This window comes from Crotalus tigris, unplaced genomic scaffold (genome assembly GCF_016545835.1).
Source record: "Crotalus tigris isolate CLP2741 ecotype Arizona unplaced genomic scaffold, ASM1654583v1 scf7180000023713.2527936, whole genome shotgun sequence".
Classification (NCBI taxonomy): domain Eukaryota; kingdom Metazoa; phylum Chordata; class Lepidosauria; order Squamata; family Viperidae; genus Crotalus; species Crotalus tigris.
In genome coordinates, this window is record NW_024100135.1 from 1543271 (window position 1) to 1657935 (window position 114665).

A 114665-nucleotide genomic window follows, 5' to 3' on the forward strand; every position below is an offset into this window, starting at 1 on the left:
ACGGAAAATACGAAAATATGAGTTTACGGTCGGTTTTATTAAATATATGCCTGGTAGTTCACATCAGCCTATATAATCTTCCGTCCTCCAGTTTTATTCCCCAAATCACCTTTAGTGAACTTGAATCTGATTCTCTGGAATTCTAGCCCAATACTTATTCAAATCGCATGTCACTTAGGCAGGACAAAAAGCAATTGCATATCCAAAAAATGTATACCCCAGCTTTTTACTTGAATACTCAAGGTGCTTAACAATAAATTGAAACTAAAAAGAAAATTTAACTATTATAAATTTGATAAAATAAACAATTACTTTATTATTTTAACCTGGGTACAAACATCCCATAATGAAGGGCTCACCAAACTTGAATATATGAGCAGTTAAATTATCTTTTTGCCACCAGATAGGTGTTTACTGTACTCATTCAATTCAGTTGGATTTTAACCTTATTAAAACTAATAAAAATTTCAGTATGAGTCAATTGGTAGGTACATTAATTCTCATGGCTGCACTAGAAAATCAGTTTGTAAGAATTTAAGGCAAATTAAGGATTCATCATCATACACTGCACAGGTGTCAAACTCACTGCGTCACGTGATGTGTCATGATGTATCATGATTTTTTTCGCATTGCCGGAGCTGGGATGGGTGTAGCCTCTGCATGATGCAACCTACTTCCTGGCTGGCAGTTTGACACCCCTGGTGCACTGCATCTCAACTCCCATACATAAGAACCATTTCTAGTCCTTTGTTCCTTTATATCAGGGGTGTCAAACTGCCGGCTCATGGGCCAGATGCGTCATGCGGAAGCAGCGCCCACCCCATTGCCGGCAATGGCAAAACAGTCCCGATACGTTGTGCAACATCACATGACATCACAAGTTTGACATGTCTGCTTTGTATAGTTGATTAGGCAGATTGTTTCTTATAAAATATCACACCAAAATAAATAGTTCAGATTTAAAATCACATTCAATATAGGTTTAGCTTACATGTTCTAGGCTTCAATATGATTTATTAAATAAGCCATGTGTGGCTTCACATAATACAGTAAGCCCAAACAAACCACACTATGTCTATGGAGATTCTCAGTCATCCAGGTCATGGTTGTCCCAAAGGAGCTTTTTCAAGAGGCAACTGGACTTGTTTTTCTTTGAAGATGTTTGCTTCTCATCCAAGAAGCTTCTTCAGCTCTGACCGGATGGTGAGAAATGGTTCATTTTGGGCAGAAAGAACCACTGGTTTGAAATAGGGGTCAAAGAGGCCATCTATGTCAAAATTGAACAGCCCTCTCTAAATAGAAGGGGAGGGATAAGATTTCATTTATCTCCAGTCTACAACAGTCTTTTTAACAGTTCCAAGAAGGCTCCACACCCATTTGCACTACTCAGGTGACCTTGACACAGATAAACTTCCAAGTGGCTTCAATTACTCTCTAAAAAAAATGTAAATGACCAGTTGTCTGCAAGAAATATAAATCTTTCCATTCCCCACCATCCAGTCAGAACTTAAGAAGTTTCTTGGATGAGAAGTGAAACATCTTCAAAGAAAAACAAAGTTCAGTTGCCTCTTGAGAAAGCACCTTTGGGAAAATCACATTATAGTTTAGCATGTTGTGTGAATCAGGCCAATAAATTTAGGACCAACCTTTAATGTTTATAAATGATCATATTAGGATATAAGATAATTATGGTTGTTTTCATTTTCACAGTCAAAATAAAGAACTCAAAAAAACCTAACACAGAATATATTGCATTGCACTTGGTGTTTATTTTCTTATATTTAAAATATGTTAGGAAGATCCACTTCATAAAACATCCTTAAGTTATTAGCTGTCCAAGTAGGGAATGTTAAGCTGTTCATACAGATAAGTTTCAACAGATAGATGACATCTTTCTGCAGATGCTAAACTGTTTTGTAAATATCAGTCCCATGGAATAGATGGTAATTCCATAGATATCGCCAAACCAAGTTTATGCATGAAGATTTTTTTTAAAAAGTCCATTAATATCCATCAAATATGGAAACTTGATTGTAGTTCATTTTGAGGCATCTATTTGTATTCAGCTGTTGAAAGGTAGAAAAAAATGAAAATCAGTTCCATATAATTGTTAAAGTTTTCTCAAAATTTAAAATATAAAACAGAAAAGTACAAGTTAAAATATATAGCAAAAGATGCAATTTTAGTATTTGAATGAGAACAGCATTAAGGAAATCAGGCACAGTTCCATCCACTGAGAAGTTTGTTGACTTTGGTACAACTGTCAACTGAAATGTTGCAGGAACCCTGGCAAAATGTCTATATATAAAGTATTTAAACTGAGAAACAAATTCCTGAATTTAAAAATCAGCATATTTTCAATAGAAAAACAAAAAGTATTGTTTAATTAAAAATCGGCCTGTAATATGTTCATCTGCTCTGAAAAAACTATGATTGTCACCCAATAAACAAGGTTGAAACTTGTAACACAAAGTAATTTCAACCACTTTTGAAAACAGCATGAATTTCCAGACTGTTGTTAAATTATTGCAAAATGTGTAGTTTGAGGTAACTATCTTTTTCCCTTCCCAAAGGTCTTCCAGAGCACTAACATTCAATAAGCAAAAATTATACAGAAACCGGTCTTCTCTCCCTAAAATAAGGTGTGCTTGAATTCCTCAGGATCTACAACCAGTATTAAAACACAAAAGCCCTTCAAGGAAAAGGGTACAAATTTAAACATTAATTACGGCTTTGTGCCTTTATTTTGATACAAAGATTCATAAATGGTTAGTTGCTTATTTAAAAAAAAAAAAAAAGTAAAACAGCAAAATTTAAGCATGTTAATTTTGTGGCCTACTTCTCTTTATACCAGCTTTGAAAAACGCAGGAATCACCGCTTGATCCTTTCATTACCCCAGCCTACGGTTAAAAGGCCAAAGGCAAACGAGCGTTTTGTCATAAAACGCTGCCAGTCAGTACGAGCCCTCTCAGTCAGCATGTCCCCCTCCCGGTCACCATTCTTGGGCTATTGCAGCCGCTTCCTCACCGCTTCATGCGAGTTCTAACTTATTCTGAGTTGCTGCTAGCTGGTCCTGCAGCCGTCGCTTCCGCCATTTGAGGTAATACCTCCGCGCTCTGTTCGCCTGCCATCCCACCACCACTCCCGAAGCGAAGGCTAGCAACACCGCTAGCTTTATAGAGCGATCTGACAGCGGCTCCGAGCTCAGCGCCATTGCTATTCCCTTTCAATCTGGTATGGCGCCCACTAGAGGACAGTCTACTTTTATCTCGTTCTCACGCCGAGTGAAAAAGGAGCTAAGAATGTTCTTGGCGCAGCAACTAGCGGCTTATCCTTGACGCGGACAATTCCTATCGAAATCAGTGAGGTTTCCCTTTGAGTAAGCAAAATTACGGGTATAAATTACGCGTACTATATACACTCAGCAACACATCGCTTTAAATCGGTGTTTTTCAAACTTGGCAACTTAAAAGATGTGTGGACTTCAACTCCCAGAGTTCTCCAATTAACCTGCTAGTTAGGGAATTCTGGGAATTGAAGTCCACATATCTTAATCTTGTTGAGTTTGAAAAGCACTAATTTAAATATAGCATGATTCAGTTTAGCATATTGTAGCTTGAAATGTGAATCCAAATAGTGATTTATAAACCACAATTTGATAAAGGATAGGCATTGTGTTGTTGGTCACCAATGCATGTGCTGTTTGGTGCCAACTGTCTGATCCCTCTTAAATTTTTTTCCAAATAAATATTACCTTACATTAGAAATTAGCCGGCTGCAAAACAAAGTACCAGCCTATAGCCTACTTATTTATGAAAATACTTTCAAACTTATAAAGATTCCTGTGATGATAGAAAAAAATCTGAAAGCTACTTGTCTGGGACTGATTATGGCAGCTATCTTGCAAATAAACAAGTCACAATATATTATATTGCAATTATATTATGAATATGCCCACTATGTACTTTCAAAACCCCAAATATATCCACAATTCAAAACAGTTACTGCCTGGCTCATCATTTTATGTGAATCCAGTATTTGGGAGTTGTCGACAAACCAGAATTTGTTAATCATGGCTTAGCACAATGCCTCAAAGAAGAGGAATTTGAAAATTGATCAAATGGGTTGATTAAGTTTGTTGGAATTTATATCTGAGAAAATATGTCCAAGTTGCATCATTTCATAGCAAGAATGTATTGGTGTAAAAGTTGGTCAACTTTTCTTGATTTCATGAACAAGTTTTTGCAATTTATTTGCAATAATATAGAAGTGGTCTGTTTTGCTTTCTTCCAGAATATCTTTTAGACTCCCCAATGTAACCTATGACTCTATTTTTCTCGGATATTTCCCCCACCAAATCTTAACCCAAACCTACTCTGCTTAACAAGATCAGCCTGGCGCTGCTATCTTTTGAACTATGAACCCAATTTAAACCCTGTTTGAGTATGTTTAACATAACTGCAGTGAGTGTGAACTATCAAAAAAAATGATTTTTTTTCTAAAGCAGATCTGAAAAGTTTTGAAACTGTTTCAAGCCAGTTCCAACTTACTCCCAGTGAAAAAACTCTCCAAAAGCATGAGACTTTACTGAAAACTTTTTCATATACTTGAAATGTTCTAGAAGAGACAAGAGACAGAGACGAATAAAGCAGAACTCAGAGGCTTGCAAATTCCTCAAAGAACATGTTTATTAGTTACAAAGTATTGGCATATCAAAAGTGAAACCAAGTCTGGAGACACGCCTAACAATTCCCCAATACAAAGTTAAAAAATCCCACCCCTAAAACTATGCAAGCAACTATGTTCCCCAATACATCTTCTTGGCAGGCTTTTTAGGCAACGCCCAGCCTGCAATCTCAGGAGCAGTCGGTGACCTTGGTTCCCACAGGACAAAAGATTATTTTGACTAGCAGAGCACCTGGGCAACCCCCCCCCCCCCTAATTCTATGTGGCAATCAAAAAATGAGTAGAGAAAATAACTGCAGACATGCTCATTTGTAGAGTTGACATAGAGATTGAAATTGCTTCTACAGTCAGAGCTGTTTTATACTGCTGACATGTGCACCCTTTTCCTACAAATTATGACTACCAACTTTCCTCAGATTGACGACATACAGATGTTTTGTGTCAATCTAACATTTCTAAATAGACTCAAGTTGGATAAAACCAGTATACCATTCAAACTGGCCATGCTCATTATGACTAGTTATTTCTTTTCTCCTAAATCTTATTTGCAGTATTATAGATAAATCTAATTCTATGCAATTTATTTTAATTTGATGGATTTGATAGAAATCCTAAATACATAAATAGACTAAATTCAGATTGTGAATCCTCGTTGAGTTTAGAGACTAGTCAACCATATTTTGCCTAATGTGTTGTGCAAATCCAATCCATGTGGTTAATTTATGGTTCAATGTGACATGCAAACTCAGAAAATTAGATTTACAACTTATTATGTAAGTTGTGGGTAAATGATCCTGTAACCAAGCTGTTAAATTTTTCTAAACATTTTGGTGTACTGGGATACTTGGCCTCACCTTGCAATAATAGTTTTTCTCCCTACCACAGGGGTAGGCAACCTTGGCTCTTTTATGACTCATGGACTTCAACTCCCAGAATTCTATGCTGACTCAGGAATTCTGGGAGTTGAAGTCCATGAGTCATAAAAGAGCCGAGGTTGCCTACCCCTGCCCTACCACAATAGATAACTTATCTAAATGCATTTAAGAGTATTAATTTTTAGCCTTCAACCCTATAATTCTTAGATCAGTTGAATAAGATCAGGAATGATCTACAGTAATCAGGGAGAGGGGGGGTCTACTCTCTTTAAATACAAGTGAGTAACATTTTGGTACTATTCCTATGTATCTCCTCTGTTCTGGTCTCATGCAGATAAAATGCTTCCTCAGCATTCCTAAAGTACTCCATGGAGAATTAACATTATACTCACTGCAAGTCAAATTTCCTTTTTTGAGAAAGCCAAGTCCCACTAATGGCAAAGAAATAAAACAGGGAACTGCAGCCAAGCAGTAACCACAGCGTCCAAAAATTTCCAACTCTGCAGCTATCTTATGTCTTTGAAAACAGCCAACCACCTATGCGTGCAACCATGTGTAAGGAAGCTATAAATGTATATGGGTTTAAAAAATAAAAAATAAACATAGCTGTCCTGAAATAATTTCCTGGGATAACATCCCAATGTAGGGCTCACATTTAAGAAAACTACATATGTAAGGTTGGCAAAGGCAACCGCTAATATTTCTGCCCCTATATACATAACACCAGTTTTGCTCACTTGCTGTTATAGTATCAGCATTAGTAGGAAAATATTAAATAGCAAGTTTTGGAAAATATAAAGGTAAATTCATAGCAGTTTGGAGGAACCTTGAAACCTAAAGATCAGTAGTAAAAACTATTACATCTTATAATGATGGAATTGTACAGTACTTGCTTATTGTTTGGTATATGAATTTAGGTTACTTTGCATTAGATCAGGGGTGTCAAACTGCCGGCCTATGGGCCGGATGCATCATGATGAAACCGCACCCACCCCATTGCCGGCAATGGAAAAAAAGTCACAATACATTGCAACATGTCACATGATTTGACACCCCAGCATTAGATGCTCTTCACATAACCTGTTTGCTGTAAGGCATCACATTTGATCAAATGTTATTGTTTACAAACAAAATAAATACTAGTTGTTTTCCTACTTGTGCATGGTTAATGAGAGCAGCTATTAGACAATAAATATTTGGAAATTGTTATTTCTATGACACTGTGCATTAAAATATAGCCTAGTTGATTAGTTTTAGAAATTTGAAGAAAAGACTGCATCTCCTACCTTCTCTTCCCTGAATGCCTAAGCCAGTGGTGGTGAACCTATGGCACGCGTACCAGAGGCGGCACTTGGAGCCCTCTCTGTGGGCACACGTGCCATTGCCCCAGCCTTGCCTCCTGTGATCCCCTCACCAGCAGCCCCCCTGGAGGTGAGTCGCCCCCGAGCGTGGCCCACACAGCAGTGCAGCCAAGGACATGGCAGCCAGGCAGCGTAGACAAGACTCTACCCTCACACTCCATCGCACACAGTTGATGCTGCGAGGCGCGGGCAGAGGGCATGGCCGCAATGGTGCTGCCGGGCTGCCTGGGCAATCTGCGGCGGGCCCTGGAGATGGTGAGTGACCCTGCAGGCAGGTGGGGTGGGGCAGGGGGTGGAGCGGGGGCGGGGCCAATTTTGGGGCACTCAGTCTCTAAAAGGTTCGCCATCAATGGCTGACTCTCTAATGCATGCTCAGTGCAACATTTGAAACATTTTAGCCATATTAATGTAGCATGGATCTGAATGTAGTTGAGAATTGCATATAATCCAAGTACCAGAATGCATGGGGAATTGAGAGGCTGAGAGAGGACAAAGTGGTTAGATATTTTTTTCTACTAAACACAAAGATGAGCTTACAAAAATTCAGAGACCAAGTTAGTGCCAGACAAAACAATGTTCTTCAGGTAACAAAGAAATGGAAGTAACTGAACCACAAAGAGACCATCCATAGCAGGGCTGTACATGGAGGGGTAGGATCAAAAAAATCAAGGTGACAGCCTCATCCCCATGATCATAGCCACATTCTTCTGCCTTTTAAAATAGGGGCAAGGGTTCAATCCAGAAACTGTGATTGCCCTCTTGACTTTTTAACCTCTCTGCCAGATGACCCTGCCTTACAGAATTATCTTTGCTTTTCACACTTGTACATAAACATGTAGGATAGAGCATGTCTCAATTATCTCTTCACATACATAATGTAATTTACATTCAGGCCTAATGCTATCCATGCTTTTCATAGTACTGAATGCTATTTTCATTCTTGTAGATAGATAAAAAGATGTATCTTTTTTAACATGATGTTTTTCATCTCTACTTTTTATCTCTCTGCCTATTACTTCTTCAAAGAGAATATATTGGTAAATTGCTCTAAGTCTGCTGTAGCCTTAGAAAGAGGAATCGGGGTCATTCCCATCAGCTCTACTGAGAAGGCAACTCTTTTACCAGAGGAATAGACTAAAGTAGAACCAGCAGCAAAGGGTTCAGCAACTTTTGACTCTTCTTTAAAGTATTCCCATCTGGTTATTACAAGGAATTTGTACAAAGCCTTGGTTACTGAATTTCTTTTATCTCTTGTTGTTCACAATCCTTTTTCCTTTTCTGTCACTTCATTTAGATTAATTATATCAAATGACATAAAAGCAGAGAGTCTTATTACAGGATTTTGCAAGCCTTTTAAAGAACCTTTTTATCTGAGGACTGAGTTAAAGGTAAAATAACTCTGATAACATTTTTACCCAGCTGCCCAGAGTTGCTTTTCAGTGTACGATGGGTAGCATTTATATTTAATAATAAATAAAATTTCTGATGCAAGAATCTTTTCCTTTAAGTGGTAGGATGTTCAAAATAGGAAATAAATTATTCATAACTGAATAATTAACATTCATTTTTAAAAGAGCTCATACTGAGCCTATGGGGAATGGTAAGCACAATTATGTACAGTATTACAGGATACATAAACTGAGAATGTTGCTATAATGCAGCATCTAGCATGTTAAAACAAATACATGCATACATTCCCAGTAGTTAGTAGTCATCCCTTTATCCTACAACCAACTTCTGTAGTTGTTCTCAGGCAGTTTCTTGTGCCATTAATGGCTCCATATTAAGTAGAAATTCAACAGGTAATGCTAAATCCCTTTCATATCTATGAAAAGAGAACTTGCAAACCCTGCATTTCAATCATGCCTTGGCTCTTAGATACAAGGGAAATGTAGTCATTTGGAAAGAAATACAGAAAGCTGTGACATTGATTAGTATAATTAATGCTAGATATTAGAATTCCTCTTTCTGGGCCCTCTTAAAATAGAAGACAACAGAAATGTAATGTGTGGCCTTCTGCCAAGTATGTTTGTGCTGTATATCCATCACTTTTAAACAGAATATAACTTACTTGTCCATGGTTTAACACTCATGATGGTTTGTAACTATTTATGACTGCTTACTATCATATAAACATAGATGACATTAGTTTATTCAAACAATTTTTTAAATCAAGGTTTAAGGCAATAAGCAAAACAAACTGAAGCTAAGTAGCTAAGGGGGGGGGGTTATTGCCTGCAAAATTTGTCTGTTGCTTTGCCAGAAGTATGTCAGTTAGACAGACCACTAACTATCCATCAGAATCCACAACAATATCATGCATCTAATAACATATCAGCAAATGACACAAATTTGTGTGATGGCATAACAACAAGTCACTATCTCTACTGAAAACACTGATGCTGATCCCACTTTTGGGATCAGGATGTTGAATGAATGGATCTCTTGAGCGGATCCATCAGAACTCTTTGAAGTAGTTTTACTGTAATGCCATAAAAATAAAAAGCAACAGGTGGTACTTGACACTTTTTTTTCATTTGCATGAAGAAGCTCATCCTTTCCTATTCCAGGAAAGAATGAAAGGTACATATCTTCTGGTCACTCTCCTAAATGAGTGGGCTTAATGCAGGAAACAATGAAGGGAAATTAGGAGAAATCCATACAGCTGAAAGGCTGCAGCTTGAGGAAAGCTGTCAACTGTTACACTGAAACATACAACCACAATTTTTTAAAATCTGTTTAATTGCTTACAGAGATTTGACACTTCTCTTTTTCACTTCCCTTTCTCAAATTCCCTTGCAGTCCAGCCCCTGCAAGCCGTTCTATGTGATCGGCTCTATAATCTCAACCTCATGTTACAATTTCTGGTCCCCTCGGAGGCTTTTAACTATTTTGGTGAATGGTAAAAGGGGCGCTCCAGTATGGTTTATATACATGAAGTCTGGAATCAGTGGTCCCCAGTGACGTTTTTTTTCAGAGTAGTTGACTACCCGCCGACTTTTCTTCTGAAGAAGAGAAAACTAATTCACTATCAATGATAGCTATAGGACGAAAAACAATCCTAATCCCCGCGCCAGGGCAATCCCTCGGAGATCAAGATGATAAGGAAGTCAGTCGCCTGATATAAAGAATGTCTGACTTGGAATAGAATTTTTTGCCTTAGGGCTTACACGAACACTCACAAGTTGCACGGAGTACAACATTCCCTCAGCCGCGCTCTCCTTTCCCCCTTATCCCGCTCCCCAGCAATAGGCTGTGAGCTGTTTCCGCCGTCCCGAGTCACGTGCGCCCGGGGATTAAAGCTTCTCGGCCAGGCTGCTCCGCGATGGAGCCTTTGGATCGAAGTCAATCGGGGGTTCCTCCGACGCAGGCGACGCCGCTGCCGTCTGTTGCCTTGCAGTCGGGGAGGCCGGGCGCGGCCCCGTCTAAAGCAGCCATGGGCGACGCGGCGAAGGAGGAGGTAGTCCACGTCGGAGTGGCTGTTAACGGGTGGTCGTGCGGGGGGCGCAGGTTCGTGGGGCTGCAGCTTCTGCGTTGCTCGGGTAGCCCGACTCTAGGCCGAAGGTTCTTGTCAACCCTTCCTCCTCACCCCGGGGCTGTGCTATTTTCGCGCCTGTAAATGCGCTCCTGCCTTGTAAACTACTTTCCTCTACTATGCAGTGTCCCTTTTGCTCAGAGCAGTTAGCGGAAGGTTGTATATAGTACAGTTTCTTTGGCATCCCCGGACGCCTTTGAAGTGGATTCTCACTTGGGATGGGATTGTCGGTTGCCGGCCGTCCTCCGCGTCGGTTGTCAGGCGAGCAAAACTATCTTTTGTTCGTCGGTGATGCCGCGAAAAGTTTGTCCTTACGGACGAATAAAAGTTTGTCCCTAACTGGGATGAAGGGGAGATCTGTGTTGGATTGGAGGGCTCCATTGTTGCTCTTTATTTCTATACTACTTTTCTGCAAGCTGAAGGAGATATTTGCTATGCATTCCTTGGGTCGCGTTGGCTCAAGTAGAGACTGCCGGAGCCCTTGATTGGGTGGGGCGAATATTGTAAAAGCAACGCTGAAACCAAGGCTCCTCGCCAAGCAGCCTCCCCTTATTATTCTGTACGGTCCGGTTTGTTTGTCCTTGAGCCCTGTCTTTCTCAGCCAGTTTATGAAGGATGGGAATTGAGGTCTGGCATAGGTAAAGAAAGCAAACGGCCTGGGTTTGGTGCCTCTTTTGACAGTCCATTCTTCTAAGGCTTGTAATAGATCCTGCCTCATCATAGACTTCCAGGACTGTGTGGGATCCAATCTGGGTCGCTCATCGTGACAGAGGTTTAGTTTTTTGAGCTTTTGGACTTGTGCTGAAGTCCATCCTCTGGGAACTTCCCTCTAGCACAGTGATGGCGAACCTTTTAGACACCGAGTTCTGAAAAACCACTCCGCCCCCCTGCCCCGCCCACTCTGCTCTGCCCCCTGCCCTGCCCATTTCATCCCACCTCCTGTCCCACCCACTCTGCCCCGCCCCCTGCAAAGCCACCTACCATCTTCACGGCCTGCCGTGGCAGATCGCCCAGGCAGCCATGCAGCACTATGGCCATGCAGCAGATGATGCTGCAGGGCGTGGGGACCGAGTTTTGTACCTGCTGCCTGGCTGCCATGTCCTTGGCTGCGCTTCTCTGCATGGGCCATAACAGGGGGCGACTCTCATCTGGGGCACTGCTGGTGAGGAGGGGGTCGTTGGGGGAGGCGGGGCTGGGGTGACGGCGCATGTGCCCACAGAGAGGGCTCTAAGTGCCACCTCTGGCACGCGTGCCATAGGTTCTCCACCACTGCTCTAGCAGAATGTGTCTATCAGAACGTATGTCTCCCAAGATGTGAGACACATTTTGGTAGAAAGACGTTCCCTGAAAATAGGCTTCAGCATGAGTCCGAAGGCCTGGAAGACTGACCTCTGGCCTCGGTGGCTGACCCAGATTGCATCCTGCAGCATTATCCTGGGATATATGTATATTCACCTTCATTTCAGGGGTGTGTACTGCGGACTGAAGATGGCCCAAAAAGGAACATCTCTAATGAATTCAAAAACACCCATAGCCTTGTGCATTTTGACTAGTTGAAATGAGTTGCTGGCTTTTTCCTCCCCTGTAAGCCAACACAGCTACTATTTATTTTTTTAACTTAAAAATACTTTAAGATTTTTTTTATTATTTTGCTGGTTGTTGCAAATGTCTTAATTGAAAGCAGAAGCTGCCACAAAGGCCAAAAATGCCTCTCCATCACAGGAACGCTTCCTTCTTATAATAAACTGGATTTTGTTAAACATTTCTTCAGCAGTTTGATTTGTTTACACCACAGAAAATAACTTTCTTTCCAGACTCCTTTTTTTTTAAAAAAAAAGTGTGATCTTTTTCAAACCATAAAACAGCAAATAGGCATTTGACTACCTTTAATCACAGGAAAGACTGATGAGACTGGTGTGATTCTTTTGCAGTAGGCATTTGCCTAAGCTTGTTGAATGTGAATGGGCTGCACTGTTTCATATTGCAGATGGGATGCTGTTATCAGTTTAGTTCATGCAATAGTGTAGGTTTTTTCTCTGTCTTGAGTTCTCAGATAGTTCTTTGTGATACCCGTTCAGAATATTATATATCCTGTGGTTGCCTTACTTCAAAATCACACACACCTTTCGGGACATGGTATTTCAATCTCTTGCACATTCTCATTGCATTTCTCTGAACTTCGTGTTTGTATTCATTTTTAAAAAGTGGCATTCAGATGCAATTCTCAAAGTGGGGTTCCACCAACTCTTATAAAATGCATGTTAGAGTCAGCGATTGGGAAACTACACTTCTCTTAATAGAGTCAAAACCCAATTGCACTTGGCTTTTTTTCTTGTCACATTGTTATGCAGGCCATTTGAAGCCCCATATTCAGACTGGACATTTAGTGGGGTTTTATTGTTATGATAGCAAAATATAATAGTAACATTTTTTAATTTTTTCTGGGGGTGCCTTTAAATCTGTGTTGACTCGTAGTGACTGCCTGAACGAATCCCTGCAGTTTTCTTTGCAAGGTTTTTCAGAAGTGATTTTCTATTACCTCTTTCCAAGGGCTGAGAGCGAATGACTGGCCAGCAGCTGTCTTTTGTGTCTAGGGCAGAAATAGAACTCATGGTCTTCAGATTTCTACCCTGATGTCTTAACCCCCATACCAAACTGACCCTAATAAGAACATAGAATGGACAAATATATCAGACTGTTGCTAGCTCACCATTGTCTTGCTTGGTTAGGCAAGGCCCATAGGTTGAAGTGTTTTGGTCCTGGGTTGAATCCTATATTGTTCCAGTGGGGAAAAAAAAACTCATATACATGGGCATCATTGTGCCAGCTACCTACTGAATTACTGGAAACTCACAAAGAAGGCAATATTAGTTCACTTAATAAGACAGTTGTATGTGATAGATTAATATTTCTGGGTTTTTTTTTTCAAATTAAATAGTAACTATTGTAAAGGAGAGGGAGAAAAGACAACGCGGAATGGGACAACTCGCCACAGCCAATTTGCTGCGGGACAGTTTAACAATTCAATTTAATTATTTAAAATAAATATTTATTTTAATTTTTGTCATTCACATTTTGTTCTGTCCCTCTTTTTGCATCCTTTTTTTAATGATTCTATTCCACTATTTCTTTGATATTAGTGTAACTTTTGTCCCACAGTGATTGGCCACAGCAAGTTGATTGAAGCAAGTTGGCCGTAGTGAGTTGGCCACGGCGAATTGTCATAGACCCAAGATGATGCTGCATAGACAGTGTTAATTGTGTCCCCTTGCTTCTGACTATAGTGAAATTTACCACCCAAATACTAATGCCTGCAATTTTCTCAAACTCATTCTGAGTTCCATCATTGATGAAAGACAGCCTCTAAATGTAATTTGTTCTTGACAATGAGGCTATAAATGAAAAGAGGCCAATAAAGCCAAAGTATGAGCAAATATTTTACATATACTGGATCTCCAAAAAATATGTGTTGTTTTAATCAAGGAGTGAACCAACCTAGAACTAGGGAGAAATTTCCTGATAGTTAGAACAATTAATCAGTGGGTTGACTTGGATACTCAAGCTTGATGTTGACAGACTTGCCTCCAGAAGTTGTAGGTGTTCCAAAACTGGACATTTTTAAGAAGAGATTGGACAACCATTTGTCTGAAATGGTATAGGGTTTCCTGCTTGAGCAGAGGATTGAACTATAAGACTTCCCAAGGTCCCTTCCAACTCTTTTATTCTGTTACTTTGTTCCTTATTTTAAAGGTTTTTGTCAGTTTAGTAGTGTTTAAATCAGACATACAATTTGAGATTGCTTTGGAGTTTAAGATATGGGTTTTATCAATCGTTCTGAATTTCACAGGTATTCCAAGCACTTGACTGCTGGTAAAATAGGTTTTACAAAGCACAGGTATGCTCTGTTCCCTGTCATCAAGCTTGAGATATAGCATGAATGTTTGCTTGTCTTAAGGTGGTATTAGGTGCTTGGGTAGCTTCAGGTACACATCCAAATGTGGGAATGATATCTGAGCGGAAGGTCAGGACAAAGTTGGGGGAGAATTCAGTCTGATGAGTTAAACTGCAGGCCTTTGACATTTTATATGAGAACCAAAATAGAGTAGAAATAGTGGGTGGGAGTTTTCCAACTCAGCTCTAAAAGAAAGGGATTTTTTTTTAAAAAAAAATCTGCAATAATAGCTGTCTTTGTAATCTAAAGAAGCCAAATGTGGCATTCATTTGAATTTTTCCTCCCGGTTCTTATTTCTGGACATCTGAAATGGAGCTTTGTTGCAATAGCTTTGGAATCTTTCTCAGAGACTGTAGCTGTAGCAGAACTGAGGGTTGACCTCTACAGTATTACATGCTCATAGAAAGATGCTACATCATTCTGCAGTGACAAGGGCTCATCTTGAAGGGAATCTATATGTTTCCATTAAGGATGGCAAGTGACTAATGAGTATGATTAGTTAATGAATAAGGTACCTTCATTCCTCTAAGACAGGGGTGTCAAACTGCCGGCCTGTGGGCTGGTTGCATCATGTGGAGGCTGTGCCCACCCCAGCTCCAGCAAAATAAAAAGAGTCACGATACGTCGCAACACATCATGTGACATGACGAGTTTGACACCCATGCTCTCTTTTTCTTTGGTGAAAAAAAAAACCCAGGGTTTTTACACATACAGTAGATGAGACATTATCTGCAGCTCTTGTTTCACACTTTCTTCACTGCATTCAAGAGAGACCTCTTTCTTCAGAAACTAGTAAGTGAACCGGTAATAGCAATAGCACTTAGACTTATATATTGATTCATAGTGCTTTACATCCCACTCTAATCAGTTTAGAGAGTCAGCATATTGCCCCCAACAATCTGGGTCTTTGTTTTACTGACCTTGGAAGAATGGAAGGCTGAGTCAACCTTTAGCTGGTCAGGATGAAATTCCTGGCAGTGAGCAGATTTAGCCTGCAATCTTACATTCTAACTACTGCTCCACCACGGCTCTATAATGAACTGGATGTTGCTGAATTCTGATTCCCAGCATTCTTCACATTGGTTCGTACTGAGAGTTAAAGTTCAGCCAGATTTGGAGGGTTACAGATTGTCCACTCTTCTCTGGAAGTTGCTGGTTCAAGGAGTTTCTGAGTATGACAGTGAGGCTGAGTTGAGGCAGCAGCTGGACCAAATCCAAATTTCTGGTTTAAAGTCCCCCAGGTTGCTGGGCTAAAGTAAAACCAGGTGTCTCTGGAATGGCTGCATTGTCCAATATATTTCACACACTCACACACACATATTGCATTGATGAAAAAAAGCATAAAACAAAATTATGCTCAGTTACATCTTCTACTTTGTACTCTCATTCTAAATAGGATGACCTCTTTGAACAGTCAGAACTTTTGTGCCAGAGTTTTTTTTCCCAAGACCATTACTTAAGTAATAAAAAAGTTAACCATTACATTTTAATAACTAAACCATGCAGGTAAAGCAATCTCTACTATTGTTGTCTTGCATAGTGCTTGCTGATATATAGGACTGCAAATCATCCATCACTAAATGTTTTGCTGCAAGCCCTCTGAATTAGGACAGGATGTCAGTCTTAAATGTTCAGACTGATTTCCAAGAGACATCACAAAGGGCTCTAAATCCTTTGTGTTTTTATGCTGTAAACTTTAGAAGACATAGTTAAAGTTAGTTTATCATGCAGTCCTGTGAATGTTGAATTATGAATCTGATCTGTTGAATTTAATGAAGTTTACTACTCATGATGTGGACGTGGGATTAATGTCACATATTCAGCAACACTTTCTTATAGAAAATAAACTCTGCCATCACTCATACATAGCCACCACATTTATATTGTGAATAAATGTTTCTATCACTGCGTCATATCATTATAGCAAGGCTGGGGCTGAAATATACTCTGCTGTAATCGTACTACCTTCTAGTAACAAAAGAATGAAATGCTATTGTAAGATAGAAGTGAGGAACTTATAGCTTTACAGAAATTGCTGAATTACAACTTGCATTTCATAGAGTAGCCAGTAATAAGCAATGCTGAATTTAGCAGGTTCTGAAGGGGCAAAAAATGCATAGAAGATTGTTATGAAGCTAATCTACCTATTGAATGCAGCACTCAAAATTCACCCACATTGAATATACTTTATTTCTTCATTTTATCGATAGAGCCTTCTCTTGGCAGCAGCATATGTCTATGATGCCCAATATAATAGGAACATCCCATTTAAGACTTCATCAAAGGCGATCAGGTAAAACCAGGGTTATAACAATGCTGAAGTGTAGTGTAAAGCTATATATTATTAAGCATAAGCATTCTAAGACTCAGTCATCACTAAATATTTTTTTCAAACTATGTAGCCAAAGGTTTGGCTCTCCAATAAATTGAATAAGCATTACTCATATTGAATGAAATTAACTTTTGGTGCTTTAATTGTCTCAGTTCAGTTTCCTTCACATTTGGGTTCAAATGTAGTTAAAAGTAGTTGCTACTCTTTTAAAGTAAAGTTAAAGTAATAATCACTGAAATTACTTGCTGGCTTTTTTCTGAGTCTCTCTGTGTGTTTGTATACAGTATAGTTTGATTGAGTAATGTGAAGGTCTAAGATTCTGGGGTTTTGAAGTGTTTGAGAAATGCCAGAAATTAAATATGCCTATGTACTTGGTAGCATAACTAAGTCACTGTTCAAGGCCTAATTGCACCCATCTTTGTAAGTCAGAGGGATGAATAACACTTTAACAGGGCTGCTGCAGCTTTAGATATCCTTCCCAAGGAAACTTGCTTAATGTCTGTTTTGTTGTGTGTTCTCCATAGCTTGTCCTGTGTTTCAGTGCAAATTTAGATCCTAATGAGTTTCAGCTACAGTGGATAAGATATTAATGGATAATTGGATCCTATTATTTTCAATTATTCACAGTGGAGGACTTTGTGGAGGTCTTAAGCTAAGGCTAGTGCCATATTCTATTGAAGATACTCTATAATTTGCTGTTATGTGCAGGGTCAGAGAAGACCTCCTCCATCCAGATCGTTCCAGACTTTTAAATGTACAGTTTCATTCTTTCTTATCATGGTTTGTGGTGATGTTTTATTCTGAGTATTGGAATAATAGGATTAAGATCTTTTATTTGACTTAAGAATCCTTCAGAAGTAACATGAAATCTGGGACAGAAATTACATAATATTTCTTATAGGTATCTTATACAGTATGCAATCTTGGCTTTTCTTGTACTTTTTCTCCCAAATTTGGAAAGGACATGTTTTTATTTACCTAGATACGACTTCAGAGTAATATCAAGGACTCACTTTTATGACATGTTGAGAGCAATGTCTCATATTCTGTTGCAGAACAAATTCATAGTCTTTGCAATATCTGCAGTTATAGTTTTTTAATTGTTAGAACTAGCTAAGGATTCCTATTTGAACCTACTTGGATTTTTTACCAATGTTCCAATCATTTCCATATGTTTTCTTTACTCAGGCTTTATTATCTCTATAACCATTGGGCCATGCAAGCAGGTACTTATTTCTTCATTTTTGTAGACCTGGCACTTGCACTATTTGAAGAGCCAGCTGTATACCTACTTCCTTTCTTGGTAAGTATGTAATTACATATAACAGGAAACACTTGAAAGTTAGAAGGTATAACAGTGTGTGTAGAGATAGAAATAAACCATGTTTACACATCATTCAAAAGACACAATAACAAATTTAGGAAGCAAACAAGGCTAGAGTGCCTTCCCTCTAGCAGCCAATAGTCAGATAAGTAGAGATCAGCATCAGACAAATAATCAGAAGAAAACAATACTCTAATCAAGCAACCAAAGAGGAAACCATACTCCCACCAAAACTGGCAGGGCAAGCTATTCTATGAGAACATTCACTTGCACTGATGATGTTACCAAGTGGGGTAATAAAATGTTTACAAGCAAACAATCAAGCTCAAAGAGCACCAAGAACTTCAGAGAAGTGTGTGTGTTAAAGCAATCTTAAGCATGGTTGTTATGATAATCAATTTTCCTCCTTTGACATGGATTTAGTATTTGTTTATTTCTCTACTCCTAACAATAACTACAAAAATACAAGAACTGGACAAGTTGAAAATATTAATTTGGAAAACAATTTGGCAAAGGAAGAAGATTAGAGACGGGCTGAAGAGACTGGATTCACCCTACCAGATGGAATATTATATGAGTATATAATATAATATAGTATATATTGTTTGAATATGGCTAAATAAACAAATAACTTTGGCCATAAAGGGACCTTAGAATAAGTTGGATAAGAAATATAAGTAATATAGTATTTTTTATAAAATACAAAATGTAAAAATATTAGGATGTTGTAAGTGAAGGAAAAGTTTGAATTTTAAAGACAAAGTAAGTTTGAAAAGATTTAGGATTAAGGAATGATTGAAATATTGAGGGGAAATTACGCTTAATAAGAACTCTGAAAAAAAGATATATAGTGATTTAACTAATTTTTACAAATAGAAGTGAAATATAAATTGACTAGAAAGATGTTATGGATAGATATGATAGATAAGTAGTATAGTATCTATAATATATGAAATATGAAAATACTGGGATGATACATTTAAATGGAGAATTTATATATTTAGATGTTAAATACTGGGAAAATATGATTGACAAGAATTGTTTGAATGTTATGGAGAAATTGAGCTTAAACAAGATTTATGAAAATAATATACATGGTGAATCAATAAGATGACTCTTAAGAAAATAACATAAGCTGATAAGAAAAAAATGCTATATATGGGCACTACTATTGGTATAAATATAGACAAAAATGTTTTTATTTAATCATTTAAATATGGAAAATATCAAATATTAGAAATTTTATTTGTTTAATGTTGTAGAAGGAGAATACAACTGGGTGAAGAGAAGATCAAGGAAATATATTATTAATTGATATACTAATTATGGAAATATAAAAATTAATTATTATTGATTGTTTATTAACTATTATTAATTGTATATTCTTTTCTAAAACATTTATGAACCAAGACAACATGCTGTAGATCAGGCACTAAGGTTGTTATGTAAAAAAACCATTAAAACTTTTACAAAAAAAAAAATTGTTTATTTCTGAATTTATCTATTCTTCTTTTCAATAGATGACATCACTAATTGAAGTCTTATGTCTTTTTGTCTTCTTTGGAAGACTCATCCATTTTGCACACGTTACACCTCGTAATACATTCTGGAAAGATACAAAGAACATCTGCATCATGATAACAGTCTTGGTGGGTTTTAGCTTGTACAGCATTTGCCTTCTGCAAATAGAGGGTTGTCTCAGTTTCAGATGAAATCATTTTTTGAAATCAGTAGAAACCAAGGTGCTATGTTGGAATTGGGAAACTTAGAAATGGTACAAAATGAACAAATAATGTTATTGACTTCAATTTGTTTTAAGCGTGTCTATGTTTGGGTCCACTGATTGATACTGAAAGATCTATAGCATCATATAGTGATTTTGTGCTTGGATGCTGATGGTGCTGCAGTCAGTTTTGGATGGGTTAAGTCCCCTCTTGATCCGTAGTTGTAACTGCTATGTGATTAAAATTACAGAAGAACATGCCACCCTCCCATGTGCTGTTTTGAGCTCCTTAACGAAAAATGGGATATAAATTTAATCATAACACAGTAATGGAAAATGGATGAAAATTCATGCTGTTCTATGATATTTTGCATCACCATGGAGAAATGGTGGGCAGCCTATTTTGGTTTGAGATTTTGGGAAGTTAATACATATAAGCTTGTCATCCAGTGTACAATGACACAGATCATGCTGTTGAATTTTAATAGCACAATTCTACCAGACGATCTGCTGTGACCTGCCTAAAATTTGGTTTTCAGACGGGTGGCCATATAAATGTTTTAAATAAATAAAAATAGATCTAGGACCTGCCTGTAACAGCTGGGTTGACCATCACATCTTTTGACTGTATTGCCATGTTGCCTATACTAAAGGAATACTAGTGTCACTAATATTATTCATATATTTGTGAATTGATCCATATCATTTCCAAACATTGCCTATGGACTAGGGAGGCTTAGTGATGGATAACTAGACCAACTACTTAAAATTATTGGATAACAGCTAAAAAAGAGCTCTTTTGCTATAATTTTTGATGCAATTTGTATACCAGTTCTTGCTTGCTTAAACAGCTGCAATTCAGCACATATAACTACTGTGTATATAGTATATGCGTATAGTACTGTGCATAATACTGTGTATTGTGCTAGCATGATTAGGCATGTGTAACTACTGTGCTTTAGGATAAGAAAGAAGTGTGTTTGTCTAACAAACACTGTACTTGCAAATGTTACATTTCAAAAGAAGTTTCTGTTAATGGCAATGAAACCAATAGTGATAATTTCAGTAGTGGATTGAAGCTGGATTGACCTTGGTTGCATAAATCTTTATTCAAAAGTGCTTATCACTTTTCATTATCTGGAACTCAAATTTTTCTAAAATATCTAGGCTGAATTCATGCATGTGCAAGGAGATTGTTTTATAAGGTCTCGAGTGAACCTCTCATGCATTTTGTTGTAATCTTTATACAAACCCTTGTTTTAAACTGTTGACCTGGTACAATAATGGTGAAAGGTTTTTAATCTAACCATGTAGAGAATCATTAGTGCAACCTGCTCATTCTGGATTCCAGAATCTTCATGTAAATTAACTTACAGTCCTTATCTCATTCTATTTCCTCACATTTTTGAAAGGAGAAGACGTGAAGAATGACAATACAGCTTTGAGTCTAAATACCCAGCAACTAAACATTAACTCTTTTGGCCTATACTCTCTGGCATATAGGACCCAAATTTACCATTTTATGAGGTCAAATTCGCAACTCTTACACAGTGATACCTTGTGTATGAAATCTAAATGCACAAGCATGATTTTATTTTCAGCTTACTGGAAAAGAGACTCCTACCTGTCATTAAGTGTTTGTTTAAATTTATTTGCTTAAATGTAAGTCACTTTTTCCTCTTCTTTCCAAATCCTAGATGACATTGATTGACCTAATTATCTATGGCACTCTTAGAGCCTTGAACATTCGTGGTGTTAGGTGGTCCAGGCCATTGAGACCCATCTTCTTAATAAACTTTGCAGAGAGTCGTCAGGTAAGAAACTAGAGTGGGTACTTTCTTGTTTGACAGTCTTAAATATAGTTAATATTAACTGTACAGTTAGTAAACAATGTTGCTGTTGTTGCTATTATGTGTATTGTGTGCTTTAGAGGATATTTTCATCCTCTTTTTGAAATTGTTTTTCTTCCTCTCTCTCTCTCCTGTGCAAATAGGCAGGCTTAACCTGGCCTATCTTTGGGAAAGCTGAAACATGAAATAAGGTATTGTTGAGCCCCTGAAAGTCAGGGAACATGCTGGACTGACCTGTGAGGGTTTTGAGAATTCTGCATGTGGAGGTGGGAGCAGCTAATTTGAAGAGGTATAGACCACTATTGTGGCGGCAGCTGCAGAAAGTGCAGGTCCTATTCCCTGTGCATCATTCTGTGTTTCTTTTACTAAAAACATAGATTTAAAAAAGTTGTACTTTCCCCAGGAAGGACAAGTGGGGAAAAAATTGCATGTCAACTGTACCTGACAGATAATGGAACAGGAAGTACGATTTCTCTGTGTTGCTTGTTCCTTTTGTATTTGAAACTGCTCTGAGCATGAAGCTTAGTTGTTGAAGCACCTGAGATGTGATGCCCAAAATGCCCATTTCCATGGCAACATCATCCTTTCTAGTTTAATGAAAAACTGAAGTCTGCCTTAAAAAGCTGCATCCATATTTTCAGTTGACCTATGAACAAGCTAGATTTCACCAAATAATCCTGCCTCCTGGTGTCTGTGCAAATGCCTATAGCAGAGAAATCTGTGTGTTTATAATTGCTGCATGCATTAAGGCTCTCCTCTATAGGCAGAATAATTGTAAGAGAGCAATTTTTTATAGAAAATTTGAAAACTGAATAAGCTTAATTGTTATGTATTACAGAACACTGAAAAGGGCACAAGGCTTGTGGTTTGCTACTTCCAAAAAGGTTCTACTTAATGCATGTATATGTACAATCAGGACCAAATTAATTAAGCTGCAGTTAATAACCATTACGGCTGCTTTGAGTTTCAAGTATGTAAACAAAACATGGATCCAAAATTGCTGTGTCCTCTGCCAGTAGGTACGGAGATTTGACTTGTGTTGAAGAAGCTTCTGTTTGCATAGATGGGACCCTCCTTTGCATGCATAGAGTGAATGTGACCCACTAAACTAGTCTTGAAGATGGATCAATTTTTGTGATATGGTTCTAGTAATCCTTTAGGGAAAAACATTTCCAAGGATGTAGGGAATGGTACTTCATCTCATTTGTTTCCTGGAATATAGGACCTCTCAATTATCTGAAAAATCTCAACTTTGGAGATTGGTCCCAAGATTGTTTCCCCAGATTAGAGGGGGATTCAGTTGCAAAATATGTGTTACTGGATATCTTGCAGCTGGATCTAATTCTTTAGGGAAAAATAATCACACAAGTAATAGAAGAATACGGATGCTCTTTTTGGCAGATCCGGCGAGCCTTTCGAAGCATCCGGAACACTCTGCCTGAGATCACTTATGTCTTTCTGCTGTTCATGTTCAGTGTCCTCATGTTTTCTCTCATGGCTCTGAAGCTGTTTGGAGACAGGTATGGGGGCTCAGGTTAGCATTATTGCCATTGCTTTTGGGTAGGGGTGAATGGGTGGGAAGTAATGTCTTATAGTAAATAATACTCAAACAGTTGGTTTTAAGTTCTTCTGTTTGATTGCGAGCCCTCATTTTTCTACATGCATGGTTGTTTTTGTTTGAAGGAATTTGAAGACCTTGGAAGGCTTGCCCTATTTTACAAATTATCTTGAAGTCATATTTGATATGTACGTGCTGGTGACCACAGCAAATAGCCCAGACATCATGTAGGTAATTCTCTTTTCTTCAGACTAGAAGTAATTGTTAGGTGGAGGTGACATGATGTGCAGGAATTCATTGTCCTTCCCCTGCCATTTTCACAGTGGAGCAGTCTAAAATAACCAGCCCTAATCTGAATCCTTAGCTTAATTGGAGGATGGGGAAACGAGATAAGTACGTAATAAATGTGAATTGCTGTTTCCAGGCTCTCTGTATTTCATTTGGAAATTAGATATAGAAAGATTTTGCTTTAGAAGGGGTGGCCATTGGGAAGAAGTAGTAGTTACCTAGGCAACTTTTGGGAGTGTATTGTAGGTATTTATCTGTGGAGAGCAGATACATGATTATTGCTTCAGTTTTGCGCAACAGTTATGATTATAGGTGGAACTCTTTTCAGATCAGAACCATGCATCAGAAACCATGGATACATGAAATTTTTCATCACGGACAACAATTTCTCGGCTATATTTATCAACTAGATGCACAAAATTGTGGATAATGAAACTGGAAAAAGACATTCACCTGTATAGAGCTATGTGACTGGTTGGGTGCAAACATGGTTTACCTCTTATCTTAAATCAGCCAAAATTGTCTGGGTTCATTTATCCCAGTAAGCAATGAATCACACAGCTAAATAAACCCCATTAAAAAGCCTGAGAGTAGGTGATTCTGTTATGGGAAAAATGTTTTCACCATTCTCATCTCTTACCAAATATCTGCTTTTTTTCCTCTGGAAATCCCTAGGGCCTTCTCTTTAGTATATTTAATGCAAATTTTCTTTCTTCCTTATAGGATGCCGGCTTATGACTACAGCTGGTGGTACAGTTTATTTTTCATAATATATGTAATAATCAACACCTACATTTTCATGTCAGTCTTTTTAGCAGTTGTGTACAACAACTACAGGAAACACTTAAAGGTAAACTCTACATCTAGGTAGCCCCTGCCCTTAAGCCTGTTTACTGAGTTCACACCTGAACCTCTCCAGTTTATACCTCTGAAATGTGGCTGTATCTGGCAATGTGACTTAGGGGTGGGGCAGGGAAATAAGCCACAAAATCGGTATATGAAGGCTGTGATAAATTTAATGCCTCAATTTTAGCCTTTCAAAACACCACAAAAAGGAACTGAATAACATTGGCCCCACCATTGCAATTGCTGTACCACAACTATGGAACTTGAAAACCATTTTTGAAAGCATTATTCCAGCCACAAAAATGTTGTCCACTTCACCTTAGCTGTGCGTTTAGAATTTTGGTCTATTTCAGAGTTTTCCCTAATTTAAAAGTAAATGGTATTTTTGCAAATCTTTGGTGCTCCAAGTCTGTTGATATTTCTCTCTTATGTATGGGCGATGTTGTTTAGGAACTGGAGTGAATATTCACAGCTTGCATATCTGAAATAGGGACAGACAGAAAACTGTCTTTGTTACAGAGACTTTGAGAGAAAGGGATATGGTAGATTCCCTATAGATTATTGTCCCTGAGTTTCAAAACTCTCTTCTGAGCTTCCCTATAAGCTTATATGATAACTTTTCTTCTTTAACAGCTATTCATGTTTTCCAGAATGAGATCCGCAAGCTTGCTTACATGAAACATCACAAAATGATAGAAGCCTTCAACCTCCTAAAGGTCAAAGAAAGAGATGAATTTGTTATCCAAGAAGATCAGTGGAAAAGTCTGGTAAAATTGGTGGCACCTCAAATCAGTGCATCCCATCGAGAACTCCTTTTAAGGGTATCTGATGAAGAACAGAAGGGCTACGTGGGTGAGTATCAGTTAAAGATGCTTTGCATATATTGATTGCTTCACATTCTGATGCAAGCTGATCAAATATGCTCCTTGAGTCCATGTGACTCTAAAGATTATGGAGAATGCAAAAGGAATATCAGCATTATTGAGGATACTTACCCCAAGACTATGGTCTTCACCTGCCTTGGTGAATTTTTTTTAAAGCAAGAACCAGTTGTAGATTGCTTTTAATATACATCTTTAATTCTACTGAAACAAAGCCCAACTTAGCCCATATATATTGAAGAAAAAAAAGACTACCCATATTTGGACACAACTTTAGTTATCATTTGTTTATGGTTTGATGAGAATAAATGTAGTCAAGATGTGATCAAGTTGTATCCTGAATTCTCTCTTGCACATTTGTGTCAGAAAATAATTGAATGTATAGATAAAGTCTGATCTACCTATTCTGAGATCACCTTTCCCCATTAAATTGTTTCCCACAAAAGAAAAATGGGTGACAAGTTGAAGGTCTCTTATACAGTAAACTAATGAAAAGTTTACATTCTGATTCTAATACTTTCTGACACTATCTTCTGGTTTAAAATTTAAACATAGAAAAAGCTAATACACATTTTTAATACAGATCAGGATTATCTTCATAGAATCTGGGTGATTCATTCCATGCACATTCTGCAAAACACATAGCTAAACTATTGCAAACTATTATTGTCTCTCATGAACATAGCATGCATGCTCATCAGTCTCTCTGTCAAGCTATAATGATGTCAAACTGATGATAATCAAGGTGCAATTACCACAGGGGCATATTGATGTGGTGATATGAGATGCAAATGTATAGATTGTGGGATTGCCTAATGATGTCATCACACACCAGTTGTTCTTTTCCCCCTTGCTCCACCTGTGGATGCATATCCTATGCTGACAGGGTAATTCTGGGAGTTGAAGTTTACGCATCTTAAAAGCTGCCAAGGTTGAGAAACACTGCCTTATGAGCAATGAGCAAAGATTGTTGCTATTCTTTGTATGACATTGTGATCATTTTAATAAAAAGTTTTGATTATGGCTGCTTAATTGGATTCTTTCATTCTTTTGTGTATGACAGACAAAAAATCCTTTGTACGTCTGGCTGATCTTTTGAATATAGAGGTGATCACATTGAAGGCCCACATCCACCCTTTAGACATCTGGTTTCCACAGGTATATAATTCTACTCCCAGCCTGGTCTTACGCAGTATGATCCAGCACAGGTATGTCTATGTTCAGGAAATGACTTGCAACAGTCCCAGTATATGTTTTATTAATTTTTTAACATAATCACCTTAATATTTGGTAAACTGTGTGTTGTCTGGGTTTACATTTAAGAAAGATTCACTAACAGTTGATTTCTATAATCCACATAATAACTTTACTTGATTTCCTCTTTTTCCCATAATGTTCTCTTTTACCAACCTTAAGTTAATACAATTCTTGTTATTTTAGCGAATGACGATTGAGTATAAAAATTTTCTAATATTTCTACAAATAATAATCACATCAATATAATATTCCTTTTCTATCTAGTCATTCTGGTTGTCTCATCATAGATCCTGTTTACAGTTCTTGTTTGCATTTGTTTTGCCCACAATATTCAAAACATTCTGACTGGTTAAGATTTTCTCAAAGTTAATTACATTTAAATATTTAAGTCTATTTTTTCTCATGTAAGCCAACCCAATACTTTTACCTTTCTTAAGGGATAAATAAGACTAAAAAAAGAAAAAAGAATAAGAATAAAAAAATAAAAGGATAGTATACTACTTAAAATCCCTATTTCCTATAAGCTAATAAATATTTATTTCCAAAAGGTTTTTGTTCTTTTTTACCATAATTAAAAATACATTTAATCTTTAAATATTCCATTTAATAAATCTAGTCCTCTAGTCTTTTAACTCTTATTCAAAACATTTTTTAATCCATTGTAATTTTCTTAAAGTCAATCACCTTTAAATATCTAAAACATTTCCTTTATATAAGCCATTCCAACTCTTTTATATTACTCATATCAAGAAATAAAATAAAAAGAAAGAAGAAAAAGAAAGTACTGTGTTACTTGAGGGGTTCTTCCCCCTTACAATAAAATTCATATCCAAAATCTTTCTATTTCTTTAACCATATTCGAACAAGTTTTTCCTTTTTAAATATTCTCTCTGATAGGCCCCATTGTCTATTTTCTTAATTTTCACTTAAGCTTTTTTCTTTTGCCCAGTATCTTTCTTAATGAATATGTTCTGCTGAATGAAAAAAATCTTTCCATATTCTTGTAGGTGTTATTGTAAATATAAAAGGAAAATCGTATAATATCTTTGTAAGAGCCATTTGCCCATTCATTTTTGTTGAAAATCTTTCTCTTTCTTTTTCTCTCTGCTTCTCTTATTTTTTGTCTCTCTAGTTCTAGTGTTTTTCCTGGCATCTCTGCAGTCTATTTTGTCCAATCTTTTTTCTTATCCTCAAATTTGTTTTGCGGTGTTAAAGTATAAGTTGTCTTTTCCAAATCCAGTATTTCTTGTAATTTTTTCCCCACTTGGGTTAAATCATACTTCTTTGTTTTGTTAGGTTCCATCTTTAAGTCTATGCTCAAATTTGTATTCAGTTTTCTGTTTTATCTATTCCTTCTCTGTTGTTGTTTCCTGGGATTTTTTTGTTGTAAAGTTAAATTGGAGATGAGTTGGTTTATATTTTCAAAGTTATTTTGGATTTCTTTATGGTTTGAAATCATTGTTATTTTGAATTAGTCACAATATATCATGTCTCCTCCTGAAAAGTATTTATTTTTTCTTGATAAGTTCTTTCTATAAATCTCTGATTTTCCATGATGACCAAGAATCCAAATTTTCTTTTCTCTGCCAATAGCTTTGAGGTCAGAGTTAAATAGATACGTATAATCCAGAAAGTTCAAATAAGTTTTTTTTTGTTTACTGAAGTTTTTAAGTCTTACTTTGTCTGCAGCCCAGATTGTTTTCTTTTTTGTCACAGCTGTTCTCTATTGTTAGAGCTTTGAAGGTCACAAGTAGAAATTAGTTTTTTCCAGATTTTGCAAAGTCCTGCATGAAGACCATAGCTGTCATAGTCTCCATCCACCACTAGATGTCAGCACCGGGTTATTTTTCAAATTTTGAAAATAAATTGCCTTTAAAATGAGAATCTTAACCATTCAGTAATTTCAAACTTATCCAAATTTAGGTTTTGTAGCCATTTCATTTCAAAACGTTTTAGTCCTCCATAAAAGGTTTAATTCGCCTCTTCTGTTAGTAAAAGGGTGGGGCAAAAATCCCCCTCCTTCACTTTCAGAGGTTTTTTGTTTCTTGGGATTTTTTTTTCTTCAGGAAAGTTGATAAGTAGGATAGAGAAAATTGATTCAAATGCGCTGTTTACAATCAGCTTAAAATAGTGCTTTTGACTTCGGTTCCTTGCAGCGTGAGCTAGACTCTGAAGTTAGGCTAGCTTTTCTCCTGTTGGTTTCTGGAAGGCTTCTCCTGGACTGATTGGGTCGACTGCTGTCTCTCCGTGGTCCCTGGGACGTCCTTCCTTCTTTGCCACCTCTTTGGGGTGGCTTCTGGCCCATTTAGGATCCCCTAACAGAGAGAAACTCAGCCAAAGGGTACGGAGCCCCAAACCCCTCAACTGGTGCACTGCTGCACAGGACTGGAAGTCTCCTAAGTATATTATTTCTACTTGCCCATGTGGGTGGCACATCTAGCAGCTGCTTTAATGTTCAAAATGTATTTTATGACATGTAAACTCCTGGTAGACAATATACCATGTTGATCTGTATTTCATTTTTCTGCAGAGCATTCATTTGGATATATGATATTATCATACTAATTAATGCAGTCTTCATTGCACTGGATGAGAAGAATCCTTATATTTCCTATGCAGAGTGGGTGTTTCTATGTTTGTATATAATTGAAATACTCCTGAAATTATATGTCTTTGAACCCAGGACTATTTTTGCAAGAAACCAATTTTGGAACTGGTAAGTAATCCTCAATCTTGGTCTTTTTATGATGAGCAAACCAGTTCCACCTCCATTCACTGGAGAACATATCACATGAAGGCTCCTAGACATATGCTAGAAAACATATATTAAAATGCCTATTAAAAATCAACAACTGCTCTCTTACTGATTAATGGAAGATCTGACTGGCACTTAATGCTTGTCTCACATTAAAGATTTCAAAATATGGAGAGATTTTTTAAAAAATAAATCAGCATTTGGGAGGTGAAAGAGGAAGAACAGACTATTTGATAAGCCACCTTTCCATCTTTCCTAGGTTTGATACTTCTATCATTATTGCTGCTTTGATTGCAACAGTATTGAACACTATACTTAAATCAGGTACTATATATATATTATATATATATATATATGTCTCTAATTATTTTAGAGTTATACCTATAACTTTGTATCTCTTCTATAGAAAAATGAGAATAACACACTTTCTCCGTTTTAGTAGAGACCTGTGGGGATTTTTAATCAAATAAGAATCAGATTTGTTTTTTTTTAAAAAAAAACAGTGCAATTCCAAAACTGGAGAGTTGGGGGAAAACTCTCATGGATTACATTCAGTCACAGTACAGACCAGATTCTGGTACAACAGGAACAAGCATAATTTCCACTGTCTGTACATTAAATGCTATTCTCTTTCTCTCTGTTCTAGAAGCAAAAATGAGGAGGAATTTGGAAAGTCCCTGTTTTGTTGCAAATTCTTCCCATTGTGCTTGTTTCAAATTTTGTCTTCTATCCTTAACTACCATTATCTAGTTTCATTGAATTAAATTAGGTTAATCACAGGTGATTAATTTCAGACCACACTGAAGCTATAGTTTAAAATATATATATTAGTTCAAGCTGTTCACAGCTGAAGAGCAAGAGTAGGGGCTCTCATTCTTATGACTTTCAATTGTGATATAATTATTACATCTAAACTGAATTCAAGCCTAGTGCCCAGTTTAGTTTAACATGGTTAGATAGTTTAACTCAGTGATGGCGAACCTTTTAGAGACCGAGTGCCCAAAACTGGCCCCGCCCCCACTCCACCCCCTGCCTTGCCCCAATCCCACCTGCCCGCAGGGCCACTCACCACCTCCAGGGCCCATCGCAGATTGCCCAGGCAGCCCGGCAGCACCATTGCGGTCATGCCCTCTGCCCGCGCCCTGCAGCATCAACTGTGCGATGGGATGTGAGGGTAGAGTCTTGTCTACGCTGCCTGACTGCCATGTCCGTGGCTGCGCTGCTGTGTGGGCCACGCTCGGGGGCAACTCTCCTCCAGGGGGGCTGCTGGTGAGGGGGTCATAGGAGGAGGCAAGGCTGGGGCAACGGCACGTGTAGCTTCAAGTGCCGCCTCTGGCACGTGTGCCATAGGTTCGCCACCACTGATTTAACTTCTTAGGATGATTTTCTACTAGTTAATTTAAGCAGAGTATCCAGAAATGAATTTCACTAATACTTACCTACAACCTAACTACAAGTAATGTCAAAATCAGTGGTTCATTCAGGAAAATACAGAAATTTTAATGGAAGATGGAGTGCTGCTGTTCTGTGTGAAGTAGATAGCTACAGCTAGTGATGAGGATCAGGCACCATTTTTATTACTGTGTAAACTACTTGGCATATTTCTTTTTTCCTTAGTGACTGCATATAATAGCCAACAAATACTGGACATTGTGTTTATCTTACGAGTTCTTAGGCTTATAAGAATTATCGACAGCATCCACAGGTAAGTGCTTTTTAAAAGAACGCATGTATTGTAGGTTTGCAGATTAGAACAGGTAGGGTGCAGTTGAGGATAAATAATCTGAATTGGCCTTCTCCATCCTGATTATCTGCAGATGTGTTGGATTGTGACTCCTAGCCATCAATTGGCATCATGGCTGGGAATAAGGGAGTTGCAGTCAAATGCAGCTATATGAGGATAGAGAAAGATAATTCAGTTAGTGACTTGTGTTAGTGAACACAACTGAATGATGAAGGGCAGCAGATGGCACAATCTATAGTAAATGAATGAAAGCAATTACATGGATAAAAAGGTTGAAAAAGTGATGTCCGCAACTTAGTGAGAGTTTTCACTGAATTGGTTAATAGTTGTTTAAAAAAAAATCTTACTTCTTCTTCCATGGTGTTTTTATCCAGTATTTCCTTCCAGGTTCCGTGTTATTATGAATACACTAATAAACATTGTGCCTACAATGCTAACCTTTGGAGCATTAGTTCTGGTAAGCAGTACATAATTTTGTACTTTTCCTTGCTTCTATATAAGTAAAGGCATTGGGAATTGAAAAAGAACCTTGTTTTAAAGGCAGAATTCATTCAATCCATTCAGCAGGTCCTAGGTTCAATCCCCAATGTTTCCCATTTAAAGGAAGATCCACAGCAAATGATGGAGAAAGATCTTTGACTTCCTAGATAGCATTGCCAGCCAAAGTAATTGATTAGACATAAATATATTCTCAATAATAGACAATCTCTGTGCATCATTATTGCTTGCTTGATTATGACAGATGTTGCCAAATAAAAACTGTGACAGGTGTTGGCTTATGTATCTGCTTGAATCAACCATAGCTCCATCTGCAGTATGACTCATTTTTAATAATACTGGCTCATGGCCTATAGACTAAAGGTCAAGATTTTTATGTATTGTCCTTATAGCTTTTCAGTATCCTTCTGGAAGTTGCTGTTCTTGGCTCTATTTAAAGATCTGGAGATTAAACCTAATATCTCCTGCTTGCCAGTAGTATGTTCTGCCATGATTGTGTTTGCTTTACAGGAAATTGTACTGAACAACTTTCTTTTTAGAGGTAGAGATAGGGAAGACAAGATGCTTTTAAGTTAAAATTGAGCAAGTATTTATAATTACCTAGGAGTGCTTGATCATGTAGAGATTGATTGCTGAGTAGATATGCATAGCATTATATTGTATCAAGAGTAGTTCCTCTTTTAAATTAAAATCAATTATTTTAAAATCAATTATTATAATCTGCCATTATAATATGCCAGAAGAAAATGGTAAGGATTGTGACATCTCTTGTACTTAGGAGTAATTCATAATTATGGCTGAAAAGTATACTTCATTTATCATGGAAGTAAGAACTTCATCTGAAAAAAAATCTTCTGAGACTTATTGGTGGAAAGGAAAACAAACTTTATTGAACGAGTTCATAGTCATTGTAACCATGGTTTGCGTATAGCTTGCTGAATAAAAATTGGTTGAATTCATAAAGCATATTAAGCCATGATATAAACCATGACTGACAAACAGGTTTGGACCACAACATGCTAAGTCAAAATTAAACTCACTATATTGCGTGATACAGTGTTGTGTGAAACCAGAAACCAGTTTAATCGCCATTTTAAGTGATATCCTTATGTCCCATCAAAATCGTATTTGGAGGATTCTTAAATCTACTAGAACAATAGAGGCAGAGATGCTGGAATTAGAGAGAGTGCACCCAGCATAAGATCACAGTTTGAACATACACAAATTTATTTTCATTTTTTGAAGAAACCTATCCACAGTAAATGGAGTGAATGGCATTTTCATTAGGAAACTAAATATGGTGTCAGGCTGTTTTGTTTGGGAATCTGCCTACTCAAGGAAAAAACAACAGCAGCAAAAATGGAGGGAGCATTCTGAAGGGATGATTAGAATGAGTGATTTGGGACATCCTAATACAGTGGTCTCTGTGACTATTTATAACCAAGTTCTGGTTGTGAATTCTTGTTTTGCAAGAGTGCCCATGGTATGCTTTCTCAAAATTCTAAATCCCGCTCTAAAATTGTTAGTGATAGTTAGTGACAATAATAAAGAACTACCTCTCCTGTTCAATACACTTTGCCTTTAATATAAACTTAAAAGCTAATATAAGAAACAAACAAGTAGATATGTTATTTTTGTCAGGTGGTATATTATGTATTTTCCATTATTGGGATGGAAATCTTCCATGGGAAAATCCAATTCTTTGCTGGAAACACCACCTCACCGCAAGCCATGTACTGTGGAAATCCTGCTTTGAGTGGAACTACATTTGCACGAGCCAAATATTGCAGGAATAACTTCAACAACATTGTGTCTTCTTTTATTGTCCTTATGGAACTAACTATTGTCAACCAGTGGCATGATATCCTTTTTTGACCATCATTGCAAACTACAGAGGTAAATATACAGCTTTGAGAAAAAGCAAGGCTTGAATTGTCAAACATAGTAGGTACATCTGTGAAAGAAGCTTCCAAAAGAAGCACTTTGATGTTTTCATCAAATCAGTTTATGCAGTTTTTATTCCCTGAACCAGAATGTTTGGCAAAAAGTGTGTGTGTGTGTTATATCTATACATGTAGGTGCACATGTGTTTTTTCTTTTAAGCTCTCCCTGGAATTCCCAGCTTTTTTATTATAAGGCAGCTTTTGAAGATAGTGAACAGAAGCTTGTGATAAAGCTCAGAAGGCTGCTTTCACAGAAGGGGTCTGAAAGTTGTTGTTAGAGAACAGGATAATGAAAGGCATTCAGAATCATTGTTTGATCATCCCTTGTCCTGTGAGAATGTAGTTTCTCTAGAATTATGCTTTTGATCAAAATAAGTCTTGATAGATTTATATAACTGTGAAATGCACATACTAGCTACTTTCCTTGTTCTCCTTAATATTGTACTTCTTGCCAATGGATTTGCCCTTGTGACTCATGAGAGTGCAAAGCTGTTTTTCATCATCTTTCACATTGTTGTGGTGATTATGATTATTAAGTAAGTCTACCTCTTTATAGTCATAACATTGGAAAGTTTTATTTCTGCATGCATATTTTTCAGAAATTTTAAATTGTATTCATTTATGGAATTTATAGACCACCCAAATTTGTCACAGTTATATGCTAAGTAGATCATATAACTTTTATATATTTAGCATATACAACTATATGCTAAATGGAAGACTACCTACCCTCTCTTAAAGATAGGCTATTGTTTTCTAGGGGAGATTCTTATTCATTTTCACAGTGTACTCCAAGTATTGAAGTTCTGGACCTATGTTTATAGCTACTTGGAAGTAAATATGTTGTCTGGTTTATTTGCAAGCAGGGGTAGGGAGTATGGTCATGAGAATATTAGTTAGTAGTTTGATATTTGGAGAAGAGTAGCCAATATTTCTGGGAGGTCACAGAGACTTGATCTGGTTTTCTGTCTTCCAAATTCAAATACAACCATAAATGAATGTTGTGTTGTCTGTTATAGTCATCCTTCCATATTAGGTCATGAACTTTTGATACAAAAAATTATTCCCAAACTCTGATTGATTAGCATAATGGAGGAAACAACATCCTTTTTGTGATACACCATGAAGTTACTACAGAAGAATTATTCCTATCCATGTATTATCTGCCAGGTTTATTGTTTGCCAAAATAGGATAAATCCGTATGTAAAATTTAACCCATTTACATAAATTTTTATTTTCCATATTTTGGAACTACATTCTTGTAAAGAATTGAGGGATTATGTAATGCAGGGGTTCTCAACCTTGGCAACTTTAAGACTTGTGGACTTCAATTCCCAGAATTCCTCAGCCAGCTTTGCTTAAAGTTGCCAAGGTTGAGAACCCCTGATGTAATGTATTGAGGTTGCAATACAGTGACTAATCCTGTAAAAAAAACACCTAACTAAATATAGTAACCTCTTGCTGAGTAAGCACAGATAAAGGCTTTGCAAACCTATTCTCCCATTCTCATCCACTGTGAGGGCTGTTCAGATTTCAGTAAACCATGCTAATAGCAGATTATAAGAAGTTACCTTTTACCTAACCCTATTTTTGCTCATTCTAGTGCTAAATTAGGGTTGGTCACACAATGTTTACACGGGACTTGGCATTTTACCAACCTATGGAGTCCTTCCCAAGGGTGTGGGATAGGCAGGTGTTGCTTGATGGTGTTTCACATATCTGAAAATAGTAGGTTGGAGAAACCTGCCTTTTTGTCCAATGATAATTCACGTCTGTGTGAATTCCCTCATAAAGAAATTGTATCAAACCAGGAAGATATTGATTTGTGGCATTTAAAATGCATTGTGCCATGTGACATGTTTGATTTCCAGCATCTTTGTAGCATTCATTCTGGAAGCTTTCTTTGTGGAGTATTCTATTGAGAAGAGTGAAGTTGAAACTGCCATTGAGAAGAAGATTCAAGAACTTGGTATAGGGGTACAAGAGTAAGTAAATAAAAATACTTTTTTATTGCCCAAAGAAGATGATTTTTATTGCCCAAAGCAGATGATTTATGAAGTGGTTTTTGTTGCGTCCTTGGCGGGAAAGCAGACACGAGAAGCAGCTGGAGTTCTCAGTTTCTTTTATTCAGCGTTCAGCTTACAGGAAGATGGCTTCAGCCTCGCCCAAACGCCTCGCAGCCTCTTATATAGGCAACTCCCGGGTAAATGGGTTACTTTTCCCGCGCCAGCACCCGCGCATGCGCACGGCGCTGGCGACAGCCTGTCTGGTCCCGGGCAGCTTTGCACCTGCCCGGGACTGCCTGCAAACGCCCGAGCCGTTTGCAAGGCTCGGGACATAACACCCCTTTCCCCCGGGCTAAAACTACTACCAACATACAACATTTATTTTATATGACATTTTGCTCCCCAATGTTCCCACTGTTTACTGGCTTTTGCTTTGCCAGCAATGTTATGTAGTCTTCTAGGTACTTGGGAGATTTCTTTGCTCTCTGTGACCTTCTTAGCTCTGGATTACTGGCATAAGTCCCCTGACTGGAGGGAGGCGTGAGCCTTTTCTCTCTATTGTGCCCTGGTGTCTTCCAAGGACTGTGCCCCAATGCCTGGCCTGCTCGCTTGCCCACCGGGCTCGTCAGGCCAGGGCTTCTGTTGCTTTGTGACCTGGTTGACCTGCCTAGCTGTAGACCCTCGGGCCCCTTGAAGTGATAGCCGCTGCTGGGCGTCTCTGTAGGACCTCCTAGGTCAGTCCAAGACCTGTCAGGAGGCTGTCCATTCCCTGAACCCCATTCTGTGTTCGGGCTCGTGTGGGTTTCTGTACTTTCCCAAAACTCAGGTGTTCCCTGATTTGTGCTAGGGTTGTTGTAGTCGGGACTTGGTTCCTCGACTAGCTCTGTGTATGTTTGACCCCCTGTAGGATTTGGGGTAAGGTCAGGCCAACCTTGGGAATTGTGTGCCAGCTCTCTTGCGGGGAATGATTTGTTGGGATGCCCCCGGGTATCCTCCGTGACTGGAGTGCTGTGTGACGTATGTGGAAAGTGAGTATGCCCCCGAGGTGACTCCCTGGCTGGAGTAGGCGTGAGTGCCTGTTGTGTGGGTAAGCTCCATGACTTCCTTTTCGGAGCAATTGCGGAATCTTGGGACGAGCCGTTTGTGGCTCCCTCAGTGGAGATGGGCAGTAGCTCTTGCCCTTCCCTTTGCTCCAAAGGGTCCCCCTCCCCCCCTGGAAAAGACCCAGGAGTCTCAGCAGAAAAGTCTCGCCTAGAGCGAAGTTGGTCGATGTGCCGACGTAGGACACGACCGTCGTCCAGGGCAACCTCGTAGGAGAGAGGACCTGTGATCCTGGACACAGAAGCGGGGACCCATGTATGACCAGGCCCGTAATTGCGAGCCCAAACCGGGGCACCCACAAGTAGTTGTCTAGGTGCCCTAGGATGTGAGGTAGATGAAGGCAGTCTGTCCGGATGCAACCGGTCAAGTCTAGTAGTAAGTTGGCGCCCCCAACGAAGTTCAGCTGGACTTCTCCCTGTAGAAGTGGACGGTGTGGTGCGATAAGAAAGGAGAAAGTCAGCCAACCTGTGATGCCAGTCCCCGTAGGTGAGTCTCTTCAAGGCGTCCTTTGCGATGCGCACCATGCGTTCAGCCATACCGTTGGTGGACGGGTGAAAAGGCGCAGACGTGGCATGACGAATCAGGTTTGCCTGTAAGAAAGCTTGGAATTCGGAGGAGGTGAATTGAGGGCCGTTGTCGGACACAATGACATCTGGCAGCCCGTGTGCAGCAAAAATCCCCCTCAGTACCTGAATAGTCTTTGCAGTGGTGGTGGATGAGACAGGCACAACCTCAAGCCATTTTGAATGGCTGTCAACAAGGACCAAGAAGAACTGGCCCTGAAAGGGCCCAGCGTAGTCAATGTGCACCCTAGACCATGGGGACTGTGTTTCCTCCCATCTATGCACAGGAGCTTGGGGCATCTCTGGGCGAGATCGTTGGCACAGGTGGCATGCGTGTACCTTAGCTTCAATATCTTTATCTAAGCCAGGCCACCACAAGTGGCTTCGTGCAAGAGCCTTCATACGAACAATGCCAGGATGACCCTCGTGGAGGGATTCTAAGACCCTAGTCCTCATTGAGGTGGGAATGACAACTCTGTTTCCCCAAAGCAGACAACCCTGAGAAAGGGACAGTTCGTTTCTTTTGGACCAGAAACTCTGAAACTCAGGACTAGGGCAGTGCTCAGGCCACCCGGACAGGACCCAGGAGCGGACACGTGAAAGTGTGTGATCTGTACCCGTTTCAGCGGTAACATCCCTGGCACTAAGAGGGAGCTCGGGCAAGGCTTGGATTGATAGAATGTTGACAGCTGGCGCGGGGTCAGCTTCTACTACTGGCAGAGGCAACCTACTGAGGCCATCAGCATGGCCCATTTCTTTCCCAGGCTTGTGGAGTAATGAAAAATCATATGCAGACAAGAAAATAGACCACCTAAGCATTCTAGGGGAAATGATGTGGGGAGTCTGCTTACGTGTGGTAAACAGTCCCAGCAGAGGCTTATGGTCAGTGAAGACCGTGAAATGCCTGCCATATAGAAAATCGTGGAATTTTTTAATTCCAGCAACAACAGCCAGAGCCTCCCTGTCTATCTGAGCGTAGTTGCGCTCGGCAGAAGACAGTGTTCTGGAGTAGTATGCAATAGGAACCTGAGTTCCATCAGACCTGAGGTGACTCAGGACAGCTCCAACCCCGTAGGGGGATGCATCACAAGCGATGCACACAGGAAGAGACTCGTTGAAATGTGCAAGAACACTGTTAGAAGTGAGCAAGGCCTTGACTTCTTTAAAGCAAGCCTCATGTGCTTGTGACCACAGCCACACAGCTTGTTTGTCTAGTAGCCTGTCTGGCGCTGGCGACAGCCTGTCTGGTCCCGGGCAGCTTTGCACCTGCCCGGGACTGCCTGCAAACGCCCGAGCCGTTTGCAAAGGCTCGGGACATAACAGTTTTGGTAGAATGTTTACTCTGGGCCCAACCATTTGTCCCATCTTTTTATCTAAAATGTTCTGTTATAATCTGTAAAAATTAAAACAACTTTTTAAAATGTTATGAAACTAAGACTTTCCTATCTAGCATTCTATTCCCAGAATGGGCAACTAGTTTCCTAAGAGAAGTTCACTAGCTAGACATCACTACAATAGCAATATTATTTTGCACTAGTATCGTAAGAGCAAGCCTGCTGCAAAATATAGGGCTACCAGATTTTGGCTGCAAAAATTACAACTGATCACTAGATGGCAAAAGCTACCAGGAACTGGTAGCCTTAGCAAAATGGCTAGTAGAGATTGTGGAGGCTATATCATGTTATGGAAACTTTGAGTTTGGGTAATCTCCTGTCTGCAATGTGACATGTAAGTGGCTTTCGGCAGAGCAACAGTCTCCCTGCAAGGCCAGGTATACTGCTTGTGTATTGCTGGATATAGTGCTTTCTATGAAATTATAGATGTCACTAGACCAGACATGCCAAACTTGTGACGTTGTGTGACATCGTGCAACGTATCGGGCCGGTTTTGCCATTGCTGGCAATGGGGTGGGTGCAGCTTCAGTATGATGAAACCGGCCCGTTCGACACCCCTGTACTAGATAGTCATAAACCTTCCTTTTTAAAAACCAGCTTCAGGCAGTTTATCAGCTGAGGCTTTACCTAGAAAAAGCAGTCCTCCAACAAATAAAACACCTGCTTTGGATTAGTCTAGATGGAGTCAGTATTATCAATTCTATTTGGGAGCTTTTTTAGACTATGTGGGAACCAAAGTTAGTACAGAATAAGGCAGCAAAATTATTTCTAAGCTCTGCATATTTACTTCTTCTTAAATGGACCCTGGTTCACATATCATTCTAAAGCGTGGTACATTTGGCTATTGTTTTATGGAATAAACATCAACTGTTGTATTCATAACATGCTTGTAGTAATAAACTATGATGTATTTTTTAAATGACTAGATTTATGTAATATATTTAACCAAACCAAAGAAACAATATTATGTTTAGCACTTTTTGTGAGCATAGCCTTATTTTATGCTATTTGTGTTAGCTGCTAAACGATTCTTGGCATAAGATTTCAGTAGACGCTATGATGATGTCACATGCATGGCATCACACAAATTATATCATTTGTCAGCATGACACATATATCTTTCTCCCTCCTTCACTTGTTTGCCCCCTGCAGAGGTATCCATGATGCATGCATATGAAAGAACTTGAAATCAAAGAGACACTTTTTAAAAGGTCATTTTTAAAAATGTATGTGTGTATTAAATAGATGGGTTCTGTTTTTAGGGATGACCTTTTTGATGGTAGATTGATAGACAACCTTGAAACCATTGAAAATGATCTTGGAAGTGAAGAAGGAATGGCAGTGAAGAAGAAACCTAAGGGGTTGATGTTTAAAATTGCCTCCAGAAGTAAGTGCACTGTCAGAGAACTTGCATTTATTGTGGTCATGGAGAAATAATAACTACTGTTAGGAGCAAATCATCATGCTGTGTATGTTGTAACATATTATGGGCCTAAGGGGAAAAACTTAAATCTATTTCCTTAATTACATTGCTCCAGACAATTTGGAAAATTCCTATAATCCTTAGTTCAGCCAAGAGTCTTGATTGTTGAAAACTCAGGGAATTTCTAGATGAGAGTAAGCTGGAAAAATCTATGTAAGTAATGTCAAATGTTCTCTGTATAGTGTCTCAATTTTCTGCTTTTCAAGATATAGGAAAAGATAGTGTTTTTGTTATGCTGACTTACAACTGTCTCTTCCTTGCTTTATGGTAAATTTCTTAGACTTAGATAGTAAAATTTAATACAGCCATAAGCAACTTTTATTCTACCCATACTGTCTTAAAAGAGCAATTTCACTTACATATAGATCAATGGTTTTTTTTGTGGCTGCGGTCTTTTGAACTTTCTACACTCTTGCTCTTCCTTTTTTTACCCCTTTTTTATTTGATGTACTTTGTTAATACTAAGGATTCAAACTTTAAACCCTAGGTTTAGTGCAGAGGTAAAAAAGCCAAGGTTCAATGGCTCTTTTATGACTTGTGGACTTCAATATCCAGAATTCCTGAACCAGCCATGCTGACTCAGGAATTCTGGGAGTTGAAGTCCACAAGTCATAAAAGAGCCAAGGTTCCCTACCCCTGGTTTAGTGTAAATGGGAATGTAAGTTGCAGCGTCCACCTTCTTCACAAAAGGAAGAGATCAGAAAGGCTGATCCAGCCAAAACCAAATGGTAGATATCCCCTATCCTCTCTGATACTGTGGTGGTTATATTTAAGGCTTCTAGTGTTGGGTACAAAGAACAGTCGTGGTATTGACAGCATAGGCTATTCTAGTCTACAATGTAGCTTTGCACAATCAACCAAACAAAAATGAATTCCATGCTCATATCTGTGGGTCAAGTTAAGTGGGAATCAGTAGTTTGTGTTTTCATATACATCTGTACCTGCTGAGGTTCAGCTAATTGATTCGTTTTTGGCCCCAGGATACAGGACTGTGGATGCCTTACTCCAACGCATGTTTGAATCAGAGATAGCTCCAGAAGAAGGACCTTCTCTTGATGAGATCTTAAATCTGTCCCCAGATGAGACGTACCCAGGGAACCCAGCTTTTGACCGGGCTGCATAACATGGAGAATGAGTGGAAATAACTGGAATCTTTTTGAAGCAAGTCTCCTATTTTAATTGTTCTCTAGCTCACTAGGTACCAGCTTTAAGCTATCACTGGTCCTTTCTGTTACTTGCAACTGAAAGATTATTGGTGCTGTATTCAAGTTCTTCCCTCCAATGAATCAAGTACTCAAAGCTTTAATATATACAGTATATAATAGATAAATGCAGTATTTCTTATAAATGGAAAGCATATTGGATATGCTCAAAATATTTTGAATTCTCCTACATGCTTAATATACTGCTTGGATACGTAATATTGAAAGTTATATTACTGAATGCAGCTCTGTTCACTACAATCCGGGGGGGGGGGGGGAGAGTTAGCCACATTATCAAGAAATATCAGGGAGACATCCAGTAATAAAGGCAGCGGATCCAATGCTACTTACTATTATTCCTCATTCATCCACCTCCATCGAAAGTTGTGGTAGGCTAAACCTTTGTCTTTACTTACACTGTAGATCCTATCTCTTTTCTGAAAGCAGAGTGCATGGATGCACTTGACTGAAGAAAGGGATCCATGCCTGAATTATTTTACCACGGTCAGTTTAAATATAATAGTATCCAAGTCCTAAATATCAAGCACTCATTCACATAGTTAAGGGGCTGACACTGCCTCACTGCTCCTGCTCTTTCCCTTGTCTAATGTATAGTGCTGTTTCTTACATTCCATCCATCCAGAGATGGAAATTAAGAAAAGGGAAGACACTTGACCAGATTTTTTTTAAAACAGATCAGTCTTGAACTTTCCACAGTATCTGAATGTTACAGTGTAATTCCTGATTCAAATTGTGTACAGTATCAAAATTTAAATATACGAAAACATTAAATGTTAGGTTGAAAAATAAGTATTTGTATGCTTGACTTTAAAAAAATCAGATTTGGGTGGAAATTAAATGGAGATGCTTAAGATACACATGTTCAAATGTACTAAAATGAGTCATTTTTTTTTGCATAGAGTTGAAGTATAAGACGCATAAGAATGATTCAATTGAAAGTTGGGATATAATGATATCTATTGTCAGGAATGTTTTTGGCCTTATGTATCTTTAGTTAAGTTTCTGGGTATAGTACTTATTAGAAAGTAGTTTATCACATTATTGTATGTGCTGTATTGTACTCTATAATCTGGGAGAGGGAGAGGTAATTAGCCATTTAATGGCTGGGAAAGAAATTCCAAAGAAATTCTTTATACAAGAAGCTCAAGACTCTGAGCTTGAGCTCAGCTCTGAGATCACAATGGAACTAAATTTGCCACTATTCAAAATTCAGATCTGGTGTTCTTCAAAAATGGCTTCAAGAAAAAGAATCCACCAGTGAGTCTGTATGAGAGAGATAGAGAAGGAACTGTTGGCTTAAACCCACTTCTCTCTTTTCGCCTAGATGGAACAGCTATTAAGATGTTGGAAAGAATTCTAGAAGCCATGCTCTGCACAGAATAAAGCTCATTTCCATTCTGGAAAATCCTTGTCAACCAGAGTGAAACAATTTTAATCTAAACGGTTACTGATCTGAGCAAATCAAGTCCTTCTTCCCCATCGCTAGTTTGGGGGTTTGCCCTCAACTGATGTATTCTATACCCCTCCATGTAGCAATGTAGTATCTGTCAGATGTTTTAGATCAGGGGTGTCAAACTGCCGGCCCATGGGCCGGACGTGTCACACAGAAGCTACACCCAACCCATTGCCGGCACTGGCAAAACAGTCCCAATACGTTGCATGACGTCATGAGTTTGGCATGTCTGTTTTAGATGAACTACTTTCACCTCAAGTCATTGTTTGGTTGCTGACAGAAGCTTTCCAAAGTACCCAGTGGATAATAGCTTGTTCCCCTGCTATAATTCTCAAAATCTTGATTTTTTTCCCTTCAGCTTATAAGTATACAGGTATTTGTCACTTTAACTGCAGCTGGGACCATCAACTATCACTAAGCAACACATATTTTAAACATCATGTGACCATGACCGTCTTATGTCAGTTTCAGCTGTGGTTAGATAACTCTTCCAGTCAATAAGCTCAAGGTCACATGATCACAGCTTGCCAGCTTCATCAATTTTGCTTGTCAGAAGCCATAAAGGTTGCAAATGGCAATTATGTGATCACATGGACACAATCACAAGTTGAAGGGCCAGTTGTAAATCTCCTTTTTCAGCACCATCTTAAGTTCAAAAAGTTGCTGAATGAACAATCAGTAAGCGAGGACTACCTATATATTACTGAACCTCTGGAAACATACAAGATACATATTTTTGTTTGGGGGTTTGGGTGGGCTTAGTTTGCTGTCTGAGATAGCAATGGCAAAGGGACCAGAGGGGAAGTTTTTACTTTTGGGGATAAGGAATTGTGATAAAAGGGTATGGTCGTAACTATAAGACAGTTTGGTTTCTGCTTTTATATATTTATATAAGAAACTGTCCAGAGATTACAATTCCCATCATAGTCTTATTGGAAACCTACTATAGTAGAAGAGCTTCAGATATAGGAAACTTGATACATTGTCAGTACTTAATGGCTAAGTTATAGCTTTAATTACAATATAGTTATACTTTTAACTCAAGATATGGTGTCAATATTACACTTGATGCCTTCTGTTATTTACTATTATTCTATTCTTTTACCTGAAAAATTAAAATGAATGGATTTGACTGGACAATTTTCCTTTGAAAGTACATTTTATTGTTTATAAAGTACCCATAGGGAAAAAAATACAGGCGCATTCAGATATTTAGATGTAAGTTCCACAAATGCTGATTTCTTCATCCATCTCAATATTTGTTCTCAAGCTTCAGACTCCATGTCAATTTTTTTTCGCAACACTCCACTCCCTCTTCCCTATTTTTCTTCTGTCCAGTTCCAAAAAGAGGGTTCATCTCTAATGTTAATATTTTTTAGAAGTGTTAGCAAATGGAAGCTGTTTGTGAAATCAAATCATTAATAGTGCACTATTTAAACACCAGCAGTGCAGTGCCAACCTTTGTAAGTCAAACCAAAATTAAACTGCCGCTTGACGAAACAAGATGAAACTTCATGAAGACTTGATCAAACAATCTCAAAACCTTTTAGTTGTTTCAAAAGAGTCCAGCATTTACTTCCGTGATCGTTTGTTTTCAACAAGCAACACTGCAAGCCTGTTACGCAGAACTATTATTTTATTGGAGTAAGTTTTTAAAAATAAGTCTCTCAGCGATGTCCGTAAAGCTCCCAAAGAAGGCAAGTGGTTGCAATCTTGTATGTTCAGCAAAGTGACAAAGAAATCAATCCAAACCTCTCCATTGGGAATCCTAAGGGAAAAGGGGGAAAAAGTAAAAACTAAATCAACCTTCTGCAGATATAGCCAGATGTTTCTCAGAACCAGCATCAAAACTGGAAAGCTGTGTTAACTATTTTGGAAGATGGACTAGAGCTTTATCCAAAACAGGCTGTACAACAAATCTCAATTCAGATTTCCTACTGGTCAATACCAGCTCTGGGATTTTGGATCAACAATAAAACATTTCAGTTTATCTTCAGATTTTTTTTCTAGGTTTCAGAAACGAATACATTCTATTCTTTCAGACTCCCATCCCTTTTTGTATTTTCAATGATATTCCACACTGAATGGCTATAGAATGTTTTTTTTAAAAAAAAAAATCACTGTATTTCTAACCTTGAGACCTTTACATGAAAAATAAATGTACCAATCAACATTTTTGCATTTATTCTATTAGCTGTCATAACGAGCTGTAATGCAACTAAAAATCCTAATGTTACTTTCTTTAAAGTATTTTTACAAGCATAACCAGGTTTTATTAAAAGTGCCTTAAAGTCACTCTGTAGAGCAGAGTTTTTAATGTAACAAAAATAATTATGTATCTGGGGGATATAATATTAGTGGTATCTAAGGAACATATTTATATTTTGCACTGGCTGTCTCCATTTATTGGAGAATATCCTTAGAGCAAATTCATTCTTCATTTCAAAAATAAATTGCATACTCTTGCACAAGATTTGAAGAATACAAATAGAAACTGTCCACAAATCCTGTGTTTTCCAACTTTGATTATGACAAAGGTTGATAGCATCTTCTGTAACATGCAAGGAAAAATTCTAAAGTAGAGAAAACTCTGGGAAGTTATTATTGAAGTAAAGTAATTATAGACGAACCTCCTAAAGGTACTATCAGGTTTCCAGATTCCTTGCTCATTTTTTACTTTCATATATGTGCCAAATAACATGCAGTACACTGTTGCAGCAATTCCAAAATAATCAGTCTAAGAAATAAAAACATTATAAAAACATTTAGTTTCAGTTGTTTAAAAATATCTGCTTTTAATCCCATCCTCCCACGAGTAGAATCCGATTGCAAACAGTGTCCTTTCCCAGCTTTATTCTTGATGCTCTCTGGACCAAATGAAGCAGGGAGCTTCAAGCCTGAAAGGATCTGAATGCAGAATCTTAGGTACATTGATAATTACGCTAGTAACTTCTGTGTAACAGGTGTACTAAAGAAAAATTAGTAACCTCTGAATCAAAACTTACATCTCTGAATTAAATTTTCCTCCATGATCAGCAAAGTCTGTAATTACTAGTAACGGGCTAGATAGCATAATATGAAAATCATACATGTAATCCATACCTGGTAATTCCATGGCTTGCCTGTAATCATTTCAATACACTGAAACCCAGATGTTTCACACTTTCCTGTGAAAGCGGTTCCTTCGGGAAATAGGGTCATGTCTATGCTTTGACCAAAGTCAATAATTGTCAGACCATGAGATGTACCATCAATATCACATGTGTCATTGTCCAAAAACCTTGTTTAAAAGCAATTAACAATGATTACTATTAAGCAATGCACCAAATCAGATTAACAGGAAAAGATCTCAAACGTTCACAAGTGAGATACTTGCCTTTCACCAAATATAAAGTTGTCAGGTTTAATGTCACCATGAATTATTCCACCCTTGTGAAGCTCTTCTACCATGTGCAGGATTTTTATGGTGAAGTAGATAACCAGAGCTTGGGGCATCACCTTCTCTGTTAGTTTTTTGTATATATTTATGGTGTTCTACAGGAGACGGATGAGAAAGCAGATGATCATGTGGACAAATGAATATGCCTGAAATCCCGTGTATAGTGGATATAGAAAGTCTATACATGCCAGTTTTTTGAGATGTAAAAAAAAAAATCATCAGAACATCAGCTGTATGGTTATCAAATAGCAAATTCCACTTAGACCTTGGAGGAAAAAATGCACCAACTGGTTTACAAAATTATACCCTGCTAGAAAGATTTCATATATACATTCAGCAAAACAATGCTTTCTAAATGGCTAAACCATTTTATTTTGGCCAAATATTTTCTGTTAAGGATAACTAATTCTACTTGCAAGTCATAACATATTCATCTAAAAGATCAACATGGTTGCAATGCAGGTAAAAAAAGGGGGTGGTCCTTCAATTGTGTGGTCATAGCTCCCTTCTTGACTTGTTTCTAACCCTTCCCGCCCCCCAACAATGTTTCTGTAACTACAACCCCACCTCATTTTCTAGTCTTTCAGGCTGTGATGACATTTGTACAAGAATATACATACAGATCAAAGCCACATTTACCAGTAAAGTTCCATAACTGTAAAGCTCCCCTATTAGAATACTTCCATTTTGAAAGAAGTGAGCACCATAGAATTGGATGCAAAGGTGATGCATACTTGGCTTCAGCCTTTCAATCAGCTGAGCTGCTATATAGAATTCCCAGGGGCTTGCAGGTTTCTGTACCTATAAAGACAATAAACAGTTCTGCTTTGCTTAAATGCACAGGAGCCAGGAGCCATCTAGAAAGATTTTTAATGTTATTAGTTTAAACCAAAATCTGACATTTTCTATTGGCCATAACGCTACCTGGAATTTGAAAGGCACTACAAAATATCAAGAGGATACACTGACTACCTCTCCCAAATTATGTTAGAACATGTTTTAAATCTTTTAATTGTTGATCCTGCCAGAAACACACCAACCTCCACACTACATAAAACGTAGAGTGTGTCAATGCCATAGTATATTTCTAAGGCACATATAGAACATCTCTGGCTCTATAGATTAGATACAATCTGCAGAGTCATACATATCCAGCTTGTCCAGGCACCCATTTCTCCACTGCTAAATTCTAATCTGACATCAACTAAGCAATGGATAGGAGAGATTATGGAGATCAGAAATTTAAAAAAAAACATTGTTTTTACTGGTAAAGTAGATGGATTAATTAATTTTAAACAAGATTCTGGAAGTTAAGAGTCAAATATACCTTCAGTATTACTTTCTGATTATTCTTAGAATTGTCCATATCAAGGGCAGAAGCTTGATACACTTGTGCAAAAGCTCCTTCTCCAAGTAAGCAATCAATGTGGAAGGATGTGGATGCTGAATGAGGACAAGGAAGAGATAAGCATGTAGAACAATCTTGGGATTATAGCCCAAATTACCCATTTCCAAATAAATAGGGTTTGTCTCAAATTGATCTGCAATCGCAGCTCTAAAATTTTCAGTGAAAAACAAGTGCTGAAGCACATCAGACAGAAATGCAGGAAGTGCAGAAGCAGGATCCAGGCACTGGAGAAGGATGGTTCCTTCTTTTTCAAGATCACCAACAACTAGTGTTGACAAGTATGTTGCCTCTAATTCTGGGAATTCAGCCAAATACACAGAGTTATGAGAACAGAATGAGTGGGTTATCAATAGTTATTCTTCCCACAAAGCAGCCCCATAGAATTTAATTCCTATTATTTCTTTAAGCATGTCACTTGCCCTACAAACAACTGCACATTCTGAGTTTGCATATAATGGAAAACCATATAAAGATCATGCAATAAGGTTAGGCCCCTTCTTCTCACTATTCCTCCCTCAAGTGGAAAAATGAATTGGAACATATTTCCATTTTAGCAGATTCTTCCCTTGAACTGATAGTTTAAATAACTTCTAGTCAGTTTTTAAATGAGTCAGCTGAAACTCTGGACTACTTTTATAGTTTATCAATTTACTAGAGTAACCTGCTGTCTTTTGCCTTGTATAATTCTCAACCACTATAGTCAAGGTAGTATATTCCATTAAAAAAAGAAAAAAGTATCATTTTCAATTGCATAATTTCCTTCTTATATTTCACAATTTAAATTCTTTTGCTTTGGCAAGAATTTTTATCATTATTAAAACAAATTTTGTCTTAGAATCATGGATGAACACAACCAAAACAGTTGGCATGTTGACTTTATGACAATAAAAAACTTCCATAAAATGTATTGCTTTAATGAACACAAATACAATGCAGAGTCCCAGTTTCCCTTTTATACTGAAATATGCCCAATAAAACCATTAAGTACAACTTTTTTAAAGTTTCAAAGCTCTGAAAAAAATAACACTAAACATGTAATGGGACCTACCTAATTTGACAACGGTTTTTGGTCTGACAAGTGGAAGATTCGTTGCCCACTGGAAAGTATTGGGATAAGCACTTATTGGTTTTGGCAGCCTGGACAGAAGCTGGAAGATTAAACTTTCATCCCAAGGATTCTCAATGACTTTGTAAGAGAATAAAAATAGTCAAGTTACAAACACTAATCGGGAAAGTACAAAAAAAAATCCTTAATGATAGGCATTATTAAAATCTGGAGAGCTAACTCCCCCCCAAAAGAGAGAAAACAGAAAAGAGCACCACCCTTCAGATATCTGAGTTTCAATTCTAAAAAAAATTCAGCAATGGCTATACTGATTGGAGAATTCTTTGGAGTTGTCCATACATCTGGAGAGGGACCAGACTGGAGACAACCAACATAAACTTCCAGAGCCAATGAAATTCCTATTCCTAGGTACTCGGATGCCAGAAGGCCCACTCCCTGCTAAGAAGCAAGAAATCATTATTTAAGTATTTTCTACCTTGATCTTTCCTCTCTAAAATATTTGAGATGACTTGCAAATACAATATAGAAAGTCCTCGGTCAACAACCATATTCAGCAACTGTTCTAAGTTACAGTGGCATTGAACAAGTGATTCTTAATGACCAGACTTCAAAGTTCTGGCCATCCCAGCACCTCCATAGTCACATGATCGTGATCCAGGCGCCTGACAACTGTCCTGCACTTAGAATGGTTACAGTGTCTCAAGTTATTTGATCACCATTTGCAACTTTTCCTACTGGCTTCCCATAAGCCAAGGCAATGGGGAAGCCAGCAGGGAAGGTTACATGTCGCTCTTGCAAATCACTCCCACTTCTGCCACTTTTTGTCCTTAGGAACTTGGTTATGGAGTATGAGACCCCGATAATCACAAACTTTGTAGCATGTACCTGCCTGGTTGCATTTATGCAGTGCCACAATAGCCACCTACATACCCTCCCACCATTAGCAACAACCACTTGCAGGTCCTCCCGCTCCTAGACGTTGTGCTTTATAACCACATTGTTTAGCGATGAAAAACCCAGTCCCACTTACTCTTCTTAACCAAGGATTACTTGTACAAAACAATAATCTAACAATTAAAAAAAACCAAAACTTGGCTACTGATAAATTTAAAACCAAGCCAAATAGTACTATAATTACTAGTAGAAACAGAGATTCCATCACTCGGTGATCATTAAGTGAGTCACATCCGATTTTGCCTTTTTGGTCATTAAGCAAATCACATGGCCATTAAGTGAATCCAGCTCCCCTCACTGACTGTTCTTGCCAGATGCCAGCTGGAAAAGTGGCAAATCACCATCATGTGACCCTGGAATGCTCAACTGTTGTAAATGCATGCCAATTGCCAAATGCCCCAATTTTGATCACGTGACTTCACGGATGCCATGACACTCATAAGTGCAAGGACTGGTCACAAGTCACTGTTTTCAGTATTGTTGCTAAATGAATGGTTGTAAGTCAAGGACTACCCGTAAACTATTCTCAGACACTATGTGGATTACCTCTTCATCCACTTTATCTAAGGAAAGCATTACAATTATTTATTTTCCCACATTATAGCAAATGTACTTCCTGATGCAACATTTTACCTTTAGCTTGCATCTCTTGGACTAAAGGCCCTGAAATGGTATTGAACGGTGTAGAGGAGAGAAGGTGAGCAGCTTGAACGAAATCTCCTGGGCTTTTCAGACTTGGAGCAAAAGTTTGGTTACATGGATTAGCCCATATTGTATAGTCACTGGTCAGGCCCTCTGTTGGCTGGCTTTCATCCTAAAGGGGAAAACCAAAATCATCATCATAATCATTATCATCAATTTTTTTCCTTTTCTTTAAACACTCAAGATGGCTTATTTTATATTGTGTGCATGTATGTATGTAGGTATGCAGCAAGACTACTATATGGTCAGAAGTGGAAAACTTTGATAGAGCAGAGAAATGAATGGTTGGTGAAGATGATGGAACTTGCAAAGATGGCTAAATTAATTTCTTTGCTAAAAGAAAAAACAATATCTGACTAGAAACCCCTTGTAGACTTTTTGCATTAACTTTAAAAATTTATGATTTGCAGTTTTGATGATTAGAAAAAAAATGGACAATATAAGAGAGTGAGTTTTCTTTTGTAATCATAAAAGATAATTTTATAAGTGTGCTTATATTTGCTGCAAAAGAAATCAAAACTATCTATTTCTTTTTCTCCTTTCTTCTTGAATTTTTGTCGCTGGCTGGGGAATTCTAGAGTTGAAGTCAACTCATCTTAACATGGCTAAGGTTGAGAAATACTGGAATAAGAAATTGGAGACCTCAATTCTGTCAGAACAATGGAGTAAGATTTTCACCTTAATACCAAAAACCTGGTTAAATCTCAGATTGTGGATTATATGATATAGGATAATATTGCCGTACATCAAACATCTGAGAAACAACCACAGACCATTACAACCACATGGCATCACTGTAGCACACAAATCAACTAAAGCCCTTCAAACCATCCTAAGTAAACCAAAAAAGCCAGCAGCCCCCCCCCCCCCAAAAGCAGGAGTCATGTACAACATACAATGTTAGGATTGTAGCAACCGCTATGTAGGACAAATAAGCAGAAGACTAACAGAGCACAACCACGAACACCAACTAACAGTCAAAAGACATAATGAATATTCCTTAATTTCACAATACATGGAAAGACTTAATCTTAATTTCAACTGGGAAACTGTAAACATCCTAAGTGCAAAAGCACTGGAAAATTCCTGGAAGCCTGGCACTCAAACAAATCAGCCATCAATGGGCACATAGAAATAAACAACATCTACACACCATTCAAAAGACAATCAAAAAGTCAAAAAATAAACAAAAAACCAAGACACCTCCTTGCCAGCAATCAACAGCTAGATATGCAGAGATCAAATAGAGAGGAAACTACTCCTTTTAAGCACTGATGTTATCTAATTGGGTAATGAAACATCTGCAAGAAAACAACCAAACTCCCAAGGACTCTATTTGATACATTTTGGACTTATTGAATTGTATTGTTTATATAAAAAAATGAATGAGATGTACCAGAGTGCTTCATTAAAATATATATAGGATATATGTAATATCCTAAAATGATCATGTCCTAGAAAGAAGTACTACTTATATTGACCTGATTTGGAGTTTAATATTTATAAATGCACACCTTCTTTTGAACTATATACTTACTACACGGTAATTGGAGATTAGAATGACCCCCAACACTGTTGGCTTTTCACAAAGCTTTAAAAACCTGGCTATGTATCTCAGCCTGGGGTTCAGAATGTGTTAAGAACTCTGTTACTTGGCTTTACCAGTAGTTGATAACTCATCATAGCAGACTTTTGTACTTGTTTTGTGAAAGTTTTTATTGTTTTAATGCTTTTTAAATTGTTTTAGTTGTTTTTAATTTTAAAATTGTAAGCTGCCCAGAATCACTTGGTTGAGTTGGGTGGCTATAGAAATTGAACAAATGAATTATTGGACTTAGAAATGGATTCTCCATGTTTTTTTTATTGCCACAGGATTAGTTCTTCAAATTGGAAAGACGAATTTATGAGCCCAATTAGCCCATGATTACAATTTGGGCACTTGGCAACCAGTTCACATCTGCAACTGGTTGCATCACCCCAGTCATGTGACTGCTATGACATTCTTTTCTGGTTCTGGCATTTTTTGCTGGTTTCCATTCAAGAGAATAGATTTGGAATATAAACATGTGATTTGCTTAACAAATAGTAATAAATAGTAATAAATTGGGCCCAGTCATGGAGGTACCTCAACTGATGACTATCATGACATACAACCAATATATCAATTCCAATTACGGTTGTAAGTTGAAGGCTAGCTGAATATGTGTTTGTGTGTTTATACATGTATATGTGTACACAAACACACACATATAAAAATTTATGTTTTGCATTTTTTCCTTTTTGTTATTCTTTTCAATATTTTATTTTTCTAATTCTGATTTGTTTGATTAAATATATAAACCAAAAATATTAAAATGCGATTTGCTTACTCTTGGTTTAGAAACAGCCAGAGTGCCTGTGGGACGTTCGCCAAATACTCTGATAGATGTTGACTTTGGAACTGACTGCACGACCCTAAAAATCACAGGAAGAACATTCAGAGTCATTCTTCAAATAAACATTTTACCGTATATGCTGGCGTATTAAGCGACCCGGTGTATAAGACGACCCCCGTCTTTATCGCTGGGTCGCCTTCCTAGAACGTCGTCTTATACGCCGGAAACTCCCAGTATTTCCCAGATGACTCGGTGTATAAGACGACCCCCATCTTTTGCGCCGAGTTTAGCGCTTCCGAAAGTCGTCTTATACGCCGGCATAGACGGTACATACAGTAGATTTAACTGTCCATGAGAGCAATTATTTTCCAGAGATCAGATCTGCTATAACAGAATCTAATAAGATCAAGAATAGGTAATATGCAAATCCTCAAGATGTTTTGGACTCTCATATACCATCACAAGCCAAAGGTAAGAGATCACAAGAGCTGCCCAAAAACATCTGGAGGGCTCCCCAGATTGCCCAAGTTGCCTAAAATTCCTGTGGAAATAACTGGTGATTACAGGGAAATTGTAATCAAAATTCTTGATTACAAGAATATTGTTTTCAAGATTTTCTTTTTTAGCTTCTCAGTCTAGTCTACATTCTCACAGTTTCCTAAGTAGTTAGGTGGGATTTCCCATCCAATCACTGTTTGCCCTTCCATAGCTTTTTCAAGATCAGCCAAAATCAGCTAGCTGTAACAATACACACACTATAGGACAAGTACACATTAGCTCTTTCAAGAATCAAAATATGACTTTTTCCATAGCTTGTGATGCAAGAACGTGAAGAAAAAGGGGACTGATAAAAATGATTAATGAGAAATGGGAATCTTCATTCAACAACATGGATACTGGCTGTGCTAGTAACAGTTTTCATTGCAGAATTTACAAATAGGCTTACAGGGCAATCTGATACAAACTAATCTCAATTACAAAGAGTATTCTTTGTGGCAATTGCAGACTGACTTTTTACAAGGCTATCTGACAATTTTCAACTTACTCCATATTTTCATCTTCAAAAATTGTAAAAGCAGGTAATGTAGCAGGAACACTAGGCTTAATGCTGACAGCCTCACCTGGATCTAAAAGGAGAACAGAAAAGGAAAGATGTGATAGGCTTACATTTTTCCTGCCTCTGGCTGAAGTGTTACACAGGCAGAATGTATATATCCTGTAACTGCTGGAGCTATTGCCTGCTGAACCCACTGAAGCTTCCAAGTGGTCTACAAGTTGTAAACCAAGCTGCAGTAGAAGTCACATAGGTAACTGAGAATCTCCTGATACAAGAATTATCCGAATTGGTACAAAAATTCTAATTGTGTAAAACTCCCTGACCTCAGCTACTCCCAGTGGATCCAAATGTTTGTTGTGATCTTTAAAGCCCTATATCAAGCATGTCCAAGGGTCGCATGGGTCCTAGACAGCTAGTAATATGACCCCACAAGATATAATAAAAAATAAAGGAAGTTTATTATTCATATACATTAACTATATTATATATTTTATATGCGACCCAGGCTAATTCCTCTTCATTCAGTGTAACCCAGGCAAGCAAAATGGTTGGATATCCATGCCTCACATGATTCAGGGCCTGATATATTCAAGACCACTTTCTTCCATTAGTACTTGCATGCTCCCTAAGATCTGGAATGGAGGACATCCACCAGAACTCTACTTCTAAGAACTGCTTCTATCAGGTACCCTGAAGGATGACCTTCCTTGTTATTGTTTCCTGCTCTACAATAGCATTTCCCTGTTCAGGTTGTCCCTCTCATCCAATTAAGTTTTTTTAAAAAAACATTAAGATCAGGCCTTTAAGAGTCCGATTAGAATTGATTTTTTCCTTCAGTGGAAATATTGGGTTGTTTTTGATTGTTGTTCTTGATCCTTTTGTCCAATTCTTGTTTTATTTTTCATTGCTTTTAATTTTGGTAGAGCATGAAGGAATGTTAGCTAATCCATTGCATATGAATGGAATGGCATATAAGCACAAGAAATCAGCAACTAAATAAATATCCTTCATGTCAAAATATAAACATAAACAGATATTTTGATTAAGTTAGATATATAACTTTCTCATCATAGGCATTTTTTTTATTTCTCTCTATATCCCAAAGGTTTGTCACTACAAGAAACTAAACAGACAAAAACATACCCTTGGTAATATTATGGTATCTGACTGCTACTAATTAAAAATCCTCAGCTATACCTAAAATTAATCCTCACTTTTGCTAATATAAAGAATATGAGATGTATCTTTATTGGATCTGTTCTGTAGCTCACAAGGGAACTCCTTAAACTGCTCAGAATAAATTTATACTTTAACAATGAGGCAGGAAAAAAAAGAACTCCCATCTATTGTTTTAGGTCCCTCACCTCAGCTTTAGCATCTTGAAATCACTTTGGCAGAGATTAGTTTAGTTATGTCTGCCTAACAAATCTTATAATCCAAGACAAATTCCTGAGAATTTGCAGAACTTGGGGCTCCAACTTTATGTTGAGGTCTCTCCAGTATCACATAGTAGCCATGCTGCCAGCATAATGGAACCTATAGTCCCAACCCATCTGGAGATTCCCAAACTGAGGAAGACAAATGAGAAGATAAACCTATTTATCATTTGTAGGTAATGACATTTACCTTTGTTTCTAAAGAAAGCCTCAACATCTTCTTCCTCATTTTCTGAAAGTATAGTAGTATCTTTTAGAGAAGTCACTTGAAACATATCCATGATGAAACCTTGGTAAGTCAAAGAAAAATTCAAAGTAAAGGACAGGTAAAGTAAAAAAAAAAAAAAATCTAAGAACACTTAGGAAGGCAAAACCATTGGTGGTATTTTGGCCTTTTGGTTTGAATTCATAAAATCGACGCTTGCGTTTTAATCCTAATAGTTCTCAGGAGGTTTACATGCAGGCTGAGCTCATATGTTGCCCTAAACCACAATGTGATTGTGATCACATGATTCTGGGGTGCTTGGTAATCTGTTGTAAGTGTGAACAGGTTGCCAAACACCCGGAGTGCAATCACGTTGGAGTGTTGGTACAATGTTTTGCGACAGTCTGAGCCCATTGTAATTCTGTACTATTGTTAAATAAATAGTTGTGAGTACTGCCAGTACTAAAATAAAGTACAGTAAGAGATAAGAGAAATGAAGAGACAAATGACTACATATAAATCATTTAACTCCAGATTTTCCTGCATAATATAGATCAGTGGTGGCGAACCTATGGCACGCGTGGGCCTCTCTGTGGGCACATGCGCTGTCGCCCTAGCCCCCATCTCCCCCCAGCCCCCACCTCATCAGCAGCCCCCCTGGAGGTGAGTCGCCCCTGGAGGTGGCTTGCATGAAGCAGCGCAGCCAAGCACGTGGCAGCTGGGCAGCAGGGACAAGACTCCGGCCTTGCACCCCATTGCATGCAGATGATGCTACGGGGTGCGGGTGGAGGACATGGCCACCATGACAGTGCTGCAGGGCCGCCTGAGCGATCTGTGGCGGGCCATGGAGCTGGTGGGTGGCCTGGCGGGGCGGGGGTGGGAGTAGGCGGGGTGGGTTTTGGGCACTCGGTCTCTAAAAGGTTTGCCAACACTGATATAGATTATTACTTGATTCAAGGAGTTAACATAAAATTGTAATTAATCGCTTCTACTCGATGGAACGTATTCTTGTCAGCCCCATTCTTTTCACTTTCAGGAAACAAAGTCTTCCTCTTTAGACACACCATTTCATTTTATAGTGACATTTCTATTTTAGGGAATTTTAACTGTCTTAATTGCAATCTACAGGGAAGTAACGTGCAAGGTAAAAATAGGTTGCCAGCTAAACCTATTTTTCCAGCTGAAAATACAGACCATATTTTTCATGTGGTAAATATATGGTTATTTTTTATAAAAACTGGTTAATTAACCCACATTTTTATTAAAATTTGTCGTGGTTATTTAAATGTATTTATGGACTGTAGGTGTGCTTTTTATTAGTTGGCTAATCAGTTTCCTTATTAGTTAGTTCAATCAAGATATATTTTGAAACTATATGTATATACATAAAGATTGGCATCTTTAGTAAATTTACTTAGTATGTTAGCATGGAACACTAACAAACTACACACAAAATTATCATTTCCAATCTACCCTTTCATTTGCAACTCAGTAATGGCTAACAGATGTTAGTAAATACGGAGTAGGAGAACAAAATGCTTAGCTACATTTTCTGATAAAAGAAAGGAAGGAAGGAAGGAAGGAAGGAAGGAAGGAAGGAAGGAAGGAAGGAAGGAAGGAAGGAAGGAAGGAAGGAAGGAAGGAAGGAAGGAAGAAAGAAAGAAAGAAAGAAAGAAAGAAAGAAAGAAAGAAAGAAAGAAAGAAAGAAAGAAAGAAAGAAAGCGAGCTTTTGGGGTTAAAGAAATTGCATTTCTAATTATTTTTAATGTTTGCTTTTAATTAAACAGAAAAAAAGTAAAACAAACATGTATATTCTAATATTGTTAAATTCTGTGAAGAATTGTTTACATTAGACTTTGAGACAAGGTTTAATATTTTTGGACGTTCTTTTTCTTTTGAAATATATACATTAGATGGACATACTAGTAATATTAGGAAACTGCTGGATAGCAAAAGTGGATTTTCCATGTCATTTTACTGCTATGAGTCTAGTGAGACTAGTCCTTCAACATTGGAAAGATAAATTTATGGCCCAATTATTCTGTAAATTGAAGACTTGATATTACTCGTGAATTATGAATGAGTTGCTCACAGGCACAAATTGTATTTATGGATATTGCAATGAAGTACGGTCATCTTTTACTGAAACTATTGTATAAAACTTTATAAACATATGTGCCCTTTCTAATCTACCTAATCACCATTTCCAGAATTCTTTCCCTGAATATCCCATTGTGTGCATTGTAAAGCAGCTACATATTCACCTGAAAGGGTTTTTTCAAGTATACTTATCAATAAAGAGTCTATACAACTAAATATAAGAATCTATAAAAATAAATGTTCCTCAGTTGTTGTTGTTTTTTAAAAAAAAACAGGCTTTATACTTACCCAAGGCTTCTTTTGTGTGAACAGTAGGAGAAGGCTGTACTTTAGATGGGGTTGCTTGTATTATGCTTGATGCATTTAGAGTCATATGACGTTGATCAAAAAAGCCTGACGTATTTCTGTTATCTGGTACCAAAAAGGCAATATGAGAATTTGACAGAAGCACACAGAGGTTTAAATTTATAGGAACTGCTACAGATTATTATTATACCTAATGCATATTTAATACAACAATAACAAAGGAAAAAAGAGTTTTAAAAAATTTCTTTGAATTTTAGATTGATACCTCATCCCCTTTTGTAAAAAAAGATAGCTCCCAAAACTGATGAAGTATTTAAGTTGTACAAATGGTCCTCAACTTACAACCATAATGGTGACCAGAATTTCCATCATAATTCGACATACTGGTTATCATCTTTAAAGCTCTACATCCCATAGATCTGAGTTATTCATCTTTCCATCCCACTAGGTCACATAGGGTAGGTGGACCCTTCCCTTAAATGCCATCATCTCTTGGGACCTTGAAGATATGCCTTTTCTGTAACTGCCTCAGCACATTAGATAGGCTCTTACCTGAGATCCATGGGGTTCCTACCCTTTTAGTTTTCCAGACCTGGCTCTTCTCCTTCAAGTGCTGGGTTAGAATGGGGACTGAATAAGGAGACTAATAGAATTATTGGTCTGGGGCCTTGTTTTTATTGGTTGCTTTAAACTGCTTAGAATATGAGATATGGTCATGTATGTTTCTTAAATAAATAAAAAGCGAAACAGCCTGCCTTCTGGAATCCAGGTTTCATCCTTGATATGCATCCTCAGACAAAGGTTGGGTAGTTTTTTTGCCTGAGATGTTATAAAGATTTCTGCTTTGGGCAGAGGTTTGGACTGTAAGTTTTGTAAGATCCCTTCTAACCCCATGACACTGTGCTTCAAAGAACTTGATCATTTTAAGATCTCAGACTACAGGCTGCAAAAGACTAATACAGAGACAATTATACCTTGTACAATCTCCTTAAGTATGGATTAGTAACCCATTAGAGCACTTACAGAATATTAAGAAGACAGCCAGAGAATATATTACCGTCTCTCATTTCCATGGAATGCTGCTCTGTCCGATTTGAAGGATCTATGTGCCTGCCCAGAAAAATCATGTAAAATATTATTATAGATGGTGGGAGTGGTTGTAATTTTGCATTACATAAAATGTAGAAATATCCAATCCCACTACACAGATTGACTTTTATCAAGAATGCACCTTGGGATACAAACTCTAGAAGACCTGTTAATCATCTGTTGGCACTAAAAGAATTTTTGGCCTTGGGGACAAGGTGGTGTCCTCTTTTTGTTTTGCTTGTTTTATTTTGACCCAATTGGTTTTGGGGTTTTGTTGTTTAGTATTGTACTCTTCTAGCTGGCTGCTTTTCTTTTAGTTTTAGTTAGTTGCAAGCTACCCAAAATTGTTTAGGAGTCAGGTGGCCTATGGTTTAAACAAACAAATGTCTACATGCCAGTTCAGAAGTCTTAAATTTAATATTTCAATATTTTAACACTGTGCTTAAAATTGGATTTCAAATATCCTCATAATTATTCAAAGAGTAAATCTTATTCATATACATCTCCTAGCGCATATAGTGGCATATAGTGCAGAACAGGTTCACGTGCATCAGACTGATTGTTATTAATACTAATTTTGACAAATTAAGATCTTAGGAATACAAAAATCAGAGATCAACAGTTCATTCCTATCCCAGCTCATTAATTTATGTTTATATAGATATCCCCAGTAACAGCACTGCACATATTAAATTATGGCTTGTTTAACCATGGTTTGTTGAACAAGTTATGGTGATCTGGTTCACTAGTAACCTAAGTTATAAACTACAAATACCAATAGCTAGATCTATATATAACAAAAATTAATCAAACCATGTGATATGTTCAAATGATATATGAATTCAACCAATACATCAATCATAAGATGTAATAAATCTGGTTCCCATTTATCCACAGGGTTCATTCTTGGATAAAAAAAACCCTGAAATCTAACTTTTACTTACATCTCTCCATCATGGCAATTATGGAAGATAGTAGAATACTTCTGAGGTGGCTGGACAGAATTACTGCTGACTTGAAGTCTATGCAGACTATCTGTACACTCTTCAAAATCAGGGTGAGTTTCAAATGCAGCTTTCTCACTTACAGCTGTCATGGGAGGATCAGATACTGACTGTTGCCCAAGAGTTTCATCAATATCGGCCACATAGCTCATCATTGCCAAAGAAGTTGAAGACACTCCAATATCCTTGAAAGCAGATCTTTGTGGGTGATTTCCAATAGGCTGTGAAGTTAAAGCATCTCCTGATAAACTTTGATGTTCTGTTCCCACGTTCGGAGCACTCTGAGTTACAGAAGAAGCTATCCATTCTGGCCAACACTGTGAAGTTCTCACTTGTACACACTGATCACCCTTATCAAATTAAGAACAAAATATAAATTTGTATACTTGTATTTTTAAGTGTATTTCTTGCCATCTGTATACTTAATCGTTTACTGATTTCCATGCTCTAATGCAGGGATCCCCAACCTTTTTGATTCTATGGACCAGTGGCGGCAGCAGCTTCAGCAGCAGCAGGGGAATGGTTTTGCAATTGCAACCTAAATCCCATGCATACGTAAATGAAGCTTCATGTGCTCCCCCGTCTCTTCGGCAGCCTGGTTCCCAACAGTCCATGGCCCAGTAACCGTCCACAGCCCAGAGGTTGGAGATCCCTGCTCTAATATACTCATAGAGAAATGTTGGTAACTTATCTGCAACACTTTATTTTTTAGAAACACTAACTATACTTACATGCATAACATACTTTATCAATATTTTACAACTTACTTGCTATGTTGTACTATAACTCCAACCAATTCTACTTTCACAACACTCAAACAAATCTGTAGACCCCCCAAATTGAGGAAAGTTGCATTAAAATTGAAAGAGATTGAAAAAGGTTTTATTAATTCAAATGTTAATTCCTTCCTATATTGAAGGTGTAGCTTGGAAAAGTGTTTCATTATATTATAAAAATAATAAATTTAAAGTTACATTAGAAAAAGCAATTTTAAATCTTTTTTCGGCACACATTATAATTAAATTACTATTCAAATAGTAATCCCTACTGATTTTATTGGATTAAAGGAACAGCCTTATTTCATTCATAAAAAGAACTATTTGATAAAGAAGATCCAAGATTCTAAGCCAGCTTTTCTACTTAAACAGTTAGGAATATCTTCGAAAGGTAGTATTATTCAGTAAAATAGTATTTTATCTAGAGGAACTACTGTAGTTGCATATGTTCACTAAATAGCAGGAACATTACTTTGTACAGATAAAGTACATATATAGATTTGGAGTTAGATAGTTCTAGAAGAACTTCTGAAAATGTGTTCAAGTCCCTTACAGTTAAAACTCTACTTATGAATGGATATTATGAAGTAGAAATTCTTGATCATTCTTCATAGAGGGATATAGGTAGATACTAGGGCAAGGTCTTTTTTCAATCAAAGTATTCCACGAGCATTTTGTCCAGATATTGCTGGATTGCATCTCACAGCAGCCTTTGCCACTATGGCCAATAATGAGAAGGGCTGGGAGCTCTTGTTCATCCAAGTTATTTATGGATGATAAGAACTGTAGTCCAAACCTGGGAAGTACCAGCTGGAGAAGACCGATTTATAACACCCCCACATGCATATTAATAAATCACATTGCAAATATACCCCTGTTGAGCTTAGCAAGGACTGTTGAGCAATTGGCTGTAATACATCTTTCTGGCACGAAGATGATGATTGGGAGAGCTGGTCCAATTTCTGCTGCAGTTTTTGTAGCTCAAGGAGGTCACTTTCTTTCTTTTTCATTAACTCGTTGTCTTCAGTCTCTGAAAGTATCAAAACCGATACATTACCTATATTGTTAAAATAATTCTCTCCCTCTCCTTTAACATTAAAAGCTGATATATTTTTAGTAACTCTGACCCTCATCATCCCATCAAGGCAGGAAAATAAAACAGAATGTCAAATAACACTTGTTATCAATACCTCAAATGTGTCAGTTTATTAATTTTCCACCCATCCACCCATTTGTCCATCTGCAGCAACATATTTATCCATGGGTAAAGCCATAAAAACAGGTTTTAGGAATGACAAAATACATGACCAATGCCTTCAACACAATAAATCTACACTGCACTGCATCTGGAGCAGTAATCCTGATTGCTGTGTTACTGTGACAGCACAGAACATTCTCCTATATAAAGAAAAGACTTCAACAAGGAAAAATATAGGTTACACATTCTCTGAGAAACAGAGCTGATAGTTTAGCTAAAAACTAGATTTTTTTTTCCTAATTACAAAAGGAAATAGTTCCATTTCCTTACTTATTTTGTGTACAAAAATAGGGGCAAAATATTGTTTAACTTTACTGTGGAATTCAGTAAAAACTCCATTGCACTATGCTGACCAAGCTATCTCCAACCATAACATTCAGATGCAGTTTTTGAATACGCGTTTGTTCTAATAAAGTTGAATGCTGAAGACTTTTGAGCACTGATAATTGGCAGTGCCAAATTCAGGAATGTAACAGACCATAAGGTAGCTGTCGCAGACTGCCATATCTGGCATATTTGGGGGACAAGTATGTATGATTTTATATTTGTGCTACCTTTCACAGACCAGAATGTCATCTCCCTTGTGTGTGGCATGAGATCTTAGCCTATCACTGTTAAAAGGGTATGAATGCATGCAGGATAGATTTGGGCTAATTTACTCGCATTTACACCCTACTGAAATCAATTACTGATGACTTTATTCTCACTAGAATTGGTAAGACTTGACTGCAGATAACCTAAGTCATAATGTTATTTATGAGTGTCTTGAGTAAGTGAGAAATGAACAGTCTGAGAAATTTCCATGGCTTGTTTTTAGGAACAAAGCTATGATGTGTTACTCTACTGATTTCATCACTTGTTTTCCAATGCATCTTCACTTATTCCTGGTTTATATTCGTATCTTAAGTTGCTCAACAATCAAGGCATAGAAAACAAAAGCAGTGAAAAAGGAAATCAAATCAGGAAATGCCTTGCTCATCTACAGGTATTCCTCGGCTTACTATCACAATTGAGCCCAAAATTATTATTGTTAAGCAAGAAATTTGTTCAATGAGTTTGCTCCATTTTACAACCTCTTTTGCTTGCCACACTGGTTAAGTGAATTACTGCAGTTGATAAGTGCATCATGTGGTCAATTAAGCAAATCTGGCTTCCCCCAATTGATTTTGTTTCTTGGAAGCTGGCTGGGAAAGTTACAAATGGTGATCACATGACCTCAAGACAATGCAACTATCATATAGACACGCTGGTTGCTAAGTGCCCTAATTTTGATCATGTAACTATGGGGCTGCTGCAACAATCATAAGTGTGAAAAACAGTTATAAGTCACTTTTTTTCAGTGCCGTTGTAACTTTGAATGGTTACTAAACAAATGCCTGTAAGTCAAGAACTACCATACAGCACTGACTGAAACCTTATTTCCACAAAAGCCATTTAAATCTGATCTTGGCTTAGCACATGTAGAAGCATTAAAGTATTATGTTCCATTTTTTGAACTCATGAAACTAGGTTAAACTGAAGTAATTACCTAATTCCTTTTGCCTTTTCAAACATTCTGCCTTCTTCAAATATACTTTAGCTCTCACTTCTTCAAAACACAGCTCAGAACCTTCACAATCAAGAAGTGTTTTGACGTACATTGCCTTCTGCTCAAAGGCAGCATGACTTGATGGTATTGGTACAACTTCTGACTTGGAAATGGTGGTGATGTACTTGGGTTTTTCCCTAGGGACAAAAAAGAATTTAGGGCCTTTTATAGCAGAACCAGAAAAAACACAGCAAGCAATTATGCTTAAGCCCAAGCAATGTTCTATCCAATCAATAAAGTAATATAAATATTTTGAAAAATGCTTCTTGCTATTAAAAGATTCAGTAGCTAGATCGCAGGACATAAGCCATGGGAAATCAAGGCCCCAAACCCCATTCACACAATAAATTTATTGATTTGGACCAGTAATTTTCTCATGATTAAAAATGGTACAGGCAATATACTTAGTATGCTTCTTAGGGAAGATTAAAAACTTGAGCAGGTGTAAGATTTGGAGGGAGGGGTATAATTCAAAATGGGTGCAATAACGAATAAAATAACTCTTATTCAGAGGTGTCTATAAGAACCTTAATTTCTTTGGACCCCTTTTTTCAGAGTTAAAAAAGAACCTTAATTTATTTGGACCCCTTTGTTTTCCTCAGCTAAAAGTCAGTGAAAACATTGGGACTGTTCCCCTAGATTCAAACAATACATACATATGGGCAAAAGGTCCCTTCACACATACCAGATCTGGATTAGACAAATGAACTAATTGTGAAATTATGAATTCACCTATAATTATTGAATATTGTGTTCCTAAAACACTGATTACTTACATATTCTCTTGTCCCTCACAAGTGGTGGGGTATAATTCAGAACTGTTTGGATTCTAAAAAATAAGATAAAAGTTCAAAGTGAGTACTTGTCTAACAAAGACTTCAAGTTTGTTTGAAAATTAGAGGGAAAGAGAATGAAGATAATCTTTGGGTACTTTTTCTAAATCTAAGTGAATGAAGCATCTTGTAGAAAGCTATACTTGCATATCATCTCTAAGAGACATCTGATATATAGATGTTGGGGAGGTGCAGAGTTTCTAAAAAATCAAGAAAGGAAGTGCTACCAAATAGCTTGCTCTAAATGGTAAGGAAATGTGGCAGGCAGGTAGAATTTACTGAAAGATGAAATAGCAATGTATTTGCAAGGGTTTCATCACAAAAAAAACCACAACCATATTGGTCATATTCAAGCATAACACAAGGAGTCAGAGTCCCTGTGGCCGTCCTGAATTTTTAAGCCCCAGCATTCTTTAGCCTTGTCTTGCTCTCTGGTAGGGCACTTGAGATTTCAATGTGTGTTAAAATGAAGTCTAAAGGAATGTTGCTGAAGTCTTTTGACTTGCAATTCTTCTCCCTTCCTCTTAAATGACTTCAGTTTCTTTTAAAGAGCCACGGTTTTTCAGCATATTCAAACTTAGGAAAACATTGTTAATGAAGTTTTAGGCCAAGGGTGGGCAATTGCTACTTGCGTGGGGCCAAAACATAGCATCCCAACCTGCCTGCAGGCTTCAAAGAGCCATCTTGTGATGTGGTGAGGACATTGGAAAGGGCAAAGCTATAAATGTTCAGCCAATATTTTTTCTTGATGTGGACATTTTTAAACATGCAAATGGGAAGTTATATTTGGCAATGCTTTGGCAAGCTGGATCTTAACAGCATCTGATAATTCCAAACAGTAGTTATTTGAATAATGGCATATTTTAATGCCATTAAAATGTAAAAAGAAAACATCACAATCATAACTGTTTAAACATAAAACTTATCACATATTGATTTATTGCTGTACAATTAACAAAGAAAAATGCATGTATAAATTGGATTTTTTAATATCATGGTATATTTAATAACAGATTATATTTTTAGTTACCTGACTCTGGTAGGGACAGGCTGAATCGTTTCTAGAAGCTAAGTGATTAGCCATCTGAGGGTTACGTTGCTGCAAAACACCAACTACAGAAAAATATACTGTTAGATGTGTAAAGTTGGGCACCAATTATCGGAAGTAACACTGTACCAAAACACTGGAAATTTCAAAACCAGTTTTACCCTATGCAAGGCCTTCCAGATGTTCTAACTACAATTCCTATCATCTACACTTGACATGCCTGCTTGTTATTTTGGTTGAAGATGTTGGCAGTTCTTATCCAATGCATCCAGAGAGCCAGGTTAGGGCCTATTCCCCAAGGAAGATTACAGAAAGCTAAACTAGATTTTAGAGAAGAATCTATTTTTATTTATGTTCACATTTTCAAGTTAGATCAACACAAGAGAGATTTTTAAACCTTTTAAACAAGGAGAGATTGCAATCTCATTGCATCCATGTACAGGTAGTCCTCGACTTACGACAATTGAGCCCAAAATTTGTTGCTAAATGGAGACATTTGTTAAGTGAATTTTGCCCTATTTTACAACTTTTCTTGCCACAGTTGTTAATTGAATCACTGCACTTGATAAGTTAGTAAGATGGTTGTTAAGTGAATCTGGCTTCCCCATTGATTTTGCTTGTCAATGTTTGCAAAAGGTGATCACATGACCCTGGGACACAACAATGTTCATAAGCATGAACCAGTTGCCAAGCATCTTAATTTTGATCACATGATCATGGGGATGCTATACAAAGGTCATAAGTATGAAAAATGGTAATAAGTCACAAAGCCCACTGCATGATCTTGGGCCAGTCACTTTCTATCTAGAAAAGAGGCAATGGCAAACCACTTCTGTCCCCAAGTAGGCAAAACCTGATCTTATAGCATGGAATTAATAAAATAACTCCATGCTATTATGCTAACTCCATGCTCCATGCTAATAGAATAAACTATTTCAGTACAATGTTGGGAAAAAAGTCTTGGTAACTATTATTTTGCTCTGTTGTTGAGATCTATAAATGAAGAAGCCAGATAATACTTCAAGATGCTTTATTGTGAATTTCAGATATCGAGCTAAGTGAACTAAATTTCCTGCAAGGTCACCACTCTGATGCTGGGGATTAAAATTAGGTGTGAGAACTGGATAGAAACAGATATTTTGAGCTGATAGGAAAGTATATCAAACTAAGAGTATGCCAAAGAAAGGGGAACGAATGTGAGTTGGACAGAAAGAAAAAAATCAGTTTTGAGAAGTATAATGTATGAAATAATGTATAATGTATGCCAAGAAAACTGCAGAGACAGAATCTAAGAATTGGATAAAATTTAATAGGAGTCCCCAATCTATGGGTCCTGGGCTCTTGGCCAGTGGGCCCCGTGCAAGCGTGGGCGTGCATTCCCCCCCCACTCATGCTAGTGGCTGCAACCCCATTTGTGCATGTGCATGGGCGCGAACAGGGCTGCTAACGTGGGACAGGTGTCCGCGGCCCATTTGTGCATGAGCAAATGGGGCAGCTAGCTCGGATGGGTTGCGCAGCCCGTTTGCACATGTGCAAACGGGGCCGCTAGCCGTTGCAGGGGGGGGTGTACAGCTATTCGTATGCCATATGCGCAAACAGGGCCGCTAGTGCCGCGCCAGTGTGTGTGGCCCCGTGCACCAATTTTGAAGCTGCTCTCCTTTTCTCCGGTCTGCGAGCTCTGGAATAGAAGATAAATAAAGTGGACACAATATAATGTCTCTCTACATATAATTCTTGCATTATAATAATGGGTGGAATGATGCAAAAGGATACTATCCCATAGGCAAGTTTACCAGTCTAAAAAGTCTGCCTAGCCCTAAAGCCTTTCTTAAACGCTCTCCCGCTTTCCCAGGCAGCCTTCTCTGCACTGTATTGCAATACTGAAGGAAGAAAAGTTACCTTCTATGAACGCAATGCATCTTATATATTAAATCTCATCTTTAATCTCATACATTAAACTTCCACAAAATTGATTTTTTTCTTTCTGTCCAACTCCCATTTGTTCCCCTTTCTTTTGGCATACTCTTATTTAGATATACTTTCCTATCAGCTCAAAATATCTGGTCCTGGTCCAGTTTTCATACTTGGTTTTAATCCCCAGCATCAGAGTAGTGACCTTGCAAGAGGTTTAGATCACTTAGCTCAATGTCTGAAATCCATAGTAAAGCATCTTGAAGTATTATCAGGTTTCTTCATTTATAGATCTCAATAACAGGGCAAAATAATTATCAAGATTTTTTTTCCTAACATTGAAATATCTTATTCTGTTAACTTCATGCTACTGTATTAGGTCAAGTTTTGCCTTCTTGGACACAGAAACAAATCTTGTTTTGTTCTTTATGACAATCCTTCAGGTATCTGGCCAGTGCATTCCCCACCGCCACCCCCCATGGCTACCATGCTAATCCCCAATCTAATGCTCATAAATTCCTTCCACCTTTTCTCTTATCTCTTGTTTTCTATAATCCTTATTGGCCTTCAAAGCCTATCAGCAATACTGTGCACAGCCCTACCTACTTCACGCATAGGAGACGCACTTTATACATACAAATGCTGGATTCGACCAATATGCAAACATAATGCTTAAGTGTAATGTTCACTTGCCAATTAAAAAGCTAATGAACTTCTATGATTTCTGAGTGCACAATCCACATGAAAGCAGGTGCATTTGATAATATTTTTCAGATATAGAGTTTCAAAAACATAGTCAAACTGTTATAAAGCAATCAGAGTGGATTTTTGGAGAAGGAAGCAGCCATGTGTTGCTGAGGTATTTGTATATATCAAGTTTTTGATATCATTATACAAACATTTTCTTCCCTTACAAGAGATCACTCAAGGCCTCTGAATGCAATACTCCATTTTTAGAAATCTCAAAGTCCAAGGAAAGCTGGGGAGCGCACACACAAACACACACCCATTTTTAAAATATCACAATTTGGTACCACTCTTGAAGGAAGCATGGTTTCCTGAATGATGAAGAAATATCAAGATTTTTTTTTAAAAAAATCAAGTTATTATATTACATGGAATACATTTATGGAATCAGACCCACCTGGAGTTGAAATTTCATTCTGGGGCAAGCTATTCTGTAACAACCTAGAATTAATGTGAAAATGTATTAACCAATGCTAGAAATCTAAGAAAAGAAACTAATTTTTTTCTGTATTAAACAAGATTTAATTTAAGAACTAGAAGAGTGTTAAAAGACAGCTTACAAATACAGGTAACTTGACTTATGACCATTAATTGGGATTCAAATTTTGGTTATAAGTCATCATGATCATAAGTCAAAGGACCAACATGACCAGACCTGATTTTTTTTTACTGTTTTTATGATGGTCATTAAGCAAATCACAGAGCTGTTAAGCAAATCCATTCCCCCAAGTAGCATTTTTTTCCCCAGAAACCATCAAAAACTATCACACATTGTAGTTTTGTCTATGGGACACTGCAACAAGTCATAAATTCAACCAGTTGCCAAGTGCCTGTAATGCGGTCATGTGACTGCAGGGAGAGGGGAGCACAATATATTATGATGGTCAGAAGTGCTTTCCAAGGTCATCGTAAATTTGGACAGTTGTTAAACAACCAGTCATAGTTTCCAACGCTATTCACATTGAAAATGCTGGTTAATCTCCTACATGTTTTTCAATAAAGGAAATCAACATACTGAACAGAAAATGTACTCAATACACCAATCATTCTGAGATGTTGAACTATTTTAAATCTTCCCATCATAAGATGAACAGTAAAAGAACAGTATCTAAGCTCCTTCTATTTGCAATTGTGTTTTGTAGCATGCTTACTAGGTAACACAGTGGTTTGAACTCACAGCACACACCTATTTTTTATCTCCTGAGTCAAAGATACTTACTCGTTAATCATTTTCTCTCCTTTTTAGTTTAAAATTTCTATTTAACTTTCTAATTCTTGGATCCTACTGACAGGATCTGCAGCAGGCCTCTTCTGCTAGTATGAGTCGGGTGGGCTTGGGGCACACAAACCAAAGCTGTGCAAAAACCCTCCTAGCTATGACAGCCACTTGTTCTTCGAGAAGGAGTTGCAACTCCTGGACTTGCAACTACTAATCGAAGAGCGAGTGGCGGGGGGAAAAAAGAAAAAAAACCCACAAGTAAAGCACAGTGTAAGTATTGACTGTAATGGCAAGCACATGATTGAGGGACAGGGTAAAGGTTGCAAATGGGCCTTAAAGTTATTTTTTCAGCAGTGTCATAACTGAATGGTGGCTGAACAATTGGTTGATAGGCGAGGATTACCTTTACCTCTAAGCTGCTAAATGCCCTTGCCTCGCCTATTTTATCTAAAATAGTGTCATCCAGTTTGGAGTTCTCCAAATGATAATGGCTAAGAAGTCTGTATGGCTCTAGTTAACTACAATTACATGGCAATAATGTTTGCTAACATCTCTAAGATATGTTCTAAATAGATTTAGCAAAGACAGTGTTGTTGGCTGGCTATAACACACTATTTCCTTGCTGGACCACCTACATTTTGCCTTCAATTTTATGGAGCAAGAAATCATAATTCAGGAGAAAATTAAAGCAAATAATGGCAACTCAGTGTTTTTTTTAAGACAGAATATCCTTTGATTAGATCCTGCAGATAAAATGATCATTATGCTCAATTTGCTTAATAGACATAAGTTATCAAACACAGGCCATACAACAGAAACGTACTGATATTGCTGATGTAATTTCTCAATTGGCTGGGCTTCATTTTGGATACCTCTCTGAATAACAGCGCATGCCTGAGGCACATTTCCTTGTCCACCAAGTTGTTGTGCCCAAGAAATATACAGAATAGATGATTTGTTACCAACTCCTTGACTGTACATGTAATCAAAAAACTGACTTGGATTATCAATGAAGTTAGCCTAGGGGAAAAAACAAGACAACCTCATTAACACACTATTTTTAAGGCTGTTATCTCAACTATGGTAAACTCGTGTAATAAAACAGAAGAAAAAATAGTCACCAGTCTTCAAAATATCATTCTATAAATGTTATGAAGTAATTTTTCATAACTGGACTTTGGAGCCAGAATTAGTTACTTCCACAAATTCGATAGAATTTAGTTTAGTCACGACTAAATAGTTCTATGGAGTTCAGTCCATCTACTCGAAGTAGAACAGATCAAAAATTCAGTAACGTTGATTATGTTTAGCTATCACACTAAGTTAGAATTTCCTGAAATTTTCTTAATGAGGAAGAAACATGTTCCTATGCCACTCCCTGATCAATCTTGTCTGCTTTATCTTGCCTACTAAACAAACATTTGTTATAGGATGGGACTTGTCCCTAATTTAACATAGAGGTAGAAAATATCTTCATAAATGGTCAAATAAATATTCTCCTGTATCTCAGTTCACACAAGAGAATGCAGCCGAGATATATAAAAGGAATGCATGAGCTTGAGAAGCTAAAATAGAAGCTTGTGGAAATCATCAACCATGATCAAAACAAAAACTGAAAACTTAAGAAAGCTTAATTCTAGAATTGTAAAAATCTACTTCTAACATCAACAATACCACTACTTATTCATCACTATTTGGTAAAGTTTTAAGAATATTGTTTACATCCTATATACCTACAAATTTGACACAGCAGTCGATGAATCTCATGTCCTGATGATACCTCTTATCACTTAGAAATGTTTTCACAAGCCTCTCCAGTAAAGATGACAGGCAATTTTGCTTTCTTCCTTCTGCTTCTGACATTCCTTCTACCCACTGAAAATATCTAAAACCAAAATGAGTTAATTACTATCTTATAGTAATTTAAGGATCTATATTAAAGAATAAAGACAAAGAAAAGACCAACCTGTACCAGGGATCAAGTGGATCATTGCCACCGTAGTTCTGTATATGAGCTTCAAACATTCTGTGAAAAAAACGAAGTCATATCAGCTTTTGTAATAACTACAGTACAAAAGTTTAAAAATATCAGAAAAAACAACTTTCCCTAAAATCAATAAGATGTGGTTCCCGATATGCTGAACTACAGCTCCCATAATGCTTATTCATTCTGTCAGTGAGAAAGAGAAATCTGCTAACTGATGACTATAACTCACATATTTCATTTTTTTAAGATGGCATTGTTATAATATTCCTAAGGCTGTAGACATTTTATTTCTCATATATAAATTGGTGATTTAACCACCAAGCCACAGGCTCTCCTCCCTCTTTGCCAGCTGAGTCAAGGGAGTATATGCAGGAAGTTTTTGCATCCACGCAAAAAGCAAACCCAAAGCCACACCGATGATGAGGCACGACCACAAACCAGAAGCCAGACCACAGCTGCATCATTAGCCACTTTAAACCCCTCCAATTCATACATGAAGCAAACTGACACCCTCCATGAAGATGAGGCACGACCACGAACGCGAAGCCAAAAATAGCAAGGCAGCCCAAAATCTTAAACCCCCTTGCAACTCAGACTAACCTGAGCACAACCAAACAGAACACTCCCCCAGCCAATCAGAGCACAGCCAACCCCCCAGCCAATCAGAGCACAGCCAACCCCCCAGCCAATCAGAGCACAGCCAAGCCCCTAACCAATCAGAACCCACCTCCACCCAATCAGAACACAGCCAAGCTCCCACCCAATCAGTTCATATCCCCACTGGCAGTTAAAAGGAAGAAACAGCTAAGACCACACATTGCTCCTCGAAGCACGAAGCTGAAAGCACCAGCCTGAAGATGACGAATGGGACTTTGTCGAAACGTCACCAAGACACTTCCAATTTTACGCGGGAGAAAACCCGAACAACCAAAGACCTACATGGCGCTCGCTAGATTTTATGGGCTCCCAAAAATCCACAAGGAAGGCACTCCACTTCGCCCTATCGTGTCATTTATAGGTACCCCTACATCGGGATTAGCGAAGTGGCTCAGCACTCGTCTGGGCCACCTTGTGGAAGGTAGCCCCACAACAGTCAATTCTGCAGAAGAATTCCTCAACAGAATTAAGACCCTTAGGGTGTAGAGGATGATGAGAGGATGGTATCGTTCGACGTTACCTCCCTCTTCACCTCCATCCCCCAGGACTTAGCTATTTCAGCCCTGGGAGAGTGCTTGAGGAATACAGAAGGGAGCCACCACCAGGACTCCCTTCAGACAGATGACCTCCTGCGATTAGTGGAAATATGTCTCACCACCTATTTCACCTTCCAGGGTACCATCTTCGAACAAGTTAAAGGGACACCTATAGGCTCCCCCATTTCTAGCACTATAGCGGAAATAGTACTCCAACAGCTAGAACACAGCGCTATGGCCTTATACCAACCCAAATTTTGGGTTCGGTACGTGGATGACACGTTTGCGGTTGTTAAAAAACAACATGTAGCTACCTTTATGAAAGTACTAAACTCGATCTGCTCCGACATCCAGTTTACAGTGGAGGAAGAAAAACAAGGTCACCTAGCCTTCCTGGACGTGTCAATATACCGCCAGTTGGATGGGACGTTACTTACAGGGGTGTTTCGTAAACCCACCCACACGGACAGAATACTCCACTATAGGAGCAACCACCCCGTATCTCATAAAGCTAGCTGCATTAAAGCATTGTTTAAGCGCGTGGACTCCCACTGCAGCACTGAGGAGTTTAAGAAGAAAGAAAGGCAATATTTTTTCCGGATTTGTCAACGTAATGGGTATCCTTTGAGGTTTATCAGATAGTACGGTCTTACACCCCAGTCCCGGAACAACCAAAAGAGAGAGGAACCATTATTACAAAGAATGCGTGTCTCTTTGCCATATATTAATAATGTCTCGGAAGCAACAGCCAGATTGCTGGCCCCCCATGGAATAGAAGTGGCCCACAGGCCCAATCAGACATTACGGTCCAAAGTCATTCGCCCCAAGGACCCACTCCCTGCCATGGATAGATCAGCAGTAATCTATAAAATCAATTGCAAGAACTGCGATGGCAATTATGTGGGTGAAACAGCTAAGCGTTTAAGATCTCACTTGCATGAACATCAGTTAGCTATAAGAAGGGGCGAGCAGCATTCTCAATTGTGGATGCATATGGCACAACATGGCCACCAGTTTGACTTTGTGAATGTTCGCGTTATGTCTGAGGATGCCACTAAGGGAGGCCGGCTATTGAAAGAGGCGTGGTATTCCAACAAAGATGCGGTGAATCGTCACATTGACTTACATCCAGCGCAACAAGCATTGAGAAAATGGGATTTTAACATTATAAGTGGTCTGAACAATGCTTGTACGGCTGTAAATGTGACGAGACACTTGGCCTCCATCCTGAACAGATAGATGTAACTTTGGTTAACCCTCGACACTCCAGGGGCACCCCCGTTTCGCCCAATCAACACCAATACCGCTCTAATGAACATCTGAGGAGGCCACCACTGTCAAACACACGTAATCATCCACCGATGGAAGACCTCCCCCTTCCCCAATATCACCACGATAGAGCCCCACCCCCGGAACTTAACAACAACTGTGGAGAGTGTGGAAGATCCAGCATGAGGAGTCTGCAGCCTGAGGCTGTGGGTAGGGGGGAGAAGAAGAACGAAAGCACGGCTCGATTGCCTAGGCATACGGTGAAAGGGAGAGACACGGTGTTCTGCCTGGACCCTCTGCAGACAAGGAATACCCCCACCAACAATACAGCCCCCACCGGGACGAACACTTTGAAGTCCCCCCAAAGACGAGCACAGGAGAGGAGAGTGAGAACGCGGGGAATCAGAATGCAGAGATCTGGAGACCTGGTGTCCGCCTGAATACCGTTCCTATCAGCGATGGGGAAGAGCATGCGATAGGGAGGAGGGGGGATGATGAATTGAGAGATGGAGTAAGCACCCGATCACACAGCAAACAAATGGAACGGTGGAGAACTGTCGACACGAAGATTGCCAGGATGGAGGAGGAGGGCATAGACGCCCAAATATGCAACACCCGTATGAAAGTTACTTATGACAGTGGAGGAGTGAGAAGAAAGGGTGTGGAGCAGGGATTGAGAAAAGCGTGTGTGGGGGGGGAGCGTCTGTGAGCTCAGGGAAGCTTGTAACACTGATAGAGGAGAAACAGATGCCCCCAGGGTGGAAAATGAAAACAAAAAGGGGAGGAGGGTCAGTACTATGGAAGGAAATAAGGATAAAGAGGTGGTAGAGGAGATGAATGCCAGTAATGAGATAGTGGAAGGAACGATCCAGAAGAACCATAGAAGGAAGCGTAAGGAGAGTAATAAAGAAACATCTGGAACACTAATTAACCGGACGGGACCGGTGACGCGGTCCATGAGCCGATTGCAGATGCCGGCAAAACCCATTTAAGTCATCATTGTTTACTGGCTCCTTAGCCCTGGTGATGTTTGGAGTTTCCAAACGAAAGCTTGGCAGCTTTTAGTAAAGTATATTTTTATAATTATATTCTCCTGGTGTTCGTATTTTATTTGTACCATAGACATGCCCAGGAGTCGTATTTTTATACAAATTATAAAATATAATTTTATAATTATAAAATATAAAATATATTTTATACACACACACACACACACACACATATACATATACATACATACATACATACATATATATATATATATATATATATATATATATATATATATATATATATACATACACACACACATACACACAACCAGATTACATCTCGATTAAAATGTATTTAATCAAAATGTGATTTGAATGTATCACACGATAAATACAAATACATAAATATACCACCAGAATCCAAAGATGGTTTACTATCACAAAAATATAAAAATATTGACAAATGCAAGATAAAAAATAATAAAAATCACACTCGGAAAAGAAATGAAAAGCAACTCTGTAAAAATCTTGCTGAATTATGTCCTGAAAATTTGGAATTTGTTGAAGCATGAATCAGTATTTGCCATCACATTAGTGTTATTTCTTAGTGACAATCCGTCCTTAACCTGATCCTTCAAGTATTCCAAAAGTGCATGCATCACCACTGTAACTGAGTTCATCCACCATGCTGTTGATCAGCTTCTTTTTCCTTTCACCTTTTACAAATTTATAGACATCTTCAGAGAGATAGGTTTTCATATATGCATCCAAAATATGATAATTTGGCCCTGGTCATTTGTTTCTTGAGTGAGAGCTCTGGATTGCTTTGTTCTATGATCCGTTTTTTGTTGTTGTTTTGGCTAGCTATGGTGTCTTCTCCAACACAAAATTTCAGAACTGTCAATACTATTTCTATTCTGCTACTTTGAACTCCAACTTTTGCTTCCATAGACCATCATAGGAGAAACTACTGACTGTATGATTTAGCCTTTATGGCATCTGAGTATCTTTTCTAAGGTCTTCACTGCTACTCTACCAAGTGCTATCTCTTGTATATAGATGAGGCCAAAAGTATTGGTGTCCCTTACCTTTTTCCTAAGAAATCCCAATTTGCATAAAATTCAACAAATAATAAAGCAAATGAAACTAGCATGACCATAATTATTGGTACCCTACCTAAATATTTCATTGTTTTGAATCAAATATTGCAATCATAAGAGCTTTCTGTAGTTCTGCATAAGAATTCTACTCTTCTCAACTAGAAGTTTGTCCTGCTCTTGTTGTTCAAATTGCTTCAGAAATTTTAGATTTAATGGGTTCTTCTCTCAACTATGGTTTCAGCTCTTTCTACTGTAGTTCCATTGGACTGACATCTAAACTCACAGCAGGCCACTTGAGAACAAAATAATGCTTTTTGCTTTTAATCATTCTTGGGTTCCCTTAGATATTTTGACTCATTATTATGCTAGAGCTGGGGTCTCCAACTCCCGGTCCTTGGACCAGTACCGGGCCGCGGCATGCCAGCAACCAGTCTGCACAAACAAGCAAAGCAGGCAGCACACAAAACCATGCACACTCCGGTCCATGGAAAAACCTCTCTCCACAGAACCGGTCCCTGGTGCCCAAAAGGTTGGTGACCTCTGTGCTAGAGGGCCTAGGACTTGCAACCAGACAGAGCTTCTCTCATAATGTCTTCGCCCGCAGATATTCAATGCACCCAGTGCAGGAGGAGCAAAGAACTCCCATAACTTTATGAAATGTCCTACATGGGGTGGTGTTCTTTTCTTTAAAAGCATAATTTTTCTTCTGTGAACACAGAGCTATGGTTTACCCAAAAACTCTAATTTAATTTCACCTTCCTTCTCCCTGACTGAATTTAAATCCTTAACCTAGCCACTTTATGGACCTGATGAAGTGAAATACAACTCACAAAAGCTTATATTTTTAAACAAAATTGGATAATTGGATGTGGGAAGTCAGCCCCTCAGAGAAGGAAATATTAAAAGGGCAGAAAAAATATATTTCCTCAGGATCTTGAAGAGGCAGGAAAGCATGCCCAGTTTTCTTAATAGCCCCAAGTCTGCCTCCCCCAAGCAGAAACCAGCTCTACAGAAATGCAGATGCAGACCATTCAGGAAAGTTGGAGCTAGAAGATTAAGACAAAGACCTAAAATCTACATACCTCCACTCAAACTCTAAGAATCATTAGCCCAGCCCCAGGAAAGCAGAATATGACCTTTGGGACATAATAGGATTAAACCACAGATACCAAGGCCCAGAAAAGCACACTCAGACTCCGTTCAAAGTTCATGCCACAGGAACGGGAAACAACTCAAAACAAAAGGCTTCAGAGGGTATTAAAAACCCACTCCCTACATGTGTTCCCTCTCTTTTCTGCCAGAGCCATCTTTCTGTCTGGCTCTCCTCTCCAATAAACTACAACCTTCTTCCCAAAGCAGTTGCCATGTTTATTCCCAGCTTGGATGAACCAGGATGAAGACTTTTCTTCCAACATGGAAAAGATGCAACAACAGCAGTCCCCAACCTTTCTGGCTCTGTGGACAGGCAAAGGCAGTGGTGGGGAGAGGGGATGGTTTCACACACACAATCTAATCCCATACATGCACAAATAAAGCTTTGCATGCTCGCCCGCTGCTTACGCAGCTCAGTTCCCAATGGACCCTGGACCGGTAGCAGTCCGCAGACCAGGATGTTGGGGACCCTTGTGCTATAAGACTCCTGATTATCTCTGCCTGTTGCTTTCTTTAGCATACCAAATTGAGGTTGGAACCTCCTTCAGAATTCAGAGATTATTTGGAAGTCTTTTCTGATTTTTTTCTATGTCAGTTTTCATCCCTGATGTCTTTTCAGATGCTGCTGTAATACTGCTTGTGTCTTCTAAAAGCTCTAGTTCTTTGTTAAATTCCTTTCTAGATCTTTGTCTTCATTGGCTTTGCCTTCTTTTTTCTTGGTGATTTCCATCTTTTGTTCTGACATCCATTTTACTTTCTTGTTTTTTTCACACTTTAGCAGCCTCTTTCCATTCTTTACTTTCAATCCACAGTTCCTCTGATGACCTATCAATGAGGTTTAGGACTTCAAAGCAATTCCTTATGTTCTCCTTGAAAATGATGGAGATTTTATATATATGTATGTGTGTGCATGTGTATTCTTTATATTTTATTGATTTGATTGTAATTACTTAATTGCTGTGAGCCTCTCAGAGTTATTCAGTCAGGCAACATGCAAGTTTAATATATTATAATGATTGGCTGCACAATCAACCAGAGGTTTAGACTGAATTTGGCATTCTTGTCCACCTATCAAGTCTCTCCCAAGGACCTGGGATATGTTGTTAAAGCTATTATCACAGGATGTAAGCTGTTCTAAATAAAGCTATTTTTTCAATTGACTAATGATGATTTTGCCAATGTCAAATTTCACATTTATTACTCTTCTCAATATCATACTATGGTGTGAGAAGTAAGTCTTCATCCTGGTTCATCCAAGCCGGGAATAAATAGGCAACATGGAGACTGCTTTGGGAAGGTTACAGTTTATTGAAGAAGCAGAAAGATGGTCCTTGCAGGAAGGAGCAGAAGAGAGGAAAAAGAGAGAGAGAGCACATGGGCAGTAGGTTTTTTATACCCTCTCTAGCCTTGTTTGGAATAGTTTCCTGTTCCTGTGGCATGAACCTTGAGGCTGTTTCTGAGTGTTTGTCTAGGCCTTGATATCTGTGGTTAAATTCTATGATCATATCCTACTTCCCAGGTGATGGGGCTAATGACTCCTAGAGTTTGGGTGGGGTATGCAGATCTTCTCTTTGTCTTCTTGATTGCTCTGGCTCCAACTTTCTGATGGTTTTACATCGGCATTTGTATGGGGCTAAAGTCTTGCTTGGGGCAGAGAGATAGATTTGGGGCCAGGTTTGGTTTTAAAAAAAGTCCTTTTGAAGAAAAATGTATTTTTCTGCCTTTTTAATATTTCCTTCTCTGGGCTAACTTCCCTCAATGGAAACTGGTTGGCTTTACTGTTTACTCTACAGTAAAACAAATCTTTAATTATGTTGTCCAGGACAAAAATAAGACAAAATTAAAACTTCGATATAGCAAGACCAATGTGAAGTGAATACACCACTTAATTACTAAAAGTGAACAATATAAAGATATAGAAAATACAAAATTATAAAGCAACTATAAACAGCTAAAAACAAAGAAGAACATAAAATCCTGAGCCATAAAATAACTGAATGAATGACTGAATTTTATTTAGAATGAATTTTATTTAGAAGAGTGAGTAACTAATAAATACTAAGAGCTATTTGAAAATAAGACACCAGGATTTGAGGGGGTTAGGTTTTTGCATCTCTGTATATATATTTATACGTACAGTATTAACTTTCTTTGTGTTTGTATGTGTGTGCTTTTCTTTATGGTTTAGTTATTTCTATTTTTCTTTTTTTATGTGTATATTTATTGATTATACCTGCTTGTTTTCTTTTTCCTTTTATGATGAATTAAAAAGTAATAAAATACATGTAAAAGTTCTGCTGATAGAAAGGACATGTTTTAGGATGAATGGTTGCATATGTGAAAATTTAAGTGTAGTTTCCATAAAGCACTTTTAAAGCCCTCTCTATAACCTACTACTTTCATAAGATTTATTTCCAATTTAAGTAAACTTAGGGTTGTCTCCATCACCAAGCCTTTTCACAGAATAATTAAACCTAATTATTTTCATCCTTCTAAAAAAAACAGAGGAAACTAAAGTGGTAGTAAGCTAATCTGCAGTGAATGGCTCTTCTAAAACAAATTTCCTGTAGAGTGGGGGTGTTGCATTTATTATCAATGTCAGAATGTACCAGCCCAAATCTAAGTTTTTCTATACTGTACAATATGCTGCACAGCGCACAGCTGACTTGAAGTACATATAAGATTGCAGCCCCTTAAATTTGTTTTAGATCATAACTGCTGTATTAAAGAAACCCTGCATAGCAGGCTGTTAAATACAAAAGTCAGAAAAAGAAAAGACACAATCCTGGTCAATGATAATAATGCCATAGTTACGTAAATAACAGACACCCAGCTTCAATTACGATTTCCTAAAAGATTTCTGACTACAAAACAGTACACTTCCTTTGAAAGTAATGAAGACCAAAGCAAAAAAGAAAGAAACAACCTCAAATGAGGGAGTTGAAAAAAGAAGTTGATCAATCAACTTCCACTAGTGACTAGTGAAATCTATTTCCACATCAGAATCCCCCCATGTAGAATCAAATGGCAACTTTATAGTCAAGGTTGCTATTGAAATGAAATTACATATTATTTCTTAAAATAACCTTTTGGCTCAATAGGACAATATTAACATGTTAACAAGCAAACAATTATTATATGCCATAATGTTCTATGTGTGTGTGCACTGCAGGAAAAGAAACTACAGATAACAGTAAGAAAAAAAGGCAAAGCCCAGGTAAACAAAACCCAAACTATTACAGGCTTCCTTCCCCCCCCCCCCAAAAAAACAAACTAACTCGTTATCTCACAACTAAGAAGAAGAGCAAAGCAATACTATCCCCAGGGATGACCAAAAACTTGGTACCTCAGCTAAAAATGTGTTCAGGGTTGCGCTCCCACCACTGCTCATCTTACCGAAACGAAAGAACGGAGATATTTAAAAAGTTTATGTCATGTTTATATAGCTGCATATATATATTGTATCCTGAAATTGCGGTATATCCCCTGTGCTTCAGTACTTCCTTTCACTTGCATGCTGCATGTAAAGACAGCACGTATGAACCTGCAGAGGGCAATTCCCATGAGAAAGATAACTCCCTCGCCGCCATCACAATTATAACCTGCCTCGAGTCTGCGTAAAATACTAGGGAGGCAAAATGTTGCTAGCCTGGCTGACCGTCGCAGGAGTATGAAAACGAGTATGGAAGAGATTCATTCGGCCAAAAACCCGTGGGAGGCGAGATCGCTTCGCCCTTCCAGTTACTCACTGCGCGCGAATTGAGAGGTCCATGGTGGCCTCCGAGCAGACGGCATCCATTGTAACTGGCAGGAAGCATTCAGAAAAATTCAAATCGTCCCACGCAGACGCACAGGCGCTCTAGTCTTATTATGATTGGCCTTTGTCCCAGGAAGAGCAGCCAATCAGGAGGACAGCTTGAGCCTTTGGTTTATTAAAAGCTCCGAATACCTTCGTAAGGCAGCAGGAAAAAAAGGTGCTTGCGGCGCTCGATTTTCACTTCCAGTTGTAAAGCGAACACTGCCATATACGTGGCAGGAAAGCAAAAGGGAACCAGTCTTTCTAATGCCCGGTCCCGTAGAACTGTATTCAGGCTTTGGTTCGCCCGCTCAACTGAGAATCGGAAATATAACTAATGTTTAACTGAATGCTTAACGAAATATGGAAGTAAACTGTTAAAAAAAGGAACTGTACCACTCTACAATCGATGTCTGATCTTTGCAAATGTTTACACTGCATCTGTACGCACGTTTGTGTAGATGTAAGATGGCTTTGTTTAGTCTTGCGCTTTTTCTAGTTCTTTCCTTAGTTCCTATGTTAATGTATTTGTATGTGGATGTAGAAAGTCATCGTCCTTGTCATTACTTATAGATTTGCACTAAATGAACTCCAGCTATTAAGCTATGCCACGGAATATTTCTTTGTTGCTAAGGTCCCCTGATATTTTTTACTATTGCTTTGTTATTGTTATCTTAAATAAATTTGAATTTATTGAACTATTGCAGAAGAAGGAAACAAATAGTAATTTTTTATACACACACACAAGAGACAGATAAAATGCCGTGCCTGTTTCTTAACAAATTTAAAAAACTTCACCCTCTGGGTGAATTAGCCTGTTTAAAATTAGAAGCAGCAAAAAATCAATCCTTTGTATTAAATATAAGATGCTTGCTGACATTTTGCAATGCACTTTTCCCCCCATTCATGTTCAATCTTTGAAGAGGGCCTGGCTAAGTCCCTGCAGTTTTCTTGTCAAGGGTTTTCAGAAGTGGTTTGCCACTGTGTCCTTCCTAGAGCTAAAAGAAACTGACTAATCAGAGGACACCCAGCTGGCTTTGTTTCTAAGGCAGGACTAGAACTCAGTGTCCTGATTTCTAGTCTTATGCCTTAACCACTACATCAAACTGGCACTCACTGGGGAAAACAGCCCATAAATAGGCAATATAAAAATAATAAGTAAATGTTATGGTGTTTCAGGCTTAAAATCAATACATTTATTATTGCAGAATGACAGCCATCAAAAAATACAGTATACAGTTTTTGTTCCAATGCTTTACCTGTTTGTTCAAAGGGAGCCTCACTGCATTCGGTGAATTTACTGTCAACAAAGGACTTTAAAACATAACCTCACATTTTTATTCACTTATACAGATAGTCCTTGTTCATTGACCAAAGTTGGGACCGTATCAACTCAATGGTTAACTGAAATTGTTTCTTAATGCAATCGTGACTATGCTTTTCTGACTTGGCTTTCCTTTGTTTTAGAGACCTGTAAAGGTCAGAAATATGAAGACTGATCATATAGTTATTTTTTTCACCAGCACTCTATCTGAATAGTTGCTAAATGAGGCAGTCACAAAACAATGACTACCTGTAATAGCAATTTTGTGGGAGAGGTGCCTCATTGTTGACTCCTAGAGACTGGCTGGACAAGTCCCTGAAGTTTCCTTGGCAAGATTTCAGTATAGTTTGTCAGCTAAGAAGGAGTGTTTGGTCCAAGATTATCAAACTGGCTTCATGCCTATGCTTGGACCAGAACTCAGGCTCTCCCAATTTCTAACCTGGTACCTTAGCCTGTACACTAACTGTCATAATTGCAATAGTCTATATATATATATAGACTGATAATTTTGAATATATATATATATATATATATATACTGCTCACAAAAATAAAGGGAACACATCCTATAGGATTTCTCATAGGATGTGTTCCCTTTATTTTTTTGAGCAGTATATATGTGTGTGTGTGTGTATTGAGGATGCAATTCTGTAATTCCTAGGCCTAGGGGATATCACAAGGGCCACAGGTATTTTTAGATCTCCTTAAGGGAAAAGTTGACTCTCTGCTTTAAAAAAGCACACTGTCCTAAAACTATAGAGATTCAAGCTTCTCTAATTGAGTGGTATAAAAGAGACCAGAAAGGCAATCTGGGAGCATTCTATGGATGTGCTGGGAGAAGTTATGGATCTACACAGATTTGGTATGTCCAGAGTCATTACGAGAACAGGGGGGAAATGATGTCAGTTCTCAAACAGGCATAGGGTTTTTTTCCTTCTCATCAGAATCAATGAAGAGAAAAGGTAAATTAAAGGGAAAGATAGATGTCTAATAAAAGCAAGGGAGAATCTCATGTCCTGATTGCCTGCTTTATTTTGGTCACTCCCTCACTTTGCCTGTTCTATGTCTTTAGTATAATTTGAATTCTTGCTTTTTTCCTTTAAGATGTTATAGACTTATAGAGCATATTTCTCTATAACTCAAAAAATATAAAACACCTAGTATGCTACATGTTGATATATTTAAATCAATATTACTATGTTTTACCTTTTGATATTGAAGTAGCATTTTTTTTAATGAAACTATGATTTGTAGAAGTTGTTACGTGCCTTTGGTGCTTTTCCACACATTATCAGACCAATTAATCTCAGTTAGTCTTTAATGCAGTCAGGTGTGTAGGGTTGTAGCCTAGGCTTTTGTTTTGTATAAATGTTTTTTTCAGATTTAATAAAAAAACATCTGGGTGCCAAGTGAGCCATGCCAAGACTGACCATAAATCTGATTGGCTAAAAGGTATCTTCTTGGTAGCTGGCAAAAACATATTATATTCTTTTTCCATACATTATTCTCAACTTCATCTGACCAAGTTCCTAGCAAGCATGTGTCAATTTTCATATCATAAAATCATATATTGGATCTTCAGCTTTTGTTTGGCTTTGGCCTAGGGAAGCACATGAATAATAAGTATATGTTGCAGCTATCTACTGTACGTATAAGGAATATGAATATAAGGGAAAACTTCCTGATGGTAAAATCTGTATAACAGTAGAACATTCTACCTCTGGTTTTTAAGACTAGACAAACTACCTCTCAAGGATGGTTTAATCGATTTTCCTGCGCATTAAAGAGAATTGAGCTACTCAACATGTGGTCCCTCCCAGCTCCACCCAGTTCCAGGATTTCATAAACTGAGACACTGTGTTTAGTAAAACATGGTTTATATCTTAATGTATATGTGAAATATATTCAATAAACTGTGGTTGGTAAAACCAATAATCAGTCCAATGTCATTCTCTTTGGTCATATTCTACCTCATAAAGTACGGTATCTTTCTGAGAAGGTCTCATGCTTATCAAACTGAGCTTTTTAGAGGAAATCTGGGCTAAAACAGAGTGAGCCAAAATGATTATCAACAAACTCTTCATTATTAACTGATTTTTATATAACCAAAGTTGCAGGACAGATTACAAGGGTAATTATCAGCAAATGTGAAGGATCTCCAGTGTTTAGGAGGCTTCCCTGAAAATAGCTGGATGTAGCCTATTTCAAGGGGGGATGGAATGGAGTACTTTGGGAAAAGACATGGCCAGCTGGTTCTAACTTTGTACTTTTCATCTTAAAAGTCAGCAAATCCAAGCTGATGCAGAGGCCTGCCTAAGAATCTTATGGCAGCTAATAAGAGTTGGGGGTCTGAGCTTAATAAATAAATTCCTGGTGATGCAGCTCTTTGTCTGGAAGTGATCATGCAGAAAAACTCTTAAATAAAGGGTGGATGTCTTCTGGAGCTTGCTTTATGATTTACGTTTTCCTGTGTGAACATTCATCATTGTAGAGGAAAAGACATGTGAAGTATGAATGGTGGCCCAAGTGTACTTTTCACTACAGGTACATACATCAGATTGGCTGAAAAAGCTGCTAACTGGGAAGAGACCCTAAAATGTGGCTTTGTTATGTCCTACAGGGCTTTGAACTAGTCTGACTTGATTAAGTTGTAAACAAGACCAGATGTATGACAAAGTGTCCAAATAGTTCAAATATATTTTTAAAAAATACAACAGGAACAGCTGGTGAATTATAAAATATCATTGACTAGAATAAAAGTTCCATTTGGTCTTTGGCTTGCATTGGAAACATGAATTGATCATTTGGTCTGCTTTGGCTAATCCACTTTCAATCTTAGAGCTTGGAAGAGCAGACAATCCTTTTCTTTTTCTATAAAACAAGGGACTTTGAAGGATTGAAGCAACCTTAGCAATTGTCTTTGCTGAATTTCGTTTCCCTTCTTTTGTTGTTATCTTCATGATAAAAGGTATCCCCAGAACCACCCTTTAGAGAAGACTCATTTCAGAACTTCCACCCACACAGCAAAGATGTCTTAAAGTGTAGGTGGTGTCTTTCTCTAACAAGTTTCCAAATCATCTCTCTCTCCCCCTCCCCCATGTTGGCCTTTCTCCCTCACTAACATACATCTCTGCTCTTGTATCATGTATTTGTCATGTGTTTCTCAACCTCAGCAGCTTTATTAAGTATGGACCTCAACTCCCAGTATTCACCATCTAATATGCTGGATGGGGAATCTTAGGAAATGAAGTCCACATATCTTAAACTTGAGGTTGAGAAACACTGATGTATCCTAGTGAACATATATTTCAGCATTAAATTTCAAAACAAGTCTTGCTTTCTGTCTTTGGTCAAATCAGTTCAGTGCTCTCTACGTGCATTAAATTATCAGTTTCATCATCTTCTGACAGGGTGAAAGGGCAGGTACATGCTATTTGGTCTCCGGATCATATGAAGTATGATTCACTGGACAAAAAAGACTTTGCTTCCTGAAAACTTTGGGTGTATCTTACATATTTTTCACCTTCAAAGCTGTCAGCAACCAGAGCATAGAAAAACTCAAATAAGTATTGCTCCGTGTATTCTAAAGAACCAGTTGTGCCACAGTGTTCAGTTGAAAATGATTTCAGCATGGCAATTTTCCAGGGCTGTGAGTATGTGAACGAGTGAATGAAGGTGAATATATGTGTCCCAGGACTACGAGTGATCATAAGTCGAACCTGGAAGCATGTGTGTAATATCGGAGGGTTAATGCATAACAGAAAATTACAAGAAACCCAACAGAAAATATAACCCAACAGAAAATATATGGAAGCAAATATTGAATTTTAGGAAGCAGGATAGGAAGAATATTGACAACGTTGAATTTTGGTGTTGGAAAAGACTTCCGAGAATATTGTGAACAGCCAAGAAAACAAATTGATGCATCATCAAACAAATCAACCCAGCATTGTCATTAAATGTACAAATGACCAGGCTCAAATTAACTTACTTTGGACATATGCAAAGACCCAGATGTCTGGAAAAGGCTCTAATGCTGGGAAAGGTGGAAGGAAAGAGAAGAGGATGACCAGCAACAAAGTAGATGGGCTTAGTTATAGTGAGGATGAGTGCACTAGATTAGGGATGAATCATTTGGAACAAAATCTGTCATTGTGGTCACTAACTGTTAAAAACAACTTGATAGCGCATAATCAAATCAATGATTACTTGAGAGAATACAGTTTTATTTGCCGGATAAAACAATGGCTGACCATCCATCCTTCCTAAAATTAAACTCAAAAAGGGATTTTAAAGCTCTTAGTGATCTTTAAAAGTTTTATTTCCTATAATGAAGTGAAATTTACGTACCTCATTAGTAGAACTGGAAATGCAATACACCATTATACACATATAGCCCTCAAAGATTACACCACCCACTCCCTTTCAGAATGCTAGCCTCACCTACCCATTCCTTCTTCAGTATCACTGAAGCATTTAGGCAAACCTTCATGGACATGGGACCTTGAGGTACACTAAGGATTCCTAATCCAAAAATGTGTCTTCTGGTTGCCTTCAATATTCACTTGCCTTGTTTGCACTATAATTGACAGTTCCACAGAAATGAAAAAAAACTTTTTAAAAAACATTAAGAACATTTTAAGTGCCATTTTAAGAATAGTTTAAAATTTAGTATTGTATATTCCAATTCAGTGAACTTCCAGAGTTTGGCAAAACACAGCATTTTTTTTTAAATAAAAAAGGGGTGTCATTTCCAATCACAGGAAAGAATCATTCCTCTCTCTATATAGAGGCATTCATTAGATTCCCCCCCCCCTCAAATATTGTGCCTAGTTGGGTACCCCCTTTAAGAAAGGTTCAGAACAATGGAACTTTTGGTGTTGAGGATGATCAGGAGATCGGAACCCTAGTTCTATGAAGGAAGACTGAAGGAGCTTAGCATATTCAGCAGTGAAAAAAGAGAAGGAAGGACATGGTAGAGCATTTCAACACCTGGACTACAGAAGGAAGTCAAAACCTGTTTTTATTGTTTCAGAGTGCAAACTATGGATAAACAGACTTCAATTACAAGAAGACTGGTTCCAATTTTACATTGGGGAAAAAATCCCTCCTATTAAGAGTCAGTTACCAAAAGAAGTGATAGTGTTGTGTTCAAGTGAATCCAAACACATCTCCCAGGAATGTCTTAATTTGAATTCCTATCCTGAGCAGGGGTTGAACTCAGTGATCTATATAACCCCTTCCAGTTCTTGATTCTGTGAAGTGGCTCTGAAATTTTAAATGATCAAAAAAATACAGACAGCAGTAACATCAAAACTAAAAGCCTTGAGTAAAGAAAAAAAAGGTCATGGAATTCAGCAGCAGATGAGCTTTCTTGGAAGAGCAGCTAGCAAATGGAGCAATGCAATCAATAAAATCTTTTTTTTGGGTCAGCAGCCAAAAGATCTCTGATGGCAGCCTTGCAGGATCACCAATAGAACTTATTTTGTAGTATCTACACGTAGCCAACTTTTGAATCAAATGATTGAAGTAACTCAGAACAACTTAAAAGTTTGCAGACTGAAAGAAAACAAACAGACTGGTCACAGATAGAGTACACATATGCACATATAGATACAATGAAACCATCATTCTTGAAACCGCTGGCTGCCAAAAGATCCAAAATGTGCTAACAAAATAACAGAGTTGGAAGGGACCTTGGAAATCTTCTAGTCCAACCCCCTACTCAGGCAGGAGACCCTATACCATTTCAGACAAGTTGTTGTCCAATCTCTTCTTAAAACCTCCAGTGGTGGAGCACCTACAACTTCTGAAGGCAAGCCAGTCCACTGATTAAATGTTCTGTCAGGAAATTTCTCCTTAGTTCTAGGTTGGTTTTCTCCTTGATTAGTTCTAAGTTTAACCCATTGCTTCTTGTTCTACCTTCAGGTGCTTTGAAAAATAGGTTGACCCCAGTGGTGGGATTCAAATATGTGAACAACTGGTTCTCTATGTGGATACCACTTCCGGAAGTCCATTCTGGGCCTGGGCAATAAAACATTAGCTACTGGTTCTGCCGAAATGGTGAAAATTGGCTGAATCCCACCACTGGTTGACCCCCTCTTCTTTGTGGCAGCTCTTCAGGTATTGGAACACTGTTATCATGTCATCCTTAGTCCTTCTTTTAATTAAAATAGATATACCCAACTCCAGCAACTGTTCTTTATATGTTTTAGCCTAGAGTCTCAACATCTTCTTTATATCGTGGTGACCAAAACTGAATGCAGTATTCCAAGTGTGGTCTTACCCAAGGCATTATAAAGTAGTACCAACCATATGATCTTGATTCTATCACTCTATGATAGGATTGCGTTGGCTTTTTTGGCAGCTGCAGCACACTGCTGGCTCATATTTAAGTAATTGTCCACTAGGACTTCATGATCCTTATCATAGTTACTGCTATTGACCCAGGTACCACCTGTTCTACATCTGTGCATTTGTTTTTTCTTGCCTAATTTTTTTCAATTCTCTAGTCCCAGAGAATTAGTAGTTACACAGTCTTTCAAATAGCAATGAAGCAAGGCAAGTATCCTGCAAATCCCTCTTCTTTGTCCAGTTGATCTTCCTCTTCTCATTGTGTTGTTCCTGGCAAAAAGGGCAGTTCTTCAGAGGCTCCTCATTTCAGGTTGGTTGCAACGGTCAGCATATGCCTCACTTCATTTCTGCAGTCCAAGGGTGACGATGATCTCAGCAGTTCATGTGATGAGATCTCTTAGAAAAATGAAGCTCAAGTTGTGGGTCATTGTATTCCTTTTTTGATCCATCTGTGGAATTCCCATTGGACTTTGCAATCATGAGAGATCAGTGTGGAAAGATCAGAGCATGGAAATGTGCAAAAAGCAAATTTCCAAAAGTCCATAGACTAAAATCTGAATGTTTCATTCATAATTTTCATTCATAATTTTTTTCTTCCTAACTGTAATGGAATTTGATCTTTCTTTTTATTATTAAACAATCAGACTTTCCAGTGATGAAAACTTCAGGCAGCATGCCAATCTGCCTTACAATAACACAGCAGTAGCCTGTATGAAATCATTTTTCTATACTGATAACACATTGTCAATTCACCCAGCAGTGGCATTAAATTATTGCAGACATAAACACTCACCAACAGTAGCATGAAACGATCATGCAAATGAACTCAGCAAGCTAGAGAATCAAAGCAACTGGGAAAACCCATCCACCCACTCCATGCACACCAGCCGTTCTTCCTCAAAATACTGTATTTGCAGTGCCAAAAGGTCCCCTCACTGGAAACAGTGGTTGTCTTTATTATGATGGATGGGCTAACTTCTAGATTGCAAGTGTCAAAGCAATCCTATCTTTGCAGCAAGTCCAGATAGTGTATTTTCAGGGAACTGCAAGTGGTAAGGGAGCAATCTATCTTTACAGTCTATACATTTTTTGTTTCCTAAACAGTTCCTGGTGGGATAACTTTTGCAATCTCCTAGCATCATTTAAGTTGTATTGTAGAAGAGTCACGGTAAATCCAATCCTACACAGAAATAAAACCAATGTGATTTATTGAGAAGTCTACCCTTCTGGATATTGCTAACACATCATGTTCCATGCTCTTTGGAGCTGCAGAGAACTGTAGTTCAACAGCTTTAGCCAAACTTAACGTACTGCTTTTCATGATTTTAGAGAAGAGATCTAATAACACCCATTTCAAGGACATCCTTGATCTTATCCAGAAGAGAGGGAGTCACTGTTTCATAATTCACAAAACCTCTGCTAGTCTGGGTGGATCAAGTCAAAAATTATCCTTTCTATTCGTGAACCTGTCAACAGAAATCGCCAAAAGGGGTACCACATTTTGCTCACCTGCTATTCCTGCAACGTGGCTGGCAGTTTAGTTCTAATTTGTTAACTAGGAATATTTATTTTTGTTGTTGTTGGGTCTTAGAACAATTATTCATAGCCTATCACATTGTTAGAGTAATCCATTTTAATATTACATTTACTTTTTAACTTGAATGAATTGTGCCTGATACAATTGGTCCTTGATCATAAATAAAATTAAAATTAAAAAACTTAACAGCATCTGGAGAACTGCCAATTCCCCACTTGTGACTATAGGTCAGTGACAAAGAAAAACATGGTCCGTCCATTATTCCTGCTTTTAAAATATTCCTATTCCAAGTTGTTTTAAACAGCTTTTCAATATCTAAGAGGAAACACTGCCTTTTTTGCCCTGCTTCACCCACACTGGTTTGCGAATTTTGGGACCTATAGTCCCTTCCTCTCTATAGTGTGCTAAATAAAGGAAGGCTGCTGTAAAATCACCTCTATAAAATGCTTTCTTTGTCCTTTTTTCTTCTTTCATACACATCTTCTATCTATACAATTGTACAGTTAAACAGCTAATGCTATATTGTGACTAGTGTAATGAAGAGGAAGTTGCTCCCAAAGTTCATAGAAAGTACTTCCAGAACATTACAATCTTACATACCAAATCTCAATCCAAAGAGATCCTTGGTTTACCTCCTATTTAGTTCCTTCAGTCTGAATTTGATTGAATAGGTGCCATCCAGTTGTTGTTGATTCTTAGTGACCACATAGATATATTTTCTCCATAAAGTTCCTTCAGAATGGGACAGTAATTCATTAGTAATTCATCATTATGATCCAAGGTAAATCAACGAATCAAGCAATATCCCCTTTTGTTTCTCCATCACTCTGTTTCTCATATCTTATAGTATTTTTATTTTAATATTTGTTGAAATAAAATTTGAAGTATACAAGCAATTTCAGATATAACTGATGCTGACATCCATTCAGGTTCATCGGGAGTTATTAACAATGGCAACTAAAATGCCCATTGTACAGTATAGAAATATAAAGCAATAAAATTACTGCAGTAGAAAATATAAAACAATATAACATTCACAGTATGCAACACAAACAGTAAAGCAGCAATGTCTTGATAGTGAAGCTCAAAACAGATTTTGATGCCAGCCAACCCTAAAACAATTGACAGGATGCCATTAACTTTGGAATACTTGCAAACTTCCATCACATATGGCTAGATAACTACTGCATTTTATACTGTATTATTATACCAGCTATAACAACATTTATATAAGTGATACCATACACAATAAACTGATCATATTTCTAGGGAAATCTTTTTTTAAAAAAAACATGTTGTAACTGAGATCTAAATAAAAAAATATTATAGTGATTTTTTTAAGGATTCATCCCCAAGGGGAAGATGGAATTGAAATCATGTGAGACGGTGGTTAAAGTGTTGGGCTACAATTCTTAAGATCTAGGTTCAAATTCACCTTCAGCCATAGAAGCCCATTGGGTGATTTTGAGGAAGCAATTTTTACTTAGTCCAAGCTAAATAGTTGTTTTCTAGGTCAATATTTCTCAATCTCAGGGATTCAAGATGTGTGGAACAATTCCCAGAGTTCCTCCTCAGCCGATATTGTCCAGGGAATTCTGGAAATTGAAGTCCACACATCTTAAAGTCTCTGAGGTTCTAAAATACTGAGCTGGACCATTTAGTCAGAATTCATGAGATTTACTAAAGTTTTTTTTTCTCAGCCATCCTCATCCTGCATTAAATTGATCAAATCAAACAGTTTTTGCAATTGTAGTAAACCTTACAACTGAAGGCTGTTGAGAAGATGCCGATCAGCCTATGCATAAGTCAGGGGTAGTCAACCTTGGCACTTTTATGACTCGTGGACTTCAACTCCCAGAATTCCTGAGCCAGCTAAGCTGGCTCAGGAATTCTGGGAGTTGAAGTCCACAAGTCATAAAAGAGCCAAGGTTGACTACCCCTGGCATAAGTGCTGGAGAGGAACCCGGCAGAATGATTGGTGGCAGCAATGTGAAGATCCTATGAAAATAGGATGGTACTTGCAAATTGGGTAGCATCCCTGTCAAGCTATCCCGTAAGGATGCTGTTGTGGGGAAATAATAGATGAGATGGTCATCTGTAAAAGCATGGAGTTCTTTGGAAAAGTGAGATGTAAGTCTAATAAATAAGCAAATAAATAAGAATGAGGAAGTCTGCTTTTGCAGTCAAAGGAGTTGTTTCTTCCTATTGTCATTTCTAAGTGTGGGGTAAGGGGACAGTGCTGATCTCCTGATAATAGAGGTGATGGATTAAATCTATAATCCCACTCTGAGTCAAAAAATCCAATTTAAAACCTCAATCCCACAAGTCATATAGGGCAAACCAAATGACTAACACCACATCAAGTTTCACTTGCTTTTTTTTTTTTTTAAGCAATGCAGGTGTTTCTGTGTTTTTGAAATGTTTGCTGTTGAAAAAGATGGCATTTCTCATATGGTACTTTGTCTAGTGTTGCTGCAATATTTTAAAGGTCAAACGGCACAAACAGGATCAGCCTAGGCTTGTCTTTGGTATATGTGGCTTATACTGATTCCTATCTGCAAAGATAAGCTTGAGGGAACTTTGAGTGATAGCACCAGAAGGAGAAGCGACTTTCTTTTCAGCCTGTTGCTGTAGATCAGAATGAAATCTCTGTAGAAAAATCCCAAGGCTGACTTCTCACTTGAGTAGTCAATAGCTGAGCATTTGTGTCCAGTGATGGCAGTTGAGAAACTAACCTACAATTTATAAACCTGGGTTTACACGCAGGTGAAAAACTCCAGTCCTGTAAAAGATAACATCTCCCACACAGAGCTAAAACTGAGGGCTGAAAAGTTCAATCAAGGAAAAAAGTCCAACAGATTCTGTGGTTTCAAAAGATGTAGAAATACTTCAGCAGTTGTTATACCTGCTGCTATACATGATTAAAACATTTGTGTAATCAGCAACGGATATGGCAAAACTCTTCCTCACCTGTTTGTTTTGGGAATGCAATTTAATACTTCTGTTGCTATTGATTCTCATACATGCAAGCAACTTGGTACTTTCCAGGTTTTTTGAACCCCAACTTTCTTCAGCCAAACAGGCTGCCTAGGAGGCATGAGAATTCAGGTCCAATATATTTCTAGGATGTCAGATTGAGGAAAGATAGGCTTTTCTCCTATTTTTTCTCTCTCTCATTCTCCCTTTCTCTGTCTTTCTCCCTCCCCCCCTCCTACCCCTCTCCTTGTAGCTCACGAATGTAGAAAACCCGGGGGATCTTTTGTATAACATAACAGAGTTCACCTTCCAAAAGGAAGCAGGATACAGAAAAATATTTTAAAAGTGGGAGAAAATAAAATTAAATAGAGTTAATGATTACTATTTTAAATCAATTTAATTTTACTGTTAGAATCTGGTTACATTCTAACCCCAGACACCTTCAATTTAAAATAGAGTGTGGGTGGGTGGTGGGGTGGAAGAAACCCCATTGCGACTTTTGGAACCCCAAGAGGAACACAAATGGAAGATGTTCAATAACTATTTAGGAAAAGTCCTGTTTCAAATATGTAGTTTCTGAAAAATACCATCAGGATCGTAAGCTTTTGCGACCTTCTGACAAACGAAGTCAGTGGGGAAGCCAGATTCACTTAACAACCATGTTACTAATTTAAAAAATGCAGTGATTCAATTACAAATTATGGCAAGAAAGATGGTAAAATGGGGCAAAATTCATTTAACAAAATGTCTCGCTTAAATTTTGGGCTCAACTGCAGTTGTAAGTCAAGAACTACCAGTACATAAAGGAAAATATGAATATGCCAAGAGGACTGAAAAAGTTCTGGCTGTCTGGATCCTTCAAAGGAGCAGTTTTAAGACCATGAAGTGATAATTAGCAAGAATGGAAACTAGAATGGTCGGAAATGTTGGAAGAATTTGGAGGGAGTAAGTAGCAGGACAGTAGAGGAAGAGGCAAATATGTAAGAGCTTCTTGCTGGTGAACAAAAAATAAGGGGGAGGGAATTGGGCTTCTACATGACCTCCTGGTGGGCACCCCTATGCTGTAATTGCATCTTTCTTCTGGTCAGAGATTGTTAATGAGAGAAAATTGGTTTATATACAGCCATTAGTACAGTCCAGTGAATAACTTGCAAAATAACAATTAACTGTTTTCGTCACCCTGGGAGAAATGGAAAAATAAGGCAGGACTCTGCACAACCATTCCTATGCTATTAATGGATACACTAGTGAACACTGTCTAACCCAGCGGTTCTCAACCTGTGGGTCGCAACCCCATTTAGGGTCGAACGACCATTTCACGGGGGTCACCAAACAACGCAGTCCGCCATTTTTTCCCCTTTTCCTTAGCTGTACTACTCCCTCTTATTCTATTGGCTTTTGAAAGCCAATAGAATAGACTCTATTCAAGACACTCTATTCTATTGGCATTCGAAAGCCAATAGAATCTATTGGCTTTTGAAAGCCAATAGAATAGACTCTCTTGAATAGAGTCTAATTCTATTGGCTTTCAAAAGCCAATAGGAATTGTCCAGGCTGTCTCTGCCCTGCTGAGCCCGCCAAAAGTCCCAGTCTGCAAACAGCGCTGAAAGTTGTCTGCAGCTAAGGCGAGCTTTCTGGATGTTTCCACCCTTCCATGCTGAGCAACTACTAAATGTAAGTAAAAGAGGGCCAGGGGTGGGAGGTGGGAGGCCGGCGGGCGCAGGGAGGGTTGCTGGCGCGCGTGGGGCCCAGCAGGTGGCTTACCTTGGGCTGGGCCAGCTGGTGGCCCAGCCAGTGGTCGGCCTGCGCCCTTGCTGCCACATGCCATGGCCACCCAGGAGCGCCTGGGCCTGCCAGCTGCCGCACCAAACATGCGGTGGCCAAGGTAAGGCTAGCAGGGCAGCAGCGGGCACAGGGAGGGTTGGTGGCGCACGTGGGACCCGACGAGTGCCTTACCTCCCTTGGGCTGGGCCAGCTGGTGGCCCAGCCAGTGGTCACCCTGCGCCCTCACTGCCGTGTGCCATGGCCGCCCAGGAGCGCCTGGGTCTGCCTGCCACCGCACCGAATGTGCGGTGGCCAAGGTAAGGCTAGCGGGGCAGCGGTGGGCACAGGGAGGGTTGCTGGCGTGCATGGGGCCTGGTGGGTACCTTACCTCCCTTGGGCTGGGCCAGCTGGTGGCCCAGCTGGTGGTCGGCCTGCCCCGTTGCTGCCGCTTGCCAGCTACGCCTCGGCTGGCACAGGGGGCAGCACCACACATGCGTGGTGCTCCCGGACCGAGGCGGTTGCTGGGCGATGGCCTGTGTGCACCCCAGCCTGCCCAGCGTGCGCTCCAGCCGCAGGAGAGGAGGCGGAGCATGCGCGCCTCCTCCTGCCCCGCCCGTAGGGAAATACAGGTAGTCCTCGATTTACGACCACATGGTTGGGTGTCGCGGCATTAGGAAGGTTGAGAACCACTGGTCTAACCTAAGGTAGATGTACAATGAACAGATGAATTAAGTGGAGATGTTTACATTCACAATTTCCCTTTCCAGGTAGCTGGATATTTCTTACAATTGGGGCAGGTTATCAATCATTACAAATGTTTACTAAGGAATCTTTTAAAAACATCTGGAAGAGCCTCCCTGTTCCTGGGATGTAACCTAAGAAACAAGGAGTAATGGAAGCAGCATAAAGTGAACATAGTTTAAGTACTTTGTTAAGAATTGAAGTTTGGATATCAATTAAAAAACAAACAAACAGCAGAGTCAAAGAGTAAAAAAGAAAAAAAAATCAAAAGCTGTTTCTATGCCAGTTGCCATGAAAGTAGTATTCTGTTATTTAATTAGCATGAATAACAGCTAGATAGGAACACAGTTTCTTCTTAGATCACTTTCCCTTTTAGTCACGATCACATGACATCCCCATAGCAACTATGGAGAAATATGGAAAGTAATATTAAGGAAAGCATTAAGTCTTAGGCTTTTTTTTAATGTTATATGGCAGCTGAAAAGAGAAAATAGAAATCACGTGATCAACTTAATCTCTAAAGACTGGTGACATTCTTTGAGAATTATTGCTTTTGATATTAAAAAAATCTCAAATAAAAACAAATCTTGGGATAGATATGCAACAAGGTTTCAAAGTCAAATATCTTCATGATCAAGTAGAAAAATCACCTGGCAGACATTTTTTACACTTTATAAGCTGACCATAGGAGAAATGCAAAGCCTATTTTTACATTCACGTTGTACATGCGCAGAGTTTTACCAGTTTGCTGAAGAAAGGGGAAACTATCTGAAAATGTGGAGCACTGTCAATCTCTAAATGATTGTCATAGCTCTACAGAGCTGCAGTTGGAATTTCATGCCCTCTTTCTATGGCAAAACATTCTGTGTCTCACAGTAAGCCCTACCTGAAAGCTGTTGCCATTGTTGCTGTTGAGCAAGTCACATTGTGGCCTATTTGTACTTGACACTTGGATATACACAGCATGGCAATCAGTCATGACACATTTGTATGGCATATTGAGAATTTCTGAGTTAACACTATTATTAATGTTTAAGAAACATTTATTTATGAATTATAAGACTATATGTTGGTGAATATGAAGAAAAGATTGGAAATAGATATTACTGTTTAAGGGTAATCATTCCAGGATAAAACTGAACCAAAAAATGACCTCTTTGGAATTTTGTGTTTGTAATTCAGAACCAATGATTAATTCATAAGAGAATAGAAGAGACATTTTTCCTGTCTTTTGTCATAAGAAGGAAGTCCTTCTACCTCTAGCAAGAAGCAAGCAAATGCACTGTTAGTTCATAGACTCATCAACTCAGAAACAGCTGGGAGGTCACTGAGTCCAACTCCCTGCTGAATTCAAGATCTATAAAGCTGTTCAGTAATTATCCAGACTTCAACATATGTCTCCAAAGTGGTGTCCTCAAACTAGCTGTCTGGCCATTCAGTCTGTTTTCTTTTTCTTAGTGAGAAGCAGTCCAATGTTCCCCATATTCCAAAAGGGGGAAAAAATATGAGAGGATCAGTGCAACTTCTGTCTAGTCAGCCTGTTTGATAGTGAACTTCGAAAAGTTACAGAATAGATAATTAAAGTGTTCATTTGTAACCTAGGGAGGAGGTGCTTAAAAAAAATGATGCTAAACTAAACCTATTTCTTTTCAAAATGACGTTACCTGTAGTCCTTAAATTACAACCATTCATTCAGTGATTGTTTGAAGTTATGCAGCACGGAAGAATTGCTGCTTACACCTAGTCCCTGAAGTTGTAGTTGTTGCAGCAAACCATACAGTCACAAGATTAAATTTCAGGCATTTGGCAATCCACACTTACAACTACAGGGGCACCTGTCCTGCCCCACCCCCATCTATCTCCCTTTCCAACTCTGCTTTTAGGCTCCCTGCACTCCAGTGCCTCTTCTGCCCCGTGCACTGCTACCTTAGCTGACCTTCACCACCTTCTTGCTCCCACCATTAACTAAATAAGGGTGGCCTGGCAGCTGCAAAAGGAAGCCCTGCAAAGCCTCCTTCCCAAGATTGGGTAAGGTGATTTTCTTGATATTGGGCTAGGGCAGTAGCGGCTTCACTCCATGTTGGATTGGGGTATCTGGAGTTTTGGTGGGCTGGGTTAGGGTATCTGGAGTTTTGAAATAGGGCTGCAGGTCAGGGGTTTCCTGCAGCTCCAGACCTGTAACTCACACAATGTCCTTGAGCCCCAGTGCAGCAAGTAGTCCCAGAGCCATGCAGTTCTGGGGGCTGCTTACTGTCTTGCAAGGCAAGATGTAGGGTGGCCAAAATGGCAGAGATAGGGAGAGGAATATGCTGTTGGGGAGAATTAAAGGGGAAGTATTCCCTTGGAAGAACCAAGGCTCAGGACGAAGAGGGAGCAAGCCGGAAATCACTTGGATCAGAGTGGGTCTTTGGCTAATGACTGGTGGGATTCCGTTAACGATGGCCACAGGGGCAGTGGTGGGATTCAACTAGTTTGCACCACTTCAGCAGAACCGGTAGCTAATTTTTTGTTGCCCAGGCCCAGAATGGACTCCCGGAAGCAGCATCCACACAGAGAACCGGTTGTTCACATATTTGCTGCCCTCACTAAGCAATGCACTTATGTGGCATCACACTTTATGACAACATTGGCGACAAAAATTCTGGTTGCAATTGCTAGCGTAATTCAAGGACTAACGGTAGTGCCCTGCATCTCAAAGAAATTCTGTATATACTGTATATTGATAACAGTGAAACTACCTGTTCCTATTGGCAAACTGACAAAGACTGGATTGGATTATATTAGTTTAAAAGGAATTGTTTGACCAATATACAGGTAGTGCTTGGTTAATGACAGTAGTTGAGACCTGGAACTTTGTTGCTAAGCAAGGCCACTGTAAAGTGTGACAGTACGCTACTGTACTGAGTTATAACAGCAGTTCTGGCAATTCTAGTTGTGGTCATTAAATAAATCCCATACACTGGGGTATCCCACAGTAATGTGATCACATTTCCGAATCTGGCTTCTCCATTAACTTTGCTTGTCAGAAGCTGGAAGTGAAGGTTGTAAATGGTAATCACCTGACTGTGAAATGCTGCAATCAACTACATACTAGCTGGTTGTCAAGCACCCAAATAGGAAACACATGACTGTGGGGACACTGCAATGACAACAACTTCACAGACCAGCCAAATTAGTCTCCTTGTTCAGTACTCCTGTAACTTCAAATGATCATTAAGCAAGGACTACCTGTGCTACATTCACATAGAACACTAAGTATCGTGGTCTGCTCATTTTTGTATAAACCCAGTTGTTATGACTTTTAAACAATGATTTACACTTTAGCTTTATAGGGACCCAATCACTACAGCAAGCCTTGGTTAAAACAAAACCATAGGCTAACTAAAGAGTTTAGTGGGATGTATAGTAGTTCAATTTAATCATTAACCTAAGATTGTTGATTAAGCCACTATGGATCAATTCACATAAGACACTAAGCTATAAATTATGGTTAACAGGCCATAGTGAATAGCTTCACTCTCATAGCAAATAGGCCAAAACAAATTAAAAGAACACAAATGATAAAAGAATAACCAAAATTCTGAGTAGGTAGTCATTTTAAATTCAGCATCTTCCTCCTTTTAGCTAAGTATAAAAGCAAATGGTTTTAAGTGTAAATAGAAAGTGAGGGTGACCACAGTCCAGATCAGAATCATAGCAATAAGCAGTTTTAAAATCCACTTCTACTGGAGTCATGAACTGAATCCAGCCCTTTCTACCTGCTCTTTATATTTTAACTGTGTTTGTATGATGTACCTCTTCATAGTTAGTTGGACTCTGGATATATGAAATTATCCCAATTTTCTGGGCTTACATGGTGTCCTGTAACATAAACCACATACACTGACTGGTTTGCACAACACACTGGGATAAAGCACAGTCTTAAAAAGTTCACACTTATTGCCTGCATAGCACCCTGCTTTCTTGCACCTTGAGTGCAACCATTCACTTTTAAAAGAAAATTAACAAGTATGCAGGAGAATGCTTCTACAGTGGAAGTCAGGCCTGTCCCCTCTCTAGGGGAATTCCACCTGTGATTATGATCCTCACCTCCAGTTGTCTTTTATAGCTGGGAGAGCTGCCAAGGGTCAGGGAGTAGGGTAGAGTGAGAGAGTTGAGCTACAAGGACTAATGGCACCAAGCCAGGGTTATGAGAGACCTAGGAAAGCAGAACTGTGGATTGCCAGTGAAGTCATTAGCCCTCAAGGATTTACAGTCATTGTTAGAACTCTATATCTGATGCCAAGGAAGGAAGAAGAGAGGGAGTCCCATGAGAACCATCCATTAAATAAGCCCCCTTTCCACCATAAGATGCCAAAAGCTGAGGCCCTGCAGCACAAATAAAAGAGGACAGGGCTTCCACTGCATAGTCACAACCACTTCTTGACTTTTTTGCCCCATTAGAGAATGACAGATCATTGTTCCGCCATTAGAGAATGACAGATGATTGAGATCCAATTTTTTTTTAAACAGTGATCGTTATTGACATCATCTTTTTAGATTTTGCAGTTCAGCATTTCTTAAAAGCTCTGTTCTGTAGCTTTCCAAAGTGAGATTGTTTTAATTGAAGTACTGTATGGTAAGTGCATCATTCCATGGGTTATGATTTTTTACTTTGCAAAATAGTAGGAAGTATTTTCTCCTTTTGAAAGTTCTTTTTCAAACGTTAACTTAAGTGACTCAACTTGTGACACAGAATTTCTGCATGACTCAGGAGGGAAATGAGGTCTACCCTTTAAGGGAAACGGTGTCTTCTACTAATATTTTATCCTGTTCTCTGTTTTTTATTTCAAGACTAAAACTGTTTTAGGTTTAGGTACAGCTAACCTTATAGATTATGTATACAATGGGTGGGCTAAATATAGCGAAAATATAGGATAGGGTTATTATATCTGGCCTGAAAAAAATCCTAAATGAGCACTAAGAGAGCAGTTAGAGTTAAGAGTTTTCTTATCTCCTCGCTGTCATCTGGGAAGGTTGTTTGGATTTTGCAACCCAAGCACAGGAGTTGTCACATATGAAAGGGCAGCCACTACCACCACTATCATCTCCTCTTCTACTATGGCTCTTGAATTAGCTACTGCTTCACCAGTAATTGTATGTGCTGGAAGTGGATTTCTCTTTGCCTTTTTGCTTTCCTTCTCATTCCTACTTTTGAAGGAATGAGGTGGAAGACAATAGGCATACCATATTCAGTTTCCAAACATCCAGACAACTAATATATTGCAGCAAAAAAATGCACAAAATTTGGTGACAGCAAAATGAAGGCTGCCACCAAATGGCCATCTAGATTTATGCAGCTCAGATTACTTCTTCACTTTCTCTGTTCTATCTTCGGTTGCCGTATCCATAAAAGTAACTTCTTTACTATATCATGATTTAATGAATATCAAGCTTCTGTATTTCCACCAACTCTCAATCAAGCAAGTTCAAGCAGTAAAAAATGCAAGAGGACAAATGAGGCTAGAATTCAAGGCTTATCAATAACTCTGCTACATACCATTTCTTTCCTGGTTTATTTGCCTTGCCTTGAAAGTTACATGGTTTGTTATTATTTTGTAAATTCTCAGTTGGCTTATTCAAATTATTGCTAATGTTATTGGTCTCATAGAGTAAAAGGGTTAGGGTTAAGGCTTGTGTTTGTGAAAGTTTTCTCCCCCTTGTACTGCTTTTCCAGCAAATCTATATACACTCTGTTTATAATTTTCAACTGGACAAAGTAGTGCATATAGGCCAATAATTATTGAATCAAGGTACAATATCTCAAATGAGCTTACAGAATACTAGGACTCATTACTTTCATGGAAATGAAATTTCGAAAAGTTGCGGCTGCTTCAGCACCTTCCCATTGCTGCTGCTTCAGTGCCACTACTCAGCCATGGTCACATGATTGTTATTTCCAATGCTTATTGATAGCTTTCCACAAGGCAATGAAACATTCCCACCCCTCTGGGTTCGCTCCATACCAGATATTCACACATTCTTGCATGCTGTCCCCAACCCCTATAGCATACAGCATATCTCAAACACCACCACCACACACAGCATATCTCAAACACCACCACCACACACAGACACTATCCAGCAGGAAGGTGAGGGAGAGAAAGAAGGAAGGAAGAAAGGTTGGTTTCCAATTCTCTCTGAAGTTTCCCACAAGGAAACTTGATGGGGAAGCCAGCAAGAAGTTGGAAGTTGCTCCTGTTCACACTGCTTCTTTGACTACCCATGGTGACTCTGTTTCTCTGTTTAGGTAAGGAAATATGTCTGAAACAATGACCCAACAGGTCACAGGTTATCTAGTAAAACATAAAAATGGAAAATAAAATAACTTCTATAATTTAATCTCTTGGGCTTGTAATATAAAAGCATGTTAACAAATTGTGTCAGGCATTCCTCCTGAAAATAATCAATCTCACAAGAGATAAACAAAATCAAACATTTTTAAAAAGTATCTCAAAAGATAATGAAGCTTTATTTTCAAAAATGCATACAATGCTCTCAGCATTTCACAATCATTTATAATAATAATAATAATAGTAAAGTTGGAAGGGACCTTGGAGGTCATCTAGTCCAACCCCCTGCTCAGGCAGGAAACCCTATACCATTTCGGACGAATGGCTGTCCAGTCTCTTCTTAAAAATCTCTAGTGTTGGAGCATTTACCGCTTCTGGAGGCAGGTTGTTCCTTGGTTAATTGTTCTAACTGTCAGGAAGTTTCTCCTTAGTTCTAGGTTGCTTCTCTCCTTGCTTAGTTTCCACCCGTTGCTTCTTGTCCTGCCTTCAGGCGCCTTGGAAAATAGCTTGACACCCTCTTCTTTGTGGCAGCCCCTGAGATATTGGAACACTACTATCCTATCATGTCCCCCCTCATCCTTCTCTTCATTAAACTAGACATACCCAATTCCAGCAGCCGTTCCTTATATACTTTAGCCTCCAATCCCCTAATCATCTTTGTTGCTCTTCTCTGTACTCTTTCTAGAGTCTCAACATCTTTTTTACATCACGGTGACTAAAACTGGATGCAGTATTCCAGGTGTGGCCTTACCAAGGCATTGTAAGTGGTATTAACACTTCACGTGATCTTGATTCTATCCCTCTGTTAATGTAGCCTAGCACTTTGTTAGCCTTTTTGGCAACTGCAGCACACTGCTGGCTCATATTTAGGTGATTGTCCACTAGGACTCCGAGGTCCCTCTCACAGTTACTACTATTGAGCAAGGTACTATATCTGTGCATTTGGTTTTTCTTGCCTAAATGTAGAACCTTACTTTTTTCACCATTGAATTTCATTTTGTTAGATAGCGCCCAGTGTTCAAGTCTGTCCAGATCCCCCTGTATCTTAAGCCTGTCTTTTGGAGCGTTGGCTATTCCTGCCAGCTTGGTGTCGTCTGCAAATTTGATGAGTTCCCCATCTATCCCCCCATCCAAATCGTTGATAAAGATGTTGAAGAGCACTGGGCCCAGAACAGAGCCCTGGGGCACCCCACTACACACTTTCCTCCATGGAGATGCGGTTCCATTGAGGACCACACGCTGAATATGGCCGATCAGCCAGCTACGGATCCATCTGGTGGTGGTGCTGTCTACCCCACATTTTTCTATGTTATTGAGTAGTAGGTTGTGATCTACTTTGTCAAATGCCTTACTGAAGTCCAAGTAAATTATGTCCACAGCATTCCTCTGATCCACTAATTTTGTCACTTGGTCAAAGAATGCAATAAGATTTGTCTAGCATGATCTATTTTTGACAAACCCATGTTGGCTTTTAGTAATGACTTTGTCTGCCTCTAGATGTTCGCTGATTCATTGTTTGATTATCTTTTCCAGGATCTTCCCAGGTATTGAGGTCAGGCTGATAGGTCTGTAATTTCCTAGGTCCATTTTTCCCCTTTTTTGTAGATGGGAACTACATCAGCTCTTTTCCAGCCCTCTGGTAGTTTCCCTGTGCTCCAGGATCTTTGAAAAATATATTTCAGTTATTCAGAGATCACATCTACCAGTTCCTTGAGAACCTTGGGGTGTAATCCATCTGGTCCTGGCTATTTGAACTCGTCTAGGCTGGACAGGTACTCACTTACCATTTTCTTGCCTATCTTGTGTTTCTATTCTGTTTTTCATGGCACTATTTTTGATAGGTTGGTCTGTTTTTTTCCTTTGTGTAAAGACAGATGCAAAATATGAGTTAAATAGTTCTGCTTTCTCCCCATTGCTTGTCACCTTCTTGCCACTTTCACCCACTAATGGACCAATCATTTCCTTCACTTTTTTCTTGTTTTTTACATGTTGAAAGAAGCTTTTTTTGTTATTTTTGACTTTGGTCACAAACTTTAGTTCATTTTGAGCCTTGGCTTTTCTCACTTCATCTTTGGAGGCTCAGGCTATTTGCTGATATTCTGACTTAGTTATGTGCCCCTCTTTTCACTTTCTATACTTGTCCTTTTTATCTTTCAATTTGTCAGAGAGTTCTTTATGCAGCTATGCTGGTTTCTTTTGAGAGCTGTTATTTTTTCTCTTTGTTGGTATTGTGTTAGACTGGGCTTTTATTATCTCATTTTTCAAAATTTCCCAAGCTTCTTGAGTTGTTTTCCCCTTGAGGATTCTCATCCATGGAATCGTTCCCAAGCCCTAAGTTTATTAAAATTAGCTCTCTTGAAGTCCAAGACTCTAGTTTGACTGTGTTCTATTGCTTGTGCTTCCATAATGTGGAATTCCAATATTGCATGATCACTTTCTCCCAGGGTTCCTATGGCTTCAACACCTTCTATCATTTCATCTCTGTTAGTGAGAATTAGATCCAAAATGGCTAATTCCCTAGTTCCCTTCTCTACTTTTTGGGAGACAAAGTTGTCTGCTAGGTTTGCCAGGAACCTGTTTGATCTTCCACTTGGTTCAGAGTTTGTCTCCCAGTTGATGTCAGGGTACTTAAAGTCCCCCATTACTATTGTGATGTGCTTCCTACATACCTTAGTTAGCTGACTAGCAAAAAAATAATCTATTTCTTCTGTTTGGTTGGGTGGCCTGTAGTATACACCTATGGCAATATCATTTTTCCCCCTTTTATATTGACCCAAATGCATTCAATTTCTCCTGCTATAATCAGCGATGTTGGAAGAAGATGGTTTCCATGTTATATATCAGTTCTCAATAAATTAATAAAAAGAAAAGTCTTGAACTCATTCTGAAATTACACAGAATACCATTCTTCAGCAGAGGAATAAGGTTAAGAATTCTAACACAGACTGACAAAAGAAACTAAAGCTCATTGCAATATCTGTTAATTATTCCACAGAAATACTTCCATCCTGAAGTAAAGACCTCTGATTCTGTATGCCTGGATCTTCCCCAGATTTGTGAGGTAATTCCAACTATTTACAGAGGTCTGAGGAAATGGTCTTTGCCACTTGTTTTCCCAATTCGAGGCCAGAAACGTCCATCTCTGTGTGCCTAGAGTTCTGCCTTTGCCTTTTAAAATAACAACCATTTTTCTCTATTGAGGAGGAAAAGGGTTGAAAGAATCTCCTTAATATAAATGCTAAATTTTTTTAGAAGACATGAAAAGATATTTATTCAAATTCAGTCAGTTTCTGACATTTAGGTAGACAAGGAAACTGCAGTATTGTGAATACTGACTGGCCATATAAAATAGTTGTGGGATTTAATTTTTTCCTTGTTTAACACACCGAAAAGTTTGCATTAGGTTTCTGCCAATTTCTCCTCTTTTACTTAAATTATTCCTAACCCAATCGACATTCACTTTATTGTATGTCACGTCTCCAAGTGTATTAAGATATATCCTATGCATGGTTACTCAGAAATAAGATTTATTATCATATTCAATAGCTCAAAGTCTTCAGAAAGATGGTTTGTAATGGCAGTTTAAGAGTGTATCTAAAGAAGCAGGTTTGGAGGTATATTATTAATTATTAGTACTATTAACAAAGTCACTTGCTGACTTTGGCCTTTATAATGGAAAGATGGTAGTAATCCTTTACCTGCTCCTGAACAGTGGCATAAAAACATAATCATACAAACATAAATTATCGTATATAGAAATAATTTCCAAACTTACTCTGAGTTTGAAAAGACAGTTGTCTTATTCAGATCAATCGCTGGGCCTGTGACATCTTCTTTTATGAACTGAATCATAACATGTCTTAGACTGTCAACCCTTCACTTGTTAGAAGACAGAGAGTTTCTTGGAGGAAGCTATAACTTCTAAAGTTTCATTTGATATGATCATGTGGGCAAACCTACATCCAAAGGGAACACTTCTAATTGGCCATTAGTCTTGGGCTTTGCTTTGAAATCTGTTCATATATGTCAAGGCATATCCATTTATTGCTCCAAAGCAGATTTAGTGACCAGCCTTGTGTCAGTTTCATCGGAGGGGATTTAGAAAAATACAACACAGAGTTCTTTGACACTGAGTCTACAAGAACCCTGAAGAAACAGCTGTGTTTTAGTTCAATTCCCAGAGTGCTCAATTCATCCACTTTCTTCTCTGTAATTGACACGGTGAAGCCTATAACCAACTTACCTGTGACACTTTATTTTCCCCTTCTCCAAAATATCTTGGAACTAATGTGACAACTAGCCAGAAAAGGACTGATAAGATGCCACTGGAGAGCCATATGGTAATAGATGTTACATCTACCATCACAGGTGATGACTGGATTATTGTCTAGATGGATTTTAATAGGAAGCCATACAACCAATGAAAAAGTTTACTTTTGTAGAATATTACAACCCTACTAAATTTATATTTAAAATTATTACTAATTCTTGGTAGTGATCTAGATCCATTCACCAGGGCCATAAAGAAGAAGTCAAATTGGCTTTGTGCACTGAGCTGCAGACTAGTTGCTCTTCTCTGCTATTTTTTGTCTTGCTTTCCCATGTAGAGATTGGGGAAGGTGAACCACATCTCACCTAGGATTCTTCTCTCTACCATCAGCACCACCATCAGCAGTAGGGAAGCACTGCCATCTCCTACTGGAAATTCTATAGCAATTGAACTACCGGTAATAATCAATAAATATTAAACATTTGACTATAAAAGAATAAATGATTTTTAACTACAGAACAGATAAGAATTCACGGAGGTATGTTGTCTTGAAAGAACAAATATGCATATTTTTAATGGGAGAACAAAGTAATTGATTTTTCCTAGAAGCCTTTGATGCAAATATTTTTGTATTACTCATTTGTATTTGCTATACATATTGAACTATAACTCTCACCACCCATCCCCAGGCATGCTGACATTCTGACTGGAGACCATACAATGATAGAACTGTTGATTTGGAAAGACCACAAGGATTGTCTAGTCCAATCCTCTGCAACATGTAGAACAACCAATTAACATATCTTCAAAAGTCATTTATCCAGCCTCTTCTTCTTCTGAGATGGAGAACTTATTGTTGCATCAACTTTGCAAATATTATTGCATTATTGTAAAACAAACATTTTTATTATATTTAAATGAAATCTAGGCAACTATAAGCTGTACCCATTATTTCTGGTCCTAATTTCTATGTCAGTGAAAACTAATTCCACCTTTTTATAATCACTTGTTACATACTTGAAGACTGATATCATGAGTTCCCTCATTTTCTTTTCTCCAAGCTGAATATTCCAAGTTCCATCAGCCTGTGCTCCTAGCTCATATCTTTATATCACCTTTTTTGGACATTCTTTGCATCTCTAGAAAGTGCATTAGCCTTTGTAGCAGCTCTCTCATACTGCCAGCTCCTCTCCATTATGGCATGCTTCCAAGTAATGAATACCTCATCTTATATATCAGATCTATATTTTCCCTTCCTAAATGTAATTTACATTTCTTTCTTTTGAAGGACATTTTTGTTTATTTGTCTGTCAAATAAAATTACCACCCATCCCACTAGAAGTGCCTCTGGGCAGCATATAACAATAAGATAAAACTGCAATATAAAAGCAGTCATAAAAATATAGACAATGATTATTAAAAATCTTTTTAAAATCATTTAAAAATTACACTATACATACCACCAATAGACAGAAGTACAACAACTGCATATCAGATATTGGTCAGACCTCCCAATCTAATGTCATCTTCAAATTTGATAAGCAGGCCATTAATCCTGTTATTCAGCTTATTAATAAAACTCTTTCATAATACTGGTCCTAAGACAGATTTGAATAAACTCTATTGATTAATACTTTACAGTTTGACATAGAGTAATGCTGAGTCTCTAAGTCTGGTTAATCAGTTGGTTGTGCACCCAGCATACTATAGGGTCATCCAACCACATTTTAACAACTTGTCAATGAAAAATGTCAAAACCTTTGCTAAAGTTGAAATAGATTATATCAACAGCACTAAAATAATGATTTTGTCAAGCAGGAGACAAAATTTATTTCACATAACCTATCTTTGAGAAAGCCATGCTGACATTTAGCACTTTAGAAGCTTACAAATGTTCTGATTTATTATCTGGTCTAACATCTTTCCAGGTTTTGAAATCCATTGGTCAATTATCTCTGGAATTCTTTTTTTTTTTCCTTAAAGAGGTGGGGAATACATTTACTCTTCTCCATTTGTCTGGCACTTCCACAATTCTCCAGGACTCCTGAAAGATAATTGTCAGATGTCCTGAGAATTCTTCACCTCATTCCTTTCCTCTTTGAAACAATATTAGTTTTAATTTTCTTTTCAAGAATTTCTAGATTGCTACAACTTCTTATTGTTGCTAAGATATTCTTCCTGTGGTATCTACCTTGCTATTTCTCTTACTTTATTAAAATCAGCTTTCCTAAAATCCATAATGTGGACCTCACTGAGTTTTTAACCAAGCTTTTTATTAAAATCAAGAACCTTTTAAAATGCATAAACACTTCAGTGTTTGGACAATCCAAAATGTCCACCACATTAATAACTTCAAAACTCCCTCTCCTTCCCCCTCCCTCGCATTAGAAGAGACCAAATTGAAAATAATAGGTCCACAAATACTGACCTCAACTTTTTGGAGTAGGAAATTATCAGCAAAAATTATGATCATGCATGAATTCCAGTCCAAACACATATGTAGAGCATCCAAGTGGGTAAGGACTTAGTTAAATTTGTTCAACAGTCCTCCAGAACTTTAACAACTATAGAGTGGAGATTTGCTACAGTGTCCAAGAGCATTGTTTTCATTACCTCACATTTGATTTGATGGTTTATTTAATACTCTATTTGAAGGAGAGTTCCAGAATACTAAAATCAATGCAATGAAGAAAGTAATATCTGTGGGCTCCTCCTTACAAATCCTTACTCAATTTCAGTTATTGTCTACACACTATAAACATCTACCGTGTTCCTGAAAATAAGACTCGGTCTCTTTTTTTTTTACTCCAAAAGAGGCGCCAGGTCTTATTTTCAGGGAATGTCTTAACTGCTTACCTTAGGACTGCCACAGCCAGGCCTCCCACACCCCGACACCTGTTGCACTGCTGCCTGAGTTCTTCTGCAGCCACACACCACATGGCATATCATGCCACTGCTGCCGCTCACAGCAGGAGGCCATGTGCCTCGTCACAATGGTCACACTGCTCCCATCACTCACGATAGTCTCAATGAGCCTCGTGGGCACCTGCCACAAACGGCAGCAGCAGTGCGATTGGTGCAATGATCCTCGTGGTCTTTTGTTGCAAGCGGCAGCAGCGGCATGATGCGCAGTCGCAAGCTGCTGTAGAACTCAAGCAACAGGGTGATAGGTATTGGGGCATGGGAGGCCTGGCTGCGGCGGTCCTAAGGTAAGTGGGTGCAGGGTGCGTGGGGTAGCTCCACCACTCCACCTCTGCCTTAGCTTGATTTTTATTCATGCACCTCATCTTAAAACTAGGGCTTATTTTGAGGGTAGGACTTATATTAGGCACAAATGGCTTATTTTCGGGGAAACACAGTAGGTAGTGAGCGTCTCTGATCACCTGGAGCTTTTGCATGGGAATATGGAACTCCCACTGTTGCTGAACTACAGTATAATTCTTATCAGTTCAGCCAACAATCACCCTACAAATTGTAGTTCAGTAACATTCCCAACTCATACTTTACTTTACAGCTGAAATTTAATATTAGAGCGTAATATTTTATTAAGGCTATGCATGTTTCAAAAAATATTTGTAAGTACTTTGGATCTTGCACAATCACACCAACTCTCTGCTATTTATTAAAACAGATTGAATTTTTCCACTCCACCATGTACAGACTGTACAAAAATTGTGGCTGCTTTAAGGAGTTGATTCATTAAAGTTAATGCCACTGTTACATGGGAACTATGTCCAACTTGACCAAAGACAGCACTCTGTTTGAAAAGCTGTTCAATCCACATCTGATTTAAAGATGAAGAACCATGGAAAGCAAAATCCTTGAAAATTATCCAACCGTAATTTCACCTGCCTTACAGACTGAATAGACACATGTGCTCTACTATTGTTTCCATACAGTCTTCTGAATCTTTTTTTCTATGGTGAGATGGACTGTGTTTCTGCTTAAAGAGAGAGGCATTTAAGCATAAAAAATACACATTTAATTGGCTGTTATGCAAATTTGTTCTGAGGAGGTAAAATGGCTACCATCAAAGGAGAGAGAATACATATTATGGCAAAGAAACAAGTGATAACCAATACTTCCTGATGTATAACTTATCTAGTACTCTTCACAAACTCTCCAGAAGTATATTTATATTTCTTCCAGCTTTAATCGCAAGAAATTATGGTTTCCAGTTCATGGTTTATTGAAGGCATTGAAAACCTGTAGGTCAACAAAGTGCACCCGTCATGTGTAGGACAAGAGATATCTAACACATCTCCTAAAACTGACTTAATCATTCAGCCGGAAATTCTCCAGGAACATTGTTCCAAGGTCCACCTTGTCATTAAACAAAAGCAATTGTTGCTGTTTTTTTGTCCTCATATTGCTTAAAGTTTGGTTTCAGTCATGTGACTCTTGAGATGCCATTTCAAAATAAACACCTGACTTCATATCTGAATTAGTTTCCAGCAGAGAAACTTTGAAATGGATTTGTTCCAAGAGAATAGCTAACATGAATTACCGTATCAGAGAATGTGATCAGAAAATAGTGATCTGATCTACTGAAAATATACAACAGATGTGAGAAAATGGTGTCCTTTTCTTAATGTTTTTGAGCCTCAAATTACAGGAGACAAAAGCAGCAGTCACCATAACCACCTACCGCATCACAGCAGCAGGTAAAAGTCCTGGTTCTCACTGAGGTGGGAAATGTGAGTAGATGCATAGTTTAGGTTGCTTTATGAAAATATATTGAGTACTTCATTAGGCAGAAAATCCTTTTTACATAACAAACCTAGATAACAAAGAGAGGTGGTCAAATGTAGCATTCAGTCAGACATGTTAGTTTGCTGTATGCAGTTGGATAACCATTTGTGCACAGAAGATGCTAAAAGGCACTAGATGACCTCTAACTGCCTAAAAAAATTTTGCCATTTCTATCTTTTATGATATCTAAAATGTTGAAATCTTGAGAAAATCAAAGCAATCACAATGAAGATGAAACCAGAAAGAGATCTGCAAATTCAAAGAAGTCCAGCACAAAGCAATTTTCATTCTTTGCTATAGTTTTATAAAAGTGTATAGGGGAAGGGATATAAATGGCAACAGTTCATTCCATGTTTCACACACATCCCAACATTGACCTGAGTTCCAATCTTTGGATCAATTACAATGTCTCAGCCCAAATTGTCACAGGTGCAGAATTTTTATTTTTGAGTTTATATTATTTTATTGCAGAAGAATGAAGCAGACTGGCTGAGGAATCTGGGAGTTAAAGTCCACACAAGTTTCTGAAAGTTGCTGAGGTTGAGAAACATTAATTCTAATCCCAGAATCCCTAACCATTTATCTTTATGCCCTGTTCTTCCTGCAAAGAATTCAAGGAAGTACAGATGGTTCTAACAATCATTAGAACGTAAATACACGCCAGTTGTCAAGGGCCCAAATTTTGATCATGTGACTGTGGTTGTTAAATGCGAAGACAAGTTGTAAGTCATTTTTTTCAGTGCTATTGTAACTTTGAATGGTTGCTACATGTACTTGAATGAGAGAGCATCATGAAATCCCAGACTTCAGACTAAGCCAGAAAGTTATAAAAGCAGCCTGGATAGACACTTTTTGTCAAGAAAATATGTCACAAGAAATGAAACTCAGCTCAATGTTTTATAGTTGAGGTCTTTTCTTCAATTGCATACTCTTGCAGGAATATCCTCCAGATGTATGACTTATGTAGAAAATATAATTCTTTTGGCACCAAATTGTGATGCAGTTTTCTACTTGGTTATTTTGAAGGTTGATATTCTTTCAGTCAAGAAAGTCAGTGTTGTGATATGGTTAAGATGCTAGATGGGGATTGAGGAGACCCAGGTTCTAGACTGTCAGATCTGCTTGGCTTGGCTTGGGGGTCTCACAGGCATCCTGCCATAAAAAGGGGAAGGAAAGATGAAAAGGAAAAGGATGAAAGGGCAATAAAGCTTTGTGTGTACATGATAGGGAATCAGGAAGAGGGAATGACAAGTGAGAAGGACCAAAGAAGCTGGATCCTGTTTGTACCAGCACCCCACAGCCAAAGAAATATGCAGATTACCCCCCCCCCCAAGACCTCAGAGTTCGAAAAAATATCTTGGCAAGCTCCGGTTGGCTGGAAACGGATTGTCATAGGGGGAGGGATGGCTGGGGGCAAACCTACACCTTATTTTTGTATTCAGCGAGCATGGTAATTTCAGAGCTGGCTTGACTTTACTGCAACCAACGCTCTTAGTAAAATAACCCTTTGCTTTAACCAAATGGAGTCAAAGGCTTTTTTTCCCTAAGGGATCGGATTGGGGCAGGTCTGACATAGTCCTCCTTAGGCAGAGAAGCCAGTTGGGCGACCTTGGATTGTCATGCTTCTCAGCTCTAATTAGCATCAAAGTATGCAACAAGCCAGAAGAAAAACAAAAGTCCTTGTCACTGGTTCATTGATAAGTCTCACAGTAAGAACTAGGCAAGCTTATGGCAAAGCAAGCAGAATTTCCAATTGTGTGGGGCAAATGTTAAAAACAACAACCCCAGTGTATTGCTTCAATTGTTTTGTAGTGCTTGGTAATCATTTGCTATTACTCAATTTGCAATATACATGCCTGGCTTTTTTGGAATTCTTATTCTGTGTAGGTTTTACTATATGCTGTTTTTGTAGTACTCTGGAGCCTTGGATGAAGGGGGATTTAAAATCACAGCACATAACTAAATATTCCAGTATGCTAATCATTGCACTATGCTGATTCTGTTGGAGTAAAATCCACCTTTGTTTCACCTTTTTTGTCATACCATCAGTGAAATATGTTTCTAAGCAACAGAAGATAAAACACAGAGACTGTATAAACATTCACCCTGCAAACGGTTGACTTCATCCCTCCTACATCTGAAAAACTATTTTCAAATACCAACTGTATTTCCACTTTATTGTAAATAAAATTTATATTTCTATAAATTGTTACTGTATTCCCATTTCTTCTTTGATAACATGGCTTTCTATAAGCAGGCTAGGTAGCTTTTTCTCCTTTACCCTTGACAATACAGTTAAAATGCAAATATTTAAATTTTAATTTATAAAGGACACCCTGTTCTGTGCTCACAAAACATTTACCCCATAACATTTTGGCTCACATGAGCCACCCACACAAAAACCAGAACAAGCTGGAAGGAAAAAAATAAAGCTTTCAACTGTTATCTTATTTACATTTATCCCCTGCCCCCCCCCAAAAGAAGAAAATGTTTCTTTGCAATCTAGAATTGGCCCTATATGGGGAAGATATGGCAAGGTTTGAGAGTTGTCTACAGCAGGGATCCCCAACCCCCGGTCCATGGACTGGTACCCGGCTGCAGCATGCCAGCAACTGGACCACACAAACAAGCAAAGCCCCATCCGTGGGATGCAGGCAGCACACAAAACCATGTCCCATCCAGTCCACAGAAAGACCTCTCTCCATGAAACCAGTTGCTGGTGCCCAAAAGGTTGGGGACCTCTGGTCTACAGGTTTAAGAAATATAGCAAAGTGTTCATCTTTTCTCACCCTACAAGTAGTGAAGTAGAATTGTGAATAGTCTGGGAGGTTTCTGAAACTAAGGGGGGGGGGGGAATAAGACCTGAAGATTGCTGGGAGTGCCAGGAAAACAATCACAACAGGCAGTGCTTTTTTTCTAAAAAAAAAAAAAAAAAAAAGGTGCCGGAACTCACACAAAAGTTGGAGATAGGACTTCCTTCCTAAGCTTTTAATCCAATTTTTGATAGGCAGATGAAAAAGCCTATTGTTCTGTTTCAGGAAAAGAGGCATTAAGACGAAGCAACAAGTTCCAACAGTCTCCTTTATTGCAACACCAACAGAACAGCTTTTAAAATGGTGTGGCCCCCTTTTATAGCCCCCTTGCACAATACCTTGCTGGCCAATCATCGCAAAGGCTAGAAGCAGCCTTTCTTGTCCCGGGCATCCACATGATCTGCCCGGGCCAATCGCTGCAGCCTGTGCCTGCCGGCCCAGGACATAACACCCCTCCCCCCTTGGCTAAAATAATAAGGCACACTTATTATTTTAAATACTCCAACACTCCATTACATTGCTTACATTGCATCTATATATACACAACACTACAGTCTTGCTATCGCCATGCTCCCCACTCCCCTTGAGCTGCATTACTTAACCCAGACTACCAGGCCTGCCCATGAACTGACAAGGACCGTACATAGTCTTGTAAGTATTTGGGAGGACCTCTGGCCCACCCTGATCTTTTCATGGCTGGTGTGTGTGCCTGGCCTGCCAGCTCGCCTGCCAGGCTAGGCAGACCAGGACTTTGTTGCCCCAAAGACCCAGAGGACCCACCCAGCTGCTGACTGGCTGGATCTGCTAAATCCAAGCCAGGGTTCCTTGGGGGGGGGTGGAATTCCCCAAGTCCAGTGGTGGGGTGGAATTCCCTCAGTCCCCAATGGACTCCTCTTGGGAGCACTGTCCCTTGAGCCCTAGACCAGCAGCTGAAGTGGCCTGAGTGCCAGAGGCCGGAGCTGCCTCCATTGCGAACCTCCTTTCTGCGGATTCCCTGTTTGGAGCAATAGCTGAAGCCTGGGGATGTTGGAGAGACCGTGGTCCACAATCGTAATTGTGGTCCCCCCCCCCGAGAGCAGAGCTAGGAGCGGAAGAGTTTCTGGGAAGCCTCCAGCACAGTTGGTCAATGTGACGTCAGATCACACGACCATCGTCCAAGG

General features: G+C 38.5%; 3 protein-coding genes across 9 annotated transcripts; 1 reads left to right on the top strand and 2 right to left on the bottom strand.

Moving 5' to 3' along the window:
• Positions 1-1745: 1745 nt before the first annotated feature.
• Positions 1746-3246, bottom strand: MTLN (mitoregulin). The gene is made up of 2 exons (XM_039320887.1): positions 3029-3246; positions 1746-2066 (listed from the first exon to the last, which is right to left on the bottom strand). The coding sequence occupies exon 1, from the start codon at positions 3213-3215 to the stop codon at positions 3033-3035; it is 183 nt and encodes a 60-aa protein (XP_039176821.1). The 5' UTR covers positions 3216-3246; the 3' UTR covers positions 1746-2066; positions 3029-3032.
• A 6984-nt stretch (positions 3247-10230) lies between these two features.
• LOC120297825 (two pore calcium channel protein 1-like) lies at positions 10231-42642 on the top strand. 5 transcript variants are annotated; one of them, XR_005553898.1, is made up of 21 exons: positions 10231-10383; positions 16621-16703; positions 17931-18045; positions 19587-19715; positions 21487-21603; positions 23041-23159; positions 23323-23424; positions 24209-24335; positions 24982-25183; positions 26276-26420; positions 29000-29185; positions 29484-29548; positions 30842-30929; positions 31356-31425; positions 33108-33327; positions 33855-33945; positions 35282-35395; positions 39737-39861; positions 40938-41118; positions 41583-41663; positions 42505-42642. XR_005553898.1 is itself a non-coding variant. In XM_039320897.1 (19 exons), the coding sequence occupies exons 1-19, from the start codon at positions 10249-10251 to the stop codon at positions 41078-41080; spliced, it is 2376 nt and encodes a 791-aa protein (XP_039176831.1). In that variant the 5' UTR covers positions 10231-10248; the 3' UTR covers positions 41081-41247. The 5 variants fall into 5 exon arrangements, 4 of the variants coding, with proteins under 4 accessions (XP_039176831.1, XP_039176832.1, XP_039176833.1 ...); XM_039320897.1 differs by lacking the exons at positions 41583-41663; positions 42505-42642 and having other exon boundaries at positions 40938-41247; XM_039320899.1 differs by lacking the exons at positions 41583-41663; positions 42505-42642 and having other exon boundaries at positions 10240-10433; positions 40938-41247.
• On the bottom strand, positions 41446-80889 carry BUB1 (BUB1 mitotic checkpoint serine/threonine kinase). 3 transcript variants are annotated; one of them, XM_039320896.1, is made up of 23 exons: positions 80597-80889; positions 71121-71180; positions 70892-71039; positions 69978-70174; positions 68333-68376; positions 65260-65342; positions 64173-64225; positions 63337-63533; positions 61423-61580; positions 59715-59995; positions 58739-58791; positions 57664-57786; positions 55261-55359; positions 53623-53704; positions 52572-52656; positions 50134-50314; positions 48529-48666; positions 47400-47515; positions 46712-46873; positions 46010-46167; positions 45736-45913; positions 45264-45370; positions 41446-44401 (listed from the first exon to the last, which is right to left on the bottom strand). In XM_039320896.1, the coding sequence occupies exons 1-23, from the start codon at positions 80644-80646 to the stop codon at positions 44206-44208; spliced, it is 2949 nt and encodes a 982-aa protein (XP_039176830.1). In that variant the 5' UTR covers positions 80647-80889; the 3' UTR covers positions 41446-44205. The 3 variants fall into 3 exon arrangements, with proteins under 3 accessions (XP_039176830.1, XP_039176828.1, XP_039176829.1); XM_039320894.1 differs by having other exon boundaries at positions 41447-44401; positions 59715-60124; positions 80597-80888; XM_039320895.1 differs by lacking the exon at positions 80597-80889 and adding an exon at positions 76778-76810 and having other exon boundaries at positions 41447-44401; positions 59715-60124.
• Positions 80890-114665: the final 33776 nt, after the last annotated feature.

What these genes read in the sequence shown, in the direction of transcription:
- MTLN (XM_039320887.1), bottom strand. Translation starts at nt 3,215, where the DNA reads ATGGCGCTGAGCTCGGAGCCGCTGTCAGATCGCTCTATAAAGCTAGCG.
- LOC120297825 (XM_039320897.1), top strand. Translation starts at nt 10,249, where the DNA reads ATGGAGCCTTTGGATCGAAGTCAATCGGGGGTTCCTCCGACGCAGGCG. An exon ending in GCAAATAGCCCAGACATCAT is followed by an intron (nt 23,425 to 24,208) that starts GTAGGTAATTCT and finishes TCTTCCTTATAG; the next exon opens with GATGCCGGCTTATGACTACA. An exon ending in AGAAACCAATTTTGGAACTG is followed by an intron (nt 29,186 to 29,483) that starts GTAAGTAATCCT and finishes CATCTTTCCTAG; the next exon opens with GTTTGATACTTCTATCATTA.
- BUB1 (XM_039320894.1), bottom strand. Translation starts at nt 80,646, where the DNA reads ATGGATGCCGTCTGCTCGGAGGCCACCATGGACCTCTCAATTCGCGCG. An exon ending in CCTGTCCCTACCAGAGTCAG is followed by an intron (nt 64,226 to 65,259) that starts GTAACTAAAAAT and finishes CTTATTTTTTAG; the next exon opens with AATCCAAACAGTTCTGAATT. An exon ending in GAAAAGGCAAAAGGAATTAG is followed by an intron (nt 61,581 to 63,336) that starts GTAATTACTTCA and finishes TGATACTTTCAG; the next exon opens with AGACTGAAGACAACGAGTTA.